This window comes from Trichomycterus rosablanca, chromosome 6, assembly GCF_030014385.1.
Source record: "Trichomycterus rosablanca isolate fTriRos1 chromosome 6, fTriRos1.hap1, whole genome shotgun sequence".
Classification (NCBI taxonomy): domain Eukaryota; kingdom Metazoa; phylum Chordata; class Actinopteri; order Siluriformes; family Trichomycteridae; genus Trichomycterus; species Trichomycterus rosablanca.
Genome location: NC_085993.1, coordinates 43,850,118 through 43,994,296, shown reverse-complemented (window position 1 = coordinate 43,994,296; position 144,179 = coordinate 43,850,118). Strand labels below are relative to the sequence as shown.

General features: G+C 38.4%; 4 protein-coding genes across 4 annotated transcripts in view; 2 read left to right on the top strand and 2 right to left on the bottom strand.

The window, feature by feature from the left end:
* zgc:158846 (uncharacterized protein LOC100009654 homolog) overlaps positions 1 to 14,055 on the bottom strand; it is a 14,514-nt gene extending 459 nt beyond the window's left edge. Inside the window, exons 1-8 of the mRNA XM_062997034.1 lie at positions 13,678 to 14,055; positions 10,108 to 10,316; positions 8,604 to 8,664; positions 8,333 to 8,428; positions 7,312 to 7,476; positions 7,045 to 7,170; positions 1,868 to 2,088; positions 131 to 174 (exon numbers count right to left, since the gene is read on the bottom strand). Of these exons, the coding sequence (XP_062853104.1) occupies positions 131 to 174; positions 1,868 to 2,088; positions 7,045 to 7,170; positions 7,312 to 7,476; positions 8,333 to 8,428; positions 8,604 to 8,664; positions 10,108 to 10,316; positions 13,678 to 14,055 (1,300 nt within the window). The remainder of the gene's footprint in view (positions 1 to 130; positions 175 to 1,867; positions 2,089 to 7,044; positions 7,171 to 7,311; positions 7,477 to 8,332; positions 8,429 to 8,603; positions 8,665 to 10,107; positions 10,317 to 13,677) is intronic.
* A 10,197-nt stretch (positions 14,056 to 24,252) lies between these two features.
* Positions 24,253 to 31,241, top strand: krt18b (keratin 18b). Its single transcript, XM_062997950.1, has 7 exons — positions 24,253 to 24,753; positions 26,632 to 26,714; positions 28,175 to 28,331; positions 30,102 to 30,266; positions 30,430 to 30,555; positions 30,781 to 31,001; positions 31,097 to 31,241. Exons 1-7 carry the CDS (start codon positions 24,331 to 24,333, stop codon positions 31,116 to 31,118), a joined length of 1,197 nt encoding a protein of 398 aa, XP_062854020.1. The 5' UTR covers positions 24,253 to 24,330; the 3' UTR covers positions 31,119 to 31,241.
* A 17,977-nt stretch (positions 31,242 to 49,218) lies between these two features.
* On the bottom strand, positions 49,219 to 133,950 carry scn8ab (sodium channel, voltage gated, type VIII, alpha subunit b). Its single transcript, XM_062997949.1, has 27 exons — positions 133,863 to 133,950; positions 124,278 to 124,615; positions 108,410 to 108,528; positions 107,894 to 107,983; positions 107,135 to 107,263; positions 104,606 to 104,697; positions 96,081 to 96,305; positions 95,027 to 95,090; positions 93,227 to 93,368; positions 86,020 to 86,226; positions 85,655 to 85,933; positions 80,320 to 80,640; positions 76,419 to 76,551; positions 76,094 to 76,332; positions 75,147 to 75,320; positions 74,147 to 74,503; positions 72,852 to 73,325; positions 66,251 to 66,365; positions 63,196 to 63,350; positions 61,843 to 62,016; positions 57,602 to 57,724; positions 56,676 to 56,960; positions 56,419 to 56,472; positions 55,448 to 55,585; positions 54,964 to 55,068; positions 52,418 to 52,688; positions 49,219 to 50,767 (listed from the first exon to the last, which is right to left on the bottom strand). The coding sequence occupies exons 2-27, from the start codon at positions 124,557 to 124,559 to the stop codon at positions 49,611 to 49,613; spliced, it is 5,904 nt and encodes a 1,967-aa protein (XP_062854019.1). The 5' UTR covers positions 124,560 to 124,615; positions 133,863 to 133,950; the 3' UTR covers positions 49,219 to 49,610.
* Positions 133,951 to 140,597: 6,647 nt separating this feature from the next.
* Positions 140,598 to 143,522, top strand: LOC134316621 (thiol S-methyltransferase TMT1A-like). Its single transcript, XM_062997032.1, has 3 exons — positions 140,598 to 141,125; positions 142,819 to 142,904; positions 143,064 to 143,522. Exons 1-3 carry the CDS (start codon positions 140,631 to 140,633, stop codon positions 143,209 to 143,211), a joined length of 729 nt encoding a protein of 242 aa, XP_062853102.1. The 5' UTR covers positions 140,598 to 140,630; the 3' UTR covers positions 143,212 to 143,522.
* The last annotated feature ends 657 nt before the right edge of the window (positions 143,523 to 144,179 follow it).

Genomic DNA, 144,179 nt, shown 5'->3' with positions numbered 1-144,179 from the left:
AACGTTACATCTAAGTTACAAATACAGCAAGAATAAAAATGTTAAGAATTAAATAGGTTATTCATAAAAAAGAGTTTAAAAAAAGGTGTAGAATACAAAGTTAAGAAATAAATAATACAGTGGAACTCACAGGTCTGTCTGGAGATACTGACTGCCTGAATTCCATGAACCAGTCTAGAGAAAGATTCAAATGAATTAAAATATTATTTAATAAAGTTAAAAAAATATTCATATTGTTGAACTGTTGTACTGTAGTATTTTGATTTCTACATCTATATGATCCTTAAGCGTAGATTAGTGGTGTGACTGGTCAACCTTATACATGTGTGACATCATGAACCTTAAAAATGCAGCATTTTTTTTAATATACCTTTTCCCCCCTTTTTCTCCCTTTTAGCACGTCCAATTGCCCGATTGCGTCACGCTTCCTCTCCATTAATGCTGGCCCCATCTCTGATTGAGGAGAACGAAGCTAACCCACACCCCCTCCGACACGTAGCTGTATGCATTTTGTCACCTACACCAGACGAGATCAGCTGCAGACCAGCTCTGTGTACGGAGAGACACACCCTGATCCGCACTCTTTCCCTGTCTCTGTGCAGGCGCCATCAATCAGCCAGCAGAGGTCGTTGTTGCATTCGTTATGAGAGAGTCCCTATCCGGCTTAATACACCACCCCTATATGAACAACAGGCCAATTTTTGTTCATGCGGCTGCTCAGCCCAGCCGGCAGGCAGAGCTGAGACTTGATACAATGTATTCCTAGCTCTGATTTGACAGCGTGTGTTTTTACTGCTGCGCCAAATGCAAACATTTAACCCTTACTGTTATTTTTCCCTGATATATAAAAAAAACACTTGTTTTTATTTCAAAATTATTTAGAACTTTTTTAATATACAGCAATGATTTAATATTAAAAGCCCACCATTGTTGTCAAGCTTTACAGTTATGTTTTTGTGCATGCTGCAAATAAAGTAAGTTTAGATGTTAAAATACATATAGATCAGGGTGGTGGCATGTTATTCACAAATCAAGAATACATTACATTCTACATATGTCATAAGTCTACATATACCTAAATAATAAAAATGGTACATTTTCATACCTAGTACACAGTAGCACTACATTCTTTACTTAAACTTGAGCACATACATGAACAAGACATGCCAGTAGATAGAAGGAGAAATATGTTTGCATTTAAACTAATAACATACACCAGCACAAGTTGTATTCAGCCTGCAAGGTTGCCTAGTTTCTTCCTGGGTAGAAAAAGTCAGTAAATACAAAAAAGAACTAATAAAGCTTCTGGTACTTCAGGGGAAATTTGCTAGATAGCAGCAACAGTCAAATTGAATTTAAAAGTGTATACACTAATCAGTTATAACATTAAAACCACCTCCTTGTTTCTACACTTACTGTCCATTTTATCAGCTCCACTTACCATATAGAAGTGGAGCTGATAAAATGGACAGTGAGTGTAGAAACAAGGAGGTGGTTATAATGTTATGGCTGATCGGTGATCAAGTTTTTTGAGGTGAAATATCAAGTACAAATAATGATTATTGGGATAAAATATCACTTCAGTGCTAATTATTATTATTATCAATAAAAATAATAATAATTATTATTATAAGATGCTTGTGCAGTGTAGTAGTTTATCCCAGAACTCAACAGACCAGGCATCTATACAGACATGTTCGGGTATATCTAAAGGTGGCCAAAGCCCTGCGAGGGATTGGCACTTTGCCAAGGGTGTGTTCATGCCTTGCCCCCAACTGAACTGGAACCACAGCAACCATGAGCAGAATGAAGCAGTAAATGAAAATGAAAGAAAAATTTAAGGTCAGCACAAAGTGCTCCATCCTACCTGCTTTCTTCTCCTTCTAGCAGTTTCCTGTAGGTGGCGATCTCAATGTCCAGGGCAAGTTTGATGTTCATAAGAGACTGATACTCGCGCACTTGCCGGGTCATGTCCCGCTTAGCTTGTTTTAGGGCCTCTTCGAGCTCCTGTATCCGTAGTATAGCCTCTTTTACTGCTGCCTCTCCCCTTTCCTCTGCTTCTCTGACCTTAGCCTCCTGATTCGAGTACTGAAAACAGTAAAGATTATGCATTAGACTTTTCTGATATTATTAATAGGTGTTAAAAGAGAGCTTAATATTTCTTTTTAATAGTTGATGAGTTGATGACAAAAAGCACATATGAACTTCAGTTTACAAGTTTTTAAATAAAAACACTACAACAGCTGCTCAGGTGGCGCAGCAGTAAAACACACTAGCACACCAGAGATGGGATTTCGAATACATCATATCAAATCTCAGCTCTGCTATCCGGCTGTGCTGGGCAGCCACATGAACGACGATTGGCTGTTGTTCAGGGTGGGAAAAGCTGGACCAAGGTTCCTCATAACTGGTGCAATTACGACCTCTCCTGGCTGATTGATGGCACCTGCACAGAGTTGGGGAATAATGCTGATCAGGGTGTGACTCTCCATGCACAGAGCTGGTCCACATATGATCTCGCCTCGTGCAGGTGAAAAGAGGCAGTCGGTACTGATCACATGTCGGTGGGGGCATGTGTGAGTTGCGAAACTCCTCAGTCAGCAGTGGAGGGTTGTATCGGTAGAGGTGAAGCATAATGCAAACAGGGTAATTGGATACGACTAGATTAGGTGAGAAAATTGGGGGGGGGGGGGGAAATCAGAGAAAAAGAGGGAGAAAAAAACACTACAACAAGGTTTTAAATAATTTACATCAAGTATGTTTTCTGGTACAGAATTTTATTTAAACTCTAATTTAATCTCATGTTCTAAATATTTTTCACACTATTTTAATGCTTTATCTAACATAAGAAACATTTAAAGCAATATTTTAGGCATTATTTGAAAATTGTGTTTACTCAAAGAAAAAAAAAAACATTAAAAAAACTGGGAATAAACTGAATAGCTGGGCTGTTAACCACAAGGGACAGTTGGGTTCTCTCTTGCATGACCTTTATTTGAAATATTTCAAATAAAGTTTAGTTAAGATGCTGGTCATAGCATGACATCCACATAAAATCTTTATTAATTACTTCCATCCTACCCCAAAAAGTAAAAAGTCCTAACTATGACATAGTGGGTTTTAGTAAGACAATTTGAAGCATTTGCATTGTCAGCTAGTCCTAGTAATTAATTTTAATAACTGTATGTAAGGGCTGAGGTATCAACTCAGATTTGATGTTCCAGTCAACCATCTTTTATGCTATAAATATTGTGTGTTGATCATTGACAATACTTCAACACCACATGGTACCTTCAAAACTTTAATGTTTTCTAAAACTTAAATGCAGGGTCTTTAAATACAGATATTTTTTACATTAATATTGTTTTTAAATGTAATACAAGATTGATAGTGAAGAAATGTTCACTTCATGTTTGTGCAAGTTTTCTCCGGGTACTCGGGTTTCCTTTCACTCAGGAAACATTCAGGAGCTGGATTAGGTGTTCTGTTCTAGGTGTAAGTGAATAGAAAGTGGGTGTGTGAGTGGGTGTGTGTGCTGCCTTGCATTAGATTCGTGCTTTGTTCAGGGTGTATTCCTGCCTTGCACCCAACCTTTCCAGGTGGAGCCGGACCCATGTAAAATCCCTTATGCTGACAATTATCATGTTTCAATAAGCTAATACTTAACTTTGGTATAATTATCTGGCTATTTTGAGCATGTTGACTTCTAATGTACATTTTATTTTACAGTGTATCACAAAAGTGAGTACACCCCTCACATTTCTGCAAATATTTTATTATATCTTTTCATGGGACAACACTATAGAAATAAAACTTGGATATAACTTAGAGTAGTCAGTGTACAACTTGTATAGCAGTGTAGATTTACTGTCTTCTGAAAATAACTCAACACACAGCCATTAATGTCTAAATGGCTGGCAACATAAGTGAGTACACCCCACAGTGAACATGTCCAAATTGTGCCCAAAGTGTCAATATTTTGTGTGACCACCATTATTAGCACTGCCTTAACCCTCCTGGGCATGGAATTCACCAGAGCTGCACAGGTTGCTACTGGAATCCTCTTCCACTCCTCCATGATGACATCACAGAGCTGGTGGATGTTAGACACCTTGAACTCCTCCACCTTCCACTTGAGGATGTGCCACAGGTGCTCAATTGGGTTTAGTCCATCACCTTTACCTTCAGCTTCCTCAGCAAGGCAGTTGTCATCTTGGAGGTTGTGTTTGGGGTCGTTATCCTGTTGGAAAACTGCCATGAGGCCCAGTTTTCGAAGGGAGGGGATCATGCTCTGTTTCAGAATGTCACAGTACATGTTGGAATTCATGTTTCCCTCAATGAACTGCAGCTCCCCAGTGCCAGCAACACTCATGCAGCCCAAGACCATGATGCTACCACCACCATGCTTGACTGTAGGCAAGATACAGTTGTCTTGGTACTTCTCACCAGGGCACCGCCACACATGCTGGACACCATCTGAGCCAAACAAGTTTATCTTGGTCTCGTCAGACCACAGGGCATTCCAGTAATCCATGTTCTTGGACTGCTTGTCTTCAGCAAACTGTTTGCGGGCTTTCTTGTGCGTCAGCTTCCTTCTGGGATGACGACCATGCAGACCGAGTTGATGCAGTGTGCGGCGTATGGTCTGAGCACTGACAGGCTGACCTCCCACGTCTTCAACCTCTGCAGCAATGCTGGCAGCACTCATGTGTCTATTTTTTAAAGCCAACCTCTGGATATGTCGCCGAACACGTGGACTCAACTTCTTTGGTCGACCCTGGCGAAGCCTGTTCCGAGTGGAACCTGTCCTGGAAAACCGCTGTATGACCTTGGCCACCTTGCTGTAGCTCAGTTTCAGGGTGTTAGCAATCCTCTTATAGCCCAGGCCATTTTTGTGGAGAGCAACAATTCTATTTCTCACATCCTCAGAGAGTTCTTTGCCATGAGGTGCCATGTTGAATATCCAGTGGCCAGTATGAGAGAATTGTACACAAAACACCAAATTTAACAGCCCTGCTCCCCATTTACACCTGGGACCTTGACACATGACACCAGGGAGGGACAACGACACATTTGGGCACAATTTGGACATGTTCACTTAAGGGTGTACTCACTTATGTTGCCAGCTATTTAGACATTAATGGCTGTGTGTTGAGTTATTTTCAGAAGACAGTAAATCTACACTGCTATACAAGCTGTACACTGACTACTCTAAGTTATATCCAAGTTTCATGTCTATAGTGTTGTCCCATGAAAAGATATAATGAAATATTTGCAGAAATGTGAGGGGTGTACTCACTTTTGTGATACACTGTACATGTTTCATTTTTATGTATTTTGTGGAAAAAGAAAATTTTTAAATGGTGCCATACAAGTTAACCTGACCTGACTGGAGTGACATTTAAAGCATTAAATGCATCTCATGACGATATCATGAAATCAGTGCTTGCGGGATGAGTTGACATTTGCATCAGTTATTTGCTTAATCTAGGTTGTTTATTACAAACCCGATAAACCAAAGGCGGCACACCCAGGACATCAGTTCCTGGTGGACAATTCGGCAGGTAAACCCCATTGACATTGACAGAGGTTAATGCTAACCACTCTCTACAGTTCTTACAAATACATCTGTAATACCTGTATTGTGCAGACAGGTCCTGCATTCTTGCTTTGGGCTTATTTAGAAGAATGTCTTTACTGTCGTATTTAATTATACACTTGTACAGTACAATGAAATTCCGTTCTTCACATATCCCAGCTTATTTGAAACTTGAGGTCAAAGTGCCCATGGAACCGAGAGGCCTTGCTAAAGGGCCCAACAGGGAATGACTGGCTGAGTCAGGTTATAAATGGCCAGGATTTAAACCCTCAACCATCGACAAAGCTATTATTGATGCACTGTGGTAAAATAGATATACTCTGATCAGCCTTAACATTAAAACCACCTCCTTGTTTCTACACTTACTGTCCATTTTATCAGCTCCACTTACCATATAGAAGCACTTTGTAGTTCTACAATTACTGATTGTAGTCCATCTATTTCTCTACATACATTTTAACCTGCTTTTACTCTGTTCTTCAATGGTCAGGACCCCCACAGGATCACCACAGAGCAGGTATTATTTAGGTGGTGGATCATTCTTAGCACTGCAGTGACACTGACATGGTGGTGGTGTGTTAGTGTGTGTTGTGCTGGTATTAGTGGATCAGACACAGCAGCGCTGTCCACTCTATTAAACACTCCTACCTAGTTGGTTCACCTTGTAGATGTAAAGTCAGAGATAATCGCTCATCTATTGCTGCTGTTTGAGTTGGTCATATTCTAGACCTTCAGCAGTGGTCACAGGACGCTGACCACAGGGCGCTATAGGCTAAATATATTTTTGGTTGGTGGACTATTCTCAGTCCAGCAGTGACAGTGAGATGTTTAAAAAACCATAAGCACTGCTGTGTCTGATCCACTCATAACAGCACAACACACACTAACACACCACCACCATGTCAGTGTCACTGCAGTGCTGAGAATGACCCATAATAATAATAATACCTGCTCTGTAGTGGTCCGGGGAGAGTCCTGACCATTGAAGAAAAGCATGAAAGGGGGCTAAGAAAGCATGCAGAGAAATGGAAGAGATGGACTACAGTCAGTAATTGTCGAACTACAAAGTGCTTCTATATGGTAAGTGGAGCTGATAAAATGGACAGTGAGTGTACAAACAAGGAGGTGGTTTTAATGTTATGGCTGATCAATGTATAAGCTTGAGTGCAAAGTTATTTTGAAGTATAGACTAGACTAGATTAAACTAGAATATAATTGACCCCATCGGTTATTTAAACAGCTACACCAACCAAAGCCAAAAAGCTTAAAGTCTGGATGTACAAAAATAACATACTACTTATTTATGGGTAACAATGTCAATGGTATTAACACAGTCTTAACAATTTACAAATCTAAATGTATGTAACAATTATTTTGACAAATTACAAAAGCGATCCTGTAACTGCTGCAGATGCTAGGCTTTATAATAAAATAAAAACACTTACCAGTCCCTTGACAGTATTAATTTCAGTCTGTAAGGTTTTGATTTTGCGGGTATATTCTGCAATTTCAGCCTTGGTGATTTTCAGGTTTTCACTACGTGTAGTAACGGTCACCCGCATCTCTTCATACTGTGATACACACATTCACACAAACAAGGTAGATTTTATTTTCCAAAGTGAAAAGTTGTTACAGCTTAGAGGCCAAAAAATAGCTGCACATGTAATATAAGCCAGTAATATTAACATAATGAGACATGAGAGTAGGTTTACCTTCTGTCTGTACCAACTCTCTGCTTCTGCACGGCTGCGGTTGGCGATTTCTTCATACTGAGCACGAACTTCAGCCACAATTGCATCCATGTCCAGGTTTCTGCTGTTGTCCATCTCAACAGTCACTGATGTGTCCTTGATCTGAGATCGCAGCTCATGCAACTCCTATTTAGGTTAATGAAGAGACAGGATGCAGATGTGGATATTACTGAAAGTTTACATCAAGCTGCTATAATAAAATTATTTTAATTTTGGTTGATTGGTTGTCGCAGCACCTACATGTGGTACCACAATGTACATCATTTTTTAAATATTAATAAAGCCTTCATGATAAAGGTCATTAATCTGTTTTTTTTTCCTTTTCAGTTTTGACTTGTTTGTTTTTTTAATACTTAAACACAGGGGGCAATGTGGTATGTATACTGAATGTTACATTTAACTCCTTTGTTTAAGTGAGGTGGTTATCATGATCTACTGTATAAAGGAACTGTCCTTGGGGGTACTCATGATGGGGATGGTTATCTTTCAAATTTATTATAATAATTAGAATTAAAACTTGACAGCTTTGGTCTTGGGGCGGCACGGTGGCTTGGAGTGTAGCACTGTCGCCTCACAGCAAGAAGGTCCTGGGTTCGATCCCTAGGTGGGGCATTCCGGGTTCTTTCTGTGCGGAGTTTGCATGTTCTCCCCGTGTCTGTGTGGGTTTCCTCAGGGAGCTCCGGTTTCCTCCCACAGTCCAAAAACATGCAGTCAGGTTAATTGGAGACACTCAATTGCCCTATAGGTGAATGGGTGTGTGTATGTGTGTGTGTGTCTGCCCTGTGATGGACAGGAGCCCCGCCCAGGGTGCCTTGCGCAAGGAAACAAGGAATGGCCAATGGAATGGCCATATACTGTATCTTATCATGTTAAATAAGAAGATTAAGTACTTTGAAAGTATGGTTACATGTACTGTTTGCTAACCATAGATTATAATTTACTTATACTGTGTCATAAAAACAACAAATAAAAAAAAACATACTGCTTCATAGATCAGTCTTAGAAACTCAATCTCATCAGTCAGGCTGTTCAGCATGGCCTCCAGCTCTACCCTTGTCATAAATGCCTGGTCGGTATCCTGCCAAATAAAGACACATTAGATTATTTACTTGAACACATTTCACATTTTTACCAAAATAATTGCACATATTATAATGCACATATTATTTTACTATATTACAGAAATAAGTGGTTCACAATTGGAAAGATATTAGTTTAGAATTAACAGGTGTGTCACACATACTGTAACTCACCTTTTTAATAAGTACAAATGTATCCTCAGACTTGCTGCGTTTATGGATCTCTTCTTCATACCTATAAGGAAAGTTTGAGTAAAAGATTTAATAGCAGAATAACGCTAATATACTAAAAATTAACAGTAGCTGTGACTAAAGGCCATGCTAATGGATCAAACATATTCATAGTGTTACAGAAAAAGAGCCTTTACATCTGGGTTGCTTGCAAAGAACTAAAAACTATACATGTTTATTATAAACAGGGATGCTTTTCAGCAACATGAACTGAAAAACTAATCAGGGTTAATAAGAAAATGGTTATAAATGGATAACGTACACTAAATGAACAAAAAAATATTGGGACACCCATTTTACTTTTGAATTTATGTGTTTCAGCCACAACAATTACTAACAGGTGCAATAAATCAATAATTTAAATAAAATTTTATTTCTTTAACCTATTTACAGCAATAAGTTAGGGAAGGTTTATAAAGATGTAAAAGAAACTCATTGCCCCGACATCACCTCTACCGAACAACTTTGGAATAAACTGGAACAACAACTTCTTGACCAACATCAGTGCTGATACGTTGATCAGGGTGTGGCTCTCCGTACACAAAGCTGATCTGCATATGAACGCGCCTTGTGCATGTGAAAAGATGTGTCAGAGGGGGCGCGTGTTAGTCTCGCTCTCCTCCATCAGAAGTGGAGATCAGCATCAGTATAGAGAAAGAGTAATGCAATCAGGTAATTGGATATGACTAGATTGGGAGGATAACTGGGAAAAATGAAAAAAAAAAAGTCCACCCAAAGATGGTGTTCTTGTAACGCCTCAGAGTCCATCATCTTTTAGTCTTGCACATGAAAAAATGCAGAACAATTTTAGTAATAGTTATAGCTACTTATTATAGTTATAGCTAGTTATTAAACCACCTTAAATGTATGTGCATGTTTTATTAAAAAAAATGTGTTGCTTAAGGCTTGCACTAAATATGAAATACTTTATTCTACTTGTTTTTCTGATTTGCAGTTTGGCAGCATGGCTTCACTAGTTACTAATTACCGAAAACTGTGTGTATATATGTGTATGTTAGATCACTAAGCAAAAACACAGCCACTGTCTTTAAACGGCTACTTATGGAAAACTGTGTAACAGCAACAGACATGTTAAGGACATGTTGAGGAAATGAGGAGAGCACAAACTACCATCTTGTTCATACACAAGTTTATAGATGCCAGCAGCTGGCCACTGCCAATCTTACTGACAGATGAGACAGGTGTGTTACTCTTTTTCCAGAAAATATATTCCAAAGAATATGTTCTCCTGGACACATCTATAAAACGGACACGCAATTATTTGGATTTAAACCTGCACTTTGATATTTCACTAAACATTCTGGCTCTCTGTCATGTTATGCCAAAAGAACCTTACAGAGCAATGTTGCCATATAATCCTTCTAATTACTCAGCATGACTTTGTTAATGTTTTTAATTTGTACTGACTGTTAAAATGCTTTCATACTTAGATTTAAAATCTTCCACCATGAGCTTTGAGTTTTGCAGGTCAGACTCCAGTCGCAGTTTTTGATTTCCAAGGCTGTCCAGCTGTCTTCTCAGGTTAGCAATGTAGGCATCGAACATGGCTTCTATGTTAGAGTGGCTGGTGGTCTTCTGCTGAAGAAGAGACCACTTGGTCTCCAACAGTTTGTTCTGCTGCTCCAGGAAACGCACCTGTGGTGTGACATCGGAGTATCAGATGAACATTTACATTTATTTGTTTAATCTGCATTCAATTTTCATTCCTGCCCTGAAAATACCTGAGCCAGGTACTGTGGAATACTATTCAGCTGGCTTATGTGGCGTAGCCATGTTATAACATTTAGTTTTGTACTAATGCCAATACAGAGATCTTTCCAGAATGTATATTTTATAAAATGTTAATGTTTGTTCAAGTGTCTTCAGACTGTTATTTTAAACTGTTTAGGTAATTTATGAAGAATAATGCATGTAATAATATGCTTTTCTCATCATTGCCCTATAAAATTCATAAAACAGGTATTACAACACACCTCTAGCTTTACAGTCAGTAAAGATACCAGTTTAATGATACAGACAAATCTACCTATTGCAAACGTCATACTTCTGCCATCCAGTAAAATAAGCATTTACTAAGCATAAAATAAGCAAAACAACACAAAAATACATAAACATAACATTTTTCATTTTATCTTATTTTCCTCAATTGCTTTATCCTTGTCAGTAGGGTTTTATTAATAAACACTGAATACAAGAGTACAACGGGCCAAAGCAGCCCGTTTACAAGTAGCTACTTTCTTGTCCATTTCTTACTGCTAAGAGGTAAAAAAAAGACATTATTACATTATTAATGTTTTATTTAATAGTAGTCAAATATTTCAGACAATTCCACACTACACAAGCATCTTTGCTTTGGCAAAGAGTTTACTTGTGAATCATGGATATCAGACAGTATGACTTGCAGCATGTACTTTGGTTGGACTATAAATTAAGGCTTACAGTATGAGGTAAACTTTGGACCTGTCAGTGACTTGTATTTAACATTCGGGCAATCTGACGCTGACAACGCACTGATTGACACGCCTTTAATAGAGCAAGCCCTAACTGATTCCAGTGCTTTTATATAGAAGCATTTACAACCTTTGTTTAACACACAATGAGCACAAGTGTACACATTAACAACCACAAGTAAATAATTCAATACTTAATGGGCTATTTACTTTTGTTACTTCATTTTGTAGCTTGTTTCGCTTTGTAGTACAGATACCACACAACTACATTTCTGACAAAAGAAAAAGCACATTCTTGTCTTTACTTTGCAGAGTTAAGGTGGTGTTTTTTATCGTGAATAATGGCCTGCAGTTCAGGGTCAATCTTCAGGTTGAGTGGAGCCAGTAGTTACAGCCAGGTACCGTTGTTACTGGGAGAAGCAAGTTTTTCAAGCAATGTTGTTTTTTTGTTTTTTTTTACTTTGTGTTGTGTTTTGTCATAAGTAACTGTTTTGCTGACCGATTAAAAGACATGATGTTAACCGATTAAAAGACAAGTGCATGAATAGTTGAAATTGCACGCAAATAACATTAAGAGTGGAGATCTTGAGATCATTGCAGGTAAACCATGTCTTTATGGACCTTTTTCATACTAAAAAAAAGCTTTCCTCAAACTGTATAGCATGGAATTTATATAATTATTATTTGCAAGCAGGAGATGTGGTTGCAGGAGGGGTGGTGTCAATTAGGAGAGGGATATCAGAATAATTTTGGCCATACAGTATACCAAAGATGCACCCCTGAGGCTACCAGTCCAGTGGCAAGCTAAAGTACACACAGCTAAAAAGTTTTAAAGACTTAATAGAACCAAATAGGAGAATTAACGCAATATGTGGTGATAATTATAAATGTGATCTTTTGCTCTTAGCCATATAATTTGGGTGGGTGTTTGAAGCTGATAACAAGCCTGTAAAATATACTGCTTGGAATTTATGACAGAAAGTGAACTTTAGCCTTTTAGGTGGGTCACTACACAGAACTTGATGGAGGATGATAACAAGGTCATAGAGAATTTTAAAACTGTCAATTATTTTTTAAGACACACACACACACACAGCCCCCAAAATACCTCATGAAAAAAATAATTATTTTATAATTACTAACACCCTTCGAAATTCTTAGAAACAAAATGTAATTAAAACACCTTTCCCATTCATATTTTACACTTTTAAGTTGATCAGTGTCTATAAACTTTTAAGTTCCACACACACTGGTAAGTGAGCTAGCCGAGGATATTAATAAAGAAGGGCGATTCAAACCCGATAACGAGTGAGCGGAGAACCGACTCACTTAATGAATCAAAATAGCGTCGACACATTGTCTGAAGGTAAGAGGGAGATCGCTATCTAAAACTGCCACCGATGCCAGTGCAGTAACCTCTCAGTCCACCAATACACCTACACTCGATCAAAGTCCAATGCTTCTACCCCGACCCTAACAAATACAAAAAAGGAAATAACAAAAAGAGTCGGGTTGATGATCCGAACTCCGAGTTCGCGATGCAAAACTGGAATCGAAATTGAAGGAAAGGATCTGAGATCCACTTACAAGGAACAAAAACCGTTAATAAAGAGAACTTTTGTTTAAATGTAAAAAAGCATCGCATATCCGACCATCTACCTTACTGGATGGGATATTATCAAAGCAAAGGGCCTCATTAAGTAACCGAATCAGCGTTAATAAGCGCTGTACCCCCTGGGACGTGTAGTCCTTTTAGAACTACACTGGGTTGCTCTGAGTTGCGCTTCCTGCCACAGTCGGAAGTGCTCGATGAAAAGCGACCTGTTACAGATACTTGAGTAAAAGTTCTCATATATACAGTCTGAAAAAGTTGGAACTGCAACAAACTTGCCTGGACGAGGACCCAGGTCTATTTTGTACCCGCACATAGTGCAGAGGATAGTAAAAGAGGCAAAAAATAATCCCCAAAGATTACAGAAAAAAGATTACATCTTCAAATGTACCATCAGACACCACCTCCATGGCGCCAGATTGTTCAAAAGGCATGCCATGGAGAAGCATTTACTGGCAGATAACCACAAACAATACTACTACAATTTGCATTGCATGTGCAAAATGTAATCTTATTAAGTGCTTCATTTTACTATATTCTCGGAAACATTAATTGTTGAATGTCTATATGTAACCGAACATATTTCTAGAAACTGACACTGAATTGCAAAAAAAATAATGAAAAAAGTATGTGTTCTAATCCTTTAATCACAGAAAAAAAAATTAAAATCACAATAATGCCCCCTCCAAGCACATGTACACTCGACTTGTTTGTTAATTGTTCATTAAAAATATGAAATTAAAAAAGATTGCTTATTGCAGTGTATAAGCCTGCAGTGTATTAGTCTACACATCACTGTGCCATTACAAAACTCAGTATCACATTTAGACATAGCAGTTCAAAAGGACACTCAAGCATTTTAAATTCAGTAAATTTAAATTCGCAATTAATGACAGAAGAAAAAAAACAATTAAGAGATCTTAAATTGTCTTACTTTATCAATGAAGGAGGCAAATCGGTTGTTGAGGGTCTTGATCTGTTCTTTCTCATGATGTTTAATGGCCTGGAATTCAGGGTCAATATCCACGTTGAGTGGAGCCAGTAGGCTTTGGTTGACCGTTACAGCTGTTACTAAGGGGAACACATTGGAACCTGCACCCACTCTGTATGCATAATTCAGATCACCATCATACAATCCAGAGTTCGCGCTTGAGCCTCCAACAATTTTAAACCCCCCAAATGCAGAAATAGGCCTGCTGGAAGCACCGCCATAGGAGCTGTGCACTGAGTAGCTCTTCCTTGTGATGGTGGAAGCTACGCCTGGGGAGGAACGGCTGCTGTAGGAACCGGTAGTTCTGGTGCTTTTCTGCATAGTGGACATCACTGAACAGCAGATGATGAAAAAGAGATCACAGGGTGGACCAACCTGGATGTGAAAGCAGCCGACTGGTGAATACAGGTCTGTCCATGCTCTTTTATAGAGCGGATTAAAGGCTCTAAAGATTGGTTGATTGTGATAAAAGTTGGGAAAAGGTTAACTTAATATAACCTTTATGTTACACATTAACCATCACTATCCTACACAAGTACTTCCAGTGTAACTGTATTATACAAGCCTCATTCAATAGAAGTTAGATCCAAAAAAAAAAAAAAAAAAAAAAAGCAGTGATTTTTACAGGTGTTTAACTGAAAACAACACAAAAAATATACACATAATTTCCAGAATCAATAAAAACAAGAACCTGTGATTAACTCAACTGGACCTGACAAAGTGCAAAGAAACTTTTAACCAAACTTTGTAAATATTAACAGATTTTTTAAATCTTAAAATAATTTAATTTTTAAATTAAGATTGCAAATAATATTTTCACTGTGTACCATACAAAATACTGTGAATATAGTCAATTCATTAAAAAATAACATTAGGTCCTTAGTTGTTAAGTGATTTTCTTATGGTTGCCACTGACACATTTGTCCCAGCTTAAGGTAATTTGCAGTAACCCATAGATTTATTAATCATATTATTGTTCTGATAGGATTGCTAAGGCATCTGGACAAAATTTTAAGCCATCTCCTATGACCCACACTACTCCCAATGGTTTCTCTAGAAATGTTGAAGGTCTTGGAAATCTTCCTACACACATTGCGTATGAAACTTTACACACCTTCAGTAAATGCTTTTCACTATCTAACTTACCTTATTGTTTTAATCCTATTAAAACACTACACATAAAACTGACTTTTATTTCTTTTTTATATATTATAAACCTCTTTATCACAATTTTTATCAATACACTGGAATATGATCAATACACCTTTTGTGTAGTTCTCGGTAAATGATTGATCTCACTACCCAGTGCTTGAAAAATAATTCCTCTGGCTACATAACGTGCTTGGAAGATAACACTTTTATAGAGGCTGTAACTGTTGCAATGTTAGTCTGGGTGGTGTCCCGTGTTTATGAGAAGTATAGTATTCAGCAAATTCAACCTTTCCAATGACATTCACCCAGACAGAGTGTCGGGCAAAGTCACCACATGCAAATTGCATATTTCTACTTTATTAGTCATTTTAAGATTTGTTTATTTTTTACTTTATTATTGAGGGTTAAAGTGACCAAGAAATATTGGTGCCGTCCACACTTTGACCCTCCCGAATCGGCTTAGGCAATTAGTACATTAATTACATTAATTTCTACAAATGTAGGTTTATTTTGTAATTATTTAGAATGATTTCACTTATTCTGAATGGCTGTAAAATAAATTTATATCAGATTTTCTAACAGAGAATAAATGATACTTTAATATCATTGAATATTATATGATTATTACTATTGTAAATTATTATTGTTAATAATAATATTTTAGTGAAACAGCATTATCTGGCTCGGTGGGTAGCACTGTCACCTCACTGCAAAAAAGGTCCTGGGTTTGATTACCAGGTGGGGCGGTCCGGGTCCTTTCTGTGTGAAGTTTTCATGTTGGTGTTTGCATGCAAGTGAGGTGAATTGCAGATACAAAATTATCCATGAATGTGATTGACATTAAAAAGACTTGAACTGATGAACCTTGTGTGACCAGTAATAACCTGTCCAGTCATGACTGTAACCAAAGTGTAAAACATGAAGTTAAAATCCTAATAAATAAATAACAATGCACTGCAAGTGTTAAACCACTAGATGCCAGTAGATCAGAACTGAAAGGATTCGTACACATAACTAGCATTTACCTACAGGTATGTGTGGTTGTAAGCAGTCTTGCACAAGTTCCTGTCACAGCACAGCAGGCACCGCCCGTTCATCAGAGCTTCAGGATTCTAGATTCTTAAGCTCTGGTTAATGTCTATATAGAGATAAGGGCAATTTGAATGAACTGATAACCCAAACCAATAAGAAGGCTAAAACTATAGGGTTGTTAGAAAAAAACCTAATGTGGCACATTTTTTTATTAAAGAAAGCATACTTTCTTTGTGGTTCTATTGTTCTCTTTTACAATAAGCTAATTTTGTATATCTTCTGCAGGCAGGTCAGTCAAACACACACACACACTGTCTATGAAATAACCACAGGCTTTCAGGAAAAAGAAGTTGGTTACAATTTGGATGGTACTTGACATCACAGGCACAGCAAATTCGACATCTTTTTTTTCCCCCTGAAAACAAGGAGAGTAATGGACTCATTTGACCACAACACACATTCCCACTTTTGGTCCATATAAGTTGAGCTTAGGCCCAGACAACATGACAATGTTTCTGCAAACAATTCATGAATGGCTTTCTCTTTGGGTAACAGAGTTTTAGATTACATTTCTTGATGAAGCGGATTACTGTGTTAAGTGTGTTAAGTTTTTCGATGTACTCTTTAGCCCATCTGACTATTTTATCACAGAAGCATGACATTTCCCATGCAATTCAGTCTTAATGCTTGAACATCACACACATTCAACAGTGGTTTTCAGCTTTGCCCTACACTGATTGAGATATCTCTGGATTTCCTGATTCTTATAATATTAATATGTATGGTAGATGGTGAAAAAACTAAACAATTTTTTGTCAAGAATGAAGTTTGGGGCAGACTTTGCTTGCAATCATGAAGAATCATGATACCTCACCTGTTTCTAATTAACAACTAAATATGCACCAAGAAGTCTCTGTAAAGATTTGTAATGATACAAGTGATAACATACCAGCTATCCTTCTTGGCTCATTTTGCTAACCTGGCAAGCTCATGTCACTTCTGCCTCTATAACATCAGAAAGCTTCAATCATTGCTCTCTTTGGAAGCCACTCAGATTGTACAGCAGTCTCTTGTAACAAATACACCGATCAGGCATAATATTTGGGTGGTGGATCATTCTCAGCACTGCAGTGACACTGACATGGTGGTGGTGTGTTAGTGTGTGTTGTGCTGGTATGATAGGATAAGACACAGCAATGCTGATTAAGTTTTTAAACACCTCACTGTCACTGCTGGACTGAGAATAGTTCACCAACCAAAAATATCTATCCAACAGCGCCCCATGGGCAGCGTCCTGTGTCTGATCCACTCAGCACAACACACAAACACACCACTACCACGTCAGTGTCTCTGCAGTGCTGAGAATAATCCACCACCCAAATAATACCTGCTCTGTGGTGGTCCTGTGGGGGTCCTGACCATTGAAGAACAGCAAGAAAGCAGGTTAAAAAGTTATGTAGAGAAACAGATGGGCTACAGTCAGTAATTGTGATAAAATGGATAGTGTGTGTAGAAACCAGAAGGTGATTTTAATGTTATGGCTGGTCAGTGTATGCTTGCTTACAAAGTAAAAAATGGACCAGCCCTGAGCCACAAGTCTAAGTCTTTTGGTCCAACAATCGGAACTTGAGGAAAGGCTTTTCTGTATAAACTTTTGTCTTTTTAAACAGCGGAGTTTCCTGCTGTCTTAAATTAAAGACCTTCCTCTTTACTAAGCATTTAAATGGAAACTAACCTTGCCCTTAATAATCAATCTATTAATCTTTCAAAAAACCTTTGTTCTAACATAGTTTCAACAGATTTGGGTTCTTAGACCATTGTCTATTTGCACTAGAGTGAGGAAATGTTTACTGAGTAAGCACTTGTGTAAGTCATTTAGTCAGGGTCAATGTCTGCTAAATTCTGTTAATGTAAATGCAACACACCTTGAACACATCTCTGGGTGGTGTTTTTAAAACACATCCCAGCCAAAGCACAAATTAAGGTGGCTATTGAGTTCCCAATGGTTTAATCATGCTGTAACCTAACTTTAGGTCATACAGACTAGCAGTAGGGTTTAAGATAAGCAATATTATGTGGAAGTTGAATGTTTGTCATGTGAAAGTATCCACAAAATATCCTGCTACTCTAAAATACCACATCATTCATTTTTTGTTGTTTTGCTGTACTGTTCAACTGATGAGGACCTAAATTAAGGCAAAATCTAGCACTGCAGAAAGTTGAGTACTACGCAGATTGACTTGTTTTTGTGTATGAATTACTGATTGTAGCCCATCTGTAGCTCAGTACAGTTTGACACTCTATTGTACACAATTTATTCATCAAACTGGATCCCCATGTGATTCCTTGGGATGTGAGAAGAAGCAGGAATACCTAAAGGATCCCCAGGATCTTGAAGCTGTGCTTCAACTACACTATCTGATGTTTATGACTTCTCATTGACAATGTGTTATTTTGTACTCACTGGTTAAGGTACTGGACTAGTAAACAGAAAGTTGCCGGTTCAAGCCCCGCCGCCACCAAGTTGCCACTGTTGGGTCCCTGAGCAAGGCCCTTAACCCTCAATTGCTCATCGTGTTCCGCTCATTGTGTAAGTCGCTTTGGATAAAAGCGTCTGCTAAATGCTGAAAATGTAAATATTGTAAAATACTTTCTTCCAGAAATACTGATCAATTAGAATTAGCGTATTAGCTTTTATTCCCATCTAACTGCCTTTTGCCACCACCAAACACAATATACACTGATCAGTCATAACATTAAAACCACCTCCTTGTTTCTACACTCACTTATCAGCTTCACTTACAATATAGAAGCACTTTGTAGTCTATCTATTTCTCTACATGCTTTGGTAGCACCCTTTTATGCTGTTCTTCAATGGTCAGGACTCTCCCAGGACCACTACAGAGCAGGTATTATTTGGGTGGTGGGTCATTCTCAGCACTGCAGTGACACGGACATGGTGGTGGTGTGTTAGTTTGTGTTGTGCTGGTATGAGTGGATAAGACACCTCACTGTAACTGCTGGACTGAGAATAGTCCACCAACCAAAAATATCCATCCAACAGCGCCCCGTGGGCAGCATCCTGTGACCACTGATGAAGGTCTAGAAGATGACCAACTCAAACAGCAGCAATAGATGAGCGATCGTCTCTGACTTTGCATCTACAAGGTGGACCAACTACGTAGAAGTGTCTAATAGAGTGGACAGTGAGTGGACACAGTATTTAAAATCTCGCTGCTTCGTCTGATCCACTCATACCAGCACAACACACACTAACACACCACCACCATGTCATTGTCACTGCAGTGCTGAGAATGATCCACCACCTAAATAATACCTGCTCTGTGGTGATCCTGGGAGAGTCCTGACCATTGAAGAACAGGGTGAAAGCAGGCTAAAAAAGTATGCAAAGAAACAGATGGACTGCAGTCATATGGTAAGTGGAGCTGATAAAATGGACAGTGAGTGTAGAAACAAGGAGGTGGTTTTAATGTAATGGCTGATCAGTGTAGCTCTACTGTAGATATATAAATGGATGTTCAAAATTGATGTCCTGAAGTCTCTGCTTTAGAGTTGTTCAAATATTGTAATGGGTTTTTCACTCATTTGCATTGCAGACTATGCCGTTGGCAACACTGCAGCTGAATGGGTGGAGCTACAGAAAACCTGGGCAACCACCAAACACCAATAATACATTTACTGAAAGCAGCTGCAGAGAACACGAGTCTGCCTAATGAAAATCTGCACACAAAACTTTTGTTTTAAAAGGGGAACTTTTTTTTGCTTGTTTACGTGTGTTTATGAAGGAGTTGTTAGGGAATCTGGTGGTTTGTATAAGTCAGCTCTAGATTATGACTCACTGTCACACCATTTCCTGCTCTCTGAATCGTATTTATTCATTCTTCCCCCTTTCTCTTCCCCCTCTCTGTTCCCTCTCTGTGGCTCTTGTTCTACTTTTAATTGTGGTGTATCATGCCTCTCTCAGTAGGGTGCTTTGGTATGGCTTTAAGACAAGGCCGCTGTTCATTTGCTGTACTCCTTTGGGCTGGATGATGTGATTTTCACTTCATTTGTTCACTGGCTGTTTTGCCACCGATTTATCCCGGTCAGGGTTGCAGTGGACATTGGACAAAAGGCAGAGTAATTCATTGAACAAAAGGCAGAAAAACCCCAGAGAAAACTAGAGCATGCAGAGGAAACACACGCGGACATCTGGAAAACATGCAAACTCCACACCGAAAGCAGCCTGGCCGGGGAACCAAACCCAAGCCCTCCCTGCTGTTAGGTGACAGTGCTACTGTGCTGTCCTGTAATAATTCATTCATGTTAATCAATGTAAAAGCAGTAAAAGTTCAAAAGAAATAACTGGTTTAAAAAAATATCCTATTGTATTGTTACACGTAACTATCCAAACACTGTGGTTTAACTACTCATGTGTAATCTGAGCTCCACACAACCGAGAGAAAAACTGAGAGGAACACTGCAGATGTGCTTTCCTCTAGCCTTTCTAATACAAGTTGCAAAAAAGCCAAAGCTGAAAGAAAGAAAGAAAGAAAGAAAGAAAGAAAGAAAGAAAGAAAGAAAGAAAGAAAGAAAGAAAGAAAGAAAGAAAGAAAGAAAGAAAGAAAGAAAGAAAGAAAGAAAGAAAGAAAGAAAGAAAGAAAGAAAGAAAGAAAGAAAGAAAGAAAGAAAGAATTTATAAATAAAATACACTACGTGTATACTCGTGTAATCTGAGCTCCATACAACCCAGGAACAACAGCGAAGAACATTGCAGCTGTGCTTTCCTTTAGCCGCTCTAATACAAAATGAAACTGAATCCATTAAAGAACAATAAGTAAGAAAGAAATCAGGAAAATGACATTTTTTTTCTTCTCTTTTTATAATTATTATTTTTTAGCCTTTTTTTCTGTTTACATAGTTGCAGTGTTTGTATGTATGGGTTTGACTTTCTGTATGTTTACTGTAATGTTTTTGTTGTCTGGTTTACATGTTGTTAAATTAAAAAAAAAACAATAAAAAAGATAAATAAAAAAAAACAAGGAAAGTAAAGCAAGCAAACAAAAGAAGGAATAAAAATATCCTGTTTAAATTAGGAAATAGAATTGGTTTTATTTTGCTGTTGTGTTAAGTTCTATTACATTTTTATTTTTCATTTTCATTAACTGCTTTATCCAGGTTAGGGTTACAGCATGTCAGGTTCCAAAACACTGGGCGCAAGGCAGTAATACCCTGGGTGCCAATCCACTTCCCCCTCAAATGTAGCCAATCATGCCTGTGTAAATGCCTGGCAGGCTGGTAGAACTGCTGAGATTCACACCCATGATGGTGGATTGGCATTGTAGACCACTGTGCCACTGAGCACTTTATGTTTTTATTTTATTTTATTTCTTGATTCTTTTATTTACAGTGATTATAACAGTCAAGTCTTGATTTGTTTTGGAATTGAAGACTTTAGTTAGCAGAAAAAAACAGATGATGCAGATACCAAAAGTATCCTGGTAAGAGTCAGATCGAATGAGATCAGGGTTAGTATAAATAACTAAATATAAAGTAAAAATAGTTTAATTAATAAACTATTATTAAAAAGAAAGAAAGAAAGAAAGAAAGAAAGAAAGAAAGAAAGAAAGAAAGAAAGAAAGAAAGAAAGAAAGAAAGAAAGAAAGAAAGAAAGAAAGAAAGAAAGAAAGAAAGAAAGAAAGAAAGGAAAATAAATGACCATTTGCCCAGCAGGGTAGCTTATAAGTCAGTATCCATTTCAAGGCTTCCTGGGAGTACAGGATGAATAAGTGACATGGTTTTCAAAGGCTGCTGGGTAGCAACAAGAAAACAGTTCCCTTAAATTGTAGTTCCACACAAGTACTGGATACTCTTCTAAAGTTCCTACAAACAACAGTGACTCTAACAGTTTAGTAATATGTTTTAAATATGTAATAAATCTGTAGACGTTAAAGCTTACAATTTCTACATTCCTATGTCTGATAGATGAAAAACAAGGTGTGAGATCATATTAAACAAAATCCACATTTTCTTTCTCCTCACATTCATTTTCAGCTCCGGCTGTGGTTGTAAAGCTTTCACAGGCGTTCAGATAGTTGTTCATCTATCAAACAAAGCACAGCTTTAAATATCATATTCAACCATTCAGAATGAAACATGAACCACATCACGGAGTTTAGATAACACACTATTAAATCTTATAGTTTAGTTGGGTGAGGTAAGTGTGCTTTGTGTGGTGTATTTAGAGGAACGCCTCTGAAAGAGACCTGTTAAACTTCAATTTATCAAAGTTTTCTTTAGCTAAACACAACACATAGTTTAAATAGTTGTAAAAGTTGTGAAAGAAAGATGTTTCCTTAAAAGGACATACACTAAGAGGGTAAAGTAAAGAGCCCAGAAGTAAAGACGTGAACATGTAAGCTTGTTTACAAACTGAAGTCTTCATATACATGCTACAACTATTCATTTTTTTGTTATTGAGAACGATGCTGATAAATATCTTGAAAATACAGTATGTGTTTGTACTTAATGTGTGTTATAAACAAATGCAGGCTAAAAATAGTATGGCAAGTCATAGCCTAGTGGTTAGGGTACTGATCTAGTAATCAGAAGGTCACTGGTTCAAGCCCCACCTCGGCCAGGTTGCTGCTGTTGGGCCCTTGAGCATAGCCCTTAACCCTCAATTGCTCAATTGTAACTGTAATGTAAGTCGCTTTGGATAAAGGCGTCTGCTAAATGCCCAAAATGTAAATGTATGGCACAGAACATACAGTGTGGCCAGGCATTTTGGCATTTCTAGCTTTTTTAATTATAATTTGATTTAAAGGAATTCAGTGGATTTAGAAAGTATTAAAGTATTCGTGACATTTGGCTTAGTTTAACATGTTATGGGTTTGATTTTGAATGACTATACCTGCCATTCTTTTTGCTTTAGTTGTACTTGGAACTTCAGTTCATATCTGCAGTCAAATTATGGCAAAGCATAGATTAGGACAACAAAATCTAAGGCTATGAGTGTTCTCAGGACCACATTTGCTTCCATCATTTAAAACTGAACAAGATCTGTCTGTTTGTCATTACCATGAACCTACCTACTTGTCGGCTGTCAAGCCTAACTGTGCATCTGGGCAAGATGATCCTTGGTCAGGTAGGTAAGAAAGAATCCTTTGGGAGAACCTGATGTATGGACAATCATCTCTGTAGCACTCCATAAATGAGACTCTTTTTTGCAGACTTTGTAACTGCTTTATCCAGGTCAGGGCCACGGTGGGTCAGGTTCCAACTATAAACAATAGGCGCAAGGCAGTAATACCCTGGACAGGTTGCCAATCCACTCCCCCGTCAAATGTACACAGGGCCTGGATAAAATTGCTATGCTAATCACCAACATCTATGCTATGCTAAGCTATGATTCATTATGCTATGCTAACAAACACTTTTCATTCCTCTTAAATGTTCTCACTCACTAGTCCAAATGTCAAGTCCCTGATGGAATAATGTCAATCATATAAATCATAGAAATACTTTAAAACTACAATGCATGTGCCAATGTTTTATTTTACATTTACAATGTTAACTTAATTTGACATGAAACATAGAATATAAGTAAGGGATTGTTTTATTGATATTTCTGCTCTTGCTGTGGTCGTAAATTTGAATGAATTGGAATTCATTCCATTGGAATCAATTGGTTTTATTTTATATTTACAATGTTAATTTGACACAAAACACAGAATATAAGTAACTGATTGTTGTGGTCGTACATTTGTACAAAATAATAATACAAGTTTACTGGAATTGGTTTTGACCATCAAATTCTGCTTTAATTTTACTTTACTTAAGGTTTTCTGTACAAAGTTACAGTGATGTGGTTCATATGACAGGAAGCATGTGCAGTATGACAAATGTGGCTGTGGCTACTTCCTGTTTAGAGATAGCTAACTTATCAAATGTAATCTCCATTCTTATAATCAGCTTCTGTTTCAGTTGTTTTATATTTTTGTACATTTTTCATTTTTGTAGTCTGTATTAAGCAGTTACTGAAGATGTACTGATTAATAAATAAACACTTTTACTAGTAATGATCACCATGATGTGATTATAAAAGATGTAAAGTGAGCCAGGCAGAGAGGACCAGAGTTAGGCTAAAAAGAGGGAGGGCAAAAAGCTGAAAAAGTTGAGCTAGGAGGCAGGAGATAAACTGCTTTGGGGCAGGGCTAAAAGTATAAGAAAGAAAAAAAAGGGGCATGGGGGTAGGGTTCTAGCTGGTCATTGAGCGCTTGGTGGTATGGTAGGAGGAACAAAAGGGTTGTGCTCAGTATAAAAAACTTGCCCTGCTCTCTTCACATCTCTCCAGTGCTTTATCAGATCCCACTGCTTTCTAGTCTCTGTGTCCTCCATCTCTTCATCATCATGAGTTACTACATGCCTCAGGCCTCTCACACCTCGTTCACTCGCTCTGTGCCAACTTCATATCGTGCTGCCAGCACGTATGGAGGAGCAGGAGGCTATGGCACCAGGATCTCCTCAGCCTCCTCTTACGGCAGCCTGCGCTCGGCACCTCCAAGCTCGTCCATCTCTGCCTCCTCTGCCTATAAGGTGAGCTCTGCAGGCTTGGGCACTGGAGCGGGTACAGGAGCAGCTGTCTTGGGCAATGAGAAAGGTCAGATGCAGAATCTTAATGAGCGGCTGGCCTCTTACCTGGAGACTGTGCGCCGGCTGGAGCAGGAGAACAGCGTCCTGGAGCGAAAGATCCAAGAGGCCATGGAGAAAGCTGGGCCAGACGCGCGTGACTTCAGCAAGTACAATGGCATCCTGGATGACCTGAGGAGGAAGGTAAGATATTGGAGGAGGTGGGTCAGACTTTTGTAATGGTGCCAGAAAAAGGTTCTTCTTTAATGATGCCAAATAGGACCATGTTTGGTTTTCTAATGAAACTTTTAATTTAGGGTAGCTAATGTACTTCCATTTATTAATTCATCAACTGCAGGGTTCTTTAGCAAACTTAGTATGATGAATTGTTGGCTTCTATGCTATCCCCATAAATAACTATTTCTAAAAAAGTTTTTGTTAGGAGAGTACCAGCTCTGAAAAAAAGGTAAAAAATAAGGGGAAAACAGCTAATGAAAATGTGATCTTAAAGTATAAAAGATGTTATTTAAACGTAATGATACTTTTTAAATCCCACAGGCATTTTTGCAGCTAATACAAACTTTTCTAAAATGACCTGAACTGGCAACTTTTCAATAACAAATTTAAATTTGTCCAGAAAATTTGTTCTCAAATTTTCTACCATTTTAGCTGAGGGAGTGGTCCTAGCTCCTCCCTCTTTAGCCTCCTTGTTCTCACTTCTGCCACTTACTTTCCACGAATTAGCGGAAGCTTCTTACAGTTCTTGTCTTTAGTCATGAGTTCAGGTTTGGTTTACCATGTATAAAGCTAAAAAAAATAAAATGGTAAAGAACATTTTTAGAGCATTTCTTCATTGAGTTCATTTAAGTAAATGTAAAATATTGACTCTGGCTGAGAGAATGAATGCAAAACAGATGAGATCACGTGCTCACTCACCCACACACACTTACACACACACACCTACTCACACATACACACAGAGAGAGAGAAATGCAAAAGAGGAACTGCTGCGAGGCACAGTTTAGTCATCCACAAAATTCTTTGTTTCCTCTTTCAAACACTATTATCGAATTGTTTTTTCCACAGGGTTAAACATTCTGTAACATAATTTACTTTTATATTACATGTTTACAGTATATTTTTGTATGTCCTGGATACCCTAAGTTGATGAGTCCCTTGAGTCGCATCTTCCTGACAGTCAGGACATTGCAGATGAACAGATGAACACAATAAAGCAGTTTATAAGCACAATAAAGCTTGAGGGCACCAGATCAGAATGACAATAATATGGCTTTTAGACAGGAAATTCTGCTCACCGCTCATGACACTTCCTTCCCACATGCTCACCAAAAAAAACATGTCCTACTTTCACTTACAAATTACCTACAACATGCAGTTTTACACTCCACATTAAAGCCTGCAAAATGTTTAAGACTTTCCAAACCCACACTAATGACAAGACAGTGTGCACATTACTAAAAATGAGCATCACTGAATGACTACGACTTAATCTTGTGCCAGTGTTTTAGAAATACCTCCTAACAAACATCTAAAGATACAAATAAGCTCGCTGCTAGTCAGTCTGGTCCCTGGTTTTATGTATATAGTGTTGTGATTGTAAACAAAGCTATACAAATCAGCCAATCCATTTTAGAGCACCACTTGCACTTCACTCTCACACTTACACTTAGTCTTTGCTAATTAATGTTCATTATTCTGCACCTTGGCACAGCTCATATATCTACATTTATTTTGATTGCAGCCTGCTTAAAATATGCAACCGAAAGTAACACAATTTTGAATAGGTTAGTAGCTTAAGGTCCGTCCAAACACTTTTGGCCATATAGTAAACCAGTCTTTTAGTGAATGTTTGCTTTTGAATACAACTGTATTTGCACACTGTTGGCATAGATACATACAAAACAGGTCTATTTTTACACAATGCATTACCCATTATCTATAGATTAAGGACAGGAGACAAGGTTTACACAATCATATCATCTTACAGATTAAATGTCCTGTGTATTTAAGTGAACCTGTTCAGTTATTGTTTAGTGAATTTGCTCTCTGCTTTGTTTTTAGATATTTGATGCCACCCTTGACAATTCCCGCCTTGTTCTCCAGATTGACAATGCTCGACTGGCTGCAGATGATTTTAAAATTAAGTAAGTAATTCATCACTATAACTGGGTACAGCAAGGGCAGTGGTAGCTCTGTGGCACTACTGGGCCCTTCCTAACTCTCAATTGCTTATAAAGTTACTTATTTAGTATAAAGTTACTTGTAAAGTAACTGTTTTATATATATATATATATATATATATATATATATATATATATACAGTATATATATACTGTATATATACAGTATATACTGTATATACTGTATATATATATACAGTAAAAAATTTATTTTTGTTTTATTTAAAATATACATTTCATTTTACACATTTAATTGAGGGATGCACAAAGTACGTCTATTTCTTTTTCAATAAAATATACACTCACATAGCACCAAAGAACTGTTTTAAAGCTACTGTACATTCACTGGCCATGAGCTACACTGAACATATACTGTAGATGCACTGTGTATACACTTACTGACTATAGTCCATATGTTACTTTGTATTTCTTAACAGTCTCCTCTACCCATCCATTAATTAAATAAACCCCTATAGGACCGCCACTGATCATATATTATTTGGGCGATGGTTCATTCTCAGCACTGCAATGACACTAAAACCATTATGATAGGGTGCTGATGTTAATAATGTGTTGTACTGATATGAGTGATTCAGGTGCAACGGCGTTGTTTGTATTTTAAATACTGACTAATCTTGATAAGTAACACATACCCTGTTAGCACGCATTCTAGGTGTTCATTTAGTGACTAGGGTTTTTTTCTTTTTGATGTTTCTTAATCCTCTTTGTCCGTTATTAGTCAATACTGTCAGATCACATGATGCTGATGGCTTTAGTATGAGTCAGAGCTTGATTCTCCATTTGATTCTACATTTGTGGCATTTAGTAGACACTTTTATCCAAAGCGACTTACAATTATACTAAATATAGGTCAAGCAATAAAGGGTTAAGGGCTCTGCTCAGGAGTCCAACAGTGTCAAATTGGTGGTGGTGGGGCTTTAATCAGTAATCTTGTGATTACTAGTCCACTATGAAAATAGAAACGGTAGTTACTCGTTACACAAGATTCATCAGTTAACAAGATTAATGTGAAACACAGTCATGGACAATTGTTATCTCCAATTTACCTAACTTGCATGTCTTTGGACTGTGGGAGGAAACCGGAGCTCCCGGAGGAAACCCACACAGACACTGGGAGAACATGCAAACTCCACACAGAAAGGACCTTCTTGCTGTGAGGTGACAGTGCTACCCACTGAGCCACCTATAGCTGCATATTGTGTTAAATCCACACTGGTGATTATGAATCCTGATATGCTTCAGAGTTTTTCCAAACCTGACCTGGATAAGTGGGGAAGAAAGATAAATATGAAATAAATGAACAAAAGCATTGAAATGATGCATTAAAGTAAAATTCTCAATAATCCCACTCCAGCCTCTGTCCTTTAACTTCTCCATGTCGATTTGTTCACTTTGATTCGCAGGTTTGAGAATGAGCTGTCCATCCGGCAGTCTGTGGACGCAGATATTGCAGGGCTGAGGAAAGTCATCGATGACACAAACATTGGTCGTATAAATGTTGAGAGTGAGATTGAAGCCTTGAAAGAAGAGCTTGCCTACCTAAATAAAAACCATGAAAATGTAAGTTAGCATTTTGTTAAATATTCATTTATTCACTAACAGGTTTATCCTATTTAGGGTCGCTATAAGTACAATTCACCTGGCAAAAGGTAGAAAACAACCTGGACAAGTTGCCAGTCCAAGGCACTTTTCTCATATAATTATAAAAAATACCCCACTTCATATACTAACAATTAACCTCTCCTTAAAGATTGTAAAATATTTTAAAGATATCAAGTCAACGTTGATGAATAGAAGCACTGACGGGTCTTTCAACATTAACTCTTCCGCAATTTGGCAAAACAGCAGTGGCTCAGCATTAAGTATTGGTCCTGCAACCCAGCTTTTGTTTCTGTCTCTAGTCACTGTCTTTGTGGATTTTGGTATGTTCTCCTGGTGTGTATGAGTTTTCCGTAGGTACTTCATTTTTTTTCCACATCCCAAAACATGTCAGTAAGTGAATTTGCTAATCTGATTTGGCACTAGGTGTCAGTGAGTGTGAAAGTTTGATGGGGTGTGATTAGTGTCTCCTGGATAAGCTTCACACCCCCTGCAACCCTTTCTGGGATAAAGTGGTTGCTGAGGGTGAATAAATATTTTTGAAGTATTTTAGTATTAGCGTTTTTTACATGATACTGAAAAGCTGATTGGTATGATTTTGGCATGTAGCCATTTGTAGGGTCTTTCCAATCTGAAGCAATAAAATAAAATGTACAATAAATAAAAGTACAACTTTTATTCACTTAAGGCATCACACTTCCGAGATTCTTTGCAGTGTTTCTACTCTGAACTACTCGGTTCGAAACCCGGCATTGCCTCCGGTCGGCTGGGCGCCATCTAGCGGGCATAATTGGCAGTGTCTGCAGCAGACACGGTTCTGCTAGGACAGGATGACCAGACTATATGGGTGGGGTCTTCAAACGCTGTGTAAGGACCTTGATTGGCAGATAGAGAGGCGCCTGTGCAGAATGCATGAGTGAAAAAGGGCTGCATGCGGATCGGAGAAGGCGTGAGCAGCAAGATACCCACTTCGACTGCAATCAGGGATCCCCCAGCAGCAGAAGACAAATTGACTACACTAAAATGGGAGAAAATGCATAAATAAAATATGGGGAAAGAAGTTGGAAGTGCCTGATAATTCTCTCTTAACCCTACATTCAGACTGGCAGTGATGTGGCATGACAAAGTGACTGGCTGTCATTCATCTTCAATTAGAGCAGGTGATTTTCAGCGACAGGAGGCGGAGTGAATGTTAGCGATGTGAAGCGGGTGGAGTCGGCAACACAAAAAAGTTGAACAAAGTTTTACTTTATGCAAATTAAAGCGATGTGGCGATTACCAATAGGAACTGAGCACTGAGCAAGGTGGTACGTCCTTTATGTCCGCCACTTTGAAACTTTTTTTTTATTTTTTTTTTTGAAGTCAGTTTGACGTCAGTTAAACCATGGCAACCAAACACCCACAGGCGATTATGATGCTTCTGGTGGGGTAATAAGCGATCAGTGTGGTGACAACAGGCGAAAAATCCCTGCCGGTCTGAACGTAGGGTTAGATTAAGCTCTTTCTCTTACAGATTCCTCCTACAGATAATGCACCCTTTAGAGGGGTTAGGGCATAGTTTTGATCACATCAGAACATACCATATCCATTCTCTACACCTGTTTTAACAGACAAACATGTATTCAATGATGTTTGTTATATTATTATTTTTTATTTTAAATAGAATGCTTTCAATGTTTTTTTAAATACACATTCGGTTTTTACACCTTGCTACTGTCTTTTAATCAACAGGAAATTGCAGACCTACGTAATCAGATTACACAGTCAGGCGTGCAGGTAGATGTAGACGCTCCAAAGGGGCAGGACCTGTCTCAGGTCATGGAGAACATAAGAGCAACTTATGAGAAACTGGCACTTCAGAATGCAGAAGAACTGAAAAGATGGCATGAAAACCAGGTACAGTACTGATTTAAATAACGTTTACAGCAGAAACATGCTCATTACAAACCATACCGTTTGTCAATCATAATTCAAGTTGGATTATTAACAAAATCAACTGAATTACATACAGTTAAAGAACAGCTAACCTAATTCCAACTTTACTTTTGTTTGTGTGTAGATGGCAGACGTTCAGGTGCAGGTGTCCCAGAATACAGAAGCTTTACAGGGAGCTCAGATGGAGATGAATGACCTACGAAGACAAATTCAGACACTGGAGATAGAGCTAGCATCACAACAAAGCCTGGTAATTGTATGCCCACATGGTCCTAAAAAGCTTATAGCTTTGTACAAACATTGCATTCAATGCCAGCTATCACACACAAGACAACACACACACACACACACACACACACACACACACAATAAGCATAATAATCCACCACTGATTATGAACACAGAGTAATAAAACAATCCAGCAATCTAACAGCTGTACTAATACTACTATTCTTATTGCTTACATGATTTTTAGAAAGCATCCATGGATGACACACTGAGAAACACAGAACTGCGCACAAATGCTGAAATGGAAAAATACAACAACGTCCTCATGCAGCTAGAAGCAGAACTGGGACAACTTAGGGCAAAGATAACCGAGCAGGGGCAAGAGTACGAAGCTCTGCTTAACATGAAGATGAAACTAGAGGCAGAGATAGCCACCTACAAAAAACTTCTGGATGGAGAAGATCTGGAGTGAGGATCCATTTATAGACATTTCTAATATTGAATATAATGGATAACCAAAAGTACAACCTACTGACTTTTGTTTTTCATTTCCTGTTTTGCAGGCTCACAGATGCATTGGATTAAAGAAACATAGCAACATTACATACTGAGAAATAAAAATGAAAAGGGTTTTAACCACAGAACTTATTTCAAATGTGAAAATCTAGCAATAGGATAAAAATAACAATAAAGTTTCAGTCTTTTCAAGCATGTTTGTGTTTTCTGTTAATATGAATAAACACTAACTGCAATGAATTAATGTTGCATACAGTGGTACATTGTAACTCAACGTCCCCTAAACTCAAAATCTTTGAAACTCAACACCCTTTGGGGGCGCCCTGGTGGCGCGCCCAGGTGGCGCAGCGGGATATTCCACTAGCACACCAGCACTGAGTTTCTGAACTCGTCGGTTTGAAACCGGTCGGCTGGGCACCGTCTGGCGGGCATAATTGGCAGTGCCTGCAGCAGGTTCTAATTTGCCACCATATCTGCAGGGTGGGGACCGGACCATGTGTGGGTTGGTAGGTCTTTATATGCTGTGTAAGGACCCTGTGCAGAATGCAGGGGCGAGAAGAGGAGGGCTGTAAACATGTCGGAAGAGGCATTTACAGTGACATGCTTTCCTTGGATGCAATCTGGTATCTCTCAGCAGTGGAAGACAAAATTGAGTGTGCTAAATTGCGAGGAAAAATGCATACCAAAAAAAAAAAAAGAAAGAAACTCAACAACCTTCAAAAAATGTGTACCCTTAAACTCAACATTTCCCTTAAACTCAACGTGTGTGTGACTGCTGCTTTGTTCAGCGCTCGGCTTGAGGGGTGCAGTAAAACATCATCGAAGTATGAATACGAGACGAATCTGCATTTGTGTGGAATAACCGTCAAATCCAGTCTGAACGCTCCACATGTATCTGTGTTTAGCTGGATTTTCCTCCTGTTTCACTTTTAAACTTGTGTTACAGCTTGAGGTTCTGAGAAATTGTGAGAATCAGCTTTTCTGAGTCTAAAACACTTATCGTTAAAAAAAGCTCACTGTGACTTGAACGACGTAGAAACACTAAAACTCTTTTAATTATTACTGCTCATAAGTTATCTCCACTAATTAAGAAGCATAAGGAAATCATAAAGAAGTAAAGGTAAAGTGCAGGTTTTATTGTATTTTTATATACATTTTTAACAGTTTTTTTATTGTATTTTAGTGTTTTGTTATGTAATTGTTAGGAGTTTCTCAAAAGTCATTCAAAGTCCTGTCCCTTAAAGTAATAGAAAGAACTTAACCAGGAGAAGAATCATTCATTGAATCTCGTACGAGGAAAGCACCCAGACCAGACACCAAGTCAAAGTATGAATGCCTTAGTTTATTAAAAGAAAACAGAGGTTTTTTTTTTTTTTTTTTTTTTTTGTGTGTGTGTGTGTCTAAATGTGTGTGTGTATAAATGTGTGTGTGGGTGTGTGATGGCTAAACTACATGAGAAGGTTTCAGTAAGAAGGAGAGTTTTGATAAACAAGAACAAAACTAGCCAAAACATTGTTCAGAACTGCATGCTCAGCTCATAAGTGGTGAGAAGAGCAGACATATTAGGCTTAATACCATATGTATATGGACATAAGTGTAACTAAGATCTAACAATAATATTTGTGTTATTTTCAGTGTATAAGTGTCAAAAACAACCCCATTATTTTACATTAGCCTAAAATATCTGCAGTTCCACGGGACCATGGAACACATTAACAGGTTTTCCATACATCCTTATGGGAAAAAATACCTTAAATGCCTTTTAAACTCAATGCCAGTCCAATAACCAGTTGACATTGAGTTTCAAGGTACTAAATTGTATGTCAGATACACTGCAAATGGTGTTTTGAGGTTTCTGAAATACAAATCTTTAATATGCAGTACATGATTTAAATCTTAACATTTTATAACAACTAAGTTAGCAAGCCAGCTGACTGACTCTGACCCCAAAGGACCACTACAGAGTAGTATTATTTGGGTGGTGGATCATTCTCAGCACTGCAGTCACACTGACATGGTGGTGGTGTGTTAGTGTGTGCTGTGCTGGTATGAGCGGATCAGACAAGGCAGCACTGCTGGAGTTTTTAAACACCTCACTGTCACTGCTGGACTGAGAATAGACCACCAACCAAAATATCCAGCCAACAGTGCCCCATGGACAGCGTCCTGTGACAACTCAACCAGCAGCAATAGATGAGCGATCGTCTCTGACTTTACATCTACAAGGTGAACCAACTAGGTAGGAGTGTCTAATAGAGTGGACAGTGAGTGGACATGGTATTTAAAAACTCCAGCAGCTCTGCTGTGTCTGATCCACTCATACCAGCACAACACACACTAACACACCACCACCATGTCAGTGTCACTGCAGTGCTGAGATTCATCCACCACCTAAATAATACCTGCTCTGTGGTGGTCCTGATCATTGAAGATCATTGATTTTATTAATGTATTTTCAATGCACAGCATTTCATTATTTATCTTTTGTGTGTAATTCATAAGGGTCCTACATATTTCTGCCTGCTATATGAATTAGGTGTCTGACCAGGTAAAATGAGCTAAAAGTGGTTAAAGATCTAGGACTAGAACTGATCCAGAGGTCAAATTGGAAATCTAAAATTTCAATGTTTGCTTTCAAGTACAACTGCTGTCGTATCCTAAACTGTGTGATGTGTCTATTGCTGCAGATGCTTCTGTAAGGAAACTCAACAGCACCCTCAATTGACTAAACCAAAACATTTTTAAGCTTATCATTTTATAGGACTTCACGTGTCTGCACACACACACACACAATTAAAAATGTATCTTATTTTACTCTACTTATCATAGGCTGTTTTAATGCATTAAACTGGTTTAATGTTTAAGTCACATTTGTCTTATTACACGTGTGATATTTTACTATTAGTATGGTTTAATATATACAAGAGTCTCACCCCTGCCAAGCTCCAACTGTTGGGCCCTTGAATTAGCCCCTGACCCTCAACTGTTCAGGTCGTATCCTGTTTCAGTTGTAAGCCATTTTCTATAAAGCATTTCCCAAATGCATACGTGAAAATTATTTTTGGATCCTTTCCTAAAAACACCTATATATGCAAGTCCATTACAGTCTGCAGATTATTATTTAGACCCAAGCTCATTGTGTACTGTTCATCTTTTTTTATCCATATGTTCATGAAACAAATATTCTGCTATTATATTTTAGTTATGCTGTTATGTTGTGTTTGATCCACACCACACAGAGCTCTTTAGGTTTAGAGATAAAGTCTCAGTGGACCACCAGACTGAAGACTTTTACCATCTTACAGTTTTTATTACTTTCCATGCTTCCCCTTCCCAGTAGTTCCTTATTGAACTAATCTAGCATTTCCATCCTAGTTGACCAACTACCAACCAACACTGTTGAAGTGCAATACTCTTAAATTAAAATTCACACAGAAGCTTTACATGCCTGTCCTAGCACAGAATAGGAATTATTCAATTTGTTTAATGAAGACATAAAAAGCACTAAATGTGGTTTTATAACTTAGATGGCAATCAGATACTGAACATCTTAAAACATACAAATACAAATAACAACATCATGAGCCAATGTTATTTATACTAATAGATAGACTTAGGGCTAAGACATAGAAATGAGACAAATGGTCATTGTTACATGCTATTAGGGACCTTCTGTGCCCCAGAGCCTAAATAGTTTCAAGCAAAAGACAGAGGGACGGGGGAGGGGAGGAGCTGGATGGGGGAGGGTTATGGTTGTAGGGCTGGTGTCACAGGGAGAAAGAGAGAGAGAGAGAGAGAGAGGGTGAATGAGAGGGAGAAAGAAAAAAAGAGAAAACAGTGTTCTGGATTGAAGCCAGCAGACTGTCAGCTTGGAGTTTGAGAGTGTATTGCTATGTGCTATGTTTGCATAAAAATCATAGACGGTATGGTGGAGATACATAGACATGAGAAGGTAAGAGAGAGAGAGTGTGTGTGTGTGTGTGTGTGCGTGTGTGCGTGTGTGTGTGTGTGTGTGTGTGTGTGTGTGTGTGTGTGTGTGTGTGTGTGTGTGTGTGTGTGTGAATGACCATAAGATATATCATTCCTTACTGGTTTGGTTTAATTTAAGCTCATTTTTACTTTTTTATCCTGTTCAGTAGAAAACCAGGGTTTGATGTTTGAGTGTGAAGGTTGATGAGGCAGACCTTAAGGGAGAGAAAGGAGAAAGGTAAACCAGTTAATTAAAGTTCTTGCTTTTTGTGCATGTGGGTGGTAGAAATTAAGAATAAACACATATTAACATACACCACTATCAGTTCACGCCCCCAATCTGAGACAAAGTCTGAAGCACTTTATGATGGTGATTCATTACAGCATGTGTTCATGCATGTGTGTGCTTGTGCATGTGTGTGTCTGTGCATGTGGGTTTGTCCTGCAATAGTAAAGTCCGTTGCCAAATAGTTTAGGGTCAGGGTAATGGCTTTACCAGGAGTGGGGTGTGCAGTTACCACATTAACCGTTAAATCCCAGTCTAAAACCAAGGGAGCATTAAGAAAACATTTGTGGCTGCACTGATTTACCATGAAAGTGAATTCTTAATTTAGAACTGTAATTCAGAGCAGCATCGTACAGCAAAGTTTTGACTCGTACAGCCACACATTTGTAACCACTTATTTCTCAGCGTTAGTGTTCGACATCTGGTTAGATGTAAATAAATAAATCTTCTTCTGTGGGCCATGCACAGTGTGTGTGTGTCCAGAGGATGTTCTCTGTGTAAATAGATCCCAGGCTGAATTCTTGGCATTCCATAAGCAGCCATTTTTTGAAGGGGAGAGCAGGGAAGGGGGGCATGTTCTATCTCAGATTCTGGAATTTACGTTACAGACCCAAACAAGTGCAGGGTAAAATAATTGTCTGCTGACTCTGTATCTATAAGTAGGATTATTTAAATCCAAAATTAGATATATTTGTTTGCATGAAGAAAGATATATTTAAAACACATAGCATGCTAACACCACAAATCTTTATGCTTGGTTGCAAAAGCCATTGTTGACAAATACAGCTACAAAAATAATAAGTACATTATAATATACTTATACTTATAATAGCAGAATTGTGGTTACACTTTTTTCCATTTGATCCAGCAAACTGTCTTTAATCTCTCAGGATTATGATGGTCTATTTAATGGTCCTTCAAAAAATTTTAATGCGGTTAAAATCAGTAGATTGGCTAAACCATGCAAGTACCTTTTCCAGAAACCAGTTTTAATTTTACCCTTATTATCTTTTTAAAACATTCATATTTCCAGATTTATTTTCTTGGTTAATGTGATCGAATTTCTCTTTAATACATCCTGGTACCAAAAGGGTAACCACCAGGTCCCTCTATGCCCCTAGAGAACTATTCTAAGAATAGTATTTTAAAAGTGAGCAGTTCCAGTTTTATTTTATCTACTCGTAATTTGACAATCAACACAAATGCAAATGTAAGCAAATAAATCCTTCATACCCGACTATTCATATTGTGATGAAACGTTAAGAGTTAAAGAATTAAAGCAGCTCCTTTTGTCCAAATTTGCCGCCTTTGCTGTTACTGGAAAGAATGTTGCTTATTGGAGGGCCAAGCAATAGTAATTCAATGAGAGATCAATTTTAAATGACAGTAAAACTGACCAATTAAATTTTCCCTCTAAATGGGTTTGTTATTGATAAATTTATGACAACTTCCGCCCACTGTGAGGACACGCGCACAGTGTAGTGCACACAGAGCTTGTGTGATGTGATTATTTTTAGGAGAATTTGAGTTTTCTTTTAAGGAATGAGCTATTTTGCTTAGGTGATAACCTTCTTTGTGCCAAGGTTTAAGAGTCATGGTTTGCTACTGCCTGCTACAATACTGCATTAATGTTTCATTCAGTGAAATGTAATGCCCCAGTATCATTTGCTAAGTGCAGCCCAATATAAGACGTTCCAACCTAAATACTTCACCGTGTATAATGTTCTTGGAATCATAGGCACTTTTCTACAAACTTGATGAGAATTATTAGTAAAAAGTTCTATATGTGTTTTATCTAACCATGGATAAAACACTGGACACCTATTACACTGGAATGGACTGGCATTTTGTCCGGTGTGTGTTATTGCATTGTGTCCAGTGATTCTAGGAAATCTGACCCCCCACAACCCTGACCTGGATAAAGCAGTGGTAACAAATTAAAACAAAATGAAATTAAATATGAAATGTCCCGACCTGCCATATTCACACTAACCAGCAGGAAAGAGTGGGGGGGGGTTCATCCTTCTGTCTCAGTCACTAGCTCTCTTGATAGCGCTCTCGTTCTCAGGAACCGTAGCTGGAGTGGCCATTCTTCTGTTCTCAAATCTTCTCAAGGGTGATGAGGCATTTTCCAGTGTTCTGTAGCTGATACTTGGTTTCCTCTGTCTTGTTTCTCTGGTGAGCATTTGGATTGTAACTAGCTAGTGGATGAAGTAGCTGGCTGAGTTGCATCCAGGGTCTCTTTTGTTTCTTTTTAAGCCTGTTTTTTTCCCAGTGTTTCCAGGCAATCACAGTGCATGAAGTGCAGTGTTACTACTACTATAATGCCTATATCTCTGTTCTCAAGACCTGCTGTGGGCTGTGGTTTATGGGTTTGTTTTGTTTTATTGTTATTTGTTTGTGTCTTGGTTATCTCACACAGTTAATTACACCTGGCTCCTCTGTCAAGTAGCGCTCCCCAGTCTGGGACATTGTGTAATTCAAATGGTTACAGTAAAAGCAGTGGTATTCTAGTTTTGCATTTTCTCTTTTTTATATAGAATTTTCCAATTGTAACTCCTGAACCAATGGTTTTTATGACAGGGTTATCATATGATAGCATTAACATTCACACATAAACTGAAAATTCTAATTGATTGGTAAAAAATTAATATTATAGAAAAAGTAAAGTAAAGATAATATATCACTCACTTGCTGTATGCACTACATAATCTCCTCTTGCTCATGTTTCTATTCTGACAATTCAGACTACAGGGATCACAGAGTTGTTTCAGTTCAGTTAAACTGATTTCAATTTGATTCGCTATATTTACTGTTTAGTTTTATTTGATCTCTATTCAGTTTCATTACTTCTTTCATTTTTTTGCTAGATGTGGTAAAGATGCATTGGTCGTCGGAGTGGGCAGAGCAACACTATGACATCTCTTCCACCACGTCACCTCCTGCCCACCCTAAGCCTCTTTCATACCCACAGACCAGTCATCCAGCTTTCTCTGGGTATTCAGATGACATCAGTGCCCTCAGCGCCTCCACCCTGCTAAAGCGCTATGCAGAAAGGTATTCCTTCAGTTCAGTCTATCCAGAACCTGCCACATTCCGGAGAAATGAGCACAGCCAGGATGCCTGGTCCATGGGCTATAACTCAGAGGGGCTAGATGGAATAAAGGGCTCTGCGGCAAGCACAAGTAGCCTTTCAGAGCAATTTAGCACCGGTGCCATATCTCAGGATTACACTTCCAGTTACAGTGGGCCACATTACCCTAGACCCACCTACCTTCCCCAACCTGCTTTTGCCTTGCCACCAACCTACCCAGCTCCCACACCAGTCTATCCCTATCCCCCCAGTCTGAGCACTCCAACGTCTCCATCTCTGCTTCCTTCAGGCTTACACCCACCACTGAACAGTGGCTTACAAAGCAACCATGGAGCTCAAGGTCTAAAACGCTCTGAGGATTTTCAGGAAGCACCAAACCAAAGGACCTTTGGATTTGATCAGAGCAAAAGTGCAAAAATGGCACCTTATACAGTCAGGGATAATGGTGATCAGCCCGCCAGCCGTGGCATGAATAATGACAATGCAGATCTGCAAAACTTTAGACCAGATAGGCTTCTTCAGCCAGATTTGAAGGTAGACCTAATGAGAAAGAGTAGTTATTTACAACCTTTGGAGACCCCTTCTTATGGAGGTCCAGAACAATACACTTACCCCTGAGATGTCTTGATTTATGTATAATAAATACAAGAGCTTTTAGAAAGGAAGTCTTTTGTAATACATGCTAATTTTTACTTTTCTGACAGCAGAAGTATTGTCATCAAATAATAGTCTAATTTTAATTGTTTTGGAATTTTTAGGATCGGAGCCCTAATGCTTCTTCCTGTTATATATCATGACAAAATTACTACTGCCAAATGGGCATAGCTATCCTTAAAGCTCTCCATTTTCTCTTCTTAGCACTGCCCTTTGTTTACTACCCTTCCTTTCTGTATAATCAATCAGTGCAGTAAAGCATATATATCCATGGTAAGCACTAATCCACTAAATAAATCAATACATTGCAATCACAAGAAATGTGAGAAAAGGAAAGGGTGCATTAGAAAAGACTAGGGCTATAATGGCATGCATATTATTACCTTTTTGCTATAAAATGCAATAGTTTGACCATTTTTGGGTTTTAGTTTACTTTGATTTTGGCAAATCACACATTTCAGACATTTATTTTACTTATTTTGTGAAATGGTTTCTTGTTTTTGTCTCTTTAGCTTTTGAGACATGTCCAAATACGGGTACACTTTCAAGTTCTTTGAAGCCCAAACTTGAACTGTGTTTCTATAGTGCCTATTTTTAGGATGGTGTGTGATATTTACATTTACATTAGAGATATTTAGCGACTTACAATGACTCAATACAGTTTGAGCAATTGAGGGTTAAAGGCCTTGCTCAGGGGTTGAACCTGCAACCTTCTGATTACTAGTCCAGTACCACTGAGTTACCACTGCCCTGTATTTGGGACAGTGCCTTTACCAACCGATGTACAGATGTAATTGCAACTGTACCTATTATAGAGTACTACCACACACACAGGTAAAATGGCTATGCTAACTGGCTTTGCTGTTTAAAATGTTTTTGTTTTATGTTTAGTAGAATGTTTGTGTACCTCATTTGCTTAGATTAGACCATTTAAGATATAAGTTCTTATGAAGTTATACTCAGGAAATACTCAGGAATTAAAATTGTATACCATTAAACATATGAATGTTTACAAGATTACTGATAAGTTTTCTTTTGTGCATATGCTGCAACATTTAAATGAACATACAAAATATTCTTTTTATTTTTAACTGCACGCTGTTTTATGAGAAATATGCAATCAGGGAACCGAGAGGTTGCTCTGCCAGCCTTGAATGTATTACTTTTTTCTCAGGAATTGTGAATGAAGCTGTGGGATATTCCGCTAGCACACCAGCGCTGAGGTTCTAAACTCCTCAGTTTGAAACTCGCCGTTGCCACCGGTCGGCTGGGCACCATCTAGCGGGCATAATTGGCAGTTCCTGCAGGGAGGGATGCCGGAATATGTGTGGGCATGGTCTTCAAACACTGTGTAAGGACCCTGATTGGCGGATAAAGGAGTGCATGGGTGGAAAAGGATTCCGTTAAGGGCTGTGCGTGGGTCGGAGGAGCAATATACCCTTCTCAACTGCAAAAAATCGGGGATCCCCAGAAGCGAAAGACTCGGAAGATTGACTACACTAAATTGGGAGAAAATGGGAGGAACAAAATGCATAAAATATAAAAATAAAAATGGGATTTGATTATTTATAAAGCATTTGGGCCATTATGAGCATTTATACTTATTTGGACATCACTAAAAACAATGTAGTGGGGTTTATACAATTATTAGGCATTTTTTAAAGATAAATTGGCATTGTTTCTGCTTTGCTACTCAAATAGCATGGTTTTTATCTCTAATAAAGTTGTAAGGGGTTGTTTAAAAAAAGTATAAACATTAAAATTACTCTTAATTAAACAACAGGTCTTAAAAAGGTCATAAGATTGTTATTGTTCGTTTAAATACATATAAAATGTATATGGCTGTAATTCACTAATTTGTTTAAATCCAGTACCTCATGTGTGCTTTGTGTTGATTATTCTTGAATATGAAAGTGTAAGTGCAAGTGGATTTGACTTTGTGTGTTTTTATATTTGAAAGATCTACCTCAGGAAGTGTTTATGCAAAATAAAAGTATCTGCACCAATGTACACTTTTCATTTTGTGGTGTTTTTGCTTGTTTGTAAGGTTTGTCTTATAGACTGAAATCAAAACTCATTCATTCATCCATCCATTCATTCATTCAATGTCCGTTTTACCACTATTTTATCCTGGTTATGGTCACAATGGGTCTGATCAAGGCAAGAACACCCTGGGCAGGTCACCAGTCCATCACAGGGCAGACACACATTCATACACACTGGACACTTAATAGATCCAATTGGCATTGGACTTTGGAAACCGGAGCACCCCAAAGAAACCGACACTGGGGAGAACATGCAAACTCTACACAGAATGAACTCTTGCCCCCTGACCAGTGAATCAAACCCAGGCCCTTGCGGTGTGATGACAGTGCTACTCACTGCACCACCATGCAGCCAATTAAAATTCAAAGAAACACATTCACACACATTTACACATACTGTATTCTGTTTAACCCACCCCAAAATTCTAATAATATGAATCAATATCATTCATTTATTAATTTATTTTTGGCAAATGCTAGTCTCTGGATAATTTTTTTGTACCAAAGTTTCCTGCCTACGAGTCTTACTCTATCAGCTGCACCTAAATCAATACAAACATTGTATTAAATATTACATAGGGAAATGTATTCAACTGTTCTAAACAAATTTACAATAACATTTATTCTTTTTAAACACATAAAATGTGTCTTGTCATTGTTACATATTTGACTGTCCCTCTGGACAAATCCAGAAACTTCTCTCTTCAGACAATGTAAAAATTTTAGAAACCCCCCACATAGCCCCCAAGGAAACACAGAACTTAAACTGACTTTTACACTCAAACCCCCCACCATGATTTCTACTTTTCTTCTCACCCCCAAAGCTCCTGTGTGTCAGCATGGAGGGTGACAGATGTTCTATTATCTTTAGACCCCTCTGTGTGTCTGTGAATGTGCCTCACACACACTCTGGTACTCACCAAGTCAGTCGCCACTCCTGAAGCATTGCATTAAGGGTGTCGTGCTTTTGTACTTTAATTCTTAACAAGAACACAAACAATCTGAGGATTATTCAATGACTGTAGTTGTTTCATTATTATAGTGTTCGTGTATACTGCATATTCAGATATTCTGCACTTCGAGAAAAGGCAGTTCTTACAATAAAATTTATTTTATATAAACTATTTACAGACAAGTTGGGACATTTTGTGAAATTCAATTAAAATAAGAATATGTTACAGCTTTTTGAAATGATCCACAATAAACGGGTTAATTGGTGACCGATGAAGGGATTGTCATTGTGTAATAACGGAGGATCTACCAAAGGCTCAGTCTTTGAAAGCAAAGATGAATTGCGGCTCACCAGTTTGTGTCACACTTCATGAGAAGGTTGTCAATCAGTTAAAGGGAATTTTCTTAGCAAAAGACTGCAGATAATGTTGATCTTTTTTCCATCTAACATACATAATAATATAAAACTATTCTGGTAATCTATAGATTTAGGAACACTACTGAGGACTGTGGACCTGAGCTCATCTCAGATGGACCAAAGGACAAAAATGGACTAAATTTCTCCTGTCAAAAGTGCAAGATTAGTATCCTTAGTTTCCAAACAAAATGTGTAAGCTATAGGAGGGTTAAGTAAACAAAGTAATTAATGGGCCTCTGTTCTGTATATTTAAGGGTGTTGCAGGCATTAGATTCTAAATGTGGTTATATTTACAAGCTACAACAATGCTGATCAAAAACAACAAGGCAACTATTTTCTTTCTACTTTTGTCAGTTAAATAAGATTCACAAAGTGTCCCAGCTTTTTTTGGAAATGGGGTTTACTACAGTCATAGGAAATGCAGTCTTTAACAGCTAGCTAGTGTGAACTAAATATGACTGGAAGAATATAATGAAAGTTCTTTCCTGTTAGGAAATCAAGCTGCAGATTTTTAAACTAGCCAATGTTTAGTTAAAGAAACTGCAAGACAGACAACTAGCAAGAAATTACAATCGTCAAATGCCAAAATTATAAATAAATAAAAAAAAAATATTTAATATAGTCTTAAAATACCTGACAAGTTAACATATTATTTAGCAAGCTAGCATTAGCAGTGACTATTACAGACATTGAAGATGATTTTTTCCGGTATCCTGTCAGGTTAGCACTAGAAAGAAGGAGCACATACACAGATAAGCCATAACATTAAGACCACATCATTGTTTCTACACTCACTGTCCATTTTATCAGCTCCACTTACCATATAGAAGCACTTTATAGTTTCACAATTACTGTAGTCCATCTGTTTCTCTACATACCTTTTTTGCCTGCTTTCACCCTGTTCTTCAATGATCAGGACCCCCACAGAGCCATGGCTGGATTACTGACCGGGCCAGTGGGGCCAGCGCCCAGGGGCCCTTGAGGTCAGGGGGCCCCGGGGGGGCCCTGGACCAAAACATTTTGCGATGCCTATCAACATTTATGATACAATATATTTTTATTTCCGAGGGCCCTCCATTTTAAGGATCCTCTGACTATTAGGGACTTTGACCCCAGGGCCTCTTGGGGGCCCTAGCCATGCTTTTGGGGCCCCTAGCCATGCTTTTGGGGCCCCTAGCCATGCTTTTGGGCCCTAGCCATGCTTTTGGGCCCTAGCCATGCTTTTGGGCCCCTTATGAAAATGGATGAGGCGTTGTGGCACTGCTCTGACTTCGACTTCTGGCTATTAGGGGTCCTAGGAAAGAGGGGGGCATATTTTTAGAGGGCCCTGGTTATGAGAGCCCCTACCAGGGGGCCCTAGAGAAGAGCAGGGCATACCATTAGAGGGCCCTTGATCACGAGGGCCCTTGATATTGGGCCCTTGACTTCCATAGAAGTCGTTTACCATGGCTCCTTGACTTTCTAGGGACCTACAAATTGCCAGGCAAGCTACCATATTTCATAACAGACGTTTTGTTGCAAATATGCGATTCAGGCCCTTACTTAATGTTTCTGAATTTGTATTGTTTCAAAATTATTATGTTCAATTTCTCTTAAGCGCAGAGACACAAATTAGTTTAGCAATTTAGCAATTATTTAAATTTAAGACAAGCAATTTCAAGCAGTTTGAATGCATACACACACTTAACTGAGCTATTTGATGTTCTTTTCATGCCTGACAATATGTCCAACAGTGAGCTCACTTTAAAGGCTAACTCACTCGCTGCAGCATATCCTTCAGATCTGAACATGAGCCTGGCAGATGAATTGATACAATACAAATCATTCATAACAGAAAAAGAAAAATGTCCTAGTAAAATGCTCAAAACCATGATAAATTTGAATTTACAGTCAACCTTTCCAAATGTCTACATAGCACTTAGACTTTTTTTGACTGTGCCTATCACAAATTGTGAAGGGGAGCGTTCATTCTCCAAACTGGCTCGTATTAAGAATGAACTCAGGATTGGGATGCGCCAAAACCGCCTGAACTCACTGTCACTTCTGGCCATTGAATCAGATTTGGTCAGACAGCTTAATTTTGATGAATTAGTGGATGACTTTGCAAGAAAGAAGAGTAGAAAGAAACTTATATAAAATAGATTCTTGTGTTAGGGTTAGTTATTGACAGGTTGTTTAATGTATTAATTTATTTATGTTTTTGGAGGGGTGGGGGGGCGCGTGGTGGGGGGGGGGGGGGTTGTGGTGCCCTGGGCAACTCTTTGCCCAGGGGCCCAGACTATCCTTAATCTGTCCTTGCACAGAGCAGGTATTATTTAGGTGGTGGATTATTCTTAGCACTGCAATGACACTGACATGGTGGTGGTGTGTTAGTGTGTGTTGTGCTGGTATGAGTGGATCAGACACAACAGCGCTGCTGGAGTTTTTAAATACTGTGTCCACTCAATATCCACTCTATTAGACACTCCTGCCTGGTTGGTCAACCTTGTAGATGTAAAATCAGAGACAATCACTCATCTATTGCTGTTGTTTGAGTTGGTCATCTTCTAGACCTTCATCAGTGGTCACGGGGCACTGTTGGCTGGATATATCTTTGGTTGGTGGACTATTCTCAGTCCAGCAGTGACAGTGATCCACTCATACCAGCACAACACATACTAACACACCAACACCATGTCAGTGTCACTGCAGTGTTGAGAATGATCCACCACCTTAATAATACCTGCTCTGTAGTGGTCCTGTGGGGGTCCTGACCATTGAAGAACAGCATGAAAGGGGGCTAACAAAGCATGCAGAGAAACAGATGGACTACAGTCAGTAATTGTAGAACTACAAAGTGCTTCTATATGGTAAGTGGCGCTGATAAAATGGACAGTGAGTGTAGAAACAAGGAGGTGGTTTTAATGTTATGGCTGATCAGTGTACATATTAGCTAGCTGACTAACAAAAACTAGGAACACAGCTGAAAGTATGTTTACACGAATATTATAGAATATTATGACACCCCTCCCCCAATCCAAATAAAACACCAGCACACATTTATAACTGGAAGGCTGCTTTATTGTTTGGAAAAAGGTTTCGTGCTCAAATGAAGACAATCTTTCACTGATCAATCTTTCTTCTCACTAAGCTGTTGTGCAACACTCTCTTCTTTTCAACATCAGTGTCAAAGGATGAAAACATTGCCAACCGAGGAGCACTTTTCAAATAATTTATATAAGCTAATTAAAGAAACAGCATTCGTCATGGTACAAAAATAAAATAAAGAAGATAAATAAGATAAACATTTTTAAAAATGAGCAGAAGCTGAGCACAGAAGGCAGACTGCTTATCTCTCCACAGACACAAACCATTAAGATTCACAGAGTGAGCACTTCAGACTGTAGAAACACTACAAAGTGAGCACTCACATCACTTATCTGCCTCATACTATACTACAACCTCAGAGGATGAAATCAAGCTGATGCCAGTTAAGAGTTTTCTTTATGGACGTCTCAGACGTCCTACTTTAGTGCTCATTTTAAACAAGCTCCACTTGTTTGGGAGAATTTAATTCAAGTCATTGAATTTTTTAAAAATAAAATAGGCAGCGAAAGGCACCTGAAACTAACACAAACGACATCTGAAACAAGAACAGAAAGCTTAAATAAAAGGTTACAATACAAATTGCATTGCTGTGTATATCAGTGAAAAAGCTATACTCTATTAGAGCTGCGTCTCACACATAAACAGACACACACACAAGCTAAATCACACACAAACACACACAAACTCTGGTTGAACCATCATGACTTTTAACATGTACACCAGTAAATATAACCTGTTTAGATGCGTGTTTGTTTGTGTGTGTGCGTATGTGCGTGTGTGTGTGTGTGTGTGTGTGTGTGTGTGTGTGTGTGTCTGTGTGTGTTGTGAAGGGAGGCCGCTTTGCACAGGCACACAGGACGTAGGTAGAAAATGAAGTGCTGGTAATGCATTCCCCTCTCGAATACAGGCAACATAAGCAGCTAATAGTTAACCATGCACTAAGCATTAGACCCACACACACCCACCCACACACTCACACACACACACACACACACACACACACACACAAACATGCACAGTGTGTGGGTCAGGCCAGAGTTTTGGTTGTTCACTGAACATATTGCACAAAAGAAGAAGAAAAAAATGTGAGTAAAGGACAGTCATTGATGCTTCTCCTCCACTGCAAGCAGAGGTCAACTCAGTGGAGGAAAGTAGTTTAATATCTGATAAATATATACATATGTATATGTATATATATATATATATATATATATATAAATGTATATGTGTATGTATACACACATATATATACATATGTGCATATCCATATAGATACATTTGCAGTATAGCTATATATATGCATTGATCTCTATATAAATTTACATACTTTTTTGCATTTTAATATATATTTGTATTAGGTTCCTCTCTTTAATGTGAAAAATCTTCTCCTTCTAACAAATATTTCACAGTCTACCAAGTGAGACCTGGGAAATGAGTGAAGCCGTTCTATTCTGGTTATTATTTCTCTTCAGGATTAGATTAATAGCAGTAGTTTTTATGTATTTCTGTATTCACACAAAACTATGCATGCTTTTTAAAATAAAATTATATATTACAGTATTTATAGACTATTAAAAAGATTCATTCTTAACTTTTCAGCTTTTTGTGCCATTTGCAACATAGCCTGTACTGTACAATAGTTTTTTTAGTTATTTATTTTTTTTAGTTTGTTTTAAAACTAATGCATGATTTGTACTTGTATTGTGTATACAGCATATTCAGAATGGCTGTGGAAGTGTTAATGGTAGTTTGATTGTTAGTTTTGCTGAGTGGGCTTTTTGGTTTTTTTTAACACCCTCACTGATCACACATGTAGCATCTTGACTTGAATTTGGGCTGAGTCACATTGTGTGAGCTTATAGGCTTTATTTTGTGTTATATGCCTAGCTCAGATATTTAAAAAAGCATAGATTAACCAGGGCAAGGTATCTTTTAACGTAGTGAGCAATGGTAAGTGATATCTGATCGACAGCCTGAGTCAAGTCTAATCTCAGTTCATTTTCTGCTTTGAGAAAAAGCCACAACTTTTCTTCCAACATTTATTGTTTAGATCTTTCCTCTTCAGTTTAAACACTCAAGCGGTGTGAGCATTTTGGCTTGGTGTCTTTTAGCCCTACAGCTTTGCATTTTCTAGTTGAGACGGAAAGACGAATCTTTAAAAAAATAGGGGAATTCATTCAGCATCAGTCTTTCTGAAAGCATAAAAACAGTAGGATTGGCACTCCCATTCTGCCTCTGAGACATCCTACAAATGTTCAGAACACACACTGAATTGCAAGGCTAACCTCTTTGGCTTCTAATTTGATAGCTGTGACTACCTGATTTATGCTCCGTCAGTTTTTCTCTTCAACATTCTCCAATGACATTCATCACTGCCTCACCCACAATCATACTGTTCAAAAGATGTGAATGCTTTATACAGTACATTCAGGGTGTGATCTCCACTTGATACAGACAGAAAACAGATACAGCAGCAAAACTCCCAAAATAATTCAGTAATGTAGTTGTCGAAAACAAAAATCTTGTTACAACATTTTAATACATGGTTTTACAGTGTTATCATAATTCTACCTCAGATGATGCTCTGAAATATAACCCGAAATGCTACACCTCTAGGTCTCCACCTTATAAAATCTAAAGGGACCCGTGCTATAGGCAAGGTAAGCAATATTGCTGTACACAAATAAAGAAAAAATAAGATTCAGAATTCACTTTTTCACAATCATTTTCCATTTCCAGACCCACACACATTCTACTATGTAATTTCTTCATTCATAATCTCCTGAGCAGCAAAAATGGGATGTTTTTTTAGTCCTGTTAACCTCACACTGCTATTGGTCACTTACTGGTTATAGGCTCTCGATAGCTACTAAAGCCAAAACCTAAAGATGTTCTATTTTGTAGTGTCTCTATTTTTAGTAAAAAACAAAAGGACACGCTGCAATTCAGTGTCTTTAGCCAATTAACTTTCAATGCCATCAAGAATTTACTTGATAATAATACATTTCTAGATCATTCCTGATAATAAATTTAGCCAGTGGACAGCCTTTAATGTGTAGTCAAGCCACTGTGGTGGACTGTATTAGTGTCTTGTGGACTATGATATTTCATGCAAGTTTTCTGATCAAAACATGCCATCATGCAAGTAATTTCTATGCATTGAACAAGCACAATAATTTAGTATTGATTTGGAAAGTAGTATCGGAGGCCTGATATTTGCCCCTATCTTATCAGTGTGAGAGCCCATGTAGAAAAAAGCCATTTAATGCAAGTATAACAAAGACATGATGACATAGTTACTGAGAGTGACATGGGCAAAATGTTGAATGTTGTTTTTTTTGTTGTTGTTGTTCCTCCCCCTTTCCTTTTTTGCCTCTCAAATAATGTGAAGATCATGTAAAGTATATTTAATGCTGAAGAACAAAGCTACCATTTGAATCAGCCAAGCTCTAAATTTTGTACATCGCGCTTCACTGCTCCCTGCTTAGTCTCACAATGATTTTAAAGTTATATAAACGCATAAGCAAAATGAAATGGCGCAGATTGTTCTGCTGTTCGTATTTGGAAGCTGATTGTTCCATGATAAGCAGCGTTCATTTCCTTTATGGAAATTCCATAGGTGCACAGCATAAGCAAGGAATTCTCCGGATGTGGGGAATACCATGCTGCAAATACTCACAGGAGTAATGAGTTCCAGCCTGAAGTGCAGTATAGCCCTCTAATACACAAAATCAAGTATCGACCCTTTGTGAAATACTTATCTGATTTTTTTTTTTTTTACATTTTCAAGTTTTGATGCAACAGTGTCACACAGGAAGCTGATTATGTTTGGTTTAAGTCAAGCTTGAGGAAACCCCACGGTTTCCATACACCTGTGAAGTTTGTAAACATATTTTTTTCTAATTCTTGCATTTTTTTTTATATCATTTCTTACTTGCAAATGAAATCTGTACATCTGTGTAATTTGATTGAGGGTTTCCACTTGTTTTGCTAAAAGTTGCAGTTTGTTATTTATATACTATGACTGTTAGTGTTCATGTGTTTCACTGCTGCAGCCTCAGCACTTGGATTCCCTGACGGCTTTTTGTTTTCGGCCCCTCTCCTTGCGACCTTTTTCGTCATTGTTGTCATCCTGCTTCTCCTTCTCAGGCTTGGTCACGCTGTTGTAGGATGGCAGAGATGCGGTAGAGGGTGTACCCTCTTTCTTCTCCTGATTTGTCCCTCCATTTTCTAGCTTGTTGTTGGCAGGCCGGCGTTTGCACACAAAGCCCCGGCGTGCAAGATGGGCACGGTAGGCTCTCTGAATCAGCAAGGCTGAGACCTCTTCCTGCTTCCGGCGCAGTGTGGTGGTGATGGGTTCATATGACACTTTGGAAGGATTTGCTGCCACAAAGCGCTCCTCCATCTGCTGGCGCATCATGTCCAGATCTCCGCTGTCACCCAGTACCCGCTTGGTAAAGGCAAAAAGGATGTCCAAACAGTGGATACGATCACCACTGACCATGGGTAGGTCCATGGCAATCAGTTCAATGATATTGGGCTTAGGCACGCGTAGCGGGTGCTCCAGTGTGTCAGCAAAGTCAGGCAACTTGGCAAAGGTGATAAACTGACATGCGTCTGGGTCAAACTTTTCCCAGATCTCATAAAACGACTCAAAGTCATCCTCACACAATGGATCAGCGCTCTCCTCTGTGGCCACGCTGAAGTTCTCCAAGATAATAGCAATGTACATATTTACCACAATCAGGAAGGATACAATAATGTACATAACAAAGAAGAAGATTCCCACAGAAGGGTTACCACAGTTCCCCCTTACTGTAGTTCCTGGGTTTTCCATTTCAGGCTTGCAGTCAGGAGGGTAGTTGAGGATGGGCGCAAGCAAGCCATCCCAACCTGCTGAAGTGGTGATCATGAACAAGATTATCATACTGTTACCGAAGGTTTCGAAGTTGTACAAGTCATCGATGCCAAGCTCCCTTTTCACGTATGCAAAATTGGACATGCCAAATATAGAGAAGATGAACATGACCAGAAAAAGCAATAGACCAATGTTGAACAATGCAGGAAGTGACATCATCAAGGCAAACAGTAAAGTCCGGATACCCTTGGCCCCCTTGATTAAACGCAGAATACGTCCGATTCGAGCCAGACGGATCACCCTGAACAGAGTAGGTGACACAAAGTACTTCTCGATCAGGTCTGCCAGGAACATACCTAGGATATGAGAATAGCATAGAAACAACTGTCAACATCTGTCAGGTCTATGGGACTTTTTTTCATTTTTGATCAATTTTTAATCACTTTCATGAACCACTTTATCCTGGTTATGGTCGTTCAGGGTCCGGTTCCACTAGGAAACACTGGGTTCAAGGCACAAATACCTTGTATAGGTTGCCAATCCATGGTCATACCCTCAGACATAGCCAATTGTCTGTGTAGATGACCACAACCACTGAAATCGGGGTTTAAATCTTAGTGGTGGTGGTCTAACGTAATAGACCACTGTGCCACCCAAGCACCGTTTATGGAACATGTGACTAAGAAAATACACCGATTAGGCATTACATTATGACCACCTCCTTGTTTCTACACTCACTGTCCATTTCATTAGCTCCACTTACCATAAAGAAGCACTTTGTAGTTCTACAATTACTGACTGTAGTCCATCTGTTTCTCTGTATACTTTTTAAGCCTGCTTTCACCCTGTTCTTCAATGGTCAGGACCCCCACAGGACCACTACAGAGTAGGTATTATTTGGGTGGTGGATCATTCTCAGCACTGCAGTGACACTGACATGGTGGTGGTGTGTTAGTGTGTGTTGTGCTGGTATAAGTGGATCAGACACAGCAATGCTGATGGAGTTTTTAAACACCACACTGTCACTGCTGGCCTGAGAATAGTCCACCAACCAAAAATAACCAGCCAACAGCGCCCCGTGGGCAGCATCCTGTGACCACTGATGAAGGTCTAGAAGATGACCAACTCAAACAGCACCAATAGATGAGCGATCGTCTCTGACTTTCCATCTACAAGGTGGACCAACTAGGTAGGAGTGTCTAATACAGTGGACAGTGAATGGACACGGTATTTTAAAAACTCCAGCAGCGCTGCTGTGTCTGATCCACTCATACCAGCACAACACACACTAACACACCACCACCATGTCAGTGTCACTGCAGTGCTGAGAATGATCCACCACCCAAATAATACCTGCTCTGTGGTGGTCCTGTGGGGGTCCTGACCATTGAAAAACAGGGTGATAGCAGGCTAAAAAAAGTATGCAGAGAAACAGATGGACTACAGTCAGTAATTGTAGAATTACAAAGTGCTTCTATATGGCAAGCAGAGCTGATAAAATGGACAGTAAGTGTAGAAACAAGGGGGTGGTCATAATGTTATGCCTCATCGGTAAATATTAATACATGTTTCCCCTGGTCTTTAAATCTTGATTATTAGATGATTAACACACCCACTTAGACCCTCATACATAATGCATGATTAAAAGAAATTTAGGAATTGTACCATCTACTGTTTATAATATCATTAACAGGTTTAAATCATCACATGTTTTATGTTTTAATCACAAGTTTCTGTATCAGTTTCAATATGTTAGTTTTGCTGATAGATGTTTATCAATAAATGTAATCAATAAATTTAAATACATTTTACTGTAGAGGATATGTTTTATCTTATTTTACTTACAAAGTCAACAAAACATGGAATTTGACCTGGGGTGTACAAACTTTTGCACAAGACTGTATGGAACTAGCATACTATTATATAAATTAGAATAACATGGCAGCCTTTTTGCATAACATGAGATGTGATCATTACTTCAATACACTTCATTCCATTTTACTCACCCACAATTGACAGAATCACCACAACACAGTCGAAGATGTTCCAGCCATTAGTGAAGTAGTAATGTCGTAGTGCAAAGAGCTTAAGCACAAACTCCCCAGTAAAGACCACAATAAAGACAAAGTTCACCCAGTAAAGAATATTTTCTGTCTCGTCTGATTGGTCATCTGTTTCCACCATCATAGTGACCATATTAAGACAGATTAGGATCATGATTGATATGTCAAAAGCTTGTTGTGTGACAAAGTCGAACACCATTCCCTGGATGATGTTCTGAAAAAAAGAAGGAAGTGGGATGTAAGCCAAACATAACCATAAATTATTATTTATGCTGTGACTTATTAATCACTACAACCCAGCGCGTCCACTTCGCTCACAAGATGCAGGGTTACTTATAGTTCCTAGAATTAAAAAGATCACGGCTGGTGGAAGAGCATTTTCTTACAAAGCTCCACAACTTTGGAATAATCTTCCTGCCTCTGTTCGGGATTCGGACACAGTCTCAATGTTTAAGTCTAGACTGAAAACATATTTATATTCTCAGGCTTTTGATTAGTATAGACAGAGGTGCAGAGCTTGGGGGTTCTTGGTCATAGAAACTTGTGGTGATCAGGGATGTTGGGTTGCTGTCGTTCTGCCTCTCTTGTCCGATCACTCAGGTTTGGGTAGGGGAGGTGGACGCTGATGTCCTGTGAAAGCCTTCATGACCTTGTTACCTGCTCGCTCTCCCTTTTAGTTATGCTGTAATAATTTGGGCTGCCGGAGTCTAAAACTCTCTGTAAAACTGTTTTACTCAACTAGCATTGTACATTATTTAATTACATTCTCTGTTGTTTTACCCCGAGGGCATTCTGATGGAAACCTGTTTACCCGCCAAGGTTAAGGATTGAAGTCGAGACTGCAGTGCCAACGATGCTGCTCCTGCCGGATGTGACGGGTCTGGCGTAATTGCACCAAGAATGACAAGAACTCACTACAGACTTTATTGAAGACTAGACCGAATAACAACTCTATTATTATTATTTATTTATTTATTGCCAGTTACAACTTTTAGTTCATTTAATTCTGTGTTTGTCTGATTTGTGTAAATCCTATTTATTTAAAGTATCCTTCAGACCACCCAAGAAGGATGGGCCCTGCTGAGTCTGGTTCCTCTCAAGGTTTCTTCCTGTAATTTTCAGGGAGTTTTTCCTTGCCACAGTCGCCGTCAGCTTGCTCAACAGGGGTTTTTGGTCCTGGATTTTGTAAAGTTGCTTTGAGACAATGTCTATTGTAAAAAGCTCTATATAAATAAAGTTGACTTGACTTGACATAAACATGATTTGTATATATATATATTAGGGCTGTCGAAGTTAACGCGATAATAACGCATTAACGCAATCTCAATTTAACGCGATTAAAAAAAATAGTGCCGTTAAAGCAAATTCTAGTTCATGTTGAGACTTGACTGGTAGAAAAAACGTTTTAATGTCGGACTTGCCACCGTTGTTTATTTGCGGTTTGTTAAAATAATATAACCAAGCGTTGTAGTGATGCACTTGCATAATAAATAAATAAATAAATACACGGTATATTCACAAGTTGTCGGGAGCAAAACACTTTATTACTTCTTCTGTTATTGTACCGAATACCGGACAGCTGAGTCAAGCACGCTAGTCCATAAACTATGGAAGCCCCAAAGGGTCAAAACACACTCACTTCGTGTAGAAACGTCCATACTACAGTATATACAGTATATGTATGTATTTGCATATGTGTACTTGAGTATGTGTGTATGTATTTGCATATGTGAATATGTATGTATATGGGTATTTACATGTGTGAATATGTATGTATATGGGTATATATGTGCATGTACTGTATATATGTGGCTATATTGGCCTAATTGTGCAATATTGTCACGTCACTTTACTATTTAATAATCTGATAGTTTAATTACTATTCAATATTTACACTAGCAATATACCTTATGCATCATTACAGTTATTCATTTTATGTAAATAACAAGAAAGACTCGGTTCTATTTTTATTTTCTGTTTGCTTTTGTACTGTTAATTATTTGTTGTATTATGCTACTGGGGCTTTAATTTCCTTCAGGATCAATAAAGTATCTATCTATCTATCTATCTATCTATCTATCTATCTATCTATCTATCTATCTATCTATCTATCTATCTATCTATCTATCTATCTATCTATCTATCTATCTATCTATCTATCTATCTATCTATCTATCTATCTATCTATCTAAAACCAGTCACGATACAACCACAGAAAAGTCTGTTACAAAAACTCCCTTACAGTTTTCTCTTGTCCCAGCAGTTTTTAACATAAGTACATTTAGCATAAAATGTGTTCACCATTTTAATTGTAACATTTCACTTAAAAATGCTTCTTTTCTATCAGATTTACAGTTTTTTTTTTAATGCGATTAATCGCGATTAACTACATGAAATTCTGAGATTAATCGCGATTAAAAAATTTAATCGTTTGACAGCCCTAATATATATATATATGTTGTATGGTGTCGTTTTTGACAGTGTCATACCTGAGGTCTAGGAATGGGCTTCTGGGGTTTCTTTGAGCCCAGTTTCTTCATAGCATTGTAGTACTTCTTTTGTTCTTCTGTCATGAAGATATCCTGGCCTCCAAAGTATAAAGACAATATAAAACTGGTTACAATTTGAATTGGTTATAAATTCTATTTTAATGTCACAGTTTAAAAATCAAACTTAAAGTTTTCTGTCATAAGGATTGTACAAAAAGCCACAAAATGCAAGCAGTGGCAACATTTGGGTTTCTTGAACTGATTAGCTTCCATTAATCGATAAAAAAAGTCCTTTAATAATAAATACTTATGAGCTTAGAACTAGTGAAAACTGTTTTTTGTTGTAAAAGCTACTTGTTTGTAGTGCATGCATGCACAGTCTTTGACTATTTAAAAGGTACATATGAAGAATGATATTGTATGTAGATAAATTACATGATATCAGTACAAACAATGGTCATGCATCAGGGAGAAGAGCACTTATCTTTTTCTTTTGTTGGTTGAAGTTGTCAATGATAACACCAATGAAGAGATTAAGTGTAAAGAAGGAGCCAAAGATGATGAAGATGACAAAATATATGTACATGTAGATGTTGATTTCATATTGAGGTTGGTCTTCAACCTGTAAATAATGCAAGCAAATAATTAACTAAATAACAACAGTGCACACCAGAGGTGTGAGCAACGAGATACTTTTACTGCATTACATTTATATAAAAGAGTATATAAAGAGTACAAAACTGCACAACCTACCAGAGCAGTTTTTATTGGGTATTTTTTTAAATCCAGGTTAAAATCTTAGATGTTTAAATGTTTAAATGTTTATGTTTAAATCTAACATAATAAACCACTGTGCCACCCAAGCACCACTTATGGAACATGTGACTAAGAAAATAAACACTAATGCATGTTTATCCTGGTCTTAAAATTTTGATTATTAGATGATTAACACACCAACTTAGACCGTCACAACTCAGGAGCCAAAAAAATCAACGTATTAACTGTACAAAACAAGTGATGCTATTGTAATTGGATAAAAAGGGACCTTTACATAAGGCTCAGTCCTTCAGCTGCAAGCCTTTTATATTTATATTAAATTATTTTTATGTTTGTATTAAATGAAAAATGTAATTCTGTGTAATCAGTAACATGCCAATTTTGTATTTATTTTACTACATACTTTCTTATTGTTACCTGAATGTTAATTGTATTTAATTGAATTAACTTCTAGTTACTTATAACATTTTTAAGATGGGGTAAATAATGTAATATACTGTATAATAATTCATACTACAAAATGACAAAAGAAAATGCCTGTTAAAGCACTTTTCTAAACTGTATTACATGAAAAGTAAATTATATTTCTTGACAAATATATATTTATATGGCATAAACTGCTATAACTGAAATATAATCGTAAATCATCTCACAGACCAATCAGATTTTTTATTTTACCTTTCTAGAATCCACAGCTGCATACATGATGTCCATCCAGCCTTTGAATGTGGCCTAACCAAAGAAAAGGAAGAGTGGAGTAATTACATTGGGTGCTAAATTCTTGCTTGTCAGATGCTTTGCTTTCTACAAACATTTCTGTTAACACAACCAGGAACTCTTCCAGGATTTTTTTCTTATGACCATTTAGCAGAAAAATTATTTGCTTTGGATTCACAGCATTAGTCACAAAATAAAGTAAATAAAATAATACGCACCACTTGTAAGAGTGCCAGGTACCCAGCACCCACATTATCAAAGTTGATCTTGACATTTTTCCAGCGAACTTCAGTGTGATTTGCATTGATGAGCGCAAAACATTCTGTTCTATTGTTGACCACATCGATTTGGAAGTATTCCTCTGATGTCTCATTGAAGCAAAAGTAGTACTTTCCGGCAAACATATTGACCCCCATAATACTAAAGATGAGCCAGAAGATCAAACACACCAACAACACATTCATGATGGAGGGGATAGCTCCGACCAGAGCGTTCACCACAACCTAACAAAGAGAGAGAGAGGTAGAAGGAAACAGAGGACAAAAAGAAACAGGACTGAGAGAAAAGCACAAATAATGAAAATGTGCCACATCACGAATGAATGTTTACCTCCTACTGCTGTGGTAAAGCAAAAAGTAATCTTAATAGGACACCAGTTCGAGTGCTAGAGTGCCTCGAAACAGAATTTAACTCCCAATCCCTTTTTCATTTTCATTTAAGTCTCAGCCTGGGATTTGCAATAATTTTACAAGTACATTTTATTTTCATAGTAAAGCCTCCAAAATAATGACAATTGTATATATTTACAATATAAAAAATGTCCCCATTCTCTTGTTTACTACTTGGTAAAGCCACATTTGACAGGTTTTACAGACACCTGTAAAAAGTCTTACTTAAAATCTTGCTTAATCTTACTTAAAATTTGTGCTAGTAAAATTTTGGTCAGTGCCTCCTAACAAAGTTGATGTTCTTTAAAGTGCAAATGCTTTAAAAATACATGCAGATGGATGGTGTAGCATGGATCTGTCTCTTGTCTTTTTGGCTTTCTTTTTTCTTGGCAACGTTTTTGCTTTTTTGCATTATGGTTGTTCGTGGCATCTTATGGTGTCAGAAGGGGCATGCACTGGACAGCAAGGAATCTTACCCTCATGCCCTCAAATCGGGACAAAGCTCTCAGGGGCCTGAGGGCTCTCAAAGTTCTCAGAGACTTAATAGGGCCCAAGTCTGAGTATCCCAGTGCATTAGCTATAAGGCTCACTATTGACACCTACACAAAGAGAAAGCACAGGAAAGAAGAGAGACAAAAAAGAGAGAGGAAGAGAAGAAAAAGACAGTAAAAGAAAGTGTTAAAACTTTAGAAAGAATGAGCAGCCTATAAGTTTAAATGTTCTGGATACTAAAATCTATGTAACAAATGTGTGCTTTAATTAGTAAAGGTGCGTTTGTCTATGAATGTTTATTTGTGAGGATTCACACAAAGAGAGAAAAGAAGAGAGAATACAAGGTTAAACAGGGGATAGTGGATGCCTCAAGCTTTCCCCCTTATTCATTCTTAAGGTCTGATTTGTATTTTGCAGATGAACAAAGCTTGAAAGCAGATAACACCACACCTGGAAGAAAACATGTGTCTAATATATTAGTAAAGAGAAAGACAAAGGAAATGTTAAAAGAAGAGGAACAGAGATGTGCACAAACTTACAATCACATCTAAAATACCTTTAACAAACTAAATTCACAAAATACATACATACATACATACAGTACACACATAACAGCACTGAGAAATTAGGGAAGAGGGTCAAGGAGAAAGAACTGGTCCTGTAAGAAAGAGTCCTAACAGTAGCCTTACCCTTGCCCCTTATACCCCTCATAGCCTCAGTGCCTCTGGATCCATCAGAGCTAAAGAAAATCAAGGTTACAATCAACTGTCAGAGACATGAACACTATTAATCTTTATTCAGCATTCTTACATTGCCAAAATATTGGCTCCCTTGCATTTTATAAAAACATGTACCCCTATCTTTTACAAACAAGATACAAAAAGGCCAAATTGGACTTTCCCAAATGGCATGTTGACACAGTCCTTCCGGGAGAATGTGCTTAGAACAGATAAACGATATTACAGCTGTCACATTAGCTTTGTTTACTGGAGACAAAATTAAGCTTTCATACAACAGAACACAACACCTACTGTAAAACACGAATGAGGCTAAATAATGTTTTTGGGTTGCTTTGCTGCCTTAGGTCCATTGTGCCCTGAAACTGTACAGGTTACAATTAAGTTACTATTAAAGTTCCATAAAGTGGAATGTACAGCCAAGCGTGAAAAGAGCTGAAGCTTGCAGCTGGAAGACAGCACTCCTCAAATTTGATAGGAGTGCTGTTTACCAGTTAGTTTACCAGTTAACCAAATTCAGTTATCAATTTGGTTCAATTTTACTGGTCACGTTCAGGAATGATTACTGCAAGAACCATGAATTCTGCTCTCTATCAAAAAAATGTTACAGAAAAATGTCTGCCCATCAACTCATGACCTAAAGCTCAAGCGAGGGGTGCTCGGGTGGTGCAGTGGTAAAACATGCTAGCATATCTTGAACTCACAAGTTCAAATCTCAGTCCTTATACTGCTAGGTTCCCACCTAATGAACTGCTGCAATTACGACCTTCCTGTATGTAAAACTGATTCCCATACGAACTTGGATCGTGGCTGTGAAAAGAAGGAAGGGACGAGGGACAGTCACAGCTCTCCTCTGTCAGCATTAGATTTGGAAGGGGGGTACTTTTTCACATGTGTGATATAGGTTTTGAGTAAATCTTTATCTATAATGAATGGTATTGTCATGTAAAAGCTGCCTTTTGTGTTAGTTTGTGTTGTCTTTTTCTTATTACAATTCTTTGGAAGATCTGAAACATTTAAAAGTGACAAATGCAACAAAAAGTGAAATAAATAATAAAGAAAGAGCTGTTAAACATTTTACCAGTGTTGTGCCAAAAGCTTGTTGTTTCTCAACTATATCAAAATGCTAGAGTAGCTGTATGTGTATTAACCTGATATTAAAAAATCTCAAATTAAGAACAAAGATGTTTGTGTTACAATAATTTACATGAATTACACAGAAAAAGAGAAGTTTGCAAAACCCATTGAAATTCTAGGACTGCCATGACATACACGTTCATTACAAGTCTAAAAAAATCTCTTTATATTGTGGGAAAAAAACAAGAATGTTAGATAACAGTCTGTAACACTGTTGACTAGCTTTAGGAAATGTTTAACAGAAACACAAAAAAAGAAGAAACCTGAACCTACACAGTGAAAGAAAGCTGCTAAGCCGAGGATTTTTACTAAAAACACACAGGCATGGCTAATATCAAGTGAATGTTGGCATTGTGCTAGCTGGTGTTTGCTAATCAGTATCTCTGCTATTCACTGCAAATTAGCAGTTAAGTCATGTCAATATTCTTTAAGGGTTAAAGTCACAGAATGCTAATCCTACAAACCTACAACAAATAGTAATGAAAAGCACAACATTTAATTTAATTTTAAGTAATTATAATCAAGTATAATTGATCAATTATGAAATCACCAGGAACATATACCAAGCTAACTCCAAAGCAGAAAGCATGCTGTAATACTAGAATCTACCAACATAGCTTTAGATACAAACACTGACAAAACATTACTTTGGTTAATAATATTTAAAATGTTTTTTATTACTGGCTGTTTTAGTCTTGGACAGGATGTTCTGAAGAAACACTATCCACAGGGTTGCCAGGAGTCCGAGTTGACTTGACAACACTTCATAATATTTTAAGTCTTAAGTTCTCTTTAAAGTATTGTAGCGTCGGCACAGGCTTTACCCAGAAAGCCTTGCGGCAGTGGTGTCTAAGCTCACCGTAGCCGTGTATCCTGGTGTTGGGAGTGGGGTGGCTGCGGTGAGGGCTGGGTAAGTAGCTTATATGTTTGTCTGTTGTGTGAATGTATGTGTGTATGAATGGGTGTATGAATGGGTGTATGAATGGGTGTATGAATGGGTGTATGAATGGGTGTATGAATGGGTGTCTGTCCCTAAACCACTGAGTGAACTGCCAAAGGCAGCTCACTCGCGGCCCTGATGCTATCCTTCCTGCTCGCCGGTGCCACATTGGTGTCAGAAGTGGGATTGTGGCATTTGGGTGGCTCTGGTGGTACAGTGGGCCAATATGTCCGATCTGTCTGAGTGCGCTAGCCCAGGTGGCTGTAGGGGCAGGGTGCCCGGTCCAGCAGTGGGTGGAAGAGCGGCTCGGCAGTGTAATGGGGTGCGGTCTGGCCGAGGAGCCACCCAGTGGACGCTGGTGAGTAGGTCACCGGGACGGTTGACCATTTGGGAGGGGGCAGTGTAGCGTCGGCACAGGCTTTGCCCAGAAAGCCTTGCGGCAGTGGTGTCTAAGCTCACCGTAGCCGTCTATCCTGGTGTTGGGAATAGGGTGGCTGCGGTGAGGGCTGGGTAGGTAGCTTATATGTTTGTCTGTTGTGTGAATGTATGTGTGTATGAATGGGTGTCTGTCCCTAAACCACTGAGTGAACTGCCAAAGGCAGCTCACTCGCGGCCCTGACGCTATCCTTCCTGCTCGCTGGCGCCACAGTATTTTATGAAATAAATGTTTAAATGTGTACAGTTAAAAGATAAGACAGTATAGTAATACTTTACATTAAGATTCCTGTAACCAAGACTATTACACAAAATGTAATCTTACAAAACTATTGTTTGTGTTAATGTTAGTTTAATAATAAATATTAACAGTTTTGCATTCGTGACTAAATAAATACTAATGGACATAATGAAAATCTGCCTATCTTTATTTTGGATTATAATGAAGGAATTAAGTAAAACCATTCATTCACATTTATTCAAAGTAACGTATATTTTAACTGATTTGTTAGTATTAATCAACATGAATTCTAACCCTGATTTCAAATAAGTCAACACAAATTAGCATAACTTTAAATAACAATATATTCATTATCAACATATTATTTATCAACTAAACTTGTTATAATAGCAGTTTTTTGCAAAAACTCAACCCACATTCAGCCTGTTGAGTTATGATTTCTGACAGAATTATGTCCTAAATAAGTAGACAAATTGGGTAAAATTAGAATTAGCGTAATTTATGGACTGAACAAACATAATAATTAAGATTAATATAAATAACATAACATTACACATAACACAACAGAACATTGTTGTTAAGGGAGATGCTCATAGCCTGGAGGGGGGAAAAGCTTTTTCAGGCAGTTTTATAACAGAATAAACTCACTGGTTTGTCACACAACATGTTAAGTTTAGAGACAGAAAGACAGACAAAATGTGACTGAGAGTTTGGAAATGGAACAGTGGTACTTACATCCACAATGAAGAAGTCCAGCCAGCACCAGGCATTGGTGAAATATTTGACAAAACCATAAGCTACCCATTTCAGCAACATCTCCAGGATGAAGATATAGGTGAACACTCGATCTGCATATTCTAAAATGATCTGGATGGTTTTCCTCTGTTCAATGTAAACATCCTCAAATGCCTAGTAGGAGAAGAGATTAAAATTATATGTGTATAATTATGTATAATAAAAATTCCCACTGTGTTTATATAACAGCACATCTGAAGCAAATTAAGGGTGGTTACTGAGATCCCAATGGTTTAATCATGTTGTAACTGAAATTTTGATCATAAAGCTAGCAGAAGGGTTTAAGATCAGCAATATTATGTAGGGATTGAATAATTGACACATGGCAGTATTAACAAAGTATCGTGTTACTCTAAAATACTGCATCATTCATTTTGTTTCATTATTTGCTGTAACCTTTATTACAGCAAATTATATTTATTTTATATCAGTTTATATTATGCTGCAGAGTTATAAACCTCTATTTTCTTTGTGGGGGTATTTTATACAAAAGCAAGTATATGTATGCTATGTAAATCAAACAAAGCACATCAGCCAAGCAAAACCATACAGCTGATAAAGCTTTCTTTCTTCTTCTTTTGACAGATAATATTTATTTTAGATAAAATAATGTAACATAAAGTGTAGTTTTACATAAACTTTTTCAAGCGTAGTGTCATCTGATGCATGGTCAACACTTGCAAAAGTGCCTATAAAAACATTTTCAATCAGTTCTTTTTTTAATTGAACGCAAAATGATTTTATTACCCATGTAGTACTCATAGTATTACTCTGTAAATAATAATTCTGCTACGGTCTATATGTTCCACAGGGTGGCAGTGCAGACTTACTTATATTAACTCACGGTTCTACTAAGACAAGGAGTTTGGCCACGGTCCCTAAGTGTGGCTGTGAGAAATGCTGCAGAAACCTCTGCATGTGAGGTGTTTTACACAGCATTTGGCTACAGTCCCTTAAACCTGAGCTAATATACTGCAGCCAAAGACAGACTGCTGAGCTACAAGAACCAGTACAGTGCAATACAGCAGCAGTCATTAGTCAACTATACATCATACAACCCTGGGCATCTTCATTTTTCTTTGATACACAGCAATATATGATGCCTTAAAGCACTCGTTTTACTGGAGCCCATTAGCAGCACTGTAATGCATATTAAATAAGATTGGACCGGACAGCATGTGTGCAACTGTGCTTACATTACCAGCATAGTGGAGTCACTATTGGAAACTAGCTGACTACTTATGCTGATGGTTTGGAGTGTATAATGGTGCATATGAGTATCTGTGTCCTCACCAGAGCTCCAGAGCTGAGAAGAATCATGAAAATGATGAGAGTCTCAAACCAGTTGTGTTCTACAATGAGGTAGCAGGTTTTTCTGAGGTACCACCAGTGCTTTCCCCAGCCCTCAGTAATGGATACATCACAGCATTTATACCGTGCTACACAGGCTGAAAAACACACAAGCACACACACAGTTTCACCATGGATAAAATATTACATTTATTATTGTCTACTGTTAAATAGTATAAGCAACTTTGATTCTGTTTTGGTACTTGAAAGTTAGCCAGCTAGCATGTAGAGTTGTTGAAGACTGCACAGTCATTACACAACAGCCATTACACTGCTTTCATGTAAATATGTGTGAAAGTACAGTACTTATTAAAATGCTTGTAAAATGGCACAACTAAACAGTTCAAATGAATCTTCTGGAATAACAGCCTAAGAAATAATAAAATACCAGGATTCATAAATATTTACAAAGATACAAATTGGAAACATCCCCATGTCATACTGCCATACCATAAATAAAGCCCACCATCCACCATTGCTACATCTTGCTTCACATTCATCTGTGCCAAATAGGATGTAAAATGAGCACTAATCACTATTAGTGCAAAATACCATGTATAACATAGTATGTCGTTAATCATAATTTACACTGCATGGCTAGCTGATTTATATACAAGTGTGATTTTAGCATCACTGTCTTTGTGTAGTGGTATTTAGCAAAAAAAAAAGATTACAAATACCCTACAATAATCTGGATTTTATAAAACTGGAACCTTAAACTTTGGCTGAGGTTTCGTTGCTTACAACACTGACAAAAAAGCAGGAGCAAGGGCTTTTTTTTAATTACACTGATGGTAGTTTTGGCAACACCAAACACCAGTTTTTGGTAGTTTTAGTAACACCAAATGATAATGTTTTCCAACAGTAATATTTAGGGATTTTTGCCTCTTTTTCCATCAAGAGCAAAGCAAACTTGGGTCCTCAACCATGCAAGTTTGTCGCGGTTCTAGTTGGAATTGGATTTTTTAAAATTATTGCTTTAACTGTAAATATGAAAATTTTATTGGGAGTAGTTACTTGATAGCCATTTACTGGCTTATTATGGCCAACATATTTTTTCTTTATTTATATTTAAATGCTCCTGTTTGTACCATTTTGAAGACCATTTGAATCCTAGGTAGACACTCAACTTAAGTCAAATATACAGTGTATCACAAAAGTGAGTACACCCCTCACATTTCTGCAGATATTTAAGTATATCTTTTCATGGGACAACACTGACAAAATGACACTTTGACACAATGAAAAGTAGTCTGTGTGCAGCTTATATAACAGTGTAAATTTATTCTTCCCTCAAAATAACTCAATATACAGCCATTAATGTCTAAACCACCGGCAACAAAAGTGACTACACCCCTTAGTGAAAGTTCCTGAAGTGTCAATATTTTGTGTGGCCACCATTATTTCCCAGAACTGCCTTAACTCTCCTGGGCATGGAGTTTACCAGAGCTTCACAGGTTGCCACTGGAATGCTTTTGCACTCCTCCATGACGACATCACAGAGCTGGCAGATATTCGAGACTTTGCGCTCCTCCACCTTCCGCTTGAGGATGCCCCAAAGATGTTCTATTGGGTTTAGGTCTGGAGACATGCTTGGCCAGTCCATCACCTTTACCCTTAGCCTCTTCAATAAAGCAGTGGTCGTCTTAGAGGTGTGTTTGGGGTCATTATCATGCTGGAACACTGCCCTGCGACCCAGTTTCCGGAGGGAGGGGATCATGCTCTGCTTCAGTATTTCACAGTACATATTGGAGTTCATGTGTCCCTCAATGAAATGTAACTCCCCAACACCTGCTGCACTCATGCAGCCCCAGACCATGGCATTCCCACCACCATGCTTGACTGTAGGCATGACACACTTATCTTTGTACTCCTCACCTGATTGCCGCCACACATGCTTGAGACCATCTGAACCAAACAAATTAATCTTGGTCTCATCAGACCATAGGACATGGTTCCAGTAATCCATGTCCTTTGTTGACATGTCTTCAGCAAACTGTTTGCGGGCTTGCTTGTGTAGAGACTTCAGAAGAGGCTTCCTTCTGGGGTGACAGCCATGCAGACCAATTTGATGTAGTGTGCGGCGTATGGTCTGAGCACTGACAGGCTGACCCCCCACCTTTTCAATCTCTGCAGCAATGCTGACAGCACTCCTGCGCCTATCTTTCAAAGACAGCAGTTGGATGTGACGCTGAGCACGTGCACTCAGCTTCTTTGGACGACCAGCGCGAGGTCTGTTCTGAGTGGACCCTGCTCTTTTAAAACGCTGGATGATCTTGGCCACTGTGCTGCAGCTCAGTTTCAGGGTGTTGGCAATCTTCTTGTAGCCTTGGCCATCTTCATGTAGCGCAACAATTCGTCTTTTAAGATCCTCAGAGAGTTCTTTGCCATGAGGTGCCATGTTGAAACTTTCAGTGACCAGTATGAGAGAGTGTGAGAGCTGTACTACTAAATTGAACACACCTGCTCCCTATGCACACCTGAGACCTAGTAACACTAAGGAGTCACATGACATTTTGGAGGGAAAATGACAAGCAGTGCTCAATTTGGACATTTAGGGGTGTAGTCTCTTAGGGGTGTACTCACTTTTGTTGCCGGTGGTTTAGACATTAATGGCTGTATATTGAGTTATTTTGAGGGAAGAATAAATTTACACTGTTATATAAGCTGCACACAGACTACTTTTCATTGTGTCAAAGTGTCATTTTGTCAGTGTTGTCCCATGAAAAGATATACTTAAATATCTGCAGAAATGTGAGGGGTGTACTCACTTTTGTGATACACTGTAAATTGAAAAATGCTTTACATTTTCTTTTTAAGGGTTTTTAAGGGTGCAATGAATTTATTTACCTTTATCAAAGGTTGGATTTGACTGTTTTCTTATAGCCCTTTGCTCACCCTTATCAGGGGTGCCAATAATTGTGAACTGTTATTTTTGTTCATGTACTAATTTATAAATGATAAACCAGGCCCTCTTCTTAAACCTGCTGTAGCTTACCATCAGTCCAGCAGGCCTCTGGATCTAGATATTCCTCCACCACCTCCACAGCCACCTCCTCCTCCTCAGGCTTTATATCTATAGTACTGCCCTCAGAAGAACTTGTGTCATCCAGCTGAGAAGAAAAAGAGTGGTGAAACAGAGAAAGTGAGAAAAATAAAGATAGAGTAACTGAAACTGAGTAACTGAAAGATCAGTGTTGCAATCTCATGATGAAATCCCTGCCTACCCATCGCATATAACTGTATAATTTCTTTATTTCTTTAATTACTTGTAACTACATTAATTAGGATTTATCTAAATCATTCCACCACTACTTGAAACCCAGTTCCAAAAAAAGTTGAGACTAAAGTGAAAATGTAAATAAAAACAGTAGCATTTATCTGCAGATTCTTTTGCCCGTGTTTAATTAAAACTGTAAAAAGAAAAATATGTAACATTTTTTAACTAATTAACTTTTTGATTTTTAAAAAATTATTAGTACATACTTAATCTGATAGCTGCAACAAGTTTCAAAAAATGTAGGCCTGGTTTATCACTGTTACACCATCTATCCTTTTAACAAAGTTTTGTAACACTTTGGGAACTAGGGACACCAGTTGTAGTTGTGAAAATTGCATTTTAATAGACAGGGAAGTACTGCAGGCAGGCCTGTCTATCACCCGCATTCTCTTAACACAAAGCTGAGCTGTTCTACATGCTGAATGTGGTTTGGCATTGTCTCGATGAAACAGGCAGTGTTGTTTGTTCAAAGGACATTGTCTAGATGGATGACAAGGTCATTGTCTAAAGTATTTAGCTTTAGCCTTAGATATGACCAATTATGTCAGTAGAGCCAGGCTGGTTGACTTGTGTAATAGACACAATTATTGTTTTAAAGTAACTATTAAGCTCTCGGAAATAAAGCTGTTGAAATTAACTATGTAAATATGAGTTTCAGCAAACTTTTTAAAATCAAATCAAATTACTTTTATTGTCACAGAACATTAACATCAGTGTACAGGTGAGTGAAAATCAAATCTTAAATGCGTAGTTCCTCGGACTAAGTACTAAGGTAAATTGCTTGTATGTATCAATAAATTATATATATATCACCATACACATCACCATAATACATTTTAAGGTATTATAGTGATGTATTATTGCTAGGTAGTATGGTAAGGTATTATTAATTACTGCATAACCATGTCTGTCATATTTTTCCTTAAACATGTCACCTGTGGTTCATATCAACTTATTTTTCATATCATCTTAAAAATTACAGTCTGTTTTGTATTTTTTTTATTCTGCTATTTCTTAGTTGTAATTTGAATTTGTAATTTGAACAGAGATACATATTACATTAAATTTAAAAAGTCCACAGATTACTTAATTAAAAATATTATTTGTTGCAGCTGTACACATTGTATATATCAATGAAAAATATCATAATTTAGGATATTATTTCTTTAATGAATGCAGTTTAAATAATTTGATCTACAGAAGCAATCACATCCACACATCAGAACGAGAACAACCTTTGTAAAACAGCAGCCAACATCTAATCACAGCACACATTCATATACAATGTCTATTACAGTCAGGCCTCCATCTGCAGGGGCAGGATGACGCTGCAGTTTCAAAAAATCCCCGATGTCAGCACATGCGCGCGCACACACACACACTTACACACACACACACACACACACACACACACACACACACACACACACACACACACACACACTCACTCACAGACACACGTACACCCAGACACCCAGAAGCAGCAACAGAATCAAGGAACATTCACACGCCACCACTGCAGTCCTTACCGATCCACCCTAGCCAATCATAGCCTCAGATCCTCCCAGCAATGCCCTGACTGGCTGGTAGCATTACCTGTTACAACATTATTGGATCTTTATTCATCACTTGGCATGTGTAGTCCAGCTGTACTGGATCTGTTCCTCTAAACTAGGTCAAGGTGACCTACACATCACATAGACACTGAGACTGTGGTAGGAAACTCTGTGTATGTGTGCAGGAGTGAAAGATGGAGAATGTAGCGGATAACGGCTGCACAGGGAAAACGAGTGCCTCTTTCTATTTAACATTCAGGACTCATTCTGAGTCAATCTGTGTCTTTATGTGTCTGATTGCTTATAACTGTGTTATCTACCTTATCATTTGTGTCATTGTCGACTGGTGGTCTCACAGGGCCACAGGAACTTATCGTAATTAGATTTAAGTTTGGAAAATCTGATAAGTGATTTTTAAAGATGGGTGGGAAAAAATTCAGCTTTTAATTTTATACACTAATGTATGCCTCCTAAAAGCAAATTTCACAGACATTCAAAGTAACTGTGTGACATGAATCATACAGTATTAACGTTATGTCTGATTTGTGAAGTCTGAATGATTACACACAATGTAGCACATCTGAGTTAGAACAGTGACGCTAAATGGTGTGCTGTTACCCATGAGAGAATGTAAAAAAGTACATTAGTGCATAGAAATAAAACTAAATTAAATGGTCTACTTATGACATGGCTTTTTTAATTAAGTTTAAAACATTTTGCACATGTTGAGGAAGTATTTCCGAGCCTATCACAGAATAATTGTGTTTTTTATCATAGTGACATCTAAGGCAGTGGTCCCCAACCACCAGGCCGTGGACCAGTACCGGTCCATGGGTAATTTTTATTACCAGGCCGCACAGAAAGAATAAATAATTAGAAATCGCTACAAGCAATTAAATTTGGTGTTAGTGTCTCTAATCTCCACTAGATGGGAGCAGCGTCTCGTTGCAGCGAAAAAAGCTCAGGATTCCCACCGATGTTCCATTCTATAGTTCTTCTATTTTAAATCCTGCCGCCCCCACTGGTCCGTGAAATTATATCTTATATGAAACCGCTCCGTGTTGCAAAAAAGGTTGGGAAGCACTGATCTAAAGGATCAAAGAACTGCTAGTGCTATGTCTGGCGAAAAACAGGCAACGCCCATCCCTTAGTTATTGCCATTTTTATGGTGAAACATGATGGTGGCTGTATAATGCTATGGGGGATGCGCGGGGCTCTCAGGGACAGAAAGGCTGGTAAAAAATTATGAGACAGATAAATGCAGCCAAATACAGGAACATCATGGAAGAAAATCCATTAAGTTCACCTTCACTTTAACATGATGGAACCTGAAGCATAGAATGAAAACAACACTGGAGTGGCTTTAGGGCAAATCTAAGAATTGTGGTAAGTCAGAATTAAATCTTATCAAACATCTGTGGAAAGACCTGATAATGGCCATTTACAAATTATCTCTGATGAGAATTGAAGAAATTGCTTTGCTTTATAAAAATGGAAGAAACTACAGCACAGTCAGCCAAAATGTTGCAATAGTTAAAGTTTGTGGGAATAACATACACTAATCAGCCATAACATTAAAACCACCTCCTTGTTTCTACACTCACTGTCCATTTGATCAGCTCCACTTACCATATAGAAGCACTTTGTAGTTCTACAATTACTGACTGTAGTCCATCTGTTTCTCTACATACTTTTTTAGCCTGCTTTCACCCTGTTCTTCAATGGTCAGGACCACCACAGAGCAGGTATTATTTAGGTGGTGGATGATTCTCAGCACTGCAGTGACAATGACATGGTGGTTGTGTGTTAGTGTGTGTTGTGCTGGTATGAGTGGATCAGACACAGCAGCGCTGCTGGAGTTTTTAAATACCGTGTCCACTCACTGTTCACTCTGTTAGACGCTCCTACCTAGTTGGTCCACCTTGTAGATGTAAAGTCAGAGACGATCGCCCATCTATTGCTGCTGTTTGAGTCGGTCATCTTCTAGACCTTCATCAGTGGTCACAGGACGCTGCCCACGGGGCGCTGTTGGCTGGATATTTTTGGTTGGTGGACTATTTTTAGTCCAGCAGTGACAGTGAGGTGTCTTATCCACTCATACCAGCACAACACACACTAACACACCACCACCATGTCAGTGTCACTGCAGTGCTAAGAATGATCCACCACCTAAATAATACCTACTATGTAGTAGTCTTGGGAGAGTCCTGACCATTGAAGAACAGCATGAAAGGGGGCTAACAAAGCATGCAGAGAAATAGATGGACTACAGTCAGTTATTGTAGAACTACAAAGTGCTTCTATATGGTAAGTGGAGCTGATAAAATGGACAGTGAGTGTAGAAACAAGGAGGTGGTTTTAATGTTATGGCTGATCAGTGTATGTCTTAATATTGCTATGCTTGTAACAGCATTTTTTTTTAAAGCTACCAACTGTATATGGGAACACCAAGGTTAACACCAAGGTCCTTAATTGTAACTTTTGGTTTTACAGAACAATGACCAAGCGCTACGATCAAATTAATGATTACATTTAATATTTAGTATGCAAACTTGGTACTTTTGTTTTCTTGGATGTCTTAGACAGTTATTAAAGAATGTTTTTAAAAACTAGAAACTAATCAGGTGACTATAGAATATATCAGCAAGCAAATTCCAATACTCATATGAGTACACACAAAAGAAATCAAACCAATAAGGCAAAACATTACATCATCTCCTGGACTGCATCTATTCTCTGGCTGAGTGGATAAGCACTCAGCAGTAGCAAGGAGGCAATAAATCACAGCAGTAGCCCAGCTCAACACTATGGCTATACCGCCTACACAGCCCATACTTCCTTGATCAATTCATACTCACTTCATCTACTTTTACTCTTTACATTCAACCTTTTAATTAGTTTTTTAATCCACTAAACAAACTTATTGTTACCCTTTAATGTAACTAGATTGAGTTACAATATATAAAATGGTTGCTTTGGTTTTCATTCAACATCCGAAAAAATCCTAAAAGTTGGATTAGATGCTCCAAATTGTCCCTAGGTGTAAGTGTATTAATAATTGATGCTCCCCATTGGATTGGAACCATGTCCACCATGTATTTATGCCTTGCAAGTGCTCAAAAAAAGAATAGTTCATAAATAAAATAAGGAACAGAAAATCATTGTGTTAAACTATATAGGGCTTGATAAGATGGACCAATAAAAAAAGTAATAAAAATTAAAATCGATAGGTAGCCTCTTTGCAAGTCATGACATGGGGAAAACAGTGAAAACCACTAAAGCCTTTCTCAAAAACAATGCGTGCAAGACATAAATCAGTTCATTCTAACATTTTACATACTCACACTTACTTACACCTAGAGCAGGGGTGTCAAACTCATTTTCACCAAGGGCCACATCCGCATTATGGTGGCCCTCAAAGGGCCGATTGTAACGTATCCTGCTGTGATTGCAGTCTGCCTTTTAAGTCTTGGACAATTTGTTGTTTTACTTGGAGGCTAAATTCTGTGTTTGGTGTCAAAATGCCAAATGTATACTTCTTGAAGCACAAACTTGTATTTACTTTCCCATCTTTCATTAAATTCTCTTCCTTCTGCTTCAATTTTCTCTTCTTGTACATTTTGGAATTATTTGTAAATATTTCTCAACATCATCTAGTGGCGGGATGCGGTCACTTTGCAGGTCACAAAATCGGCATGCATTGTAAGAGATGCAGTTATTGTACGATTTTACAGTGTATTTTAAGACAATTGTTCTGCCCTCACTAAGTTTTCCCCCTTTCTCACCTAGACAGACAGACAACTCCCTCCAAAATACAGTTACATTGGTTTTATTTGCTTCCCAACTGTATAGTGTGTGCATCAGAATGGAGTAAAACTACAAAATACAAACAATAAAAACAATGTAAAAAAACGTAATACAGTACATGCACATAGCTGTAGTTAAGTGTTACATCTAGTACAATATGAAATTTAACCAAACGTAAAATAGCGCTAACGTGTTAGCATTTTGTGTAAAAATACTGAAACGCTGTAACATACTTGCTAAACATTTACAAACAACTGAGAATATAAATGTCTACTACTTACAGGCGATGCTTCTATATTGGATTGCAAGAGAGTTAACTTCTATTTACAATTGTTTACGCTACTGACTTTACCCCGCATTCTTTTGCCGCTAAAACGTAAAAGTGACCTGGCTTCTTAGCAAAGTCAAAGTTAGTTGCCATGACTACGATGTCAATGGTTGCCGCTCGAAGGGGCAGGTGTCCCAATAAATTATAAGTACGTCTCTGTAACTACTCGAACCATCACAACAATCATACGTGTTTTAAGCTCTCGCGGGCCACATAAAATGACGGGGCAGGCCGGATTTGGCCCGCAGGCCTTGAGTTTGACACCCCTGACCTAGAGGAAATGTATAGTGTAGCCGCTAATTCACCTACTAGAGTCTTTTTGGGACTTGACAGTATCCAAAGAAAACACACACTGAAGACTCACACACTCCGAAAACCGGAGCTCTTTGAGGAAACCCACACAGACACAAGGAGAACATACAAACTCCACATAGAAAGGACCTAGACCCCTCCACCTTGGGATTTAACCCAGGCCCTTCTTGCTGACAGCTCAACCCACCATGCCACCGTGCCACCCTACTAATAATCGCATTTATTTTTAATAACTAGTCCTGCATAGTACACTAATTATACTATTCATATCTTACAAATCAGTCTGTGTTCTTCCCTCCTTCCTCCTTATACTTACATCTTTGCTGTTCTCCACATCTGACTCACTGCTGAAATCTTCTGTGTTCAGGTTCTCAAAGTCTGACTCTCCAACAGCGATAGGAACACGCACAGTCAGGTTTGGGTTGTGGATGAAGGACATGCGTTCCTCGTCAATGATGTACTTTCCCACACTGCTGCCGATGCCACTGGTCGTACCGTTTCCATTCTTAGCGAAGTCAAGTTCACATTTAATGTCCACTCCTGTGTGGTTTCCTATGAGGTTCAGTTTCTTCTCGTACATGTCATCCAATGGCTTGTCGTCATCCTCTAGAGGCGACTTCTTTAGAACTTGTGCCATCAGGAGTCGCGCATGGACTTTAGCCCAAGCAATGCCCTTCTTAATCCGGATGGCTGAGATCTGCAGGTTGTTCATCTCGCCATCATCGTCAGTGGCAGCCAGGTTATCAGCGCTGAACGAGCTGAGCAGCAAGGCCAAAAACAGATTCAGCACCTACAGGAGAGGAGTAGAGCTTTACCCACTGGGATCAGGTTATATTTCAGCAAAAAATCGCAACAAATAAAGAAAAAGCCATCTTTGCTTTAATATTTTTTGCATACTGTACTTTTGTTGTTCATATAAAATATTAATTTCAATACTTTCAATACCACTATTTATTGCTCATTCACTCTGAGATTAAGCCAATCATGTCTGTGTAGGCACCCAGGCGGCCAATAGCAGAGCTGAGATTCAAACTCGAGAGCTCAAGAGCTCAGCAGCATTGGGCGTGATATATAAATGATTAAAAAAGCAAAATAATAACAAAAAGCTCTGGTCAAGCAAGTATGTTCTCAATGTGGATTTTAAAGCAGTTTCAAACACCACTTAATGTAAATACTAAACACAATGAAAACATATATTCATTCATTTTCTTATCTGCTTATTCAATTAGGGTCACGGGGGGTGCTGGAGCCTATCCCAGCACTTCAGTGGGCACAAGGCACACAGTAACACCCTGGACCATCTCAGGGCAGTTACACATACACACACACACACCCATACACATTCCCATTCACTTATAGGGCAATTTCACTGTCTCCAATTAACCTGACTGCATGTTTTTGGACTGTGGAAGGAAACCCACGCAGACACGGGGAGAACATGCAAACTCCACACAGAAAGGACCCGGACCGCCCCATCTGGGGATCGAACCCAGGACCTTCTTGCTGTGAGGTGACAGTGCTACCCACCAAGCCAATATGCCACCCACAATGACAACAGTTATGATAAAATAATATTGCTGTTTAGAGAGTAGAGGAAATGTTTAAACTCACCACCAAGTTTCCGATGACCATGACCATCATAAAGACAGTCAGGCACATGGTCTGGTCGGCCACCTCCATGCAGTCCCACATGGTCTCAATCCATTCACCACACAACACACGGAACACGATTAGGAATGAGTGAAAGAAGTCGTTCATGTGCCAGCGTGGTAGCTCACAGCTTTCGGCGATCTTACACACACAGTCCTTGTAGCTCTTACCAAACAGCTGCATTCCCACCACAGCAAAGATAAAGACAATGATGGCCAGCACCAGTGTCAGGTTCCCCAGAGCGCCCACTGAGTTTCCAATTATCTTGATCAACATGTTTAGAGTGGGCCAGGACTTAGCCAGTTTGAAAACTCTTAACTGTGTAAGAAAAAAAAGACAGTATTGTGATAAAGGGTATGAGACAGAGGGACTGTAAAATAGACAAGAAAAATTTAACCACATTCATTAAAAATATTTACAATGGGCAAAATTGTGTTTATTAAAAAAATGTCAAATTACAATGTTACAATTAGATATCATTTATGAAAGATTAAACATTATGTTTGTTGTTGATATTATACTTTAAGTTCAGGAAAAAAGGCAGATTACTGATGACAGTCTTGACTGCTGCTAAAACTGTTTAAGAATTGGGTTAAGATTGGGTATCATCTACCCTTTGTTCTGGTATCATTAAAATATTCCATTAGGATATTCTTTACATAGGTTTCTTAATATTCAACAAGCACACAGTCAGGTGTCCACATATTTTTGGCCATGTGGTGTACCTTGTACGAGGGATCTTCAAAAAACATCTCTGATTTGTATGTTACTGTTTTACAGTAAAAAGCAAAAAAAAAAAAAACATTTATCATCTAAACTATTATCTTTCTACTATGGAACAATTAACAATTTTATTTGGATGTATTCATTTAAAATATAATAATACTAAACATTAGAATAACTATTTTTGTTAAGGCATTACACAAAATTTTTTCTTGGGAAGAGAAGACCAAGTACTCACCAATCTAAAGGATCTGAGCACTGACAGTCCTTCAACATCAGCTAGCATCAACTCCACCAAACTCAGGCTAACAATGAAGCCATCAAATATGTTCCAGCCCTCCTGAAAGTAGTAGTATGGGTCCATTGCTACCAGCTTTGCAACCATCTCAGTCGTGAAGATACCGGTAAACACCTGTAAGAGGGAAAAGGAAAAAGATTTAAGATTGCTTAAAATATTCATTCATTGTCTGTCTTACTATCGCTTTATCTGATTCTGGTTTGCGGTGGGTACAATTCACTGGGCAAAAGGTAGGAAACACCCTGGTCAGACTGTCAGGGCAAACACACACACACACACACACACACACCACATATTTAAACCTAGGGCAATTTAGAATCTCCAATTACTTTAACTGCATGTTTTTGGACTGTGGGAGGAAACTGGAGCTCCCAGAGGAAACCCACACAGACACAGGGAGAACATGCAAACTCCACACAGAAAGGACCCGGACCGCCCCACCTGGGTATCAAATCCAGGATCTTTATGCTGTGAGGCAACAGTGCTACTAAATCAGACACTGCGCCACCCTCTGCTTAAAATAGCTTAAACTAAAATAAAATAAACATTTAACATCAAAACTTTAACATCATTTTTTCAACACACACTTTGCCATGTGTTAGATTATTGAAATGCACTAAAAGTTAAATTAATAACTAAGAACTGTACAAAATTTGAACAATAAGAGACATTTTGTATACATTGTAAAGTGTCCTGTAAACATTGTATACATTGTAAAGTGTCCTGTAAACATTGTATACATTGTAAAGTAAATCCTGGCAGACTCCTGGATTTTTATCAAGTTCTTCAAAGTTAGACAAAATAAAAAAAAATAAAAACTGATAAAAACTGATAACTGTGCTTAAAACATTTGTGATTTAATGTATTTTTGCAGTATAAATCCTTACCAAGTTTCCCACAGACAGCACATGTTCAAATTGTTCAGTCATAGGGTAGTGCTCCATGGCCATGAAGACTGTGTTCAGCACAATACATATTGTAATGGCTAAATCCACAAATGGGTCCATCACTATTAAATTTACTATTTCCTTAATTTTCAGCCAAAGTGGACAACACTCCCAGATCAGAAATACGTTGGCAAATTTGTACCACCATGGTGGACACTTTCTCTGAGACTCCTCCAGTTCTGTATGAGGAAGAGCAAGTTATCACAAAGTTAAACAAACTGTTAACATGTACAATCTGACAGCAAATCTGGATAATGTACAGTACCCTCCACTAGTGTATTAGTGATGACGGTCATCACACTGTTAGCACGCTCTTTCCGTCCAAATGACGTGTTAAGCTGGTCCACTGACACCATCAGGGAGCCCGAGTGTTTTCTTTTCATATCTACCTCGGTGGCCTGTGGAATAAAGTAATGAAGAACAAAAACCAGAGAAAGTGAGAAAGGCAAAAACGAATTAACTCACCACTAAACAAACATACAGTGACATTAACTCATAGTAAAAAATCTTAAGTTCAAAAGAAAAAACAACCTTAATCTGTGCATACTTCTTAGTACAACCACCATCCCTTACTGAGTTTACTCATTAAACCCTCAGAATGCAAGGCTATACTCCGGCTTCATTATGTTTATTCTTAATAATACGCATCATATTACTAGTAAGGTATTAATCGTAAAAGTTTTGCTAATTTAAGAACTTTTTTTTTACATTTTTTGTCTTGGTAACATTTCATTTGCATATTTGATGTGTTTTTTTTTATATTTTATTTATGCATTTTCTCCCAATTTCTCCCAATTTAGCATAGTCAATTTGTCTTACGCTGCTAGGGGATGCCTGTCTGCAGTCGAGGTGGGAATATTGGTGCTCACGCCTCCTTCGACCCGTGTTCAGCTCTTAGCGGAACCCTTTTTTACCCATGCACTCTGCACAGGCGCCTCTCTATCTGCCAATCAGGGTCCTTACACAGCGTTTGAAGACGCCACCCACATAGTCCGGTCATCCTGCCCTAGCAGAAATGTGTCTGCTGCAGGCACTGCCAGTTATGCTTGCTAGATGGCGCTCAGCCGACCGGTGGAAACACCGAGAAGTTGATTTGACAGAAGTTGACATCTGATTTTAAATATAATAGTTTCACAATTTTAGTTTTTATTTTTCTGTTAGAACCAGGTTGTAATTAGATTATAGTATTATTTTCATGTTTTTTTACAGCGTTTTTTACAGTTGGTACAATGTAGTAACACTGGTTCTTACATTGTGATACAGACACACCACCAAAAAAGTTACTTTTAAAGCATTCCCCTTGTACATCATGAATGTGTGTCATGGCAGTCTTGGGATTTTAAGATTTATAAAAGTTTTCTTTTATTATGACTACATGAATATAACACAAAATTGTACTTTTAAAAAGTCTGTTGTGGGTTTAAATATGACAAAATCAAAAATCTGAAAAAGTCAGAGAATTATTATGTCTCTTACTTCTTTTTAACATTACATTAGTGGCATTTGCAAATGCTTTTATCCAAAGCAACTTACAATTATGATTGTATATAATGTCAGCAACTGAGGTTTAAAAGCCTCGCTCAGGTGCCCAGTGGGGAGACTATGTGAGACAGGCCCAACAGCCCAACTTCTGGTTACTAGTCCAGGACTTTTACTACTGAGCTACCACTGCCCACTCAGTCTTCAACAAGCTTCTGGCACTTTGGTTAGATTCTGGCACTTCGGTTAGATTTTTGACCAGCCTACTTTTTGACTTTGTTCTGTTGCATCAAAGATTTAAGAAATTTGACATAAACGTCCTACTACAGTATTCCTTCCACTTTCTGCAAGGCACCAGTTTTACAGGCAGCAAAACAGCCCCAGAGCAAAATACTACTAATACCTGTTCATCATAGGTAGTGTTGTAAGTTTAAACGCTTCACCTTTTTTCTAAAAACATATGTCATATTTTTATATTTTTTATATACAGTTTTATATTTGCTCCTTTGTTTTGTTTGGTTCTTACAATCAATCACTCAAAGGGTGGTTGCAAAGGATGAGTGCCATAACATACATTAAAAGTCTTCGTAAACTCTTCACATAAACTGTGATTCATTTAAACACAAATGAATTAGAATACAGAACATTAACATGCAAGAACATGCAAACAATAAGAAAACAGAAAATTTCAAACACTACAAGACTTCAAGGCCCAGTCTCCACTTTCACAACTGGTTCCCAACTGGCTTCATCTATTAAGATTAAGATTTAATTTATTTACAATTTAGAACTTGTCTTTGGTTGCATACATATTACATAAAGTACATGTTTTATTAATGTTTAATTTATTATATAACTTTACACTAGGCACTGCTGATGTGTCTTAATTTTTCTCTTTTGACTATAAAGTAGTGCGATTTATTATACAATAATTCTACTAAAAAGAAATAAAACACTAATGGGATAAATACACACTTCTGTACATGTATACATACATACATAACTACACTGGACTACTGGGTAGTGACTCAACATGATTTATAATAAATGAATTTCTAACCCTGTGTACAAACTTGACATACCCTCTATTATAAACACTGGTAATAATAAATTCAACATTTGGAAATGGTTTTAATATAAAATTATTTTCAACTACAACAATGTGGGTACAGTAGGTAAGCTGCGTGGAAGCTGAGCCAGAGATCATGCAAAGATCAACCAGCTAAGATAAAGGCAAAGTCTGATTAGAGAGTATAAGGATGTCAGTCCACCATGCTAGCTTAGATGAAAAACATGTTACTGGAAAGGTTAGGAAAGGTTTTTCTTGCATCATGTTTAATCTGGGAAAAGACTGAGTCAGGACTGGAAATAAAGAAAAAAGACAGCATACTGGTTCAATCAAGTCCATGACAGAGGTAGAAATGGTTAAATTATAGAAGGGAAAAATACAGACTTAATAAAGTTAGATGGGTACTGGTAGTATTGGGATCAGTTAAAAGGGAGCAAAGAAGGGCTAATGATAAACGTATGAATTCTTTGGTTCAATAATTTTGCCTATTTGTGATCTTGTACAAAAAGACCTCAAAGACAACATGAAATAAAAATTTAAACACACTTTCTTCACAATGTTCTTCCGGCTGCTCCCTTTAAGGGTTGCCACAGCAGATCATTCGTCTCTATCTTATCAGAATTATTTATATAGTAAAAGTAATACCTGGTGCACTGCTATATTTGCAATACAATGGAATTCTTTTTCTGTGTATCCCAGCTCATCTGGAAGATGGGGTCAGAGCGCTGGTCAGCCATTGTATGGCGCCACTGGAGTCGAGGGTTAAAGGCTTAACAGTGTTTGCACAGAGGAGTCGGCATTTGAACTCTTAGCCTTTCAGTTGACAGCCCAAAGCTCTACCCACTAGGCTACCACTGTCTTGCTATAAACAGATGATGTAGAAGTTTTGAATTTTTCCTTGAAATTTAAATTCTAAATATGCAATGCAACACCACATAAACAAATAAAGTGTGAAAATTGTGTGTTAATTGTGTAATTCTGAAAACACAATGATTACACCAGTAGATAAATATATCCTTTAGGTCTGGCGAGGTTAAATGTTTAGTTGAGTCAACCCACAATTTGAGGTTGTCTTTAAAGTATATCATAGAATAGGGCAGGGGTAAAAATATTGGATCAAGTCCCAAAGCACAAACTCCCAACATACTTAACAGTATGCAGATACATCATTTTTTTTATTTAGAAATAAAAGTAGTATAAAATTTGAAAAGCATTGTTGAGGGCTAGTGTGCATAATATAGTACATCTTTTATGTTTTTTATTATTACAGTTTAAATGAAAAGTCTTACGAACAAGTTAAACTGGTCAGGTAAAATGTTTCGTTTATAATTTCATGTTGTCTTTAAAGTTTAGAAAAGGGTAGGGGTAAAAGTGTGTTTGTTTGGGTGGAGAGGCTGTGCCAGCACCTTAAAACAAGGAAAGCCTCATGAATACGAAAAGGAAAAACCAAGACAAGAATTTTGGGGACCAGAATATCACAGTGGAGTCAAGGTCAAAATGCATTAGGGAAAGATGGAATCAGGATTCATATCGGCCACTGACGCCATGCCTATACTGAAAACCTTCCCCCTGTGGACGTCCTTACACTGTCGTCAGAGGCTGCCTTATCTATTTTCACCTCAGGCAGAAGACGGCCGTGCCCGGGTCCGATCAGAGACACCACGCCATTGCAGTCGACCGTGCTGTTTTTCTTGCAGCCCGAGTGAGGAGCCAGTGGGTTGATGCGCATTGAGCCCTGGCTGTAGCCGCTGTAGCTGTTGCGCCTGTACGGGATGAACAGAGAGCCCCGACGGTCCTCACTTTCTTCCACTGTGCTGTGCTCATCATCCGCAAACTCATTTTCTGAGCCGACATCCCGGGTACGGCCTTTGAAGCTGAAGATGCTGCTGCGACTGTTATGGCGGGACATGAAGGGTGAGCCGGGTATACTCAGCAGAGACTACAATATGGGGAGAAAAAAATTCAGACAAAGTGAGACTATAATAATGTTTTGATTGTAAATAATGTCAAAAAACAAACATTTGAAATTTGAAAAAAAAGCCGAAAGCAAGACTATTAAAAGCAGAGAAACATCTGCAACAAAAAAGGTTTTAAAAACTACAGTTTGATTTTTGACCAGATCTTTTCTGGAGGTGTCCTATTTAAAAATGCCAATGGCTAACTGGTTACGATAAGATTGAATAGGATAGGGTAAAATTAATGCATAGGTAGCTAATACAACATCAGCAGTTTAGAGCAGTGGTCCCCAACCACCGGGTCGCGGACCGGTACCGGTCCATGAGTCATTTATTACCGAACCGCACAGAAAGAATAAATAATTAGAGATTGCTACATTAGCAATGAAAACACTACTTTTTTGTGTTGGAGACTGTGTTATTGTCTCCAATCAGCCCTAGGTGGGAGCAGTGTCTTGTTGCAGCGAATAAAGCTAATTTGTAGTAGTAGTAGTACAGTTATTCAGTTTTAAATCCCCCTGCCCCTGCTGGTCCGTGAAATTATATCTTATATGAAACCGGTCCGTGGTGCAAAAAAGGTTGGGGACCGCTGGTTTAGAGCCTCTAGTCTGGAGGTAAACAAACTACATGGAGCTGTTGGATGTTTAATTATTTTATACATGAACAATTGGAAAACCTGCGTTACACAATACAGGCAGTTATCATTATCATTATTCCTAGTTTTTAGATAGATCAATATCAAAACCAATATTAGGTATTAAAAATCATTACTGATCTGTCTCTAAACAAAACTCTATTATAAAAATACCTAATTACAAACAACAAGCCTTTTAAAAATGACAGTGAAGACAAATAAGAAATGTTACATGTAAAAAATGCAACACTCACATGCGTAGGTACCATACGTGCATTTTAGGCAGTGACCACATACCATAGATTTACAAGAGGAAAACATTCTTGCTAAGCACAAGCATTTTACTGCCTTTATCAAGGAATAAAAGATTTTTAGAAGTAGGACGAATAATTCAGATAGGGACAGTAAAAGCATGGCGTCCCCACACTGCACCCCATTTCCTTCTACAAAAGCCCAGACACAGACTTCTGCTAAAAACAGGTACCCCAAACCCCACCTGTGTAAGGGTAAACCTTAAATCACATACACCGATTAGGCATAACATTATTATTATTATTTACATTATAGGTAAAGTGAATAACACTGATTATCTCTTCATCACGGCACCTGTTAGTAGGTGGGATATATTAGGCAGCAAGTGAACATTTTATCCTTAAAGTTGATGTGTTAGAAGCAGGAAGAATGGACAAGCGTAAGGATTTGAGTGAGTTTGACAAGGGCCGAATTGTGATGGCTAGACGACTGGGTCAGAGCATCTCCAAAACTGCAGCTCTTGTGGGGTGTTCCCCCGACTGCAGTGGTCAGTATCTATCAAAAGTGGTCCAAGGAAGGAACAGTGGTAAACCGGCGACAGTCATGGGCGGCCAAGGCTCACTGATGCATGTGGGGAGCGAAGGCTGGCCCGTGTGGTCGGATCCAACAGACGAGCTACTGTAGATGAAGAAGTTAATGCTGGTTCTGATAGAAAGGTGTCAATGGGTCAAAGACGAGACGTAACTTTTTAGTGTCCCCACTTGATAAATAATATACAGTACAATTATATTAATATAAGTGGATATACCTTCAATCTACTCCATTTGTACATCTTTACTGAAACCTAAAGTAATTTTTACGGAAAATGTATGATTTTTGAAAAAATAACCCTTGAAATCCCCAAAATGTCATTCAGTGCAACGGTCCCCCTACCTCTTTAAGTAATAAAACATTAAGAAAAAACTAATTAATCTTAAGTAAAACTTAAAATGTACTGCTTTACTGCTTTGGCATAATTGTACAAATGTCATGTGTGACATATTAAATAATATTCAATCAGATGTGTTTTTTAATATTAATAATATTCAGGATACTTTCAGTCCCCATTTTCCCAATCTTCAGTTGTCATTCAGTACAACGTTAATAAAAAGCCTTATTTTAATATTCAATCAAGCTACTGCAGTCATGTGACCAATTATAACAACAAAAGAAGACTCCTGGCGACCCTTCAGCACACACACGAGGTTAATGCATTTTAACATTATTTGATAAAAATGTCTTTTTACTGACACAGTACATTAAAGAACAAAACTGAGTGTCATTCAGTACAACACAGAAAACGTAATATTACGGTTAATCTTGTAAACAAACAAGGTTATTAACATTTAAATGTGAATATGTGTAGAAATGTCTTTGAGCTAAGGTCAATGTTAGCTTTTGCTAACCACTGGGATAACTGTAAAATGTGCTAAAGTAAAATTTCTGTCATTCAGTACAACAACAGTCATTCAGTGCAACAGAATTTCGCTGTTGCACTAAATTGACAATGACATTGTTATACTGACTTTACAATGTTTTAAAATTATTTTTAAATATTAAAACCACTTTTTTCCATTCTAGTCTTCCTTAATAAGAGCAGTAATTACGATGAATATTAATAATTATGTTTTTGATGAAGTGGTCCCTGAGATTTTGTTATTGTCAAGTACGATGACCTGCCATTCGTTGGGCAGGTACTGCTGTCTGTAGGAGATGAGGTGCAAGTTAGCTGCATGCTACAAAATTGAAACAGAAATTCCTTTGTGTGGCCAAATCCACCTGATGAAATTTACTACCTTAAGTCTGATGTCAAAATCATAATCGCAGAACCAAAGCCATGTACAGCAAGAACCTCAAGATTAACATCAAAAGACTGGAAAACATTTGTTCAGTTCATGAAATAAAATGCGACTTCAAATGGTTTTCACGGCTGAATGAATTTAGATTTACTGCAGCAACTTTTTCACGTGTTATGACACAAATTCCACACTTCCACACTGTTCTGGTGCCTTACAAGTTGTTATGATGGCTTCATTAGCTATGTTTTTCATTGCCTTACTTTTTTCATGATGTAGTAATATTTTCATTCTACTACTGCTACTTTAATCAATAAAGAACTTAAAAACAAATTAAGTCATGAATATTCTGATGTAACAGGATAATTTGGAGTATGTCATTCAGTGCAACATGACAATGCACATGCACAGAAAATTCAAAACAGAGTAAGTACAGTTTCTTCTGAGGTTTTAAATCTTTTGTAAGAGATATACTAAACTTATAAATTTGAAATGGCTAAGATTGTTCCTTGTGTGTGTATTTTGTCATAAATTAGTCGTTGCACTGAATGACATTTTTGTGCTCTTGTTGTGTGTCAACAACACTAAAATTATCAAATAAGCAAAATGCTGAGAAAAAAAATACATATTTACATAGGTGACACATTTGTGCACAATATTAAATGAAAAAATTATACAATTTAACCATTTCATTTTTTTGGTACTTGGAACACCCTATTCGTCTTTCACCCCAATACACAGTGCATTGCAGTTTGTTGCGTATGGGGCTGCAAAAGGGGGACCAACACAATATTAGGAAGGTGGTTATAATGTTATGCCTCATCGGTGTAAGTCACATAAATAATAAACAGATGAGAGACATGGAAGGCTTCTTTATCCTATTTGTTAAATACCCTAAAACAGTCATTCAAAGTGACATTACTACACATAAATACAGTACAACTACTGCAAAAAAACGAATTACCTGTGCAAAAACAAAGACATTGATTGCAGGAAAAAAGCCAAACTAAATATGTAGGAAATTCTCAGCAGAAAAGGAAAATGTGAGATTTCAAAAGGGGGAGACAGTGAAGGTGGGATATAAAAAAGAAATATGGATATTGTAGATAGATGAATAAGCACAGGCACATTCTTAGATCTCAGGACTCAAGGCTTCTGCACTTTGTCTAATCACAATAGTCAAATGGACGATGACTCAGCAAAAGGGGCTTTAACCGCACAGCGCAGAAAGAAGGAGCCAAGCCGAGCTGGGAGGAACCTGACTTTACTACGTTTTACTGACAACTGCAGCTATTAGTCATAACAGCTGATGCAAAAGAGCACCTGTACAAAAGACACACCTTTTAGGTAATACTTTTCCTTAGGTAGTGCTAAATGCATGATTGGCTAAGTCTGAGTAGAAGGGGGGAGGCCGAAGCCCTGCAATGGATTGGCGCCCTGTCTAGGGTATTCCTGCCTTGCGCCCAGTGTTTCCAGACTTGACGCAACACTCAGCAGGTTAAAGCAGTTGTTAAAAATAAAATGCAAATTATAGCAAACTAAAGCTATAAAATTGGACATGTGTAGAACCATCCGCTTAACAGATTGCCCATGTCTTTCTGTCCCATATTTCTTGGCCATGTTTTCCCCCAAATTTCTCCCAGTCTAATCATTGCCTATTCCCTCATTGCAATTGTCTTGCCGCTTATACCACCCCTGCACTGACCAGGGAGAGCTGCAGATTTTACATTTATGGCATTTAGCTGACGCTTTTACAATTATGACTGAGTACTGATTCAGTACCTTAACTGCTTACCTATCTTAGCCCTTTTCATCTGATGTACTGCATACAGAGAGACATGCTCAAAACTCTGAGAATATCCCATTAATAGTGTAGTCACTCCACCAGACAGCAGAGGTCGCAACTGCAAAGCAGCATCGGAGTCCACTTGATCTGCCTCCCTTAGACTGCCAGTTGTGCCTATTTGAGCTAATGCATTAGATTGCTGAGCTACCCAAACACCACCACAACTGGCCATGTCTGAGAGAGCAAGGTTCAGATTGGGTTTCTCCTAATTGGTGTTGCAACGTTGAGCTTCTCCCTTCAGAAGTCATGGATTGGCTTATACAATTCTAAGACGGTCACAATATTTCTCAGACTTTTTTCTTTATTATTTATTCTTGTCAACATGACTACACAACAAACTCTATCCATAGCACATTCATTATATTCCAGGGTTACATACATGTGTTTCCATACACCGATTATTTCCATGGAAGAGCATTAACGGCTCTTACCTGATTCATAATGGAGGCCTTCCTGCCAAGCCTGTTATCAGGAAAACGGAAACGACTTCTCTTACTGGCATCATCCGACTCTGATTTGACCGCCTTCTCAGTGTCACCTTTCTCCTTCTCCTGCTCCTTCTTCCACTTTTTCTTTCTGTTTCGTCGCTCTTTGGCACTCTTAGAGCTCAGCTTGGACACTTCTGAGGAGCTGCGGGACAGATGTCCTCCTCCATCACCCTCCACAGCATCCTCTGATACTGTCCCTGCTGATGTGGCCATGGCCTGGGCCTGAGATTAAAACAAAGGAAAATGGTAAACATATGACTGACAAGAAAGGTGTGTGTGTGTGTGTGTGTGTGTGTGTGTGTGTGTACCTGTGCCTCCTCTTGTTGTTTTTTGAGCTGCTCCAGCATGGCTTTAAACTCATCTTCCTTCCGCTGAGCCTCCTCAATGGTGGCCTGGTTCTGCTCCTCATAGGCCATGGCAACCACAGCCAGGATCAGATTCACCAAGTAAAAGGAGCCCACAAAGATCACCAGCACAAAGAAGATCATGTAGGTCTTTCCCGCTGCTCGTAAAGTCTAAGAAACAAAAATGTAAAAGTTATAGCAATTCACTATATTGCATAATAATTCATTCATTTATTGTCTGTGTTATCATCGCTTTATCCTATTCAGGGTCACGATGGGTCCAAATTACCAGGCAAAGGTTAGGAAACTTCCTGAACAAGTTGCCAGGCCATCACAGGGCAACACACATTCACACACTCACTCATACCTAGGGAGACTTTAGTATCTCAAATTAACCTGATTACACATCTTTGGACTGTAAGAGGAAACCGGAGCTCCCGGAGGAAACCCACACAGACAATGGGAGAACAGACAAATTCCACACAGAAAGGGCCCAGGCTGCTCCACCTGGGACCTTCTTGCTGTGAGGTGACAGTGCTACCCACCAAGCCACCGCGTCGTCCAACATAGTAATTATTTTACTAAAATTTAAAGTGCAAAAAAAATGTCAGATGTCAAGACAGTACTGCAGAAAGTGTTAGTCTCAGTGACCCAGGTTTAGCTTCATCTGGTTCCCTTTAATCACAAAGTCATGCCAGTATGTAAACTGGCTGATCAAGATTAGGTTTACATTAGTAAGTGTGCTATTCCTACCCTGAACCCATTTTTTTATTTTATCTTTAGTAGCAACTTTATCTGTACTAGGATAGCATTGGATCCAGACCCTATCCCAAAAATAATGTGCACAAATGAGGAACGCACTGTAAATAACACCAATTCAATGCTACTATTAAACTTTTACTTGCTTACTAACAGATAGCGGCAACCAACACAGTAGATCTCAGTGTTGAGTAATTAATAAATACAACCTATAAAATTTGCTTTAACCCACTACCAAATGTACAATTAATATAAGTTGACAACCACTTCTTTACAGTAACAATTGACTAGGATTTTGTAAACATTTATGAGCAGTACCTTAACAACATTCACTTCTGTGCGTGTATACAGTAGTGATGTGCATGGTTATTTCACTATCTAAATATTTGAATGGATTCTTTAATTTTCTCATCTATTTCATTTAGAATAATGCATATGTTACTTGCAGCGGTGGGTAGAGTACACAAAAAAAAAACACTTTAAATTAGTAAATTAATTTTAAATTAAAAAATAACATACACCGATCAGCTATAACATTAAAACCACCTCCTTGTTTCTACACACATTGTCCATTGTATCAGCTCCACTTACCATATAGAAGCACTTTGTAGTTCTATAATTACTGACTGTAGTCCATCTGTTTCTCTGCATGCTTTGTTAGCCCCCTTTTATGCTGTTCTTCAATAGTCAGGACTCTCCCAGGACCAGGTAGGTATTATTTGGGTGGTGGATCATTCTTAGCACTGCAGTGACACTGACATGGTGGTGGTGTGTTAGCGTGTGTTGTGCTGGTATAAGTGGATAAGACACAGCAGCGCTGATGAGAATAGTTCACCAACCAAAAATATCCAGCCAACAGCGCCCTGTGGGCAGCGTCCTGTGACCACTGATGAAGGTCTAGAACAGTGGTTCTCAAACTTTTTAGACCGAGTACCACCCATTATCAAATCGAAACTTCCAAGTACCACCTATGTTTCTCATCACAGAACCACATAAGGCTCACATTAATTAGGTGTGTGTGTATATATATATATATATATATACAGTGTATCACAAAAGTGAGTACACCCCTCACATTTCTGCAGATATTTAAGTATATCTTTTCATGGGACAACACTGACAAAATGACACTTTGACACAATGAAAAGTAGTCTGTGTACAGCTTATATAACAGTGTAAATTTATTCTTCCCTCAAAATAACTCAATATACAGCCATTAATGTCTAAACCACTGGCAACAAAAGTGAGTACACCCCTTAGTGAAAGTTCCTGAAGTGTCAATATTTTGTGTGGCCACCATTATTTCCCAGAACTGCCTTAACTCTCCTGGGCATGGAGTTTACCAGAGCTTCACAGGTTGCCACTGGAATGCTTTTCCACTCCTCCATGACGACATCACGGAGCTGGCGGATATTCGAGACTTTGCGCTCCTCCACCTTCCGCTTGAGGATGCCCCAAAGATGTTCTATTGGGTTTAGGTCTGGAGACATGCTTGGCCAGTCCATCACCTTTACCCTCAGCCTCTTCAATAAAGCAGTGGTCGTCTTAGAGGTGTGTTTGGGGTCATTATCATGCTGGAACACTGCCCTGCGACCCAGTTTCCGGAGGGAGGGGATCATGCTCTGCTCAGTATTTCACAGTACATATTGGAGTTCATGTGTCCCTCAATGAAATGTAACTCCCCAACACCTGCTGCACTCATGCAGCCCCAGACCATGGCATTCCCACCACCATGCTTGACTGTAGGCATGACACACTTATCTTTGTACTCCTCACCTGATTGCCGCCACACATGCTTGAGACCATCTGAACCAAACAAATTAATCTTGGTCTCATCAGACCATAGGACATGGTTCCAGTTATCCATGTCCTTTGTTGACATGTCTTCAGCAAACTGTTTGCGGGCTTTCTTGTGTAGAGACTTCAGAAGAGGCTTCCTTCTGGGGTGACAGCCATGCAGACCAATTTGATGTAGTGTGCGGCGTATGGTCTGAGCACTGACAGGCTGACCCCGCACCTTTTCAATCTCTGCAGCAATGCTGACAGCACTTCTGCGCCTATCTTTCAAAAACAGCAGTTGGATGTGACGCTGAGCACGTGCACTCAGCTTCTTTGGATGACCAACGCGAGGTCTGTTCTGAGTGGACCCTGCTCTTTTAAAACGCTGGATGATCTTGGCCACTGTGCTGCAGCTCAGTTTCAGGGTGTTGGCAATCTTCTTGTAGCCTTGGCCATCTTCATGTAGCGCAACAATTCGTCTTTTAAGATCCTCAGAGAGTTCTTTGCCATGAGTTGCCATGTTGGAACTTTCAGTGACCAGTATGAGAGAGTGTGAGAGCTGTACTACTAAATTGAACACACCTGCTCCCTATGCACACCTGAGACCTAGTTACACTAACAAATCACATGACATTTTGGAGGGAAAATGACAAGCAGTGCTCAATTTGGACATTTAGGGGTGTAGTCTCTTAGGGGTGTACTCACTTTTGTTGCCGGTGGTTTAGACATTAATGGCTGTATATTGAGTTATTTTGAGGGAAGAATAAATTTACACTGTTATATAAGCTGCACACAGACTACTTTTCATTGTGTCAAAGTGTCATTTTGTCAGTGTTGTCCCATGAAAAGATATACTTAAATATCTGCAGAAATGTGAGGGGTGTACTCACTTTTGTGATACACTGTATATATATATATATACAGGTCCTTCTCAAAAAATTAGCATATTGTGATAAAGTTCATTATTTTCCATAATGTAATGATAAAAATTAAACTTTCATATATTTTAGATTCATTGCACACCAACTGAAATATTTCAGGTCTTTTATTGTTTTAATACTGATGATTTTGGCATACAGCTCATGAAAACCCAAAATTCCTATCTCAAAAAATTAGCATATTTCATCCGACCAATAAAAGAAAAGTGTTTTTAATACAAAAAAAGTCAACCTTCAAATAATTATGTTCAGTTATGCACTCAATAATTTTTGCAGAAATGACTGCTTCAATGCGGCGTGGCATGGAGGCAATCAGCCTGTGGCACTGCTGAGGTGTTATGGAGGCCCAGGATGCTTCGATAGCGGCCTTAAGCTCATCCAGAGTGTTGGGTCTTGTGTCTCTCAACTTTCTCTTCACAATATCCCACAGATTCTCTATGGGGTTCAGGTCAGGAGAGTTGGCAGGCCAATTGAGCACAGTAATACCATGGTCAGTAAACCATTCACCAGTGGTTTTGGCACTGTGAGCAGGTGCCAGGTCGTGCTGAAAAATGAAATCTTCATCTCCATAAAGCTTTTCAGCAGATGGAAGCATGAAGTACTCCAAAATCTCCTGATAGCTAGCTGCATTGACCCTGCCCTTGATAAAACACAGTGGACCAACACCAGCAGCTGACATGGCACCCCAGACCATCACTGACTGTGGGTACTTGACACTGGACTTCAGGCATTTTGGCATTTCCTTCTCCCCAGTCTTCCTCCAGACTCTGGCACCTTGATTTCCGAATGACATGCAAAATTTGCTTTCATCCGAAAACAGTACTTTGGACCACTGAGCAACAGTCCAGTGCTGCTTCTCTGGTTCAAAAGTGGCTTGACCTGGGGAATGCGGCACCTGTAGCCCATTTCCTGCACACGCCTGTGCACGGTGGCTCTGGATGTTTCTACTCCAGACTCAGTCCACTGCTTCCGCAGGTCCCCCAAGGTCTGGAATCGGCCCTTCTCCACAATCTTCCTCAGGGTCCGGTCACCTCTTCTCGTTGTGCAGCGTTTTCTGCCACACTTTTTCCTTCCCACAGACTTCCCACTGAGGTGCCTTGATACAGCACTCTGGGAACAGCCTATTCGTTCAGAAATTTCTTTCTGTGTCTTACCCTCTTGCTTGAGGGTGTCAATGATGGCCTTCTGGACAGCAGTCAGGTCGGCAGTCTTACCCATGATTGCAGTTTTGAGTAATGAACCAGGCTGGGAGTTTTTAAAAGCCTCAGGAATCTTTTGCAGGTGTTTAGAGTTAATTCGTTGATTCAGATGATTAGGTTAATAGCTCGTTTAGAGAACCTTTTCATGATATGCTAATTTTTTGAGATAGGAATTTTGGGTTTTCATGAGCTGTATGCCAAAATCATCAGTATTAAAACAATAAAAGACCTGAAATATTTCAGTTGGTGTGCAATGAATCTAAAATATATGAAAGTTTAATTTTTATCATTACATTATGGAAAATAATGAACTTTATCACAATATGCTAATTTTTTGAGAAGGACCTGTATATATATATATATATATATATATATATATATATATATATATATATATATATACTGTATATTAGTGATGGGAATTATGGCTTCTTGACGGGAGCTGGATATTTTGGCTCGGTTCCTTTCAAGGAGCCGTTCAAAAAGTGACACCACGCTACTAGGTAAACTATAAGACACCCTCGATATTAACATCAAATTTGCATTAAATGTAGGCCTAATTCAAACATCACTTAAATGAGAAAGATTCATTTCAAAAGGCAAAAACACTACAGGGAAGAGGCAGACTGTGGTTGCATTTCATTAAGTTTCAGAACAATCCTCTCTTGTACAGAGATGTGACTGTTTGTTTCTGCTTTAAAACATAAGCACAATGAAATAATCAGATTTAACAGAATTAAACAAGTTCATAGTTTATTTCTAAATTATTTGTAATTATACTACTATCTCTCTCTCTCTCTCTCTGTGTGTGTGTGTGTGTGTGTGTGTGTGTGTGTGTGTGTGTGTGTGTGTGTGTGTCTCGTTCTCCGCAATACTAAAAGTGTTTCGGATTTGAATATCGACAATACACAGCCTTTATTACGATTTACGATTAATTCCCCTTTACTGATGGAAGCTGAATGGGTGGATTACAGCCGATAAGAATTGTGCAGAAATAAAAGACTCGGCTCCTTTCGTTCATTTCAAAGATCCGTTCAATAGAATCGGCATGTGAGTGAGTGGGATGCGTCTGTTTAGCGGAGCAGCCAGGAACGAGATCAGTGAGCTTCAAACGCAGATCTGATCTGATAAAAGCGAGAGATCTACTGATAACTTTACTGATAACTTTACTGATACCGTTTCGGAAATTTCCAGATGGAAACCGCGAACGTGAAGTATAGACGTAATGAAGTACGGTGTCTGCGTAGCCCCGAATATTTTAAATAACACATTAGTTTTAATACGATTTGTTTTAATTAAACTGATTTTATTAAAACAGAACTATAAGAATTTTATTAGTAATTTACACATTGTTATTTTTTTATTTATTATTATAATTTTTTTTTTCGGTGCATGTAATTACTTTTCCGAGATTATCTGGCGTACCACCTCGTGCTGCTTCACGTACCACCAGTGGTACGCGTACCACAGTTTGAGAACCACTGGTCTAGAAGATGACCAACTCAAACAGCAGCAATGGATGAGCGATCGGCTCCGCCTTTACATCTACAAGGTGAACCAACTAGGTAGGAGTGTCTAATAGAGCCGACAGTGAGTGGACACGGTATTTAAAACTCCAGCTGTGTCTGATCCACTCATACCAGCACAACACACACTAACACACCACCACCATGTCATTGTCACTGTGGGGGTCCTGACCATTGAAGAACAGGGTGAAAGTAGGCTAAAAAGTTATGTAGAGAAATAGATGGACTACAGTCAGTAATTGTAGAACTACAAAGTGCTTCTATATGGTAAGTGGAGCTGATGAAATGGACAGTGAGTGTAGAAACAAGGAGGTGGTTTTAATGTTATGGCTGATCAGTGTATGTAGCAAATATAAAACATATATAAAATATATACAATAAACAACTTATGAATTAAAATGATCAAATAAAAATAAATATATTTTTAATTATTTATGTCACATAAATGGCATTATGGCTAAATGGCTTTCTGCTCAGTACAGTAGAAATGTTATTATCAAATTATTCTTTAATTAACATAAGACAAATGAAGATGTACATCATCCACAGCTGACAGTTGATATTTACACCGAGGGTGGTGCTGCAAGAATTTGCTCTCACGCATTAGCACCACTGAGAAAGAAATTTGATGCTGACTCAGTAAAAATTCAATACACCCTGGGCTTATGGAAGAAAAAAGAAAACATCCTGGGCTTATGGAAGAAACAAGAAAACATTATTAAAGATTATTTGGCACATTACACCTGGCCAGTAATACAATATTTACAATTGCAAACTAACTTGACAACCTAAAATTAGGACCAGAACTTTTTTAAAGTATGCAGTTCTGAGAATGTCCTGAGGATGTCCTCTAAGTGTTTTGAAACCTCAGATCTCTGTTTTATGCTCTAATCTAACACTAACAGACTTTGACTCTAACCTCTGGACAAAAGAGAGCAGGGAACAGCACAGAAGGAATATAAATACATACCAGCTGGTATAGATTTTCCCAGAAGTCTTGTGTCATGAGTCGAAAGAGAGCAAGAAAGGCCCAACCGAATGAGTCGAAGCTGGTGTACCCATAGTTTGGATTGCGGCCTGCCTTCATACAGGTGTAACCCTCTGGACAGCGCCTAACAACACACACGAATATTCCAAAAGTTCACAATACCACATGTTTATTTAGATAATGTTTAACATAAAAACAAAAACATCCAACAAAGTGTTCTTTTATAGGAAAAAACACAATGCAAAGTGGAATGATTTCCTTCTCCAAGTCTGTTGTTTTCTTATACCCTTATATTCTGTTCGGGACTCGGACACAGTCTCGATGTTCAAGTCTAGATTGAAAACATATTCATTTACTCGGGCTTTTGATTAGTCTTTTTAAACTAAACAAGTAAACTTAGTTATGCTGTAATAATTAGGGGTGCCAGAGTCTAAAGCTACTCTTTGAAAAACTTATATTTTACTCTTAACAATTTCACATTGTAACTACATCTTCTGTTGTTTTACCCCGAAGTGGTTCTGACGGAAACCTGTTCACCCTCTCGAGGTTAAACACTGCAAGTCGAGACTGCTGTGCCAACAATGCTGCTTCTGCTAGATGGGATGGAAACCTGACATGTTTGCACCAAAAATGTCCAGAACTTACAATGGACTTTATCACTGACTGGACTGAATAATGAAGAACTCCAATTATTTTTTGCTAGTTATAACTTTCAGTTCAATTTAATTTTGTGTTTGTATGTTTTGTGTAAATTCTATTTATTTAAAGTATCCTCCAGGCCACCCAAGAAGGATGGGTCTCTGCTGAGTCTGGTTCCTCTCAAGGTTTCGTCTTGTAATTTTAAGGGAGTTTTTCCTTGCCACTGTCGCCCTCAGCTTGCTCAATAGGGGTTTTTGTTCTGTTGGTCCTGGATTCTGTAAAGTTGCTTTGAGACGATGTCCGTTGTGAAAGGAAAGTGTATAAATAAATTTGACTTGACTTATACCAAGACAATTCAGTGCTTAATATTTGGCTCATACATGTTCTTTAAGATATTAAGCTTTCTCATAAGTAAATAATACAGAAATCTTTAACATATTTTATTAGTTAAAAATGTAGTCACTCACCTTCCCGGTCTTTTTTGCATGGTTGCATGGGTACTTATCAACAACTTTAACATGTGTCATTATTATTTAAATGTAAAACACACACTAGCACATTAACATTTATTTTTTCTGTATTAAACATGTTTTCACTGTGAATCAGAAATAATTGTAAACATAAATAATACAGACTACTACTAAAAATAATAACCGAGCTTCTCGACTGCACATCATATTGATTTCCTTTCTCTTAAATGCTTATTAAGGCTGTTCTTTCCATTTTATAATGCAACTCTGCTGCCTTCCATTCCTCATAGTCCTTAAGCTTTCCAAACAGAATACAACTGATTCAGCATGCTAGCAAAATGAAAATACTGGTCTAGCAACCACTGTTATGATTACAAGAATTATTACACTCAAGCTTAGTTATGTTTCTGATTTAGAACCTAGGATTAAAGTATTGATTAGGACTAGGATTAGATCTAAAGAAACTCAAACCAGTTGAACATCTCAGGTAGATTTACTGTTATAACCAGTGGTACCATTATTAAAATCTCTTCCTCTCAGTACAGTTCCAAAAACTTCTTGAATTAACACCAAGGCACACTTAGGCTGTTCTGGAAACTCATAGTGACCAACCATCTTATGTAAGACAGTTTGGTTTTGTTGTTTTTATGTATAATGTGTTTGCAAGTCTCACCCAGAATCAGAGCTATTTCCACACAGCAAAGCATCTAACATGCCAGGTAGGAAGTAGAAGTTAGCTGGAACAGCAAGAAAATATGAGTTAAAGAATGAACATCTTACTAATTTAATTATCAATCAAGTTTTGATAATTAAATAAATAAAAATTCATAGTTTTATATGTTTGATAGCCGAGAAACACATGCACAGAAACATCTCTACAACTCTACCCTCAATACGATCCATAAATATCCATAAATGTGTAGAAATTTGGAAACATTTCCATGTTCTTCTCCAATCCCAATCCCGGATGTTTCCTCACTACTTTGGTTATACTTCTATCTATAATGCACTGCACTTTTTCAAAAAGGCCAGAAGCCTTTCAGAGAGGTCAAAATGCCCCCTCTAACTCTTGTTCACCCTTAAAAACGCCTAAAAAAGCCAAGTTCCCTGGGACAGTAAATCCTATTTTCTTACATCATGTGGATGGCTAATAACATGTGCAAATGGTGTCAAGATGCACTGTTGGATGATGACGAGCTGGTGGAAGAAGTGTGACGCTTTAGGCAATGTTCTGATGGGAAAGACTGAGTCTGGTCATAGGACTGGGAGTGTACCAACCATGTACACTTATTTATGGTAATGGTATTTTCTAATGGAGGTGGTTTGTTGCAGTAGGATGATACACCCTGACACTATGATGAGGAACATAATGAGGAATTGAAGATATGATCTGCTGCCAGTCCACCATGCAACATACAGGAACTGAAGGACACGCGGGTAAAGTCCTGCTACCAGCTACCACAGGACACCTTCAGAGGTCTTACTGACTCCATGCCTCAGCAGGTTACAGCTGTTTTGGCAGCACTACAGTGTGCATCAGTATATTAGGTGGTGCTCATAATTAATTTTCTCATCAGTGTGCATAAATATTTATGGATCTCCGAGTATTAATAATGATAAAGTTGTTGAGCTGTTCCAAGTCTGCTTTATGTTTTGATGGTTTAAAATGTCATTACTTTAAGGAGGATCTGTCTATCTGATTGCTTTACTAATTTAAATTAACTTACTGTCATTCATGATGTATTCACTGAAGTCAAAGCCTTTGCTTCCATTGGCCAGGTAGGTGACTGTCTCATTGCTAATGGGCCAGATCACACATTTTTGCCGAAGATTGCCCATAAAGAGCTGAAGGCCAATAAGAGCAAATACACTCAAACAAAAGACAGTGAGAATCATCACATCGGACAGCTTCTTTACTGACTGGATCAGAGCCCCCACAATGGTCTTCAGTCCTAAGATGAGACAGACATACACATAGGTTGTACTTTCTTAACACATACAGCTTTGTTTTTAACTGTCTACATATGAACAGGTAGAGCACACATACTTCACTACCCCCCCACAAACACACATCTCAAGTTTTTCATGTTAAGATTTGTAGTGTTTAATATTGCCATCCCTGCCCCTAATTCAAATTGTAATCCTACAGAAAGGTGTATTATTTTATGTTACTTTACGTTTATCACAGAGAGATAGTGGTAGCCTAGTCTAGTGGATAGGAGTGTGGGTTACCAACTCGAAGGTTAAGGATTAAAATCCTGGCTCTGTCATGCAGCTGCCCTTGAGCCCCATTAACACTCTCAGCTCCAGTGATGCCGTACAATGTCTGACCCTGCACTTTTATGAGGAAAAATAATTTTATTGTACTGTACACTTTATATATATACACTATATTGCCAAAAGTATTCACTCACCCATCCAAATAATTGAATTCAGGTGTTCCAATCACTTCCATGGCCACAGGTGTATAAAACCAAGCACCTAGGCATGCAGACTGCTTCTACAAACATTTGTGAAAGAATGGGTCACTCTCATGAGCTCAGTAAATTCCAGCATGGTACCATGATAGGATGCCACCTGTGCAACAAGTCCAGTCGTGAAATTTCCTCACTACTAAATATTCCACAGTCAACATCATATTAAACCCTATGGATTAAGAATGGGATGTCACTCAAGTTCATATGCGTGTGAAGGCAGACGAGTGAATACTTTTGGCAATATAGTGTATATGACAAATAAAGGCAGCTGGTAACTGGCTACCACATAAAGTAAATTTACTCATAAAACTAAAATCAGCTGACCTAGTAGTAAAGTTTAGAGGAAAACATTTATTTTAGTAATATCTGCATTTAACTGGTCATTAATTTTTTATTAGTCAAGTTTTTTTTTCCTTTAAAACAAATAGAATTACACTGCAGGTTTTAGGTTTATTTTATAAACTGGAATCTGGCTTTACCCCAGTCTAAAATACCTACCTTTAATGTTTCAGCTCGGGTACAAGTAATGAATCTAAAATAAACAGTATATTAATTGTTGAGAGCATGAAACATTCTTTTCATATTATTTTCTTCTTTAGTACAATTTGTAATCATTTAATGAATACTGTTCCTACAGGCATCTGATGCAACATCCAATATTTGGAAAACAAATTACCAATTTTAATGTTTAGCTTTCTGTCATTTTAAACCCATAAAAATGCAATGCAGTGTGCCTTTAGGTACCAAAACCGCACATCAAATCAATAAAGGAATTGATCATTTTAAATAATTTAGGAATATATTTATAGTTTATTACTTGAGTACATTAAGTAATGTTAAGCTTTTTTTCAATTAGAGTTTAAATGGTCATTTACAAAGGTGGACTTTAGGATAAGACTATTATTACTGTTTTTACTACCTGGACCTTGTCTAATAAACAGCAAAAATCTACATTTGAGAGCCTGCCACTTTCAAAAATTCTCACACACACACACATTGCACATATGAGAAAACGTTCTAGAGGTCTCCAGTATATAACCTTGAGCACATACAAGAAAATAAGAACAAATAGGAATAGAGAATTAAGGTCTCTCCTCATGATCCTCCACACAAATGAATATTAAAATGAATTCAGATTTAACTTTTTTTAGAACTGATCTACAGTGCAATACTGCTAAACAAAATAAATAGTTTCAAGAATGTATTAATTGATCAAAGGCAAAAAAATCACTTACACTATTGTCCCTGTTATGGAAAGTCTAACACAGTGAAAGCCAAAATGAACATAAAGTTGTAAAGGACAGCAGTCTTGAGATTTTAATTATTTCTATCATTAAAGCACACCTTCTTTAATGTTATTCTTTCATAAGGTTATTAGGGGTTTTATATGTATACACATACAGTACATACCACATCTTATCGTATGTTTAGTATATGATTTTGAAGATCATACATTTGGTGGTTATGAGGTTTGGTAATTTTATTATAGAACTTTGTACATGGAACTTTAGCCGAGGTTAAAAAGAAAGTCTAAATTGATTATAAAAGTGTAAATCAATACAGTGGCAGGAAGAAGAATTGCAAATCATATGCATTTTACTATAGCAAATTGTTTTATTTCATTATTTATTATTTTATTCATTTATGTGGTTTAGTTTGTTTAATACTAAACTTTACTGTATGTAGATATGAGATAACTTGGTGATACAGTAGGTACCATAAGTACCAAACCACGGCAGTAGCTACGTATAATAAAGTGTGGAGACCTTGCGGAGACACACAGTATAGAGTATAGCTTAAATACATGCACACACACACACACACACACACACACACACACACACAAAATAGTCAGCTCCAGGATTATTAGAATTACTGGTAACAACAAAAGTCTGTTTAAATAATTTTTTTTTAATTTACTTAATAATTTAGATATTAGCTGTAACTACACCTAACCTACATATAGGTATATTATATGTATTTTATATTAAAAATGTAAATAATTAATAATAAAATAAAAATAATAATAATACAAATATTTTAGTGATAGAATAAATTATCCACTTTACCCAGAGTGCCAATAATTCTTGAGCTGACTGTATATTCAATATTTAACACCTACTAAGATCATAGATAACATAGCAGCCCCATACAGAAAAGCAAAGAGACAACACAGAGAGAGTAAGAGGAGAGGAGGACAGGCAAAGGGTTGCATGCAGGTCATTTAAACGCCAAGGCTGAATGCAGCAACATCATCATCACTTCATCATCATGGTAAAAATGCCACTTTAACCAGTCATTCAGATCCAAAAAGCATCTGTCTTTTACCAGCTCGTTCCTCCTGTTTGAGAGACACCAGATGAATGAAAAATTCCAGCGTAAAAATATCCATTGCCAGGTGAAACATTATACATATACATTTAATATGTACATGGATGGAATATGTGGTAATTTACCATCTTTGTCAGGAAATAACACACCTAAACAATCTGTAAATACCTGATAATACCCGATAATAAGTCTTATATTCTGATGTCTCTCTTTCCACTCCGAGTTCTTTCAAATAAGAAAAAGGAGGGATTTTTTAAAATGATAAAACAAGAACAAAGGATGCAGAAATCCCAAGAAAGCCAGTCATAAAATTGAAAAACAAAAGCTAAAAGGAAGACGAACTAAAAGCAAGTGTTTAAGGAGGCATCATGCAGCAGTAATGTTTCAAACTAGGCTTGGCAGTCTTGGTGAGTCATCTAGGACATTAATAAACATTTCAATATATAAAGCATTATTCATATTAGAGGCATGTTAACATGATGTTCTAAAATGCACAAAGCAATGCTGTTATTCTTAAGTGATTTTATATTGTTGAGCGTAGTGTGGTTAGCACTGTCGCCTCACAGCAAGAAGGTCTGGGGTTTGATCCCCAGGTGGGGTGGTTTGGGTCCTTTTTGTGCGGACTTTGCATGTTCTCCTTGTGTCTGCGTGGTTTTCCTCCTGAAGCTCTGGTTTCCTCCCACAGTCCAAAAACATGCAGTCAGGTTAATTGGAGACACTGAATTGCCCTATAGGTGAATGCAGGGGCGTAACTACCAAAGGGGGCAAGGGGGGCAGGGGCACTATATTACAATATACAATATAATATTACAATATTTTCGTTAAGTAAAATAATAAAAGAGGGCGAGAACCTGTAATTCATTCTGATATAGCATTTATATATACAGATACAGTGTATCACAAAAGTGAGTACACCCCTCACATTTCTGCAAATATTTCATTATATCTTTTCATGGGACAACACTATAGACATGAAACTTGGATATAACTTAGAGTAGTCAGTGTACAGCTTGTATAGCAGTGTAGATTTACTGTCTTCTGAAAATAACTCAACACACAGCCATTAATGTCTAAATAGCTGGCAACATAAGTGAGTACACCCCACAGTGAACATGTCCAAATTGTGCCCAAATGTGTCGTTGTCCCTCCCTGGTGTCATGTGTCAAGGTCCCAGGTGTAAATGGGGAGCAGGGCTGTTAAATTTGGTGTTTTGGGTACAATTCTCTCATACTGGCCACTGGATATTCAACATGGCACCTCATGGCAAAGAACTCTCTGAGGATGTGAGAAATAGAATTGTTGCTCTCCACAAAGATGGCCTGGGCTATAAGAAGATTGCTAACACCCTGAAACTGAGCTACAGCATGGTGGCCAAGGTCATACAGCGGTTTTCCAGGACAGGTTCCACTCGGAACAGGCCTCGCCAGGGTCGACCAAAGAAGTTGAGTCCACGTGTTCGGCGTCATATCCAGAGGTTGGCTTTAAAAAATAGACACATGAGTGCTGCCAGCATTGCTGCAGAGGTTGAAGACATGGGAGGTCAGCCTGTCAGTGCTCAGACCATACGCCGCACACTGCATCAACTCGGTCTGCATGGTCGTCATCCCAGAAGGAAGCTGACACACAAGAAAGCCCGCAAACAGTTTGCTGAAGACAAGCAGTCCAAGAACATGGATTACTGGAATGCCCTGTGGTCTGACGAGACCAAGATAAACTTGTTTGGCTCAGATGGTGTCCAGCATGTGTGGCGGCGCCCTGGTGAGAAGTACCAAGACAACTGTATCTTGCCTACAGTCAAGCATGGTGGTGGTAGCATCATGGTCTTGGGCTGCATGAGTGTTGCTGGCACTGGGGAGCTGCAGTTCATTGAGGGAAACATGAATTCCAACATGTACTGTGACATTCTGAAACAGAGCATGATCCCCTCCCTTCGAAAACTGGCAGTTTTCCAACAGGATAACGACCCCAAACACAACCTCCAAGATGACAACTGCCTTGCTGAGGAAGCTGAAGGTAAAGGTGATGGACTAAACCCAATTGAGCACCTGTGGCGCATCCTCAAGTGGAAGGTGGAGGAGTTCAAGGTGTCTAACATCCACCAGCTCCGTGATGTCATCATGGAGGAGTGGAAGAGGATTCCAGTAGCAACCTGTGCAGCTCTGGTGAATTCCATGCCCAGGAGGGTTAAGGCAGTGCTGGATAATAATGGTGGTCACACAAAATATTGACACTTTGGGCACAATTTGGACATGTTCACTGTGGGGTGTACTCACTTATGTTGCCAGCTATTTAGACATTAATGGCTGTGTGTTGAGTTATTTTCAGAAGACAGTAAATCTACACTGCTATACAAGTTCTACACTGACTACTCTAAGTTATATCCAAGTTTCATGTCTATAGTGTTGTCCCATGAAAAGATATAATAAAATATTTGCAGAAATGTGAGGGGTGTACTCACTTTTGTGATACACTGTACATCATATATGTATATATTTGTTGAGGGGGCCTAAAAAAATGTTTTCACTGGGGCCCATGAGCTCCTAGTTACGCCACTGGGTGAATGGGTGCGTGTATGTGTGTGTCTGCCCTGCGATGGGTCTGTCCAGGGTGTTACTGTGTGCCTTGCGACCATTGAAAAGCTGGGATAGGCTCCAGCACCCCCAGCAACCCTGATTGGATAGGCGGTTAAGAAAGTGAGTGAGTGAGTGTGGTTTTCTTTTGTTTTTTTCTGAAACTAAATTTCATATAAGAAGGTCCTGGATTTGATTATCAGGTGGAGTTGTCCAGGTTTTTTCTTTGAGAAGTTTGCATGTTCTCCCTGTGTCTGTGTATGTTTCCTCCGGGAGCTCCGGTTTCCTCCCACAGTACAAAGACATGTAAGTTAGGTAATTTAAAGCTACAAAATCGCCTGTGACTGTGTTTGACATAAAAGTTGCACTGATAAACCTGTGTAACCTGTAACTACCTGTCCTGCCATGAATGGAATCAAAGTGTAAGCATGATGTTAAAATCCTAATAAACAAACAAAAAACACTGCATGGCCAAATGTAGGCGGAGACCCCTAAATGTCGTTTAATTTTACAGGCCTAGAGCTGCAGACAGGTGTAAGTGCTGTTATTGTAAAATGGAAACACTGAGAGAAACAAAAGCTGAAAAGTTGAAAACCCCAGAGTACAGAAAGGTACTGATTAAGTGAGTCCTTGCTTCAAACAAATGTTTTTCTCTTTTTCTCCCCTAATCTAGTCGTATCCAATTACCCTGATTGCATTATGCTTTACTTACACCGATACAACCCTCCACTGCTAACTGCGCCACCTGAGCATCTAGTTGGAGCTATTTTTGATAACTATGACTGGGACTGTGTTTTGGGGAGAATAAATCTAAAAGCTATAAAAAAAATTAAGCATTTGCAATGAATAAAATAATTACCAATAAAGCGTTTGTGTTTTTTCTTGTAACAGATCTTGTAACAAAACTGAAAATGTGCCTGATATCTTTCCTTTTTATTTACTACTCAGCCAATCAGAGCATTTTACACACACTTGAAAGGGTACACTGGTCAGTGTCCAGGAGTAGAGAAGCAGAATTGGCAGACAAAATGCTGTATTTCACATTTAGAAAAGCTGACACATGAAGTTTACAAAACGCTGTAATGTGTCACTGTAAAACTCTTTATTAAGAAATCCATCTTAGTTATTGTTTTTACACTAAATATTATTAAAATATGCACTTGTAGGTACTTTTTAAATCATGTTGCAACATATAGTTCATGTTGCAACAGAACCATAATAGCAGGGTATGATTCCAAGCTTTGCTAGGAAGTAGACAGTCTGAACCTCTTGGAATACCACCAGTATTCTATATTGTGGCAGTTGTTCTGGAAGGAGTCTTTTCTTCTCAAGCATGACAATGTCACTGTGCAAAATGTGATGTCCTAAAAAATGACTGGCTTTATATTAATGTCCATCATGTTGAACTGAGAAGTTCTAAAAACACATGTTGATATGGTAACTGTAATGCATGTACATACACCGATCAGCCATAACATTAAAACCACCTCAGTGGTTCTACACATACTGTCCATTTTATCAGCTCCACTTACCATATAGAAGCACTTTGTAGTTCGACAATTACTAACTGTAGTCCATCTGTTTCTCTGCATGCTTTGTTAGCCCCCTTTCACCCTGTTCTTCAATTGTCAGGACTCTCCCAGGACCACTACAGAGCAGGTATTATTTAGGTTGTGCATCATTCTCAGCACTGCAGTGACACTGACATGGTGGTGGTGTGTTAGTGTGTGTTGTGCTGGTATGAGTGGATCAGACACAGCAGCGCTGATGGAGTTTTTAAACACCTCACTGTCACTGCTGGACTGAGAATAGTCCACCAACCAAAAATATCCAGCCAACAGCGCCCCGTGGGCAGCGTCCTGTGACCACTGATGAAGGACTAGAAGATGACCAACTCAAACAGCAGCAATAGATGAGCGATTATCTCTGACTGTACATCTACAAGGTGGACCAACTAGGTGGGAGTGTCTAATAGAGCGGACAGTGACTGGACACGATATTTAAAAACACCAGCAGCGCTGCTGTGTCTGATCCACTCATACCAGCACAACACACACTAACACACCACCACCATGTCAGTGTCACTGCAGTGCTGAGAATCATCCCCCACCCAAATAATACCTGCTCTGTGGTGGCCCTGTGGGGGTCCTGACCATTGAAGAACAGGGTTAAAGCAGGCTAAAAAGGTATGTAGAGAAACAAATGGACTACAGTCAGTAATTGTAGAACTTCAAAGTGCTCCTATATGGTAAGTGGAGCTGATAAAATGGACAGTGAGTGTAGAAACAAGGAGGTGGTTTTAATGTTATGGCTGATCAGTGTATGTATGAATGTATTGAGCAGGGACCTTAACCCTCATTGGCTTAGATTATGTCTGGCCACTGTCAGTTGCTTTGAATGCCATAAATGTAAACGTATTCGTATTGTACAACTGTGTGTTTGACCTGCCATTAAATTCCAAAAATCAGTGCTTTCAACATAGTCAATACATTGATCACACAAACATTGTAAAAAATTTGTGTGTGTGTGTGTGTGTGTTGGGGGGTCCATTTATATTTACTGTAAACTATTTTTTAACCATTAAGCTGTTAAATGAATGCACACCTGTAAATCACAGGACTTTTTAGGCTTTGATAGCCAAATGTGTTAGCAGACTGCAAAGCCTATCAAAAATGTATTGTTACCATTTTTGATTGTTTAGGTAAAAATAAAATTTAAAAAATATATAATTTCTTCAGCATCCTCTTTTGAAAAAATAATCCAAATAAAAAATATAGAGAATTAAAAACTAAATTAAAAAATCATACTGGTCGATGTAATCATTTGCGTCAGCGTGAGAAGCAGCTCAGCCTTCGTGTTTAAACGCTTTCTCACCTGGTATGACAGAAATAGTTTTGAGAGCTCGTAGAACCCTGAAGGTTCTCAGGGCTGACACATTCCCCAGGTCCACAAACTCTGTTACATATCTGCAATAAGGGAGGATCACACACAAAACAAACACAATGACACAACACAACACGTAACACCACGCACGACACGTCACTACCACCAGCACCACCACTGAACTGGGAAGAAGACGTCACAAACAGCCTGTCCATTGAGAGGAGGAAGAAACAAACAAAGAAGGAAGGAAAAACAGAAGGAAGAAAAGGATCGAGCGCAGAAGGAGAGATAGCCAGCGGCGCCCTCTCAAAGCCTGCTGGTCTCTTACCTGGGATCACAGCAACAGTTTTCAAAGCCCTCAGCACTCTGAAGGTGCGCAGAGCTGACACATTGCCTAGGTTTACAAACTCTGTTATATACCTGCAGAATGGATTGCAACAGTTACCAGTCAGAGAGAAAGAGAGAGAAACAAGAAAAACAGAGAAATAGAAGAATGAATAAAGAGGAGTGTGGAGAAGAAAGAGAAGGAAATGTAGGAAATAGACATTTAAATGATTATAGCATATTTTGGCAAAATCTTACTTACTTTTTTCTGTTTGAGGTATTTAAAACTAAATGCATGTCTGCTTCAAACAAGTGCAGGGGCGTAACTACCGGGGGTGGCCCTCCATGACAAGAACTCAACCCCCCATTATAGTTATTATTCAACTAGTAAGACACAGTCCCCTCCACAATTATAAGCACCTCTGGTAAAGATGAGTAAAAGGGGTTATGAGAAATTTCACCTTCTGGTGAATTAGCTTAATCACACTGAAAAAAGAGAAAAAATCTAACATTTCAGAGAACCAGAATCCTTTTTGTAGCAAAACCACACATACTACAATTATTGACACTGCTAAACATAATGTAATTGAATCATTTGGTTCATTTATATTGTAGCGTCCACCACTGGGGGGGCCGGAACGGGCTTTACCCAGAAGGCTTTGCGGCCGTGGTATCCAGACTTACCGTAGCCGTGTAGCCCAGTGTTGGGGATGGGTTGGCTGTGTGTTGTGTGAATGTTCATGTGTATGAATGGATGTCTAAAAGAACCATCTGGCGGCCCCGACGCCCCTCCCTCCATACTTGCCGGTGCCACATTGGTGTCAGAAGTGGGATCGTGGTGTTTGGGTGGCTCTGATGGTCAGGTGGGCCAATATGCCTGATCTGTCTGAGTGCGCTAGCCCAGGTGTTGCTGCAGGGGCATGTGTTACTGGCGGCTGAGAGGACGGTGCTCGTCTTCTTGTGCCCTGCCCACTGATTGAGTCAGTGTGGTGTTCCAGTAGGCCAGGTGCAGCAGTGGGTGGAACGGCGGCTCGGCAGTGTAATGGGGTGTGGTGCGGACATGGAGCCACCCAGTGAACGCTGGTGAGTAGGTCACCGGGACGGTTGACCTTTGGGGAGGGGCCTGTGTAGCGTCCGCCACTGGGGGGCCGGAACAGGCTTTACCCAGAAAGCCTTGCGGTCGTGGTATCCAGACTTACCGTAGCCGTGTAGCCCAGTGTTAAGGATGGTGTGGCTACGGTAAGGGCTGGATAAGCAGCTCTATGTTTGTCTGTTTGTTGTGTGAATGTCTTTGTGTATGAATGAATGTCTTAAAATAACCATCTGGCGGCCCCGACGCCCCTTCCTCCATACTTGCCGGCGCCACAATATTTTACTTGTTTAAGTTAATGAGTGTTGACGAGCTTTCAATTAGTAATCCATGACTTGACATGTTTCAGTGGGGTATTTACACCGATCAGCCATAACATCAAACCCACCTCCTTGTTTCTACACTCACTGTCCATTTGATCAGCTCCACTTACTATACCTATACTATACCTACTCTATAGTGGTCCTGGGAGAGTCCTGACCATTGAAGAACAGGGTGAAAGCAGGCTTAAAAAGTATGTAGAGAACAGATGGACTACAGTCAGTAATTGTAGAACTACAAAGTAATTGTGAACTAGGCATTAGATGACCCCACGTGGGGTTCTGACCCCAAGGTAGAGAACCACCACTCTAAATGCTTTGGAAGCCTGGTCTCATAAAAGCATAAACCACACTTTACAGCATACTGTCATATTGCCCAGTCATACAACAGTTCCCACAGGCCCTGGAAAAAAAGATCGTCACAACAACCTGTTTCAAGTGTCGTTGCCATTTATCACTTGTGAATGATGAAACCGAAAAGAACAACTACACACACACACACACACACACACACACACACACACATTACCTTTAGTAACCTGTGCAGAGGTCATAGTGTCATTTTTAATTCTGTACTATATTTCAGTCTGCACAAAGTCACACACACAATCTGCGATACCATTTTAAAATGTAAATGACAATTCCTCTGAGGTGTGTTCCACTCACAGAGGCGATATTCTATCTAGTGCTTGCAGTAGCTAATGTGCATCAAGTTGCTGGAAATGTGATTAGTGTGTGTGTGTGTGTGTGTGTGTGTGTGTGTTGGTGCAGTGGGCCTATACTTACGCCATAGAGATGACCATGAAGTCCAGCCAGTTCCAGGGATCTCGGAGAAATGTAAAGCCGTCTATACAAAAACCTCGAGCTACAATCTTTGTGAGGGACTCAAAGGTGTAGATCCCTGTGAACATGTACCTGGCAAACAGTGCAAGTTTAAGGATGTTTGTTTGATCAGAATCGATTAGCTGAACTAATGAATTACAAATGAACGATAAGACAAATGTTAAGTGTTTTATTTAAGTAAAAAATTGTATTTAGTGTAAAATCTAAAAATACAAAACAAAACAAAATACAATGAAAATAATATAGAGCAAACAAAATAGAAAACGCAATAAAATAGAACAAAACACAACAACAGAAGGGAAGAAAAAACAGAATAAGAACAGTGAAACAAAACTGAATGAAAAAAAGTTCAGAACACAAAACAACAGAACAGAATAAAACACAAAACAATACATTAGAACACTAAAATAAAATTAAAATACAACCCTGAATCTGAAAATGTTGGGACAGCATGAAAAATGCAAATAAAACATGCACCACCTGGAATGTGTTTTAGGCCTGAAATGCAGGAATAGATAAATATTCACAAATGAAATAAAGTTGCCAGACAAAACCTGGAATATCTTGGGTTCATTTTGTCTGCAATAATTCAAATTTAATTTAATTTACAAATTAAATGTAAAAAAACAATTTTTATTTACATTTTCCATACTGTCCCAACATTTCCTGATTTGGGGTTGTAAAGTAAATCAGAATACTTACTCTACTTGTTTGGACCATTCTGGGGGATTGCTGAATGTCATGAACACACAGTTGGTTAAAATGGTACACATAATGATCATGCTGAAAACTGTAGGAACAGATGTTAAGGAAAGTTTGGAATATAACACATATCACAGTTTATTCACATACATTAAGCATTTCTCTAATTGCATACTAACTGATATTCTTGCTTTCCATATTGTTTTCTGGCTGCCATTAGCTAAAAGGAAGCTCAATATTGTTATATCTCTTGTATTCCACTACAAAAAATGTCATTTTGTCAACCTGGTACTGCAATCCATCTGGTTCTGAAAATAAACGCATTACATGGTAAATAATAACCTTCACTACCATGATAAGAACCTACAATGAAGGAAAGCAACATACTGATCTAGCTTGAAACATGTGTTTTTAAAACATGCATTCAGGTCGGATATCAACTGGACAAATAAGCATTTTTATGTTAATATTAAAGCAGTAAGAACAAATACAGTAACAATGCACTGAAAAGGATATGAATGTATCAAAATTTTAATAGCTATTCGTCTAAACAGGCTAAAAGGGCTAATGATATACAACGATGGTGTGGCACTAAAACGAAAGATTGTTTTCCCTTTGTTTAACACTATAAAGGTCTGAAAAGAGAAACAGACAAACAGAAAGAGGCATTAAGTATTAAAACTCAAAGCAAAAAAACACAATAAAGAATTGTTATATTGTAAACAACTAATTTGACACTAACCAGTAAAACATAGGTAAAAAGTATGTAACTAAATTAAAGCATTAAGCAAACAGATTAGAAATTGTGCAGTAAATACAATGTTTATATACATTAGATCAGCATTCGACTGTAATATTGTCATTCAAATTATAAAATACAACCCCAGATCAAAAAAGGTTGGGACAGTATGAAAAATGCAAATAAAACATTTTTTGCATTTATTTCATTGCAGACAGCATGAAGCCAAAATATTTTGAACACTTTTTTTATTGTCCCAGCTTTTTCTGATTTGTGGTTGTAATAATTATTATTAGCTATTTTTTTTGTTTGTTTTGTTTATGCATTTTCCCACCGTTTTCTCCCAACTTTTTAGCGCATCCAATTGCCCGATTGCGCGACGTTTCCTCTCCAGTAATGCCGACCTCCGCTCTGCTTTGAGGAGAACGAAGCTAACCCACACCACCTCCGACACGTAGGCAGCAGCTGTATGCATTTTGTCACCCACACTAGGCGAGTGCATATATGCAAATCAGCCTTGTGTATGGACAGACACACCCTGATCCGCACTCTTTCCCCGCTTCAGTGCAGGCGCCATCAATCAGCCAGCAGAGGTTGTAGTGCATCAGTTACGAGGAGTCCCTAATCGGCTAAACACCCCACCCCTATATGAACAACAGCCCAATCGTTGTTCATGTGGCTGCTCAGCCCAGCCGGATGGCAGAGCTGAGATTCGATATGATGTATTCGAAATCCCAGCTCTGGTGTGTTAGCGTGTGTTTTTACCGCTGCGCCACCTATAATCAGCGTTATTAAATACATTTAAAAATACCTACAGTGCAAACTGAAGGGCAGATATATTAGCATTTTTTTAAAAACTTCTACTAAAAAAACCAGATCAGACAATATGGCATAGCTGGTAGGCACATTTGGTCACTGAATGTGTTAACATGTGCACAATAATCAGATTACAGCTGAAAACAAGGTACTGAAAATGATGCACTTTACTAAAATCTGAGTTTACATGAGTAAATTAGTAATGTGATTTCTGATTTCAGTGTGATGCCGTGTAGTGAAGCTGTTTACCTTCCAGTAAAGCATTATAACTACTTTATGTCTAGTAATGTTCACTTATAATTTAGCTGTTCCAAAGGACATTAAGTGCTGATTTAGTTTCATTACATTTCAGCACTTCCCAGACTGCACTCTAAAACCACATGTGGATTTGTGGTATTTATAAGTAGCTTTAAATCTGTTTGTTTTATTATCTAACACATGCACATGTAATGTTAAAACCTCTTTTGTTTAATACAATTATATTTCAGTAGAATCTCTGTTCAGAGTGATACTATTGTTTAATAATATATAATATATAATATAAATCATTTATAATATAGATCAGCTAAAAAAAAACCTTTGTCTTTCTAATGTATGTGAAATTTGCAAATGAAGACACTGAAATATAAATATAATAAGTTGCTATGTCAGCAAAGTACATAAAGTTTTCCTTTATTCCACTGTGATATTGCCATGTCAAGGTCAGGATCATTACCAAACATTAACTGCTGAAACATTTGTCTTTCTTATAAAATAACTGAATGATCTGCAGTAAACGTTGGCAAAGACAAGAACCGTTTACTGGAATTCAGAATGTAACGCGTTAACGCTTACTGCTTATATCACCATTCATCAGTAGCAGGAAGTGCTGACTCGAGAGTGAACGAGAAAGACATGGAGAGGAAAAACAGTGAGAGAGAAAGAGAGAGAGAGGGAGAGAGTGAAGCACTGCATAGCTCCTTTGAGTCGATGTACTTGTATATACATTTACTTTTAAGATTTACAAGAACTTACCAACACTGCTCCTCACAGACACCATGTAGAATAAAAGTAATAAAAGTAACAGTCCAGCAATAAGACAAAAATTATACTGTACGAAGGTAAGAAAAAATAACCTCAATACTCACTAAATGACAATTGTTGAGGTAGACAAACATTATCCCTTGTGTTCTTATGACATTGACTTTACTGCCTTGTATTATTTTACCTACAGTAAGTTCAAAATTAACCAAATTAATTAACCTAACAGAGAGAGAGAAAGATGGGTGGGAGGAAGTTTGTGTGTGTGTGTGTGTGTGTGTGTGTGTGTGTGTGTGTGTGTGTGAAGAGATTCAGCTGTACCCTCAACACCAGACAGAAACTAAAAACATATGAAAATCTATTGTCTTTAATCATGTATTCTAGCCAGGGCCTCTGAGACCCCAAACAGAAGTGTATAAATTAAAGGGTGTTTGGAACACAAAATCAATACAAAAATATTGTTTATTTGCAGTTTCCTTAAAATTTGGAAAATTCATGAAGTAGTGAGCAGATTCAAAAAGGCTAAGGATATTTTGTGAGCTCTTAAAGAGGCTCTGAGGTCACAGAGACCCCAAACAGAATGTGAGGATTTAACACAAAGCATTCATTCATTCATCCTTAAAAACCACTTCATCTTGGTCAGGGTCAGAGGCAGAAATACAACCATAACAGGGAACTAGACTAATACAGAGCAATACAAATGTACACATTCTCTCATACACTCACATCTAGAGGCAATTAAGAAAAGCCAGTCTACCGTTTACATGTTATCAGGAGGTGGAAGAAAACCTGATTTCCAACACAAAACACCAAACTCTTCACTGGCAGTACCCAGAGGCAGGGAATGAACCCAGGTATCTAGGAGTATGATGCTATGTGGCACCTACACCTTTTGCAGTGTTCATAATAAGATTTGTATAAAACTACTAAATTCTAAACTAAATAAATAAATAATAATAATAACTAAACAATAATATTGTTAATATTGCAGTTGTTTATAGTAAAGCCCTTATTTTGGTGTTGTGGTCATTTTAGCAACAAAGAATAGGACAGTTGTAGCCTAGTGGTTAAGGTACTGGACTAGTAATCAAAAGGTCACTGGTTCAAGTCCCAGCACTGCCAGGTTGCCACTGTTGGGCCCTCAAGCAAGGCCCTTAACCCATAACTGCTTAGACAACATACTGTCAAAGTACTGCAAGTCGCTTTGAATAAAAGCGTCTGCTAAATGCCGTAAATGTAAAGAACGATCTCTTGCTCTGAGATTTAAACAATTAAAACATTCATATTTTGATTCATTTAACTTTAGTAGCTTAATCCTGATGAGAATTGTGGTGTGGGCACAGGGCAGTGATTTGGAGACAACATTTTTTTCTTAAATAAACAAACATCTGAGCTGCTCAGTTGGCGCAGCAGTAAAATACGCTAGCACACCAGAGCTGAGATTTCGAATACATCGTATCGAATCTCAGCTCTGCCATCCGGCTGGGCTGGGCGGCTATATGAACAATAGTTGGCTGTTTTTCATACAGGGTTAGGGATCCGGATAGGGACTGATGCAATTATGACCTCTGCTGGCTGGTTGATGGCGTCTGCACAGAGTAGAGGAATAATGTGATCAGGGTGTGGCTCTCCGTGCACAGGGCCGATCCACATATGAACTCGGCTGTTGCAGGTGAAAAAATGCAGTTGGCTACTGCTCACGTGTTCAGTTCGCTCTCCTCAAACAGGGGCGGGGGTCAGCACCACTAGAGAGAAAGAATAATGCAATTGGGTAAAAATTGGATGCGCAAAAAATCGGGAGAAAAGGGGAAAATGCATTAAAAAACATATGTAAACTGGGGACAGTCGTAGCCTAGTGGGTAGAGCTTTCAATCGAAAGGTTGAGGTTTCAAATCCTGATATAGTGCCATATAGCCACTGTTGGACTCTTGAGTGCAATGGCTGACCCTGTGCTCTGACCCCAGCTTCCAAGCAAGCTGGGATATGCAGAAATTAATTACATAGCACTGTATGAATAAATGTGTATATGTTAATGTAATATGTTATATGTGTACACATAAAAAATATACACTCACTGAACACTTTACTATCTGGTATGCACATTCATGACTTTATAAGCATATACAATTACTAACTTAAATCTATTTGTTGCTCTGTACACATTGTCACCCCCCTGTACTCCATTTAAAGTATCTATCTATCTATCTATCTATTTATCAATTGAAAGGAACCCCCATAGGATCTCTACTGACTAGATTATGTCTGGGTGATGCCATTAGGTACCAGATAGGTGTACCTAATAAAATGCTTGATTATTGTAGTTTTATAGTTTTTCCACAGGAAAATGTGTAAAAATTCCTGTCTGTAGTTGGAATTAATTAGATGACAAATTTAAATAAATATTATCTGTAAAATGCTGGAAAACTGTTAAGCTTTTAGATTTATAGTTGATGGCACACACGCAGACTGCTGCTACACAGCAGATCGTATCACACATCTTTTTCTCACACACAAGCACACACACAGGGAAACACCAGAGAGACATGCATAGGTGAGAATTTGAAATCTAATTCGATTAAAATAGATCCTGCAATGTGAGGGAAGGCAGTGAGTTCCTTTTTATTTAATTCTCTTTTATACGGTCCATCCCTTCTTTCAGCTCCTTACTTTCTGCTTCTTTCTGTCTTAGTGTTATTTGTCTTCTTGGTACTGTGTAACTAAAACTCACACTGTTTAAGTAAAATCACACATTACAGGACTTATAAACCAGACAGAACACAATATGTTGTCCATTTAAAGGCATCTGTCGCTAAAATGCTGGATTCCAAATGCTCTCACATTTGAAAAAGCTGTGAATAGCCCAGCAGGCTCTACGTGTTACTGAATACTGAGTACAGGCTTCCCCAGAGTGCGCGCACACACACACACACACACACACTGCGACAGACTGTTGGCTTCCCACCCTCAAAATACTGCTCGTCTCATTGAGGAGAAAGCTGCAGAGCCATCCATCCTTCCCTTTCTCTAACCTAGATACTAGTGCTGAGAGGTTTCTCTAAAATCTTCTGTCGTGCTATACTGTGTACAGTTATTTCACAGTATATATATATATATATATATATATATATATATGTATATATATATATAGATAGATAGATACATACACATAGGAACACATCTTTAACAAGATTAAACATCCTTAACAAGATTTATGGTGCAGAACCACACCTGAAATTCCACCTACTTCCTACTTACCCTCCTATATACTTCCCATTCTACCATACATACCTTGGGGAAAACATTTTACCCAGCACCATCCTGTCACCTCTCTACTCTCCAAAACTTTTAATACCTATTTTTCCTTTTTTTTTGTGATGTCTGACTGTCCCACATGAAACAGAGATCACTGTCCCTTACAGTATCTCTAACACTCCCTACACCATTTTTACAGGCAGGGTGTGTACTCACAAATGCGTATTATATTTTCCAAATACTCCTTTTTTCACTAATCACTTTATAATGGTCAGCGCCACCCAGAAACACTGGACTCAATGTAAAAATACTTCCCAGACAAGATATCAACTCATTCCTGAGTACTGTACACTAACTTTCAGTACAAAACACACACAAGGGCAATTTAGAGCAGCCAATCCACCTACTTGAAAAGTGAAGAAATTCAAAGAACGCAGAGAAAACTCATACAAATCAGTACATATTTTGACCTGGGGTGAGGATCAAGCCCAAATGCTCAGATATGACAGTTAATATTTATAAATACTGAAAATATATTTGAATTAATGTATACAAGGACTTTGATTTCACAACCTTTTATAAACATCACAACATTTTCAAAATATGGGGTCATACCATCTGACATGGTAAACTTGGTAAACCTGGTAAACTAAACCAGTAAAGTTGTACAAAAATTCTTGATTTGTTGACAAAAGTGTTGCTGACCTTCACTACCCCCACACATGTATCTTTTAAAAGCAGTAGCATGTAAAAACAAAATATTTTTGTCAGTCTTTACAGTTGTTTTTAGAGTTTGAGGGTGTCAAGAATCGCAACATTTTAAAAAGAATAATGCCAAGCTTTAAAAAGATTTATTTTTATTCACATTACTCTTTTTAATACATTATCTGCAAATATGCTCACATGGTCATGGCAACTGACAAAAATGACTAAAATAAAACTTATCGACTCATAAACTTTAACCAAACCAAGGCGGTACTGTAATAAAATAAAATTCAAATCAATATTTTTGATACAACTCAGACATTTAAAATGGTCACCAAAAACACGAGGCATAACACAACTGCAAAACTACTAAGTGAAGGTTTAGTGATAAAGGTATTGTAACCTATTGTCACAAGTAATCTTTAAATCTTTAAATGATCCAAAATTAACAATTTCCTTGCATTATCTTGTAAGTTTGCTTATTTAGTCAAGAATGTGCTACTGGTTATAAAATAACTTTTTAGTACCTCATAGTAGTCAGTGACACTGGGAAACTGTGCGTAGTTCTTTGGATATGATGTCATTTGCCAACTCTTTCACTTCACTTCATAAAATTATTTTACTTCACTTTTTAAACACTTGACATTGTTGCAGTACTCAATGCACTGAACTGCTTTTATGATATTCTTAAGCATCTGAGGTATAGTTCAGGCAATACACATTTTTGACTATAATAATCCAATTTGTTAATGTATACCCATAGTGTTTGATTTTAAGGTGGCAGAAAATGTGCCTGTGTTCTTTGAGTTTCTAAACAATGACTTGATAATCACATGATAATCATAAGCATCAGTGATTCAATGTTTAATCACCTGGAATCAGTGCTGCAAAAACTAGAATACAACCCCACACCAGAAAAATAAAATAAAAATGCAGTGTTCCTTACATTTACTTTGACTTTTATTTGATATTTGATGAACCCAAGATATTTCATGTTTTGTCTGCTCAACTTCATTTCATTTGTTAATTTCATTTCACTTCATTTCATTCCAAAAAAGGCAAGAAATTACTTTGGCAAACCTTTGTCAAGCACTACAATACGGAGTAGTAAAGACAAGGGACCATCCAGACAGTAAGAAACTCTACTAAAAAAAATTTCTGATTTGGGGTTAATATAATAATATAATGCTCTGTTGTTCCATGCATCCTTTTTTACTGGCAACTTAATGCACAGACTGAAGGATCTGTTAATGCTGTGGTGATGGTGATGTTTTTCCATCACATGGTATATAAAGACAAACCACTCACAAGGTATTAAGACCAACACCAACCTCAGCATAGTATTACTCACTAAGCCAACCACAACAAATCTAATCTGAAATCATGTGAGACAGTCTGGTGCCTTTAACAAAACTAATACTGACCATAAGCAATGCCTGAAGATGTTAGCGATGAGTTTTATTGGCTGTTAAATGCAGAATTGGGCATCATGAAGCTTTTGCAGGTAGAACATGTGTGACCATCTTCTTAAAAGCCCTGTCCCAACATAATTTTTTTTTACCTAATCCAATACTGACCCATACTGATACCGATCATATGGTCACATTCTCACAGTAATCAATCCAACTGATGCATGAGTTATATAAAACTTCCCAAGAGGTGATGATAGCTTGGTTTAAACTGCCAGTTTGCAGTTAATTGTGGTTAAATATTTTTTTGTAATAAAATCAAGACCTATAAGTCAAGACTGGTCTCTAAACAAACATGAAGGACCTTGCATGGGCTAGCCAATCTCCTGACATGAAAATGTTAATGTATCTTATTTTGCTGAGTTCATCCATTAGCCAATACGTCCTCATATTCTATTACAGATCTCCACCAGAAACTGCGGACTGGACCCGAGTCACCTCTAAGACCATAAGCAGGGAATCAAACACACACACATATGTTCTTGCTATGGCTTACAGAGATATGTGTTGGGTGCAAAGCGCTGAACAATATAAACAGTAACTCTACTAAACAATCAGATGTAGGCAGGTCACAATTATTTTTTTATAAACCAATCCGAGTTCATTATAAACAATCATAATCATCCAAGTCTGTAGTTTAATTTTCCAGTCCCACATTGTCATGCAAGTAGTTTCATCCATAAAGTCCAGAAAGCTGAAGCTAAACTGGTATAGTATATTTGCTAGTTATTAATAACACAGAACCAGTAGTACAACCCCAATTCCAATGAAGTTGGGACGTTGTGTAAAACAGAAATAAAAACAGAATACGATGATTTGCAAATCCTTTTTAACCCATATTCAATTGAATACACTACAAAGACAAGATATTTAATGTTCAAACGGATAAACTTTATTGTTTTTGCAAATATTCACTCATTTTGAATTTGATGCCTGCAACACGTTCCAAAGAAGTTGGGACAGGGGCATGTTTACAACTGTGCTACATGACCTTTCCTTTTAACAACACTCAATTTGGGAACTGAGGACACAAATTGTTGAAGCTTTGTAGGTGGAATTCTTTCCCATTCTTGCTTGATGTACAACTTCAGTTGCTCAACAGTCCGGGGTCTCCATTGTCGTATTTTGCGCTTCATAATGCGCCACACATTTTCAATGGGAGACAGGTCTGGACTGCAGGCAGGCCAGTCTAGTACCCGCACTCTTTCACTACGAAGCCACGCTGTTGTAACACGTGCAGAATGTGGCTTGGCATTGTCTTGCTGAAATAAGCAGGGACGTCCTTGAAAAAGACGTTGCTTGGATGGCAGCATATGTTGCTCCAAAACCTGTATGTACCTTGGTAATGGTGCCTTCACAGATGTGCAAGTTACCCATGCCATGGGCACTAACACACCCCTTACTATCAGAGATGCTGGCTTTTGAACTTAGCGCTGATAACAATCCGGACAGTTCTTTTCCTCTTTGGCCCGGAGGACACGACGTCCATGATTTCCAAAAACAATTTGAAATTTGGACTCGTCGGACCACAGGACACTTTTCCACTTTGCGTCAGTCCATCTCAGATGAGCTCGGGCCCAGAGAAGCCGGCGGCGTTTCTGGGTGTTGATATATGGCTTTCGCTTTGCATGGTAGAGTTTTAACTTGCACTTGTAGATGGAGCGACGAACTGTGTTCACTGACGATGGTTTTCTGAAGTGTTCCTGAGCCCATGTGGTAATATCCGTTACAGAATGATGTCGGTTTTTAATGCAGTGCCGCCTGAGGGATCGAAGGTCACAGGCATTCAATGTTGGTTTTCGGCCTTGCCGCTTACTTGCACAGATTTCTCCAGATTCTCTGAATCTTTTGATGATATTATGGACTGTAGATGATGAAATCCCTAAATTCCTTGCAATTGCACTCTGAGAAACGTTGTTCTTAAACTGTTGGACTATTTGCTCACGCAGTTGTTCACAAAGTGGTGAACCTTGCTTGTGAACGACTGAGCCTTTCGGGGATGCTCCCTTTATACCCAATCATGACATTTACCTGTTTCTAATTAACCTGTTCACCTGTGGAATGTTCCAAACAGGTGTTTTTTGAGCATTCCTCAACTTTCCTGTCTTTTGTTGCCCCTGTCCCAACTTCTTTGGAACGTGTTGCAGGCATCAAATTCAAAATGAGTGAATATTTGCAAAAAAAAACAATAAAGTTTATCCATTTGAACATTAAATATCTTGTCTTTGTAGTGTATTTAATTGAATATGGGTTGAAAAGGATTTGCAAATCATCTTATTCTGTTTTTATTTCTGTTTTACACAACGTCCCAACTTCATTGGAATTGGGGTTGTACAATAAAACCAAATGACTAGTACTATCACAAAAAGTAGTACAATAACACTGACCCAGTAGTACAAGAACACAGAACCAGTAGTATAATAAAACAACTGACTAGGGTTTACATTTGCTGCATTATGCAAAAAACAATATAATCAAATAAAGAGTTAAAGGTCTTACTTAGGGACCCAAAAAGGCAACTTGGCAAGTGGTGAGGCTTGAACCAGCAACCTTCTGATCACTAGTACAGTACCTTAATCATTGAACTTCCACTTCCCAATATAAGCTACCACTAGAACTAGAACAATAACACAGAACCATTAGTACAATAACACAGAACCACAGAAATTTGAAGATATAGCACATTTAATATTTTATGTTTTATGAAAAATAAAACTTGAGCACCTAAATGTGTGAAAAATGTCATATGTAATTTTGTTTCTTGTTCTTGGTGTTCCTGCCTTTTTAGCAATGTGAAAAAGAATGAAACGTCTAGATAATTTCCAGACTACGCTGCATTAAAATGAAGATGAAGATTTAGGCAAAAAGAACATTTATTACAATGTATCAGACTGAATAATGTTACAAAGCCAAAAGAACTTGAAAAAGCATGTAAGGAACTGCAGGTCTTAGATAAGATCAGTGTTCATGATTCCACCATGAAAAAGACAGTAAGTAAAAATTATATCGATGGGAATGCTGAAAAATAAAAACCACTGCTAACCAAAAGAATGACAACCTAAAGAATGTCTTACATTTGCCAAAAAAAAACCCAGCTTGATGTTATGTGAACTGATTTGTCAAAAGTAAAAGGTACGGGTCCTGTTACATCTGTCGTAAAGCTAACACAGCATTTCACAATAAATACATCATACCAACAATCAACATGGTGGTGGTAGTGTGACGCTTTACTGCTTTAAGGCCTGGGAAACTTGAACTAATTGATGGAACTGTAAATTCTGCTTTTGATCAGAAAATAGCTCTAAAGAACATAATGCAGGTTTTGAGTAACCCAGTTAGTTCACTGACATGCTTTGACAAAATCTTAAACAAGCAGAAGATGCTTAAAAGCCCCCTAGTATGGCTTAATAAAAACCAAGTTTGGTTGTTTTAGAAGTAAAAATAGTTTTTTAAGTTTAGAGAGCAATTACTTTTTGCATATGGGTAATATAAACCACCTCCTTGTTTCTGCACACACTGTCCATTTTATCAGCTCCACTTCCCATATAGAAGCACTTTGTAGTTCCACAATTACTGACTGTAGTCCATCTGTTTCTCTACATATCTTTCTAACCTGCTTTCACCCTGTTTTTTAATGGTCAGGACCCCCACAGGACCACCACAAAGCAGGTATTATTTAGGTGGTGGATCATTCTCAGCACTGCAGTGACACTGACAAGGTGGTGGTGTGTTAGTGTGTGTTGTGCTGGTATGAGTGGATCAGACACAGCAGCGCTGCTGGAGTTTTTAAATACCGTGTCCACTCTATTAGACACTCCTACCTAGTTGGTCCACCTTGTAGATGTAAAGTCAGAGACAATCACTCATCTATTGCTGCTGTTTGAGATAGTCATCTTCTAAACCATCAGTGGTCACAGGACGCTGCCTACGGGGCGCTGTTGGCTGGATATTTTTGGTTAATGGACTATTCTCAGTTCAGCAGTGACAGTAAGGGTGTTTAAAAAACTCCAGCAGCGCTGCTGTGTCTGATCCACTCATACCAGCACAACACACACTAACACACCACCACCATGTCAGTGTTGCTGCAGTGCTGAGAATGATCCAACATCCAAATAGTACCTACTCCATAGTGGTCCTGGGAGAGTCCTGACCATTGAAGAACAGGGTGAAAGGGGGCTAACAAAGCATGTAGAGAAATAGATGGATTACAGTCAGTAATTGTAGAACTACAAAGTGCCTCTTTATTGTAAGTGGAGCTGATAAAATGGACAATGTGTGTAGTAGCAAGGAGGTGGTTTTAATGCTATGGCTGATCGGTGTAGATGTAAATGTTGCATTTATCCTGTTTTCTTCCATTTCAGTCAATTCCAATTACCTACTGCAATTCCTCTACCACATACATCACAACATTGCTGGCTGAGAAAGGCCAAGACTAGCACACACCCTCTCTAACATGGTTAAGTCATTGACCCATCCAGTGATGAGTCAATGAACCACCAAACTCGTGCTGAACCACCAAAAACAACACCTTACAATATTCTAATTGTCTTTACAGATCACACTGAGTGAAACATATTATCACTAAATATCTTTGTACTGATTTTAGAATGTTAACCATGCAGTCCACATCTTAAGCAGGATTCTCAATGATTGTTTTATTCTAGTTTATTTTATTATTATACACTCCATCTCAATTCTGTATACACAATACTAAACAAATAACCAGCATGGAGCTCCAGTACTCTGATTCTGTTGTTGTTTCAAGGGACAAAAAAATGAATTGGTTAACAAGCAAGAATAGATTTAAAAGCTTTAATCTATGCATTAATTACCTTCTCCAAACCCAAAGTGAGAGAATAAACTCTGGTAAACAAGCACTATGAAGTAGCTGGCATACAAGGTGAGAATACAAAACAACCTAAGGCTGCACTAATAATGACCAGTGCTGGCACTCAAGAGCTGTAGTGAAATTAGTATAAAAAAAAACATTGACCATAAAAAGAAATGACCATTAAGTCATTTCTGACATAAAATGATTAGAAAATATAGGGCAGATGAAATGCTATTATTTGCCACATATATACTGTATGTATTTGGTGCAATGACATTTTCCCACATATCCCAGCTGTTTGGAAGCTGTGAGTAAGCCAACCCTTGAGCTAAGAGGGTTGAGTGTCTTCTTTATATGCCCAGCAGGGCAGCAGTGAACCCACAACCTTCCGATTAATGGGCCAAAGCTCTACCCACTAGGCTTCCACTGTTGCCCATGCACTTTTGTTTCTACCATGGTTTAGCAGACGTAATTTGATTGGCGAGCAATATACCAACAGTAATCACTCAAACAAATGAATCTCTAAAATGCATTACAATAAAGAAAAAAACATCAGAGTCCAGTATCAAATAGCAAAGATCAATCTCACCATTTAAACTAACTTATTTAAAAGTCTTCCTGGTAGTGTATGGTCACTGAGATGCAGTTTATTTGGTTAGTTCTGTATTGCATTAATAGAAACCTCCAATGAACAGAGTTCAGAGATTAATTTAAATTGTCCCAGAGACTGTTCTTCTTTAAATCCAGTCTCAATGAGCAGTGAAACATTTGGGTTTTCTCCATATGTATGTATTAGCACATACAGTACAACCAACTAACAAACTAACATGCTAACAGTGCTCATTTACTCTTTATTTACTCTGACTTATTTGGAAGTTTAGAAAATATAACAAATTACTGCCCTTATTGGTCGGCATATTTACAAAGTCACTGTTAATAATGCAAGCCAGATGACTATAATTCACAGTAAAATAGACAGTGGATTCAGCTCCACATTTGGTTAATTAGTCTGCAATATTTCTGAGGTGCTTTTATGTATTATAATACAGAATAACGGATTTTAAACATTAATTTATATATAAAAAATAATAATAGCATTTTAGGCATGTATCCCAGCTCTAAAGTACAGTTATCCAACCAGTAAAAGTCTTTCAAGCCTAGCATGTGTAATTTGTGACATTACATTTGTTTTATCCCAATAAAATAATTCATTTTTTTCTATCTACTGAGAAAAATTAAGAAAACTCATAAGGATGATTTATAGTTATTGTTTCAGAAGGCAAAAATGTACTGTGCATTACTATTAATAATATAGTTTGCTTTTATTAAAATGCTGATAAATCACACACTGTTCAAGCTGGAAAAAGTAAAAGAACCCTTGAATGAAATGTAATGAATGTAAAACAACTGAGGTAGAATCTCTATTAGCAGCAATGGCTTAAGTAACTGAAAAGTGACTGCTAAGCAGAGTTACAAAGGTAGGTAGGTAGGTAGGTAGGTAGGTAGGTAGGTAGGTAGGTAGATGATAGATAGATAGATAGATAGATAGATAGATAGATAGATAGATAGATAGATAGATAGATAGATAGATAGATAGATAGATAGATAGATAGACAAAAACACAGACAAAACCAATATACAACGTCAGCATGCTTTACAGTTGTAATAAAGTTTATTTTAGTTTCTATTCCCCCAATTTAGTTGCTTCCGATTTCTGTTGCGTATTGCAATCTTCCACCACTTGAACCATGCTGTTCTGGCCCCAGACGGTCATGCCCCTTGACACACCCACAGTAGTAGCTGACCACTTCATATTCACTGGCCAGTGGTGAGGCCTCACACAGAGCTTTATCACGCACAGAGAGTCATGATAATCTTGGTGTGAATCTTGCCACCACTCAGTCGACACCTCAGCCAGTTTTAGAGAAAGCATATTACATGGCCAGTTGTGTCTGTTGGTCCTCCAACCACGTAGGTGTTACTGCTAAGCTTTGAACTCAGATCCCAGTGGTGGTGTGCTAGCGCATTAGACTGCCACACCACCCAAGTATCCACCAAAATGCTTACTTTTTTACAAACAATGCAGTACATTTCTACCAAAGAAGTATCAAACTGATGCAAACTGATGTGTCTGTTATTGGAGGTGTTGTTCTTTTCTAATACAATTTTGTTTGGTATTTTGTTACTATGTACATATGAATAAGTTGTGATCTTGGTGGGAGTTTAACATGTTACACTTCTACAGCAACAACAGCCCTAAATTAGCCCTATTTGTTGACAAATTATGTATCAATTAAAACATTCATTTTTTTAAGTTTAAAATTTTTTTATTCAATCTTATTAATTGGAACACCTGTCATAAGGCCCCATGGTTCACACACTTCCAGGCTGGACTGGGAATTATCAGTTGATATGTTTAACAGAGACATGAAACAATTGTTCGTGTTTTATTGGTCTGATTTAGTGTAGTTTGGCAGACTGTGTCAATCAATGCAAAAACTCAAGGAAGGAATGATAATCAATGATATACCAAAGGTAGCAAAAATGTACTAGCTTTTCTTGCCATTTTTCTAAGAACACTTTTAAGAATGTGTAATAGTGCCAAATGCCTGACTGTGACTTACGGGAAAATGATATAGACTGATATTAATATCATTAGGAAATGCAACACCAGTGTGAAGTAGTACTTATAGTGCATATGGGAGACTGATCATCTACATTTGATTCCAACATTTTTGATAATTCAATACTGGCTTATAATAGTACAATCAAAGAAATGTACAGTGCTTTTCTTCATGAACTATCCTACTTATATGGTTAGGAATGCCTCTGTATGAGGAAAAACCCCAGTTACCCCCAGTTAGTTGTACTGTACAGTGGATTTGTGTAAGATAAAAACAGAAACAACTACAAGACAGTGAAAGTTGCTATGAATCCCTAAAATATCATTACCCTCCTAATTTGATCCCAATATCAGAATTTAGGCATGTTAATTAACTGATGAACTGATTTACCGATTCTTCAGGACTGCTGCAATTTTGACCTCTGTTGGCTGTTTGATGGCGACTGCACAGAGACGCGGGAGAATGGAGAGCTGTGTGCAAAAGTCTCGTGCAGGTGAAAAGAAGCAGTCGGCTACTGCACACTTGCTGGAGGGGCCGTGTTAGTCACAACTATTATTGGAGTGGAGGTCAGCAGCAGCAGAGGAAGGGGAAAGTAATCAGGTAACTGGATATGACTAGACTGGGAGAACAATTGGGGCAAATGCATAGAAATGGGCAAAATTTGCATTCCTATTACAAACTACTACACATCCTAAATGTAAATATGTGTATCTTTGTCCCAGGAGTAAAACTATATGTAAACACAACAGTGACCAACCTTACTTTTCATAGTAATTTTAGGAGTTTTTTAAAAACCTATTTGTTCTTATCCATATTTCTCTTTCCTCTCCTTTTCTCAGTGACCCAATAGTTGCCACTTCTACTCACTCTGCAGCAGACATGATGTAGTAAGATCATTTTTACCTGTGGAAGGGAGAAGGGAACTCACTTTTTTGTTCAAATAGAAAGGGTCCAAGTCCTCCAGAGGCACTGCCACCATTTTCGAGGGAGCGTCCCCGTAGATGAAGGGCACGCTCTTTCCCGCCTCCAGGTCACTGTTGGGCTTAGGCCCACTGTCCTCATCGTCGTCGCGATGACTGCTGTCAGATCTGGGCTTGACAGGTTTCTTCTTCTTCTCCTCAGCAATGCGCGTCTCGATGTTGGCCAGAGACTCCCTGGTGAACTTTTTAAAGCTATCAGGGCCTGGGGGTGCGAGCAGCGGTGCGGCCATATTGTCATCCTGCAGCAAAACCCTCTTTATTTAGAAGCCATCCAGTACAGCCAATTCTGAGGGCAGGAGAGAACAGAACAAAACATCAGACATTAGATTTATTGCTTTTATGCTTTGAATTATATTAAAGACACACAAGGAAGTGTGGGAAAGATAAACACACACATTTTTGAATTGAAGGTGGTTCAGCAAGCTTATAGGCAGGTGTCCACGTACTTTCTGTGAACCATACCTGTACAGCATATTCCATACTGTGATTTGAGTCCAAATCAGGATTTAAAATAAAACTAAGATTATTTCTAAAAGTTTGAGTTTGTTGATCCAGCAGTTGTCAATATGTTTTCAAATTAATGTGTAGTTGCAAAAAATTATATTGTGATCTTTCAAATAAAAGGAGCAACTCCTGGCTTTAAGAAATTATGTAGTATGCCTCATGCACATATTTCATCTGATTATTATTGTGCTATGGCCTGTAAGAAGCAAAACAAAAAGTTTTATGTGACAAATACCACTATTACACGTTGATATGTCTTTTTTAAACACTCTATCATTAATTTACCAGCACTCCTTTTATTATTATGAACAATATTATTTTACCCAAAGTATAAGGTAAACCATATGTAAAATAACAACAGGGTTTGTTTATTTAAAGGGCAAAATTAAAGGCAATGTTGTGTAAAACTCATTATTTCTATCATTGTCTGATATCCTCACCTTGAAGCTTTATCTCATACCCTTGCGAACACACTTTCATTACATTCATAAAAAGTGTATAACCAAGCAGAATGATGCAGAATAGAGAGGACGGAGAATAAAAGCTGAGAAAATAATTAGTGACTTATGTCACAGTGTTATCGATGATCAGCAGGGACTCATTCGTTTAATCTGAAAATTACTTTAAAATAAATTGTCCACATCCACTTGAAATGTTCAGAAACCAGTCTTGAGTTATTTTATGTTTATTATTTTTTGGCCTGTTTAAACATCCAGCTTATATTTCTTGGCAGACAAGATTACATTTTTCTTTAATACTGTATGTCCCAGTACAGTATTCAGTTTACGTTGTCTTCAGTTGCTTGTAATGCCCATGTACCTGTACCTACTGAATAGCTGCCCCATATCATGATGCTTCCACACCTCACTTTAGTGCATGGTGTTCTTGGGTTCATATATGCATTTTTATTTTTTCAAACAGTACAAGCAGAATTATTGCCAAATTTAACGAGAAGTTCAGGTCGCCTTCCAGCTCTTTTCAGATGACTGCTCACTTTACTTTCTTATCAGTTGTCTAAAAGCATGTTGTGAAATCTTCTTTGCCACACCTGTCTAATTAGTAATTCCATAAACTTGCAGTATATCAAAGCTCACATACTCGCACATGACTATGCAGTATTGTTTAAAAGCACAAGTAGATTAGAGTAGTGCATTGCACTGAGTCATGAACACTAATAGTGATAGCGAGATTCAGCCAAATTAAATTAAATGAGGAGCCACACAGACGATATAAAGTCTGCTTAGTGGTATACCTGAATAAATTATGAGGCGGTTAAGCAAGACCTAAAGGCAAATAAGCATCTGCTTTAAAACATTACTTGTCAAAATGTGTGGTTTTGTGGCCATTCTCATATTCACTGGGTAGAAGCACTTTGTTAAACTTTTCTGCTGATCAGGTAACAAGCACAAAATTATATAGCTAGTTTGTTAGTTGTTTCATACCATTGTTTATTAGACATTTTTGATTCCCTGTTCAGGGAACTGCTTACACTTTGTATGTATATGAAAATATAGCAGATTCTTCTAAGAGAAAGTGAGGCCATTACGAAGTTATTATAATAAACAAAAGACTAGGCCTATTTCCGTCGTGATCTATTCCAAAACGGTAACCCCCATTTACAGGACCTGAGGGATCATCAAATATAAAAAGGTTCGTTTGAGGTTATTAAAGTTATTTGCTATGGCTTTTGATGTTAACAGATTTTATCCAAAGACCTATGGGGGACTTTGGACCGCTGTTTAACACTGTGCTTTTCATTAACAGACCTGAGGACCAGTTGATGGAGTATTGCCACATTGCGACAGCGACACCTGCTGTCTGCTCGCCTGTAAGAGTTGTAGATAGAATACATTCCCATGTTTCTTCGTGCGTTATACAACTCTATTCAGGAATCAACCACTGACTGGTAATAACAAGGACCATACATGTCGGAGTGGACTTGTGCTAATCAAGTTGAGGTTTACAGAGGGTGAACATTCACTCATTGTCTGTTTTACCACCGCTTTATTTTGGTCAGGGTCGGTCTGATTCATTGGGTTAAAGGCAGGGACATATCGCCAATCCAACACAGGGCAGACACACACACAGTTACATACACACACAATCACAGCAATTTTAGCTGCTCCAATCAGCTTGACTTCATGTCTTTGGACTTGGAGGAGAAACTGGAGCACCCGGAGGAAACCCACACGGGAAGGACCCAAGCCACCCGGCCAGAGAATCAAACACAGGCTCTTCTTGCTGTGAGTCAATAACGCTACCCACTAACATGCCAAAATGTCTTATTCTAAGACAAGAAATAATTATGGAAGGTCATTTAAAAGTATGGTCATCCATGTTTCTATTACAATTCTGTGCTATATCTGTACAATATATGGCAAGGTGCAAATAATCAGTAACAGTTCGAAAACAGTTGATGTTAGACACATTATGTTGGTTTGTCACCTTGTTGTAAGTGCTATCGATTATAAGTAAACTACCTATAAAAACTTTAGTCTACATACAGAACATTTTTAATAAAAATATTACTGTTCACCTAATCCAGTGTCATTTTTCAGGGAATGTGTAAAATAATGATCAGTAGCCATTGAACAAATAAAAATGTAGGTTAACCTTTATGCATTATTTGCACAGAGAAAATTAACTGCCAGTAATCTAATTTCCGTTAAGCTCTGCAGCTGAAAATTTAAATTGTGGACAGCTACACTTTTAGGTTCTTGTTCTTATAGGATCAGAATATCTAATGTCTGTGTCCATTAAACGATGTGGTGGCCATTCAGTCTGTCTGTGGTGACGCCCTGCAGATGCCTTATTCTAAATGGCAGCTTTTCAACTATGCAGTTAAACTACTGACAGATAGCTGGTACCTATATTACACTTACAGCAGGTGTCAAGTGTTTTCAGCACGTGCTGCTGGTTACTTGACGAGTGGGTTTGAGGTGGGCATGGGTCAAAGACATAACTGTAGAAAAGTTTTCTATATTGTGTATTGCATACAGTGTTAAACACCACCAATCACTGAATCTGAAAATATGTTCAAATTAGAAAAGACCAACTATATAGAATGTCAGAATCAAGAATCCAAACAAACACAAAAGCAGTTATTTAATTAACCATTTTAGTAACTGCTTTAACTTGATCTGGGTCACAATGGTTTCTAAGCCCACCCTGGGCACAAGGTAAGAATACATCACAATCACTCTCTTCTTACATTTAGACCAGCCTGCCCACCTACTGGCATATTTAAGGGAGGTGAAAGGAAACTCACATAAACATTGGGAAAACATGTCAAACTCTACAAAAATAACTCGAATGCCATTAACATATAGTATGGTCAAAGTGTGTGATCTGACATTGAGCTTGATAGACATCCCATTCCAAAACCAGTGGCATTAATAAAAAAAATCTCCAGCATTTACACTTGTGTTGAGGCATTCCACTACATTTTGAAGTGTGTTTCTGGGAAACTTGTATTTGTGAGATTAGACATTGATGTTTAACAAGAAAATCTAGCTTTCAATCCACATTTAAATTCATCCCATAGGTTTTTAATGTGGTTGAGGTCCGGGCTTTGTGCAGGCCAATGCACACCAAACTTATTAAACCATCTACTGTATATGGACCTTGACTTTAGACACCTATTAGCAATGGGCGTGGTTGAAACAAGTGAAGTCAATAATTAGGAGAAATGTGTCCAATTATTTTGGACATATAGTGTAATGCCAGTGTACTATCTGCTGATGGGGCACTGCATGCACCCCCCTGCTACAAAACTGTAAGCACTTGAGATTCCTGCTAGGCAAGCATCATAAAAACAAAGACCAGTCCAGCCAGACATTTTACAATAAAATGTACAATACATGCAGGAAAACAGGTTTTCCTTTACTGAGTTCTGATTTAGTATTTTCAAAAACAGATTCTAAGGAAACTTTTTAAAGAATTTTTACATTGTAAAATAAAAATGCAAGAAAGAACAGGATGTACAGGATATAAAGGTTAAATGCAGAGGAGGTTTTTGTATCTGCTGCTACAATTTCTTTCTATTGATCAGGCATCTATAAGAAGATCAGCACCACTCCTGAGCCATTTTCAATCCTAGTGGCATATTTGCACAATCCAAGGGCACTTCAATGCATCAGTGGATGTAAATTCAATTATTGCAGATGTCAGTGTTAACCAGCAGTGTGGCTGAAATCTGACTGCACTGTAAAAAGTCAGTTTTGCATTAAAGGAACATTGCAGCATCTCTTAAATCTAAACTCAGTCTATTGTAGGTTAACTATAGATTAATTCAGAAACAAAAATATTCCCAGTGCTGAATTATTAAAGGTAGAAAAGCTATTGCTTAAAAACGCTACACTGTTAACACTGACTGAGCACTTTATTAGGTACTCCTATTTGGTACATACATTCACTGATTAGCCCACCATACAGATGTAACTTTGTGGGTATAAAACTACTGTAGTTTATCTGTTGTTTTGAATACTTTGTCACACAACTGTACCCCATTTATTAATATAAAGGGACCCCCAAAGGTCCCCCTCTGACCAGATTTGAGTGGTAGACTATTCTTAGTACTGCAATAACACTAACACAATAATGATGGTAATAATGACATGGTAGTGTGCATTGTTCTGGTACGTGTGTTTTAGGTGCAGCAGTGTTGTTGGGCTTTTTCGATGCTCAGATGAGAATAGTGCTCCTACCAAAAATATAAAGCCTACAGTGTCCTATAATTAGAAAGTGTCCACTGATAAAAGGCTAGTTATTAATTAACACACAGTGTGTATGAAAATTTTTTATAACACCCTTAATGGGTGTGTGTTTCCGATAACACTATTTCAAAATTTATTTATTTGAAAAAATATTTATTTAAATATCCTAAAAACCCTAATCCCTCTCTAAAATTTCTCTCTGCCCCCTTCAAGCACAACACAGGCAAAGGCTATATTTCTCTGAACCAATCACAAACCCACATTTTTTGCTGTTTAGTTATAAAATTATACAGTATCATAGCTTACTTCTGATTGGCTCTTTGAGTCAGTTGCATTGTGCAGCTGAGCAGAGTGGACAGGTTTTAATTGTCAGCTTAGGGTAATTTAAACACTGAATTCACATTCGCATGGTAATGTTAGCTTAATGTTTGTAATGGTAATGCTAGCTCCTTCTTGTCACACACTAGTTTTTGCTAGCTGTGTTCTTTTCCCTGCGAGAGCCAAAGCAGCTGATGGCTGGAACGATTCATCGCCTTCATAGCCAGTTTTGAAAGCTTTACTGAAGCACACGTTTGGCCACCTTCATGTGTGGAGTTTGCATGTTTTTCCTGTGTCAGCGTGGGTTTCCTCCGGGTGCTCCGGTGTCCTCACACAGTCCAAAGACATGCAGTTAGGTCAATTGGAAATACATGAAGTGTGTGTGTGTGTGTGTGTGTGTGTGTGTGCGTGTGTGTGTGTGTGTGTGTGTGTGTGTATGTCTGCCTTGAGATGTATTGCCCAGTGTGTTTCTGAATAAGCAGATATAAGCCATATAGAAAGTAAATGATTTTATACACCTGCTTATACTAGGTGTGTATACAACACCTGACCTCAATAAGTAGGAGAGGTGCCCAGCTATAAGCCCCGCTGCACACACACACACACCCATTTGACAGAATAAGTGGCATCTTTCGCATGTTATATAGTCAGACAGACCTCTATTTGCCAAGGCTGTACAAAGTTGCATGCACGGACGACGAGTACAATGGCCGTAACCAAACTGTTTGATCTATTGGAAGCGAGTGACCAACTCATGCCAGCGCACTGTCTTTAACGTTATCGCTATCAAGCTGTAACCCTGTTACGAGGGTCTTAACGTGTCTAAACAGTCTCACCGCGTTTCTATAAGCATCAGGGGATGCGTCGCTGAGTCAGGGGAGCAGAAACGGAAGCGCATGCTGTACACCGGCAGTTTTAGGTTACCATGAGGCCGTTCCAACCTCTAAATCTCCTTCCTACAGTTGAATAGAGACAGTGTGCGTTAAAGGAGCCGCTGCTCAAGGTGATCCATGAACGACTGAACGGATCAGAAGCCCACACGTTCATCTCAACCTTTACTCATCCATTTACCTAGCATACATGACATGTAAGGTGTTCTCATTATGATCTCTTCTGATTATGTCAATTTTTATACTAAAGTCTTTCTGACCATGACTACATTATCACCTTAGCACCTTATTCAGCATTCAGTAGCTACAATTTCATCCAAAATACTTAAAAAATTAAATGACTATGTAATATATTTGGACTTTTTATGTATTGCTTTCTCCTCGAACCATATGCACTTTTATATGCACTAAGGTTTTTCCGAACATTCTACAGTCAAATCAGTTCACCAAAATGTGCCCTTAATTAAATATTCTATAGCTATAAGTCCATCCAAAATAGGCCCACTTATAAAGGAAAGAAGGATTTAAAATATAATGGATGCGCGCTACTCACGTGTGCGCCCAGATGTTGATTTTGCCGGGTGCGCAAATCTGTCTCGGAAGCGCGCGTGATAATCCAAAAGGAGGATGTTCCCCAAATATTTTGCTCTTACCAAGCAGTTTGGTTTTCGATTTATTTCGTGCTGTACTGTAAATCAGCGCAGACAGAAACAAACTGGTGTCGATTCCTGTCCCGCTTTGCGTTTGTCGTCTGTGACACGAAAGCATGACACACGCTGTCCGACACTCGACCAGCCGGGCATGAATGTTCCTCTCACATGCGAGTGCGAGTGGACCCCAGACAGAAGTGGTTGTTGGGTGATCTCGTGTAGAGAGATGCGATCGTGCTTCACCAGATAGGAGCAGAATCGATCATGGAGGGCATAGGAGGAGAAACTCCTCTCCATAATCTATCCAGCACCAACATTTCACTCATTTATATACAATTCATCTCGTCCTCGCATGCAAACACCGGGGTTTCCGGCGTCCGTTTGGACTGTTTTGCTAGTGCGGCGGTCATTTGGGGTATAGAGCCTTCTAGCCCAGATCATTCCGGGAAACGCTGATCGTCAGCATCACTTTATGCAACACAGGACTGGACTCTTCCAAAATCCTAATTAAACCGAGTGCGTTGTTCTTGGAGCAATCACTCAAACACAGATAGAAGACAAGATAAAAAAGATACTGAATAAATAAGTTGGTCTTGATCTTTACATTGCTATAAAACTATATGATTTACTTTGAAAGATTGTACATTGTTGAGTCATGAACGACAGGAGCTTCAGTCACAAAAATGCAATGCAATCTCAAGAATAGAAATGCCACATCACATTTTAATAATACCCTAGAACATAAGGTGCTGACCATATTTTGTAATTTAGGCCTATTGGTCATATATCTTAAAAGGCCTTTTACATCACTGTAGACTAGTCATGTTTGGTTAAAGAACCTTTAAACAGATAGCCTTTTGAGTTTTGGTTTGCATTTTGTACTATTAAAGATAACAAGGCAGGTTCTCTTTACAATTAATTGGTTTGCTCAATAAGGTGTTAAGATCCAAAGCGTTTTTCAATTGCATCTCTATTTTTTTGGAATCTTTACTTTTTAAGAGTGAAGGAACTAAATCGAAATCAGAATTTAGTTCAATAAGCAGAGAAGCAAAAGAAATCAGCACACAGAAAAGGAAATCATGGTAAAAAGTACATATGCATTATTAAAACCAAAAAAAATTTTTTAAATATGACTGGACTTAAAGATGGGACGGTTTTGTCCTGATAGGAGTGACACTATACACCCATTCACAGGGCATGAGGGATCACATAATGAGTATAAAAATGATTATAAATTGGCCTGTGTAGTCACCAAATGTAAACAGAATTAAACAGATTTTAAATTGATATGTTCGTTGCACTCCACTAACACAAACTGAGGGAATATGGTTTAAAAACAGTGCTGCATTACAGTTCTTAAAAATAAGGAATCAATCCCTGTGTTCCTTAAAGTTCTTCTTGGGCTTGTGGTGGCTTAGCACCAGACATTTATGTCGTTCTCCTTTCTATTTTACCTGTCTGTAACATTATTGAAGTGGTTTCAATCTCACTGGCCCCTTAGGTGTGTGTGTGTGTGTGTGTGTGTGTGTGTGTGTGTGTGTGTGTGTGTGTGTGTGTGTGTGTGTGCTTGTGTGTGTTAATGATAATGATGCTGGATGATATGTGTACAGGTTCCATGCACGCGTTGGCCACCGGCCTCAGGACTAAAATACCGCAGTAAAGCTTTAGTCTATAAACCTGATGTACTGAATCAGGAGAAAACTAAACGGCTTTGCACTCCTCCCTCTCACTAACCCTCATTGAGCACATACCAATAACATGCCTGTAAAGTCTTGTTTTTAACACTTTAGAGGATGTTTAAAAGTCCTGTCCACTCCGCACCACACCCGTGGGATGCATTCCCTTTTCAAGATATAACCTGCCGCAACATCATACATTGGGGGTTCATCTCAGGCCGATGCGCTTTTTGAGGAGGACCAAGGGTGGTGGCGGCAATAAAACAGAGCCGTATGGTTTAGGGGGAGTCCAGCCCAAATAGGGATGGCGAGGATTATTAAAAAGACAGGGACCTGGCACATGAAAGTTTTTGACGTTGCTACATTGCTTAAAGCAAATCTGAGTGATTAAAAATGTGAGTTCAGTACTGGATACATTTTTCCGTGAAGTATTGACACGCGTCAAAGTTTGCGGCGCTTGTCCCACACACTATCACTATGCGTATTCCACTTATCTGCACGCACTCAGCACCACTCGTTCCATCTCCAGGCCAACACCCTAATTCACCTCTTTCATTCTTTTTCATACGCCATAATGGGTTTTCTGTCAGTTGTACGCGTCTTTCCCTGACTTTAAAGCTGGCTGCATATATGAGCAGTAAAAGATGCTGAGCTTTGAGAGATACGGAGGGAGAGACTGACTGCTCTGCGGCAGATGCGTCCGGCAACACACATGCACCCAGTGCATCCTTTCTACCAAGAAAAACCACTTGCCCTATACTGAATAAAAAGTCTACTTACTTTTTTTCCGCATTAAGATAGGTCCTTACAAGTGTCGTGTTGCTAAAGATGCTGAAAAGACCCGTGAGGAACTGCGGATGTCGCCATATTGTTGCTGCTATCTTCCTTTCCAGTGCGTGCGGCCAAGCTGCATAATTGATGATTCTCAGCAAATTCTTAGGGAGCGTCTGCAAACATTCACTCTGCAATCTAACTCATTAACCACATCAAGTACAGGAAACTTCAAGCACTTCTGGGTCCAAGTTTGCATGATATCAATCAGCATACTTAGTTTTATCAATACTTAGGTTTACATTTGGAAAAGTATTCAGCCCTACTTTTCAGTGGCGGTTCTAGGCCATGTGAGGTGGGGGGGCCAGGCAGGGGCCAGAGGCTATGTTAGAGGGGCCAATTACTTTACATTTTCAGCATTTAGCAGACGCCTTTTATCCAAAGCGACTTACATTACAGTTACAGTATATAGTCTGAGCAATTGAGGATTAAGGGCCTTGCTCAGGGACCCAACATCAGCAACCTGGCAGTGGTGGTGCTTGAACCAGTGACTCTCTGATCACTGGTCCAGTACCTTAACCACTAGGCTACAGCTGGCCCTGCTGTACTTTCTGCCCAAATGTGCATTAAGAGGAAACAGTCGATATCCAATAGAATTCACCATTTTATTTATGCAGTTTTCAGTCTAAAAACCCCTTAAAACGGTCCGACTGGAAAATGTGGGTTCTTTGGTGTGCAGCTTTGTCGCCGTGTGTTCGCAAGAGTGAGGTAACTCACTCATTAGGGGGGCCGTAGGGGGGGCCAAGCTGGTTGTCACTGGTCATGGGCGGCCAAGGCTCATTGATGCACATGGGGAGCGAAGGCTGCACGTGTGGTCTGATCTAACAGACGGGCTACTGCAGCATAAATTGCTAAAGAAGTTAATGCTGGTTCTGATAGAAAGGTGTCAGAATACTCAGTGCACACAGTGCAACACATTTTGTTGCGTATGGGGCTGCATAGCCGCAGATCAGCCAGAGAACCCAGCCGACCCCTGTCCACTGCCGAAAGTGCCAACAATGGGCACGTGAGCATCGGAACTGGACCACGGAGCAATGGAAGAAGGTGGCCTGGTCTGATGAATCATGTTTTCTTTTACATCACGTGGCACCAGGATGCACTATGGGAAGAAGGCAAGCCGGCTGAGGCAGTGTGATGCTTTGGGCAATGTTCTGCTGGGAAACCTTGGGTCCTGACATCTATGTGGATGTTACTTTGACATGTACCACCTACCTAAGCATTGTTGTAGACCATGTTCACCATTTCATGGAAACGGTATTCCCTGATGGCTGTGGCCTCTTTCAGCAGGATAAACCTGCCACAAAGCAAAAATGGTTCAGGAATGGTTTGAGGAGCACAACAACGAGTTTGAGGTGTGGACTTGGCCTCCAAATTCCCCAGATCTCAAACCAATTGAGCATATGTAGGGTGTGCTTGACAAACAAGTCCGATCCATGGAGGCCCCACCTCGCAACTTACAGGAGTTAAAGGATCTGCTGCTAACATCTTGGTGCCAGATACCACAGCACACCTTCAGGGGTCTAGTGGAGTCCATGCCTCGATGGGTCAGGGCTGTTTCGGCAGCAAAAGGGGAACCAACACAATATTAGAAAGGTGGTCATAATGTTATGCCTGATCGGTGTATAAGCCCAAATCAATGAAACTTCAGGGATTTCATCTGTTCTGTCACCCCAAAATTGGGAAAGGTCACATACAGTTACTTGCCCCTTGTCCTTTCTAACTGGTTCTCCTCTACGTAGTTTTGTGATTCACTAGTGTCATTGTCACTACTGGTAGCATGAAGCGGTACCTGCAGCCCATTCATGTTGCACAGGTAGTTCAACATCTCCAGAATAGCACATCCATACGTGGTATGGCAAGAAGGTTTGCTGTGTCTCCCAGCACAGTCTCAAGAGCATGGATGAGATAAGACACGGGTTGTTACACAAGGAGAGCTGAGCAGGGCCGTAGATGGGTATCAACCCAGGAGCAGGACCAGTATCTGCTCTTTTGTGAGTATCTCCTTATTTGTGTGAGGAGGAACAGGAGTAGTGCCACAGTCTGTCCAGGAGCACACCGATGTCCTGATCCAGGTCTAGGAGGAGTCCCCCAGAACACCATATACTGTTTAATCAGGAGCATGCCCAGACATTGTCAGGAATCAGGCACTTTTCTGACAAACATGCAGATGTAGATGCTCTAGCCTTAGCTAAAATATACATAACTCCATAATAAATAAGAGATTGGGCAAAAAATGGGGTTCATGGGGTTGGGGGAGGGGGTTGTTACATAAACAGATCATATTAGCCCTGACAAAACAACAACCTACACCCTCAATCCTGTCCCAATCCTGGATAAAAAATGAGAAGGGTTGCGTCAGGAAGGCTAGCCGGCATAAAACTGTTCCAAATCAGCTATGTGGACCAAAGTGACCCACTGTGACAACCACTAAACATAGGAGAAGTTGATCGGAAAAAAAAGGATGGTACCCTTAAGAATGTATCTTTTGTATTTTAAATATGTATGTTAAATATATATTTAATATACATATTTGAGATACAAAAGATACACTTCTCAAAAAAGCAGCTCATGATGCAAAACAGATGCAAAGCAAAGTCATTGAAATGTACTAGTCTGAAACATTTTTAAAACTATTGCTAATGCTCCATCACCACTAATTTTTACCATCACCCACAAATTATGAAAACTTGGAACAGTGGTGAACCATCCCAGGGGTGGCCGACCACCCAAAATTTCACCAAGAACACATATAAGGCTCAACCAGGAGGTCACAAATGAACCCAAACAACATAAATAACAATAGCTATCCAGAGGTTTTTTGTTTACATTTTACTTGCCTTTGGCACTGTCGCCTCACAGCAAGAAGGTCCTGGTCCGGGTCCTTTCTGTGTGGAGTTTGCATGTTCTCCCCGTGTCCGCATGGGTTTCCTCCGGGTGCTCCGGTTTCCTCCCACAGTCCAAAGACGTGCAAGTGAGGTGAATTGGAGATACTAAATTGTCCATGACTGTGTTTGATATAACCTTGTGAACTGATGAATCTTGTGTAATGAGTAACTACCTGTTCTGTCATGAATGTAACCAAAGTGTAAAACATGACATGTTAAAATCCTAATAAACAAACAAACAAACTTGCCTTTGGCTTGGTTGTCTTTAATGGATAATTTTTCTTTATGATCAAAACATACCAAACAAGTAGATTTATTCAGCCAAGTCAGTTTAAAAATCCTTGATGATCTTTGACCTCATATTGTTAGTAGACAAAAGACGAGCATAAAATACTCATTTTAGAATCTTTGTATTTTGTTAGATCTTATCTTCTAATAATATTCTAAAATTATAACAAACAGCTTGTAGGTATAGCTTAGTCATGCGCACGTAGTTTTCCTAAACAATGAACAGTTTTACTGTAAATAACGAGTGTATCCAACTCCTGTAGTGGAAGTGATTGTTGGAGAAAAATGAATGTTTGGCTCCGCCTAGCGTCTGAAAGTAGAAATGCAGCTGAATGTGTTTTAATCACATTAATTGGGTCGAGACCTAGAAGCCTTTGGGATTTACCTAAACAGCAACCACGCTCGGTCATATAACGTATTATTAATTTTAAATAAATGCTGAATAAATGAATAAATACATGTCGTTGTTATTTTATTAATATGATGTTTGTGTATATATAATACTATTCTGGTTTGAGCTAAATACTGTTGTGTACCACAAAAATGCAACGCAAAAAAGGTTTAATTTGTGTGTACGAAAGCGGCTTAAAAATCAAAACATTACATGCACAAAAGAAGTGTATTTTTTTTTTTAAATTTAATTAAATTTATATTTAAACTGATCCTGTTACTGAGAAGTTCAGTAAGGTAAACTGCGCATGCGCCGTTATCAAACATTTGGATTCATGAATCATGCCAATAGGTGGTTGAACTCAAAAATAGGAGATGTGTCTACAAGGCCTTTAGCCATTCAGTGTATTTGAGCCGATTCTCCATTGACACACAATTGTTTACACAAAAAAGAGCTGATTTGAGCCGACTCCCCAATCATGCACACGGTTCACACAAAAGAGCCGAGTTAAAGAACCGAACTATTTGAGCTCGACACAGAACTGTTAGACAGACGCACTTGTTTTCCAGGCGGTCATGGCGCTTGTAATGCATGTCTGTGCGTTAGTGGTGAGGGTTCTCACCCTCCCACTGCAAATATTGGAGGCAGTTGGATTATTCAAATTATACAAACGCTTTTTTCCATCCGTTGGATTGATAGTGGTTCCGTCTGAGTACTAAATATTGTATGAAATAGTATTTATTTATTATTTATTTATGTACGCAACACTATTTATTATAGGCATCTAGAGTCATAGCCATAAATGATAGGGTGAATGTCATGTTTTTGTTAGATTACAGTTGTCACAGCCAAGGGTGGCAGAACCAGTCACTAGGTTTAGAGGTTTTTTTTTAACATGGATGAAAAGTATAATTATGTATAAATGTATGCTTTTTCTTCCAATCTAGTTGTATCCAATTACCTAGTTGTTTCTCCTCTACTGCTGCAGACCCTATCCTGAACGATGAAGGTCACGACTAACACATGCCATGTCCGACACGTGCTTCTTTTCACCTGCACAAGGAGAGTTCACACAAAGAGTGTAATTGCTTACACAGAGTCAGACACTGATCTTTATTATTTCCCGTCTCTGCATAGACATCATTAACCAGCCAGAAAAGGCCGCAATTGCAGCTGATAGCAGAGCTAAGATTCAAACTCTAGAACTTGAAATCTCAGTAGTGGTGGGTGTTTTACCATTGCGCCACCCAAGCACCCCACATTTAGCTAATTAATTAAAATTACTTATCCTGATGTAACTAAGAGGCACAGTAGATGCTGACTGACCTTTATCTGTGCGTTTTATACTAATTCAGGTCAATAAAACAAAGCGGCAAACTTTGTCTCCTCATGTTGATTATTTACTATTTAATAATCAATGTTTATTAAACTTTTATTATTATTATTGAATATTTATAATATATTACATTGGCCTTAATAAACCAGTTAGTTGAATTTTGCTCACTAGCTAACATTAATAACTCTTAAAATTAAAGGTACATTCAACATACTCATACAAGGTAAATAACAATAACTTTGTAGAGGTATTTTTTATTTACTTTTTACTTGCCACCTTACACTGGTTAGTACATTTTAGTTTGTCGTTAATTGATATTTTTCTTTATAATCAACACATACCAAATAATTGCAACAGGTACAGTCAGCCAGCATTGTATCTAAAGTCTAAAGTCTAAAATCCTTGAGGGTCTTTGACCCTTCTTATTGTTAGTGCACAGAACAAGGGACAAGCATAAAATATTAATTTTAGAATGGTTGTATGTTGTTATATCTTATTCTTCTAATAGTATTCTAAAAGTATTACAAAAGGCATGTAGAAATAGCTTAGTCACGCTCACTTGGTTTTCTTAAAGAATAAACTACTCCTGTAGTGAGAGTGATTGTTGAAGATTTAATGTTTGGCTCCGCCTAGCGTCTGTAAACAGAAATGCAGTTGGAGGTGTTTTGGGTCAGGGACCCAGAATTCTTTTGGGATTTACCTGAAGAGCAACCACGTCCAGCCATAAAACGTGTTATTAATTTTAAATAAATATTAAATAAAAAATACATGTTGTTATTTTATTTATATGATGTTTATGTATACAAAAGTCTACTCTGACTTGCGTTAAATACTGTTACGTGTATCACAAATTAAAGTTTCGCCTGATCTTAGGGCCTCACAATGCAAACCCTCTGGTTTTGCAACACAAAAAACGTTTTAATGTGTGTGTACGGAAGGCGGGCGACTTAAATATCAAAATATTCATAAAAGTGATTTTTTTTTTTAAGAATCCCAGAATTTAATCAAATTTATAATCTTCACATGACCGCTTCACTAAGGCAGAATGCGCATGCGCCGTTACCCAATATTTGGAATCATGAATCATACCAAATGGCTCAGCGTACCAATCGGATTCGACTCTCTTCAATTCCAAATGCCATAATGGGGGGTATTTATTTAAATTCAGCCAATCTAAGCAGAAACGGGCGCGCAAGCTGGAGGGTTGTGTTTCAATACGGACACTCTACTCTATACAGTGTGATCGAAAGATTACCCTGCCCATTGGTCCAAATATAATATAGCACACTATTTGGTATGTGTTATAGTATTTGGGACACAGCAGTGCGGGGCCTGTGAAACAGTGCCGTTTGATAGAAACCGAGTTTACTGCTAATATACTGTACAATGTGTATGTAATGCGCCTTATTAATTTATTTGTTTTAAAATTTTCATCCCCCCCCCCCCCCCCCCACGTTCCTATAAGGAGAAGTTTGGCTTTATGATCAAGTTTGAACACAATCTTTAAAAAAAATATATTAATGGCTGGATACGGAATAGTGTTTATTAAATTGATCCATTAACATATTTTATTTCTATACGTTAAATTCATTTACTCATTGTATGTTTTACCAGTAATATTTATCTCAGAAACGTTTCTACGTGACGTTTGGCCATGCAGTGTTTTTGAGCCGACTCTCCATTGTTCATTCAAGAGAGCCGATTCGAGCCGACTCTCCAAATACACACACTGTTCACAAAAGAGCCGAGTTAAAGAACCGAACTATTTGAGCTCGACACAGAACTGTTAGACAGACGCACTTGTTTTCCAGGCGGTCATGGCGCTTGTAATGCATGTCTGTGCGTTAGTGGTGAGGGTTCTTACCCTCCCACTGCAAATATTGGAGGCAGTTGGATTATTCAAATTCTACAAGCGCATCTTCCCCGTTGTCATGTTTAAGTTTACTGTGTCATACAACGCTAAAATGAAGGAGAAGAAGCGGGAGTTGTTCCGCAGTTTGACTCAGTTCAGTCCTGAACACGGGCCGCTACGTCTGCTGGAGGTGGGCTGTGGGAGCGGAGCAAACTTTGAGAATTATCCTCCTGGCTGCAGGATCATCTGCACCGACCCCAACCCGCATTTCCAGCAGTATCTTCAGAAGAGCATGCAAACCAGCGACCATTTAGTGTACGACAGCTTCGTGGTGGCTTCTGGTGAAGATTTAAGTTCTGTCGGGGAAAACTCAGTAGACGTGGTAGTTTGTACCCTGGTGCTGTGCTCGGTTAGTAACACAGCCAAAGTGCTGCAGGAGGTCAAGAGAGTGCTGAGACCGGTGAGTGCTGCTGATAGTGTCAGACCTGTAACACACTTATTACTGAATAGCTCATGTGTCTCTTGGTTTTAACAGAATAGATTTGGTGTGTTTAGGGCGTTGGATTTCATCACAGTGGTTCAGTCTGAGTACTAAATATTGTCTAAAATAGTATTTATACGTAACATTTTTATAGAAGTCAGCCATAAACGATAGGGGTGATTGACATGACGCAGGGACTAATAGAGTTTCTCCAAAGGTTAAAGTTTTTTGTTTGTTTTTAAGATCTCAAAAGATTAACTGGATCCAAATAAGTAAAAAGTTCTTTTTGTAGTGTGAAAAAAGTTTTAATATAATTTAAGCATACAGGTCAACCTTAAGTGTCTCGTACCTGTGTACATTTAAAATATAAATATTATTTTATAATATAATAATATTATTAATATAATAATAATAATATATAATAATATTTATTTAAAAGCAACACATTAAAAAAGGGGAAGTATTGAAGACCACAAATTGTTACTAAACCATTAATGTAAAAAATGCCTTTTCATTGTCTTACTTTTTTGACAATGAAAGCTTTATTCATGGTAAAATAGCTTTTTGCAGTTCTCCTGATTTGTTGTGCAGTTTGGTTGAATAGGGGGTTTAGATTCACAGGCTCTAACATTGACGTCCAGGAGCGTGTCACCTTCCAAGAGCTCCACTATACAGCCAGCGCCCTCAAAGCTCAGACAGCTCAACACAGTTCAAGTAATTGAAGACTATGCCACACAAAAAGTAACTGCACAGTGCTGTAAAAAGTAAAGTACATTGGTAGACAATATTCCCAATGGTGTCTTTAGTATTATTTGAGGTCTTCGAATTCTTCTTGTACTCGGTGCCCTTTTGGCATGATCTCCTTTCTCAGCTTTTGTGAGGTCTCCACAGCTTTCACCATGGATGCAACACACTTTGAACCTTTGAGTTTTTGCGGGGTGTTTATATGACACATTACAGATGAAGCAAATTAAGGGTGTTTATTGAGTTCTTAATAGTTTAATCATATTATAACCCAACTTAATGTCATATAGACTATCAGTAGGTTTTACAATCAGCAGTATTATGTAGGCTTGAATGTTTGATATGGCAGTGTTAATAAATTCTAGCTCTGCAAAAAGGTTTAATTTTACATCCTTATTGTCTATGGCATGAATTATTTCAGTCTGCCGCTGTAACTAGGTTTTACAGTTAATTAAGAGGCTAAATAAAATAATAAACGTCATTGTCTTGTTTTTCTGGTTATGGATGCTGAGTTAGATTAGATAACCTAACAATCAGAATGTATAAAACTTTAAATCATTTTAAGTGGTGAGCTTATATATGCTGTAGATGTAGTGGAGAGAGCAAAAATCCCCCAGATTTAACTTTATCATGCTAAATCTAATCTAAGACACAAGCTTATCAGTTTAATTAATTTGTTTAAGCTATGATTTGTCTCATCAGGATTTTTTTGCTTTTGTGGTAATTACATATTGAAGAATGGTACAAAGGGCAGCAGCTGCCATGGTGTACCAGTCTGTTTTTCTGTATAGTAACTGTTACAATTGTCTCAAAGCAGCTTTACATAAAATCCATGTGTCTGAGGGGCTCCGAGTCTGTGCATACACTATCTCCCTACAAACTCGTTATCCCCATATTTCAAGTACATTAATCATGGTTTGGTTTACAGGGTGGGGCATTCTTCTTTTTGGAGCATGTGGTTGCTGATTCCTCAAGCTGGACGTACTTCTTTCAGCATGTTCTTCAGCCTTTTTGGTATTGAACACACACACACACTTTAATTAGGAATTAATCTTACTTTTTTCAAGATTGTAGAGTACTTTTTAGGGCTGCTGTGGCATTTAAGATGTTCACCTTTAAAAAAAAAAAAAATGCTTAAGAGTCTGAGCTGTGTGGCTATCTTGTACTTTGCAGGTACTATTTTGGGGATGGATGTGAGGTTACCCGTGCTACCTGGAAGCACCTTGAGGATGCCGGTTTTTCTGAGTTGCAACTCAGCCACATCCAGACACCATTGTTTTTTATCCTAAGGCCACACATAATGGGATATGCTGTAAAATAATGCCAGCTCACTGTCTGGCACATGGCACGATCTTTGAATACCAGTTATTTTCTCTACAATGATTTTAAGTAGACTTGCCTTGACTTAATTGCATCTTCTTTAAATGATGTTAAAAATGACGTTTACTAATTGCTGCATCATGGATGGAGGTGCCTGTGTAACTGGAATTAATTTTCATACAAGATTTTACAGATTTTACTAAACCCTCTGTAATACATGATTTATAAAAGTTTAAAAATGAATAAAATGCAAATTTCTACATAAGGAACATGTGCCAGTGTTTACATAAATAAATAGAATACTGCCATCTAGTGGTACGATTCAGGACTCGGTTTTTTTAGAATACCTATAGCAAGTAATCGGAAATAATACAACACACACCCCACACATATATTTATCCTAAAAGGTATTATAGTAATGTGTATAGAATTGAATGAAAATATACAAGATAATATTCGTTGGAACATACAAGCAATTTTGAGAACATTTGTTAAATAATTTTAAGATTAAATGGAAAATATCTTGACGAATGTGCATGCACACAATTATTCAAACCTCTGCATCAGTACTTACTGAAACATCGTTTTTCCCTCATAACCTTTATTAATCCTTTATTGGGCTTCTTGGTTAAGAGTGGTGGTGATGTGGAGGCCAGTCACGAAGTCTTTTATTTAAGCTTAAATAAGGTAGATAAATACTTGATTCAGAAGGAATATAAGGATGGCTGGTACTGACACATTTGTCCCAGCATTCATCAAGTCATCCACTAAGTCTTTTGCAGAAACAGCTGGGTTTTTCTTAAAATGATGATGAGGTTGCTAAGGCCTCTGGGTGAAATTTTGGGCCTTCTCCAAAAGCCAGGCATGTTTGCTCCAGCGCCACAAGTTTGGAGTTTCCAGACAGTACTCCCAGTGATGTCTCCCAACACACCTCCGAGTGGTGTCTGTATAACATGTTACAATTGAAGC

What these genes read in the sequence shown, in the direction of transcription:
- krt18b (XM_062997950.1), top strand. Translation starts at nt 24,331, where the DNA reads ATGAGTTACTACATGCCTCAGGCCTCTCACACCTCGTTCACTCGCTCT. An exon ending in TGGATGACCTGAGGAGGAAG is followed by an intron (nt 24,754 to 26,631) that starts GTAAGATATTGG and finishes CTTTGTTTTTAG; the next exon opens with ATATTTGATGCCACCCTTGA. An exon ending in TAGCATCACAACAAAGCCTG is followed by an intron (nt 30,556 to 30,780) that starts GTAATTGTATGC and finishes CATGATTTTTAG; the next exon opens with AAAGCATCCATGGATGACAC.
- LOC134316621 (XM_062997032.1), top strand. Translation starts at nt 140,631, where the DNA reads ATGGCGCTTGTAATGCATGTCTGTGCGTTAGTGGTGAGGGTTCTTACC. An exon ending in TCAAGAGAGTGCTGAGACCG is followed by an intron (nt 141,126 to 142,818) that starts GTGAGTGCTGCT and finishes TTTGGTTTACAG; the next exon opens with GGTGGGGCATTCTTCTTTTT. An exon ending in CATGTTCTTCAGCCTTTTTG is followed by an intron (nt 142,905 to 143,063) that starts GTATTGAACACA and finishes TGTACTTTGCAG; the next exon opens with GTACTATTTTGGGGATGGAT.
- scn8ab (XM_062997949.1), bottom strand. Translation starts at nt 124,559, where the DNA reads ATGGCCGCACCGCTGCTCGCACCCCCAGGCCCTGATAGCTTTAAAAAG. An exon ending in CTTTCTATTTGAACAAAAAA is followed by an intron (nt 108,529 to 124,277) that starts GTGAGTTCCCTT and finishes TTCTCTTTTCAG; the next exon opens with ACCTTTATAGTGTTAAACAA. An exon ending in TGGACTTCTTCATTGTGGAT is followed by an intron (nt 57,725 to 61,842) that starts GTAAGTACCACT and finishes CTCTTTGTGTAG; the next exon opens with GTGTCAATAGTGAGCCTTAT.